We start from the raw sequence: 129,732 nt of genomic DNA, 5'->3' as shown, positions 1-129,732 counted from the left end.
CCAACTCATTATTTTACCTAATAATAAAAGACATTGATAATAACACCAATGATAATATTCCATCTTTCCTTAAAGGAAGAAATACAATTGATCATAGCCTTAAAAATCAAATGAGAAAAAGCAACATTTCATAAATTTAACCTATATATAAAAATTATTGACATTTCAAAGGCCTTCGACTCAGTATGTCATCAATCCATCTAAAATACTCTTTTTAAATATAAAATCAACATAATCAAAATTATTATGAATATTTATGAAAATAGTTTCATTAACATCAGACAAAATATATTAACTTCATTTTTTTAAACAAAATTGTGGTATAAAACAAAGATGTGCCTTATCACCCCTCATTAGATATGTATACAATAATAATAAAGATACCAGACAATGGGTTGAAATTTCCAAAAAATGGATATTAATCCACTACATTGGATATGCTTTCTAAAGGGTATTAATACTATATGACTTCTCTACAGGTTTTATTATAATAAAAATATGTTCTATTTATTCTTTCCTTTTTTTTCCCTTTTTCCCTTTTGCCCTTTTCTACCTTTTTTCTTTACCTTTCATTTTTTATAGGGTTATTAAAATGCTGATTTGGGTCGATTTACAAAAATGTATTATTTTAAAATAATATTATATAAGCCTCGAGATTTGGCAAATTATGGGTCCAAACATTTTTGCCATCTACGAGCAAAATCTTCAGTCTAACATATTAATTTGGCTAAAATAATTGGGTTGTTTTTAAAAATCGATCTGAATCAGACTTTTTAAATATCCTTTCTTCTCCCCCCCCCCTTTCTTTTCATTATTCCCCTTTTCTTCTTCTTAACATTTTTATATTCTATTCTATTCCCTTTCCTTTCCTTTCCTTTCCTTTCCTTTCCTTTCCTTTCCTTTCCTTTCCTTTCCTTTCCTTTCCTTTCCTTTCCTTTACTTTACTTTTTTTTTTATCTTTCCCTTGCCTTTCCATTTTCTTTCTCTTTACCTTATACTCAACCTGTTCCTTTCCAGATTTTCTTCCTTTCTCATTTCCAATTTTCTTCTCCATATTATTTTCCTTTCCCTTCTTTTTTTCCTTTATCTTTTTCTTTTTCTTTCACTTTACATTTTTTTTCCTCCTCTCCCTTTTTCTTTTTCTTTTCCTTACCCTTTTTCTTTTCCTTACCCTTTTTCTTTTCCTTACCTTTTTTCTTTTCCTTACCTTTTTTCTTTTCCTTACTCTTTTCCTTTTCCTTACCCTTTTTCTTTTCATTTATCTTTCACCCTTTTAATCTTATTCCTCTCACTTTCCCCTTTTCTCTATATTTTATTTCACTTTCCCTTTTTCTTTATTTCACTTTCCCTTTTCTCTATTTTTATATTTCACATTCCATTACCCCGTTTTCTTTCCTATTTCCTTCATTTTTCTTTTTTCTTTCCCTTTCTCAATTCCTTTCAGTTCTGCATCTATTTTTCTTTTCCCTTTCTTCCAATCATTCCTAGAAAAAGTTTAATTTAATCTGATTCTGGATTACCAGTTTAATTCAGGCACCGATAATTTCCTATTAAAAGTTTGATCAAAAAAGGAAAAGGTTCTATCAAAAAAAGGTCCATTCTAATTCAAAAAAGGAAAATCTTTATTTTTCTAAATATTTAAAAAATTAATATTCTCAAGGATCCTACATGATAGAAAGCATGCCAAAATAGTTCTCCAAACAATATTCATTTTAATTCGCATATATACTTATTATTTTTTATAGTGAATATTTGTATAATTTTTATTTCTCAGTGTTCCTGCTCAATAAAATTAGCTATCGAAAATATACTCATTTATATTATACAATACATAAATTAATAATATTTTTTTAATATCCGTTCTTAACCACAATATTATATTTTATGATCCTTCACCATTTGTTATTTATGGGAATTTGTGATTCCGAGCCATTTGTAATTCCCAGGCTACACTTCCTCAGGCTGAAGGCAGGGCTATGATAAATTAATTAGAAATTTAAATATCTCCAAGCTTGGGATGGATTTTTCAAAATTACTATGGGTTTGGCTGGGCTTAGAAAATATTCCTCAAAATTAATAATTTTAAAATTATTATGGGTTGGACCAGGTTTGAGAAAAAAATTTCAAAATTATAATGGGTTGGGCTGGACTTTGGAAAAATCAAAATCATTAAGGTTTTGGACGCTTGGAATTTTTTTATATATAAGGCCAGACATTATCAAAAAAAAGGACCATTAAGACTTCTGATTCTATTATGATTTTTTTTTAGAATTTTATTTTAGTTTCGAACTAACAAAATTATTACAGTCTTGAACCAGGCTTGTGGAAATTTTTTCAAAATTATCGTGGGCTGGACCTGGCTTAGATTTTTTAATATTAAATATTAGCCATAGGTAATCAATAATATTTTAACAAAGAATTTTGATATGGGTATCAAGTAAAAGCTAATTTAAATATAATTTTAATAAAAAAATAGTATTCACTTAATATTAATGGGTTGAACTTAGCCTGCCTTAAGGGGGGGGGGGGGGGGTATAAAAAGTATAAAGATTGGATATGTATCCTAGTTTTATATTAATATTTGTTTAATGGTGTAAATGTTTTTTTATATAAAATGTCAATCAAGTATTTTTGAACTGATTGATTTTAAAAAAAGAAGAGAAAATTATTTTTTTTTAAAATTTTTACTAGATTTTTATTATTCCAACGAAAAAATATAATTTTATATAGATATTTATAATAAAGATTGAATTATGGCTTATATCTTGATTCATAGATTAAATCAATTAAAGTTTGTTTTTTTAGTTAGTAATTAATATTAGTTCTAAAAAATTTTTCATAACTAAATCTACCTCTTTTTTATTGTTTTTAAATAAAAGGTAACATCAATCGTAAGAGAACGAACATAATTCTCACCCCGTCATTTTTGACGGGTTATCTACTAGTTTAATAGAATTATGAAAGAATTCGTTCAGGGAACAAACAAAAAAAAATTATTTTTAGTTCAAGGGGATATTAAGGAGCCATTAAAAAAAAATTTTTTGCTTCTGTGGGCTATTCAAATTTTTCAGGGAACTCGAGCCCCTGCGCCCCATCCCTCTAGTGAAACCACTGGAACGGTAACTTAGTGACGCGAAAGTAATCCTTGTGGGTTGAGATCGTGGGTAGACCCCTTCGTGTAGAATTTGCAGAGAGGCTTGTTTAAATCTATTATAGTAAATTTACTGCCCTTAGATAACTTCGCAATCCGATCGATATTATTCTTTGACCAGACGTCCAACTCACGAGTCATAGCGTCGATCCTGGCATATGGCACTCTCCTATGGAATATGATTCTAGGTACAGGGTAGGCCTGTTGGGTTTGTTGGAGAGTGTTGACACAATGTCTTTTTTCATTGTCCAAATCACCTTCTCGAGATCATTGTCTACGTTATCCACAAAGAATGTTTTTAATATATTATTGAAGGCGTGGAGCCATATACGTCCTAACAGGAAGCACTTATCACTATCCACCAATTCCAGTGTTTGTGTGTTTCTTTCAAACTTCCCTCATCTAGGCCTATGATTTTGATAGCGCTTCTGTCGTACCTGTTAACCTCATAACGGTCCTACGTGTCATGGTTATCCCTACAGCCTTAGCTATATGCCTCGGTAATATCGTATATCTGGTGCCCGTGTCCACTTGTATCAAAGTGGGTATGTATGCAATATAACTGGTGTCATTCACCTTCAGACTCTAGAGATAGTAATCTTTGACGTCGATGTTTGTGACATCCTCATCATCGATTTGTTCACAGTATTGGTTGTGTTCGATTGGAAAGCACGATCTTTATAAACATAAGATCTGTTATTGGTATAGTTCTCATTGTTGTAATGGGAGCCTAGGCTAATATTTAGGAAAACCATTGATGTTTTTAAGATTATGTCTTTGATGACCGCCACGTGGGCAGTTGTTACGATTGTCGCCTATGATTTTGACTGTGGTCACAACGACATTCGTGGCGGTTACCATAGTAGTTGCAACCACGATTGTCGTATCGATCGTCGTGGTGATAGTCGAAAGGGCTGCGGTTGTCATGACTATTATCGTAGCTTTGATCGAAACGGTTGTCATGACTATTATCGTAGCTATGATCGAAACGGTTGTCGTGACAAATATCATGTTCATCGAAACGTTCGTCGTGGCAGTTGTCGTAGCGTATATCGTAGCATACATATAAACTTTGTCGCAGCAGTTGTCGTAGCGTATTTCGTAACGTTCATCAAAACGTTTGTCGCGGTAGTTGTTTTATAAGAGCTGAGGTTGCTTGGTGAAAGCATCATATTTTCAAGAGATTTACGATATGCATTAGAGTCCTGTTTGGGTTTCACGGTCTTGTGGCTATTTTAGGCTCAGCCCATGTAATTTATCTCCTATTGTATTCCAGATGATTCATCCGGATGTATGGCTTCTACTTTCACTACGCCTTTGATATCATTTGGCTCCCTGATATCTTCCTCTAAACCTAGATTATATATGAATTCTATGGTGAGAACGTTTAAGACGCACATGAAAAGAAATATAAAGATTGACTTAGATACTTTTCTTGACAAATTTTTACTCAATTATAGAAACACACGAAATGATATAACAGGAGTTACACCTTCCAAAAAAATGTTCAATTGCGACATTAGAATTAAATGGAACTTATTAAAACCGGTAGAGAAAAAAGAGGATTGAGTTAACATAAAATTATCAAGCAATAGAACTTTTAATGTAGGAGATTTGGTACAAAATACAAGGTGATAATAAATGGTGGAAATGCATGGTCACTCACATAGAAAGTGACACGATGTTGACAGATAAAGGTATATTAAGGAGACATTTAGACCAATTAAGAAAAAGTTATAATATTTTTTTAAATTATGATACTAACTCTAAAAATTCTTTTAAGGAAAGAATTGTGGACATAAATAAAAATACCATAAATAAAGACAAAGTAATACCTATTTCAAGACCAATAAGTATTAAACAAATAAAAAAACTTTTAAACTAAATTTTTATCATATCTATTTCTAATTTATAATCTTAAAATTACATTCTTGCTAGATGAGATTTGTATGACTTATTTTCGTTTTAATTTTGCCCTACAAAACACTCCTAGATATTTTAGATTATAAATTACAAATACAAATGAATAAAAATTTATTTTAAAAGACTTTTTATTGTGCACATAAATTAAAATACTAAATATAAACTTCATAAACATATTTTATCAAAAATAATGAAAATTTTAGATAACCTCATCTAAATAAATATAAATTTCTGAATCACATCTCATAAGATAGGAAAATTTCTGATATCCATCATCAAATAAATGTAAAATTTATTATTCATCCATCATTGAATAAAGGAGAAAATTCTGATTCCCCATCATTCTTGACAGGCTATCAGCTATTGTGTGTATATATATATATAGACTAACTTTATTTTGAATGGTTGGTAGATTTTATTGGGTTTTGTGATCTCTGGAATGTTTACTTTGTTGATTAACTTGCCACTTTCTTTGTTTGGCAATGATAGCTAAATCAAAATCTGTAGAATCATCAAGAGGGGTTAAGACAGGGTCTGTTTTCTAAAATAAAAACAAAATAATTTAAAAGTAATAATGCATTGAACTGCAGAGGAGTCAATATTAGGTTTAGCTCTCTAGAAATAGTTTAAATATTATCATTAGCTAAAATAAATGTAATCTAAAATGTAAGAAAGTATAAGAAGGATATTTATACATTTTTAATATAGATGACTAACTTAGCTTTGCATTGTCGGTAGATTATGTTGGGTTTCACGATCACTGGAACATCTATTTTGTTGATTTACCTACCATCTTTTTCTTTTATTAGTGACAGATAAATCAGCATTTAAAAGAGATTAAAACAGGGTCTGTTATCTAAAATAGAAACATAAAAAAATTTAAAAAATAATAATGAACAAAACTCTGAGAGGAGTCCACATTAGATGTGTCTTTCTAATTGATATCTAAAATACATGTATATTATTTATTTTAATATAATATAATTTACTTCAAATCTGCATACTATAATTAAAATTTCATGTGTGACCTATTATTTCTAATTTGTACATTATATTAATCTTCAAATCTGTACAACATTGTAATTAAAATTTAATGTGACCCACTAGAATTGAATTCACTTGAATACTGTAGAGTTGAATTTAGAATAAAATAATTCCAAGTAAATATTTATTTATATATTTTTTTAATTATTTTTTTTTATATTTTTAAATAACGTATTTAATAAATACGTACCGATGACATGACTTAGTGATGACATAGCAAGGCAGTGGCCCCTACACTTTCTGAGGGATGGAAGCAGTATACACCCCTGAAAAGTACCCCCCCCCCTAAAAAAATAATTATTTTTTGACACCCATCAAAAGTAATTTTTATTGCATTAATCTTTATAATACATAATATAAATAAAATGTAAAAAAATATATACTTTAATTTTTTTTAAATTAATAATTTAGATAAATTAGGGGAAGAGAAAGAATTTATAATTTCATCAATATTTAATTGTTTAAATAAATTTTTTCCCATTGATAAAGTGGTTAAATTGATGGTACTACGAAATCTTGTTTTAATTAATTTAATTTTACTCATGACCCTTTCGGCAGTACATGAGATAGTAGGAATGGTTAATAAATATTTATATAAAATTGTTAAATTCGGGAAAGCAGAAAAATTTTAAAGTAGACGATAAGGTAAAATAAAAAAATAGTTTGACCAGTCTGAATCATAAGTCTCAGAATTATCATCATCATCAGAAGAAGAAGCTAAATAATGTATTAGTATAAATATTTTAATTAAATAAATTCACAATTCTCAGAATCTATTTTAGATTCTTTAACCTCTAGGTCACGAGTAATATTTACTACCCTGTTTTAGCCATCTTATAAAAATTTCGAAACTTCAACATTTCTTCAAAAATTAAAATTCACATATATCCTCGATATCATCATAAACAATTAACTTGTCCGCCATTCCCTATGGTGTAATATATGATGTTTGATTTAACAATTTCATTGATTCATCATTAAATATTTCATTAAACTGCATAATAATCAAATTAAAAATCAAGTGCAGCATAAAGCACTGGTTTTAAAGCTAAAATAAAAATGATGAAAGTATATTCCTCTCCTTTTTGGATTGAAATGTTTGAAGTCTAGAACTTTCAAAATGAAAAGGTAGATTTCTCTCCTTCATAAAATCTTGTGCTTTTGAAAAAACATACAAAAATTCAATATTATTATCAATTATGATTAGAAAATAATAAAAGACAATAATTTAAAATATATTTCTCAAATTAATCAGGCAATCTTTTGCCAATTGAATTTGATTTATTGCAAACCATATATCCTTCGAAATGGTTTGTAATTTTGTACAAGCCAAGTTTGTTATCAGCAATTTTTTATCCAAAACACAAAGTGATAAAATAAATTTTTTATATTCTTAAGACTATAGTACTTAGTAGGATCTTCAGAATCCTTTAAATTTGTCAAAGCTGCCATCAAGGCATCATAAAGTAGGAGAAAATTTACAATTGCTTCGTATGATGATAGCCAGCTTCTATAAATATAAAATAAACATTTTAAATCTAAACAACTAAGATAATATTACTGAGTGGTATTTTTATGCTTATAAATTGTTGCTATTTTGTCAGTACATTACTCTGACATGCTTTGGGCACCTCATATCTTTTAACGCCATTAAAATATACAAAAATCTCATCTAATATTCCTAAAACATTTTTGAGTTCTTTAATTAATTGGCATGATTGAACAAGGATTAAATTTAATCGATGACAATAGCACCAAATAAAAGCTGCCTTTGACACCTCCGCGCTAATCAAAGTCTGCACTCCATTGATTCTTCCACTCATGTTTGAGGCACCATCATAGTTTTGCCCAATTAGGAATTCGAGGGGTAGATTCATGGAGCCAAGTTTGGATATTAGATTATTTTTAATATCGAGACCAGTTGTATTTCCTGTACAATATATGTCTATCAGTCTTTCAACAGGGTTAGGCCTCTCGCTATATTCAATAAATCTTACTAAGCACCTGTTAAATTTAGTCTCCTTTTGAATTATTTTTATAATCATATTTTTCATGGTTTCAATGAGAATATTTATTTTATTATATGATAATAGATTTGAATATAATTTAGATTTTAATCCCTTATTTTTTTTCTCCCTTCTTCTTTCTTCATTTTGTTGTAAATACATTTTGACAACAGGTTCGGAATCTGCAATTAGTCTATTAAGGCCCATCATATTGCCTTCTTGTTGTCTATTCCCCAGAAGGCTTGGTTACGAGATATTAAATAACCCAGACATCGTATTATTATTCTTATAATAGAACGGTTATTGTCCACACATTCTTTCTGGGGTATTATAAATTGTAATATGGGAAAAAGCTACTATTACAAAGCTTTTCTTTATATCAATAAAATTAAGCCCACCATGTCTTTTTCTAATGTGGCCTGTCCATTTATCATCTCTTGTATTATGAGATGTGTAATTTTTAATTAAGCATTTGTATTTTTTTTGGTTAATATTTTTGGGCATATTTTGAAATTGGAAAAATAATTTTATGACAAGAAATATTGGATAGCAACCTAATTTACTAAACATCGACCAAAATTTCGGTCAATACATATTAAATTAAATAATAAGTGGGGGTGGGAGGTCTTATTATTATATTCATAAACTAGAGATCACTTGATTATGGATGGATGTACAAAACAAAAAAGAATTAAATTTCTAGAAGCAATTGCTTCGGACCCCCTCCCCCCTCCCCGTTGTAGGGGCCACTGTAGCAAGGGCATTGGTAAATTATAATATATAAATATGTTATTTTAGCAATTTTTTACAAGTCAAATAAATTAAAAATTTGGAAATGTTTCCCATTAAATCTTGTCAACACTGTAGAAGTGGCGTTGCTAGGGGGCGCAGGGGTTTGAGCCCCCTGGAAAATTTGAATTGCCCCCTGAAGAAAAAAAAATTGTTTTTAATGGAATCTTATAACCCCTTGAACTAAAAATAAATTTTTTTGATTGCCCCCTGAAAGATTTCTTAATTCTATTAATTAAAATATAGATTTAATTTTATATTTTAAAAATTATTAGGACTATCTAAATATTTATTAAATGAATACTATTTTAAATATTAGATTAAATCAACTAATATATATAAATTATATTTACACTATGTCAGCTAGCAAACAAATTTTGTGTTAAAAATAGAATATCAATATCACTCACTAAATATTAATTTAGCATTAACAGTTGAAGCTTAATTGACTATTATTATTTAAATTATTTTATAACCCTAATTAAATAAATATAATCATTTATTAATTGAAAACCAAAAAATTTAATATTTTAATTAGTAAAGTTCAAAATGATTAATCAACTGTATATTTATTTTTAAATTTTATTATCATACCTATTCCTTAAAATATTTTCAAGGTCCAAATTAGACCTGTGCGCCGATGTCTCAATCAACAACGACGATTTTTTAAATTTTTTTTATCGGCGTTCGGCGGCGCGCCGATTTCGACACCGCCTACTAAATTTTCGGCAGCGGCGGTGGCGCAATATTTATTTAAAAAAATTTTTCAATGAATTTAATTTATAAATCAATATATTTTTTAATGAATTTAATTTATAAATTAATGTATTACATTATTTATAATTTATGTAGGCGATCTTTTCTAACACATTGCTAACATAGTTCAATTGATCTTAAATTATTTCCTGTCTCCCTCCAATTTAAATTTATGTATTTTCTCATTCTCAGAAATAGACTAAGGAATTGTATTTTTATTTTTACTCAATCAGAGTCATATCAACAACACATATAAGAAATATTCTATTGATTTTTATTATAATTAAAATAAATTTGGAATGCAGGCAAAATATGAAATATGAAATATAATAAGTCAGAATTCAGATTTAGCAAAATTATAATTGTCATGAATAAACAGTATTTTATCAAGATTTGTGGGACATAAAGAACTTAGCATTGAGTATTAATCCAGCAATGGAAAAAATTCCTTCACTGGGTGTATTGGTTGCAGGTGCGCAAAGAACCTTCTTAGCTAAATTAACGAGCATAGGAAGTTCCAGTCGCTTTTTCTTCCAAAAGAGCAATGCATCCTCTTCTGGAATAATATTTTGGCTGAGCAAAATATGGCATTCTTGTTGTAGAATAGTAATATTGTTATAATCGTTAATAGGAAGCGAATGTTTTCGAGCTAATTTCGCTATATAGAAGATGATGTACCATCCTCGACTTGAATTTCACGCTGAGCATTTCTATCATGCTCTAAAAGTTTTAAAAGTCGTATTAGAAATTGCAATGATGTCGTAGAATTTGAATTTAAATATTGTGAAACAATATTGAGATTTTGATATCTTTGAACAAGTAGAGTTGCTAATATCTAATGTTTAGAATATAATTTTATTAATAAAAATATAAAATAACTTGAAGTTCAGTGATGGTCAAGCCTTTTTTTTGATATTTTATTTTAAGCATATTATATCTGAGCAATCAGATATATTGATATGTATATGAGCTTCTATTTCACTGCGAAATAATAACCCTAAGTTTATTGTAGATCCTTTTTGGGAGGAAAGAAATTCCACCCACTCTCGGAATTAATTTAATACTCCGTAAAGCTCATCTATCATATCCCATTCCTTATTAAAGAGTTTTAAAGATTGTTTTCCTATTTTATTTAGAACATTATTTATAGGAATTTTGTTTACACTGCGAACACTTTCTAGCATAATTAATATGCTATGCCAGCGGGCAGGGAAATTTAATTTTAAAGTTTTTGCATTAATTGAATTGGTTGGTGCAATGCCATTTCTATTATCCGATTCATCAGACATATCAAAATGGTCATCAAGGTATGGATCAGAATCATCAATATCCAAGATATTATCTGTCTCATAAATTGACTGCAGACATTTACGATGTTCAGCCTCAATTTCATATTCCAAATCAGCTACTCGATATCTGAGGGCTGAAATAATTTCTCTAATTTTTTTAATGAGAATATCAATTTTGGTAACCTTTTTTATGCCATCAACTGTAACCAAATTATGAAGTCCATGCCCTAAGCATAAATAATGCTCATAATCCCCTAATCTGACGCTTCTTTGACATTGGCCCCAGCATTAGTTACCATTTGTATTATTTGACTTTCAAATGGAACTCCTCTTCAATACTATCAATCTCAGATAATATTGTTTTCCCAGTATGCTTTTGAGTCACATTTCTAGTTGAGGGTAAAATATTTTAAATCAAAATTTTCATCTAAATGATGAAGACTAAATGTGATATAATTTCGACGCTTGAAATGATCGGTCCTCAAATCAAAAGTGATAGAACAAAATTTTGGTTCAGAGTCAATCAAATTTAAAACATGCGCTTTTATAGATAAATAAACATCGTCTAGTGCACCTCGACTAATGGTTGTCCTATTTGGTAATTCTGAGGAATCAATTATCTTATATTTCTCTTTTTTAGGCAATTTATTTTTTAATAAACATTTTTATAAATTTTAAACCTTTAGAAAGTATGTCCTTCCTTTATTGTTTATAGAATAAAATGGCATAAATCTAAGCAGATATCAAAACATAATTTCGCCCTATTAGATTTCATATTTATTTTAAACTTTAAAAAGATATTTAAAAACATTAAAATAGTTAGGGCTGGTATGAAACAAATTATAAATTAGATATTATTTTAACTTTCAAAATAAAGCTTTACATAATTAATTTAATAAATTGTATATTAAGTTTATATTTTAAAAGATATTTAAAAACAAACAAATTATAAATTTGATTTAGTTTTAACTTTCTAAAATAAAGTTTTAAAAAATTATATATTAAATAATACTTTAAAAATATATTTAAAAAACATCAAAATAATAAGGGCTGGAATGAAACAAATTATAAATTAGATTTAATGTTAGTATTCAAATTAAATAATAATTTAATATATAAATATAATTAATATGCTTTCTAAAAATTACACACGCCGCGCCGCCGCCATAATAAAAATTCTCAATCGGCGGCTTTTCCGGCGTGAATAAAAATACCGGCGGTGCACAGGTCTAGTCCAAATAAGTATAATAAAAAGTAAGTAAGTAGACCAATGATATATCATTGAAGTAGACATATAGTTATTTTTGATATTTTTACAAACTACTATTATTTTAAAATATAATATACCAACTAGAGGGGGTGCGACAATATATAAAATCCTAATTGTTTCATCCTATCATTCTGTATTTTATAGTTCCAAAATGTTTCATTTCTAATATGGCATTCTTGTCGTGTAAATAACTCAAGACTTCAATATATTTGCACAATTATTTCTTACAAAGATTTTTAGTGTTTTTATTTTATCAATTTATCCAATATGATAAATTCTGATACTAGTTTACATCGTGAGTGTCATGGCTATTACTGCAAATTAACCAGCATCTATTATTTGTGTTTCTATGTAATTTAAGATTATTACTACAACGGCTGAGAGCATATGATTGCATATTTTAGATAATTAATAATGGTCAACTGTGTAGTCGTTTATATATTATATATCATTTAAAATGGATGATAATCTTTTAGAAATTTAATATCTCACAATAATTTTCTCGATTACTTACAGGGTTGCCAGGTCAAAATTTTCAAATTGCGGAAGAAATTTGGTATTATGCGGGAGAAATATAAAAATTATGGTAGAAATATAAAATTGTTTAAAAAAAAATTTAGCGGGCAGAAGGCCCGCGTGCCGGACTTCTGCTGGAATTTTGAATTGACTTTTATCCGCCTGTTATTTTTTATTTAGTTTATAAAAATACAAAGTCGGTAACTATTTTCTAAAATGAAATCTTGATTTATTATAATATATTAATTTATAAAAAAAACCAACGATCTTTTTTAAATATAAAAGAATGTAAACAAGATAAAATTTTATTAAAAAAAACGATTTTAATTTTACAATTAAAAATATATTTTATGCGAATGTTCCGCAAAACGACCGCAATTGGAAATCTACCGTGTGAGTATAACATTATAGGGATAGTCGCTTAATTATCACGTATCACGTTTAAATACATAATAGTACTCCAAAAATAAGAAATAATAGAGATGATACTACAGTTGCGGCAATTGTAATCACTTATCTTGTAGTACAACATTCACAGAGATACTTATCATCACAATGTTGGTAGAATCTTTTCCCCATAATATTTAACGACTCTAATATAAATGAAAACTATACTTGTAGAACAAAAATGAGCAAGGCTATCATCAATGTTTTAGTACCTAAATCCAGGAGGTCAATTCTTGACGATTTGAAAAATGGGCATACATATGCAATTTTAAAAGGTGCATCTAATAAGATCAGCTATTTCAACAAAATTAAGGTCGCTTCAAATAAACTAATAAATTTTTTCTCCTCAAATATTGAAAAATCTAAAGACATAGCTAACCATATAATGGTAAATATAGCAGATTCGAGATTATCAATAAATTGCATATCAGCTTTCTGATCAATGCCTCAGTGAATTTGGTAAAAACAGAGTGTATTTACAGAATTGAGTCAGCACAATGTTGGTTGCGATATGTTCCTAATACCCGCTATCGATAGAATTTTAAAATTTTATAAACCTTTAAAAAAATATTTTATAATTAAAGATTATAAAAGCTGTCCTAATATTTTTTTCAATAATGAATAGCAGAGGTATATTTAGGATTGATTTCACATGTAGGAAATCTACTACATGCTGCTAATGTGTAGTTGCAATCAGAAGAATCTTAACAAAGATTCACAAAATTATGCTGCAGATGTGTTCATCTTTACAGTTAAAAATTGACAATAAATTTTATGGCGCCATAACTTAATTATATTTTATTTGAGATAAATAATAGAACTAAATGTTTACCGTCGTTATTGAGATTTTTATAAAATTCCTGGAATGACATATTATATATTTGTGTAACCATTAGCTCGGCCTCTAATGTTGTTAAAGCAATCCGATTACCCTCCTTTTTCCCGCAGTCCTTATCAGGATAAAAATGCTCTCGGATGAGGCATTAGAATGAGGTAAGGAGACGACATATTCGCATATTTTTTCCAAGCATGGGGATTTATCGCTATTACGAAAAAATTCTACCCATTCTCCTCTGCTATTAGACCATCTAACTTTGAGTATTTTGGCGAATCATAAAAAATAGAGAGAATTACAATCTCCTCAAACAAGAAATCAATGTCTTTCGGTATATTTAATATATTTATTAAATTATAAAAACCATCAATTGATGGTTTCTGTTCCAAGGTCATATTATTTATACATTTGTAAATAGAGTTATTAAAATCAAATTTTGATTGTAAATATTCTAAAATTGTCTTAATAAAAATATCTGCTTAATTAGAGTATTATTTGAACATCTTAATATAATATTTTTAGCAATAGCGCCATTTATTATCAATTTTTAACTGTAGAGATGAACAGAGCTGTAGCATGATTTTCTGAATATTTTTTATAAAGAATATTCTGATTGCAACTGAATATTAACTTCATGAAGTAGATTTACTACATGTGAAATGAATCCAAAATATGCTTCTGCCATTTCGTACTCTAAATAATTTTTCAAAATTTTAGTACAGCTTTTAAAATATTTATTTAAGAAGTATTTTTTTAAGGGTTTGTAAAATTTTAAAATTCTATCGATGGCAGGTATTAATGACAACCACCTAATAGGTATATATCGCAATCGCAACTACTCACACCATTCCAAGTCAGACCACTTCACCAACTTTTTTAATTCATTAAATCTTTTAGTTAATGAATAAATTCGTTAAAATATTTAATCACAATTATTTTGACATCCACAGATAGTATATTTAGTGCCTTCTTGCAAGAATTATGTTATATGGCATATACAGCCAATTTAATTCATTATTGTGCTGCCTCAATTTGGTAACTTTGGTTTTTGCCAAAATTTACAGAGGCATTATCAGCGCAGAAAGCTGACATGAAAATCATTGATAATCCTGAATCAACTATATTTACCAAGCTACATCGTTGAATTTTTCACTATCCGAGAAAAAATTTTTAACAGTTTTATTGAAATGTTCTTATTCTTGTTGAAATAACGATGGATCGAGGGAAATGTTTTAATACTTCCCTTATTATTCTGTTAGAATTGCATATGGATGCCCATCTTTCAAATCGTCTAGAATTGACCTCTAGGATTCAGCTACTAAAACACTTGTGCCTTGCTCATTTGTTCTGCCACAAGTTAGGTTTGCACTTATATTGGAGTCGTTAAATATCATGAGAAAAAAATTCGACCCACATTGTGATGATATAGCTCTGTGAATGTTGAACTACATGATAGATATATACAATTTCCGCAAATGTTGTTGCATCTCTATTATTTATTATTTTTGAGAATATTTTTGTATTGCAATCGATGTAGATATACTCCCCTGTACTGACCTATATGAATGTAAGATTTATTATTGGATAAAAATAAAACAGGATAGAAAGAAATTTACAAACTAGACATGTTTTTCGAATAAATATTTAAAATTATTTTAAAAATATAAAAATAATCAATTAATGTCTCTCAAAATTATTATTTATATATTAAAAATGTTAAAATACTAAAAAAAAATTGCGGGAGAAATTAAAAAATTGCGGTAGATTTTTGCGGTAGATTTCCAATTGCGGTAGTTTTGCGGGAGAGAGATGTCTGCATGTAAACTAAAAAATTGCGGGAGTCTCCCGCTGATGGGGGGAGACATGGTAACTCTGATTACTTATATAGCTACCATCATGTCATTTAAAAGGAAGCTCTAACCACTTAATAGTTATTTGATTTGGATTGGTCGTTTATACTCTCTTCTTTAAGAATTGTTGATTTGGTTTAGGCCTATAAATTTTTCCTTATTAATCCATTCTATAAATGTGTAAAATGGTAACAGAGAGTTATATTAATTTGATAACCTTTTGTCAATGTAAGTTGCTAAGAATTATATTATTGAATTATGTGGTTTTTAAAAACTATTATCAATTGAGGCATATGTATGAATTAATGATTCTTTTTTATCACTTGTAATTCTTTAGAAGCAAACTTTTTTTATATCAGCAATCGAAAATATTTTATACTGTAATAAATAGATTTCGTATTAAAAATTTATTTTTAGAAATGTTTTGTATTGTTTTAATTATTTATATGCCAGTTTATTTTGTATGCATAATATAATAAATGAGAAAATTAAAATTCAGAATAATTGTTCAGAGTTAACAAATATAAAAAAAGTATTATATATCAATATTAAACCCGGCCGAAGGCCCGCAAACTGGGGGGCATGGGGGGTGAAGCCCCATATATATTTTTTTTAGTTGAGCCATATGAGATTGTAAAGGCTGGCGACGCCCCTGTACTATAGTATATTGTTTGGTACGAATATGAGTTTACTGATAGAATTTTTAACCCTTTTAAATGATATTTATCAGGATTTTATTTATAAAATAATGTCTATGATTGTGTGCCATATATAGATTATGTTAATGTCTAGCAATATCGTTAAGTATTAATTTTTATAGTTATACATTTTGATATTTAATTTAAAAATTTAATACGTAACCCCCTGTTAAATAATCGTACCCCTAGCTAACCACCCTTAAATCCTACCCTCTACTGCCTCAAAAATATGGGTTCAAAATTTTCCTACCCCTCCCGCTCATGTAGCTGTGCATGATCCATAGTGTTGTCCAATAGGAGTCCGACGTTTAAGAGTTAAGATTAAGTTAGCAGTGGAATTGGAAGTCTTGATGATAAAAAAATGATACATATGAAAATTTTGAATTAGATTTACAATTTAACACTTTTGAGAAATTATTAATATTTTAGCGAGGGGGCTCAGTACCTCTTCAAAATTTGTAAAGGAAGCTAAAATGCAAAATGGGGGTGGTATCTCCATCTCCGACACACATCCTTGCTAATGGTCTATATAATAGTGAATAGTTCATATACATAAAAACAAGTGTCAGAACTGACAGCTTTGGTTGAAGGCTAGACAGAATATTCATGAGCCTTTTTTATATAAGATTGCAAATATTCTCAAACATATGACTGAATATAAAATTGGAGATAAAATACAAATAATAGGAAAAGAATGTAGAGGTACTATTGCTTATATTGGAATAACTAGTTTTGCTACTGGAAAATGGGTTTAATTAAACTTTAATCTAAATTTATATCTGGCTTAGATTGGAGTTATATTAGATGACGCTCTGGGTAAAAATAATGGATCTGTTAATGGGAAAAAATATTTTGATTGTGATGAAAATTTTGGACTTTTTGTTAAACCACAACAAGTTTTTAAATAAATATATTACATATTTGAGTTCGATTTTAATCTATCATGCAATATATTTAATATAATTTTGCCATAAGCATTCAAATTATCTCATATTAATTAAGGTCATAGTTATTGTTTTATTTGTTGATAGGCTATGCCACACCATGTAAGATGTTGTTAGTTGGTATACATCTTATATAGTGTTACTAATATTGCACCAAATTATAAATTAGATTCAAGTTTAACTTTTTTGTTTTACTTTATAATTTACTGGCTCTCAATTATTTTAAGTTTGATTTGAGCTGAAAAATATAATTCTATGCATTATTTTTAATCTTAATAAGTAAAATTTAATTCCAAAATGAATATAGAAACTGTAAGCAATTAATTTTTTAACAGCAATTCAAAGAAAATGTAATTTTGGGCTGATTTTATTATATAAAATTTTTTTAAATAATAAATTGCAGAGATACTTGATACACATTACATTGGTCAGTGTTGACTAAAATTTAATCAACACCAGTGTCCAATACTCAAAAATGATAATTAACTTTAAAAAAATTTTTTTAGTTAACATTGAAGGTCTTAATTTTTTTAAAAATTTTATGAGTTTAATATTTAAGATAAATAAATGTAAAATGATAATATTGATGATATCTTGTTTTTTTTCCTATAAATGCACTTAACTATGATTTTTGGTATCAGTTTATGGCAGTGGTGAATTTAGAGAACTCCCAAAATTTTCCCCAAATTATAAATTAGATTATATTAATAAAATATTATGTATATTATCATCTCCCCCTCCCCCAACAAAATCCTAGATATATCACTGGGTTTGGGTATTAGCTAGAAGGGTGCTATCAATGCATCTCTGATAAATTGCAATTGTGTCAGCCAATGGCATGGGTAAAATATGAATATTTTTGAATAAACATAGATTACTCCCAGATCAATATATTCATGACAAGAAATTATCTTTCTTATTCAGCTGTACAAATGGGTGATGTTTTCCTGCAGTTGATGATTTATTACTTCTAATTAGTGTACAAAATTATCTCCTCTTTAAATTCTTTAAATGAAGTTCATATAATTTTTGTTTGATGGGAATTTGGCAAATTTTTTTTCTCATAAATTACACATTTACTTGAGTATATTCTCCTTTAACTAGGAAGTAGGCCTACAAAAAAAAGAATTGAATAATACTATTATTCGTATTTAATTAGAATTTGAATCAAATAATTATGCTATTTGTATTTGTTCAAATCAATCATTAATAGTAATTTGATTTAAAATAATTTTTATAAAAAAATAGATTATATTTTGAAAAAAAAATTATAAACAGATGTGGATGTTTTAAAATGACCCCTTTAAAAATTCTTGTATAACTAAGCTAATTGTCATTAGCATATCAAAATTTATAGAAAATAACAAGTGAAATAAAACCCAATGATTTTATAACCTTTATCCAAACATTAATAATATTAAATTTAAAAAAATTAATTAAATTATCATATATACAACACTTAAATGTTTTACTCTGAAGATAAAAAGAAAAAATAAAATCTACTAGGAAATTTTAATAATTACTTATGAATACTAACAAAAAAAAAATATTATCTAAAAATTATGAATGTAAACCAATATTTACAAATAATTTTGAATATTTTTGAATATGATTAATTTCTAATAACATGAATAGTTTTTAAATAATACAAATAATTTCGAATAATTCGTATCAAATAATAAAAATTTACTATTCGATAAATATTTTTTTTGATTATTCATTTCTGGTTATTCAGAATAATTATGCTATTCATTCGTATTTGTAAAATAGGAATCAAGTCTAATCTAATTATGAATAATTCTTTTTAGGCCTACTAGGAAGAGCAAGCCATGCAAATATAATTCGCTTATCAAATTTATGTCATTGATGATAATGATCCTAGAAATATACCATTTTTTCTAAATCATTTAAATACAAATGAATAGCTTATTAATATGAATTGAAACATACATTATGTACATTAAAGTTGACCTCCATCGATGAGAATTATAAGAATCTAGATTCGTTAATCAAGCAATGAGTCTTCCTTTCATCATACTTGCATGACATTCCCTCTGTACATTAAATCATTAGAGTAGAATGCAATATGAGGTTTATATACCTATACCCATATACTTTATAGGGACCAATTTTGAAAAGCTCTTCAGAATTTCATTTTTTAAAAGTATTTTTTGACTATTTACCAACCATATATAAAATTTAGTTTTTTGTATCCTTTTATATAGTTTTAAAAAATATTTTGATCTCCTGATGTCAAAAAATATGATGATTTCATTCATCCCCAAGGGTTGGCATTATTAAATCAATTATTCTTTTGAATAAAAATTTATGGTTTTTAAATCATTCCTTTTTGCTTGTATTTTAAATAATTATTAGTTTTTATTTTCAAATAGAACTTTTATTTTACCTCATTATACTATATTTGGCATGTCGGTTTTAATTATTTGCTAATTTTATTTTTATAAATGATTTGCAGGTTGCGTAAATCCTGAAATTATTTATTTTTTATAATAAACTCATATAAAATTTTTTTAATATTGTTAAAAAGGATAAATAAAAAATAGTATATTTTTTTTATCCTTTAATTAATATTAATTAAAAATTTGTTGATATCTATATTCTAGTTTATATAAAAGTATTAATTTTAAAATCATTAAATATTGTTAACTATGGAATATAAAATTATAAAGCATATCAAAATTTATTAAACTTGTTATAAATGGGCAAACCTAAAATATTGATAACACATAAAAATAAGAAAACCGATGTTTAATGTAATAAAATGCCAGTTATTAATAACTTCACCCAATAAGTTATTTTCCAAGGCCATCGTTTTATATCATTTTTATTATATTACTAGAAGATAGCCCATCAAAAATGACGGGGAATGAGAATTTTCTTATTACTTTTATGATAGTTGTTACCTCTTATTTGAAAATAATATCCATCTTTTAATCCCTCCCCCACCCCTTCATGCCAGGTTTAATCCATTAAAACTAAGTGTAAATACTATTGTTTGGTAAAATTAAATTTAAAGCTTTTACTTGATAATACCAATATTATTTGTTAAATATTACTGATCATTAATACCTAATATTTTATATTAAAAAAATTCCCAGGCTAAGTACAAAGCCATAATAATTTTGAAAAATTCTTCCAAGCCCAATGAATATAATAATTTTGGTAGTTGAGAACTGAAATAAAATATTTAAATAATCATAATGTTAAAAATACAATCAAAATCAGATTTTCATGGGCCTAGGTTTTTTGATCAGGCCGAGCCCAGGCCTGCATAAATTTTTTTTTTAGGCGAATGTCTGACTCATAGTTAATAATAAAAAAATTCTCAAGCGTTCTAGCTCATAATATTTTTGAAGAATTTTCCCCAAGCCCAGCCTAATATAATTTATAAAAACATTTTTCAAACCCAGCCCAACCTATAAAAATTTTATAAAAAAAGATTTTCCTAAGCCTGGCCAACCCATAGTAATTTTCAAAATTTTTTCCCAACCCGGGAGATAGGTAAATCTCTAAAAACCATATCTATTTTTTATTCTATTTTAACTCAGCTCACCCCACCCCTACTTCAGACAAAGGCCAACCCATTAAGACTGAGAATGAATACTATTTTTATAAAAATATATTTAAATTAGCTTTTACCTGAGGGCCATATAAATATTCTGTGTTAAATATTACACCTATGCCTAATATTAAAAAAATTCACAAGCCAGGTCCACGTACTTGGGAAAATTTTCTCAAAAAGACCATAATAATTTTGATAGTTGAGAACTGAAATAAAATATATAAAATGTCACAATGCATTTAAAAATACAATCAGAATATGAAAGTTGCATGGGCCTTGGTATTTGATCAGGCCTGGCCATGTCTCCAAAAGAAATTTTCAGGCCAATTTCTAACCCATATTTAAAATTAAAAAATTTTCAGGAATCTAAGACTATATTAATTTTAAAAAATGTTTCCCAAGCTACTTCCAAGTCCATATTAATTGTGAAAAATATTTCCCAAACCCAGGAAAACCCAGAATAATTTATTTTTTCCTTGGATCCAGAAAAATAGATGTGATGTAGGGGTTTATAAGAATTAAATCTGTCTAATATATATATATTTTTTTTGCCATTTATATTATTGGGAAAATTTTTCAAAATTAGGATCAAATGAAGGGGAAATATCTTATTTACCTATCATTCTACTGGTTAGCTCCTGTCTGGTATTTACATGAAAATCATGAATACATATTAAAGTACCATGTTAAAAATATGTTCATTCTAATTTAAATTTTAAACATACCACCACCCTTCCAAATGATTTATTACTTAGTTACAAAATATAAATTTAAATTTAAGACATTATTAAATTACAATAGAAAAAATAAAAAGATATTCTAAGTTAACAAATAATAGGAGGTTTACTTTAATCATAGTCAAATTATATATAAGTTAAACAAAAAAGTTATACATTTAATCAAAAATGTTATAATAAGTTATGAAAAATATACATTCTACAATTAAATTATGAAGTTATGAGAAAATAAACAAAACTATGAAATGCATGTAGAAAGGCCAATTTCAGAAAAGATAAGAGAGATGCAAATATTTACTTATGCATAAAAATTACCTAATTAAGATATAAAGTTATATAAAATTCAATGTGGAATGGATCCTTCTTAAGAGTTTTAACATAAAACTCTCATCTGCAAGAATAAATTTTTAGATTATAAAATACAAATGAATAAAAATTTATTTTAAAAGACTTTTTAACTGCACATAAATTAAAATTACTAAATATATAATTTATTAACATATTTTATAAAAATAATGGAAAATTTTAGAATAACTCTAAATAAATATAAATTTTTAAATAACACCTCATAAGAAAGGAAAATTTCTGATTCATCCCTCATCAAATAAAAGAGAAAATTCTGATTCCCCATATAATGGTTTAAATTTTAAATTATAAATAAATTCAAGAATTAAAAAAGTATTTAAATAAATCTCGTACTCTTTGAATCGTATCTATTTAATTAATTTTGTCAGATTAAGAAAAAAAAATATTTCACCAGATTAAGGAAAAAAACATTTGCCGGGATTCGAACCCAAGTCCAATAATCCACACGAAGTTCTTGCCCGATTGGGCCACAGGCACTTTTCAAAATTAACGATTTTTTGAATATATATTATAAAGTGGGACATGAAAAGTGTGACATGAGAGCGTAACGCTATTTTTGTGACAAGGCAATTTGACATAATCAGATAAATAAATGTGTTTAATTTTTTTTTATTTACTTCTATCAAGCATCACGATTAAGAATCACCATTCTACTGTGAGTTAAAATCTTTAGGTAAAACAAATAAATAGGGAAGCGCTATAATTCACCAGCTCATTTAACTATTAGCAAATAGAGGGGGCAGTATTTAAATCTTTAGAATTATGAGCTGTGAAAAAAAATTATAACAAAAAACTGGAAATACTCTGCAAAAAATTTAGGCGGGAAAAGATACATTTCTGACAGCACTACATCCTGATTTAAAACGAAATTTGGGTACCAATTTTTGTGTATTAGACGTGATCTATTTTATCATCGAAACCTTAAAAATAATAATTGATTTTAAAACGAAAGTGGTGATATATTAACTCCCCCACCCCCCTCATCTTAATTCAATCCAGATATCTACCGGTATTTTGCCCTCGACCCCAGATGTGAACATTATCGATGACGCGTTAGAATCTTCTGGCCCATCGGATCATTCTCGTTTTACCAACGATTCACCCCTAGAGACGATGAGAAAAATGGGGATGCTCGACAAGCTTAAAAAAAACGTGAGCCATATACCTCCCCCTAACATATTATCATCTCCCAAGATTATTAATACGTTGTCTGGCATTTCGTCTCCCGGTCTCGATTCGAAAGCTACTACCAATAGCTTCAAGGGAAACGATTTCGATTTAAAAAGGGCTTATCAGCTGACCAACGAATTCAAGAATCGACCTTACCAATCATCTGCTTCGCCCTTTCACCAAACCGAGTTTCAAAGTTTATTTTTTGAAATACTAGATCAAATAATCAAATTCGAGAGTTTTATTTTGTGAGCGATTATTCGATCCTTTCAAGAAAATAAAAAGATAGATGGCGAAATGTCGATTAAAAAACATTTATAATGCTTAGTATAGGAACTGACGAGACCAATAGTGCCCATATTCAGACCTACCCCAGTTTACAAATTTCAATAGCTTACCCATTTGGGGTTTTCTCCAAATAAATTTTCACATTTGGAATACTTATAAATGCCCGTTGTAATTTTTTATTGTTGTGGGCCTTCGGGACTTCTTTTAAAAATCACTGACATGGGGGAGAGTATACAAATTTTTGTTTTATTATTTTTTTTTTAAAACGACTAAATATTTAAATTGATTTTAGTTTCAATATTATTTTAACCGAAAACTTTAAGAATCCATTGACGAAACTCCCATTAACTTGAACGATATATCGATCGATAAAGTTAGTAACGTTAAACCTAGAATACACATATATTTAGCCTTTGAATGGTAGTAAATATATTTTAAAATTGTTATAACAAAAAAACCTTTTTCCTTCTTCAGCAGCCTCCTAATTTTATGCTAAACTATCTTTTCGGCACAGTTTCTTTCATTTTTATTGAACCATTTTTTATACAATAAACATTTTTTTGTTTGGAATGCTTTATTTTCTAATCAACACCTACGAATATTCTCATAGAATTTTTATCTAATAATTAAATCTTCAAGATTTTTATAATTAATTTTAAAGTTACCTAATTAAATCGGTAAAATATCTGATATATATATATACTTGATTGAGAAATACTAGTTATAAAATCCTGGCGAGCTATGCCCCGCCCCACACAAATATTCATGTTATTTTTCCCTAACTGATCATTCAAGAATTAAGGGTGCATAGAGATAATTTTTTACCAAAACTATTATATCAATATTTTTTTTGACCGATATAAGGTAAATCAATCCACGATGGAAGATAATATCACCACGCAAAACGAAACTCAGGCCTTTTTGGAGCAAAAACTCCTGGGAATCCAGAAGGATCAGATCATCCAATCCCTGAACCTCAAAATCAAGGACTTAAACGAGAAGCTGGAAGTTCTCAAGGCTAAGCGTTTGGAGGATCGCAACAAGATGAAGGAGATCGAAAAATTGAAGATTCAGCTTCAACAAGTTTTAATCTTATTTTTAAGGAAGAAAACAAATATTCAGAGATCCGCACCCCTGGGTTTAAAAGGAGATATCAGATCCGGCTAACTTTTACGAAGTAATGCCATTTTTAACAAAAATATTTATTTAGTTAATAGAATACAAGATGAAGATGCTGGATATCCACAACAAGTTAAAGGAGGAATTGCGGACCGTTAAAACGGTAATAATTTAAAAATAATTTCTCTTCTCTTAAAATTCAATGATATAAAATTTCCCTTGTTAGGAATTGGACGAAACGAAAGAAAAATACGTTAACTACGAAAATGAAGTACTGGAGTTGAACGAGATCATCGAGATGGCGACCCTGGATAAGGAGATGGCCGAAGAAAAGGTTTTTTGTTAAAAAAATTTTGAAGTGTAAACCATTCACTAAGAACCGGAACCAGAACCACCGTTTGAAAAATATTTCGAATAATTTTTTTTAGAACAGGCGTTCAAACCCTCGGTAAAAACTTGCCATGATGAATGAACTCGCTTGGGAACTATTATTTGTTGTTAAACTTTCCATACGATATTTCAGTATACTAATGCTAGCTTATTGCAATATTTTTACCAGGGCACACACCCATATTTGGCATCTGTATTTGGGCTATTATCAAGATATCGTTACTAACGATATTGGCCTTTATTTTCAATTTTGACTGGCACCATGGCCGCCCAAAATGATATTTAACTCTCTTAAATTAAAAAAAAATATAATCAAGCCTACATTTATAATATGAATTTATAAAAAATATCATTGCAAATTCTAAACCGATAAGGAAAAGGAAAAAGAATTTTCTAATATAAGTACACAAATTAACCTACATTTTAAATCGTGTCGATTCAAATGAAGCCGCTGTGAGTAATAGGCAGATAAGCTAGGAGGATATATTAATGGTTTTTACTTTTATTTTAATGATATTTGTCGGGGAACTGCATAGATGACTATTTATAAGCTCGCCTAGGTTTGTGTATTTAAATGGAGGAGAAGTCGGTGATTTTTCGACTGATTGCATGTTAAATTTTATTGTTCTAAGTTCTATTCGGTTGGAGAAAAAAATTTACCCGACTTAAATTTTTTTTAAAGCCAGGATACAGGTTCTCGAATTTTTTTAAAATAATTATCTTGATATCGTTCATAGATCGAAGGATTGCAAACCCAAATCGAGGGTCTAAAGGAAGAATTGGAGGATAAAACTCTCAAATACGATCTTCTTTTGGAAGATTCCAAGAAACAAGGTATGTTTATTTTATTTATTTTTTTAACCCTTGAGAACATCTGTTATAAAATATAACACGAGAACATTCTCCGGGTGAATATGGGCCCAGTATTTCGGTCGTGATATTTATGAGTTTAAAAAAATCATTCATATAATAGCATAATTATTTTAGAATTGAATTTCATAAAAAATTCATAAGATTATTATAGAGTTAATCAAATATCTTTTTTAGAAAAAATATATTTTTCAATTAAAAAATAAATGATAATCTTTGTAGCCAAAAATTTTCATTTATATTGCGATTATAGCATTTTTAAAAATTTTGAGTTGATGAAAATTCATAAAAAATCAAAGTAGATTAATTTTCATATTTGTTATATAGCCAAAATTATTAAGCTATTGAAAAATTCAGACTGTAGTACTTACAGGATTTCAGGTAATAACCTTTTTAAAAACTCACGAATGTTATCAAGGGTAATATAGTTTTTATGAATATATACTTATTTTGTTTAACATTTTCTTTTTTAGTCATAGACTTAGGCGGTGAAAATGAGGTATTGGCGGGAACGCCCCACGTGACCTTACATCAATTCAAACAGTTGGAGCAACAAAATTCTAGGCTTAAAGAAGCCATCATCAAGTTTCAATAATTTATGAATTGGGTTGTTAATTAGCTTGGGCGAGCGAACCATCCTCTCGTTTGTGGGGGTTTTAAAAAATCCGAGGTAACTTAACATAACCCACTAGATCCCAATATATTTTAAAAAGGTTAAAATTTTGAAACAATTTTAGTTTTTATTTATTAATTTTTTTAGAAAAAATTGTAACTTCAGGAATTTTTTTCATGATAATTAGTGTCATCTTTTTTGACATATACATGTTGCATTTATATATATATAATTTACAACGTCCTTGGCATGTTGCTTGATTAGGAATATGATCTAATTCATTACACCAGATAGAATCAATAAATTTTCTTGAGAGGTTGGGCGAAGAGATGATTAGGAATCATCTTGTCGTCGACTGAAAGATGTTCCATGGATATTCTGAATTGCTGTAAAATTTTTCACCCGAAGCTTCAAAAGTTCCAAATTTTACCTTCGATATTGATCAATCATATCATTAGCTGTGTTTATTAATGAGATGAAAAGGCTTTGAATTATAGAAAGCGGTTTCTTGATAACTTTTTAGAAAAATGTAAAGATCAAACAAGTCGTTCAATAGTAAAATATAATATTGTCATCTATTTCTTGAGAAATGTTTAAAACAAAAACATGATTATTATGTTGAGGGTATAATTCAGTTTTATTTATCAGAAGTTGATTTCATGCCAGTATCCTTAAATATGTGAAATATTTGAATAAAAGTATCAGCTAAATTCGGTAATGATTCTGGACTTTGGTGAGGTAGAGTAAAATGTACATCCAAATTTTTACGCCATTTGATATTAGATTTTATTCTTTTTTTCTGGTAGATATTTTTCACATTTGTTGTGGATGTCGATTTTTCACTTCAGAAACTTCTGCAATATTTTCCATACCCCCCTGACCAAATACCATCAATCATCACCTTAATCATATTAATTTAAAAAAGAGAGGATACTATGATCCCAATGTTTTATTTTTGATAAGAAAATAATATTTTTTAAAATTATTTCCCGAAATTAATGGATTAAAGGTGAAGGTATTCAGATATAAATTTTTTGTTATCCACAATTAGAAGATTTTTTTTAAAATTTTTGGTGAAAGGAGCTAAATTTTTTTATTGAAAATGGCCATTATTCAATAAATTTTTTTGGCTAGCACTCAATTCGAGATAAACCTTTACGGTTAAATTCTTGAAATGGTCCTGCCGGTTAGATCGAATCTCGAGCGGTTAGCTCAAACTGGCAAATTAACATTTAGGATTAATCTATTTTTTTTATATTTCCACAATACAATAATCTATTTTTATAATTTCTATATATATATTTTTAAAAATATTTTCCCCTTTTAGGTTGCGTGATATGGCTTCACAAGAAAAATCTGAAAAGGTCAGATTGTCGAAAGAAAACGAGGATTTACGTAAGAACGAATCCGTTTTAATGAGGGAAAGAGAAAAATTGACATCAAAACTCAAGGAATCTGAATTAAACACTTATGAACTAAGGTTTGTAAAACTCGAAATCATTATTTAAAAAAAATTAATTAATAGTTCGATTCGGGATGTTAGAGTGAGGGCAAATTTCCTTTTAAAGCGATTTTTAAATTAGTCTTTTTTTAATATCCGAGGAGGTTTCAGTTACACCCCCCCCCCTTCCTCCCCTACTCCCGCCTTTTATTTTTTTCGGGCACAGTAATGACGATTGTTATAATAACTGATAACTATATATTATAATATGAGAATATACTCTTAAATAGGACAAAACGTTCAGGAACAAAAAATTGTCACATTTTAGAGGAGCAAGGATAACGGCATAACTGCATTAATATTGGTCATTTTTGAGAATCCTGATCGGCCCAATACCCTTGAAAAACCGATCCAAAAAAATAATTTAAAAAAATGGCGTAAAAATTATTATATTTTTGGCACGCATCTTTTTATATTGTTTTAATTACATATTTTTCTTAAAAAAAACATAAAAACAAAAACATGTAAAACGGATTTTTATATCTCGTCTTAGCTCGACTAAATTAATTACGAATTTTGTATTAATGATATTAAACGTAAGTGTCCAGGTTGCATTACTAAAATTAGCAACTAATTTTTGTGAACTAAATTTCAGAATCATGTTATTCGTATAATATTTTAAATGAACACATATGAGGTTTGTTTTATATCTAGGATGAGGTATTAAGAAAATTTGAAATATTGAAGAATTAAATTTTTAAAATTTGCAATAAAATATTGGTAAATTTTTTCTATTTTTTATTCGGTTATACATTGTTCCAGTAAAATTGAGAGATGAATATTGCATGAAATGAATTCAATAAAAAAATTTTCTTATAATTTAAACACTAACTTTAACCTACCATTTGTATGGAGAGCATTTTAAAATTACAAAAATTATCATTGACCTAGGGGGCGGGGTTTAGATATTATTGACTACACATAATACAATTTTTTCACCATTGTAGAACTAGAAAATAATGACAAAAATTTCCCTGTTATTTTTTATATATATATAAAGTAAGCAGTGAAATACGATGGGTTTGGAATATAACTTAACAGGCGGCGTTTTTATATATCTTTTTGATTCAAAACAAACTTCATGTTTAGAAATCACTAATGTCGAAATTTATTTTTTATTAATTTATTTTAAAATAGAGAACAAGTTGACGCCGCGATGGGCTCAGAAGAGATGGTTGAGGCCCTAACAAATAAATGCCTAGATATTGAGCAGAAAAATATGGATTTGCAAGAAATGCTCGAAGATCTTGAAAAACTGCAAGAAGTTAACGAGGAAATTCAGGTTTGTACCCAAAAAAAAACAATATTTTCTAAACATTTTGTATAAACTATTTAATATTTATTGAAACACACCTCTATTTATTGATAAAATATTACTTGGTAAGTTCAATATTATAAGCGTTGAAAATATTTACATCTAAATTATATGCATAATTTCAACACCCCCTCTCCATTTCCTCATTCTATAAGGACAATTTCAAGGAAACTGAACAAGACTTGATCCGGGAACGAGACGAGGCTCTGACCCGCCTTTCCTCCTCAAAGATCAAGTTGGAAGCAGCACTCGATGTGGTCAAGGACCACGAGTCGACCATCATCAAGTTCCGTTGCTTGGTAGCCGGATTGCAGCAATCCAATCGAACCCTGGCCGAGCGGCCAGCACCCTCAGTTCCCATTGATTTGCTGACTGAAATAACGCCCGACACTGTGTTTAAATCTTCACTCATCGCTCATTCCGCTTTTGAAATCTTGGCCCACGTTTGGAAACGGCTGAGCGTCATCCTGATTTGTGCTCAAGACCATTCCGACGCCTCAATCATTCTTCCATCCCTTGTCATTGTTTCTGGATGGTATATTCATGCTGCATCTCCTGCCTTAACCCTGTTAACCCTCCACTCTATTCGGTCTGCCCCTACGCCTCGTTTATTTATAATCGAAAGCTCGGAGCGGGTTGAGAGCCTCTCGGATTTCTCACTTCGCTGCATTCTCTATGCCGCGCTCGACCAGATCGCTTTCCAGTGCCGATGTATCGTCGAAGCCAGTAACCGAGTGGATGGCTCACCAAAAATGCTAGCGATGACAACTGAACAGAGAGACACTCGATCGCTTTACTTGTACACCCGTTTATCTATGGTCCTTTTAAACTCAAACAACGCAGGGGCCAATTGCGTTGACGGGCTTTGTTCGGATCGAGGATTGGAACACCTCCTGACCGAAACACAGGTTTATTTGCTTGCCAGAATTTTAGCACAACACTCGATCGATGGCATTGAAACATCGCACACAGGTGAAGAGAGCTCACTGCTTACCTCACCTTGCGAAAACGAAATCAGTCTAAACCCCGGCCATCTGCTTAATAATCAAACCATTCTACGCGCCACAATCAGTAGTCTTAAGACCTTTACTGATCAGACCTTACTCGTTAATATGAAGACGACGGTTGACAAAATTCCCTTCGAAAGCCACGACCTCAGTGTTAACAAGGCCATGGATAACGTTATCATTGACTTACTTGATTACATGGAAGCAATGGCTAGTCGATGCAATTATTCTATCATGATGATGACTGGCGAATTAACACCGAGTTCTGAAACGAAGGAATCTACTATTCTCAAACTTTGTCAATCCATCAAAAAATTTAAGGCAAACCGGTTCATATATTTTGGGCGTCAACCCAAATCATCTCACGATGAGCATATGTTATATAGTGAATACATCCGCAAACTGGACCTTAAAGGGTTAACCGATTGTTTCCACACTTTCGAAGTCTCGTCCGATCTTCTAGCAGATCACGCTTCCGAAACTAAAGTGAAAGTTTTACCCGAGACACTGCACATAAGGTCCGTTATCGATCGAGATTTAAACGCTTTTAAGGGTGCTTTGAGTCGTGGGGAAAACGACAAAATTTTGGTGACGTTTTCTGCTCTGATGGCGAGCGCCACGAAATTTGTGGAGCACGAGACTGAAGTAATATTATCCGATATTGGTTCCGCGACCTCACCGGCCTATCAATTCGAGGCCGCCTTAGGAGAATACGGTATATTTTTTTGATATAAGTTTCAACTAATGAATATGCGCTTAATATCATTTTTATTAAATTCACCAATACTTGTCAATTACCTTGGGTTGCGCCACCCACGTTTTTTTTATTCAAATTTTTTTCTATTGGATTATGATTTTTTCCCGAATTTTATCCCCATTTTTAAAGCCCTGCAAGTCAACTGGAAGCCCGATTTAGTTCGCGACTTGTTCCGGGTTCAATAAAAAATTTGAGCCTGGCTCGGACTTAAAAATAATTTTTAAAAAAGTCGAAAAAAATTAAATATATAGCAATATTTTACCTTCCTCTTTTCCTAATAAACTGATATTTCTAATTTATCTGGGATGAGGAAGCCTTTAGTAATTTTTTTAAATTACATTTATCTTTAAAAAAAATGCTTTTAATTTATATATTTTTTTGATTAAAAATTTCCTGGCAAGGTTCCATCTTAAAATAAAAATTCGGAAATGGGCGAATAAATAAATTTGAATAGGGCCTAAATTAAACCAAATTACTGTTGAATGATGTTTTTTCGACACACAACAAAAAAAACAGTATCGTACAAATACAAATGATATTTTTTTTAGAGAATATATTTTTTTTAGGCGTAGTATAATTGATTGTATATTTTCAAAATTAATGGATAAAATTTGTATATTCATAAAATAGGAATATAAGTAGATGTATTTTTTTCAGGAATATTCCCTAACGTTCCTAAACTTAGAACAAAAGTGGACAGTTGTTCCAGCGGCCTGGTAATTGATACTTATATTTTCCATCATTTGATACGGATTTAATCAATCAAGCCATAAATTCATAATATTAATGAATATTATATCGCTTCATTGGCCTTGGCGTCCACAGAGTAGTGATCTGCATCGGGCCTAATTTTTCAAGCCCAGCCCGAAATTTATTTTAAAAATGTTTTGGCTCCGAACCCGAATTTTTTTTAAAAAATTTACCGGCCCGGCTCGGCTCGGCTCGAATTTATTTAAATATAGAAATTAATTTTTATAATTACTCAAAATAAAAGACATATGTTATATGTCGTTTAGTTTCAATAAATAAAATCAAATATTTTTATTTTACATTAAAAATTCAATGTAAAATTGATAAATTTAGATATATTTAAAAAATTTCCAAGGTCCGACCCGACTCGGCCCGAATTTTTTATAAAAATATTAGGCTTGGCCCAGCCCGAACCCGATTATTTTAAATAAATTAGGCCCGACGGACTCGGGCCGGGCCTAACTTTGCAGATCTCTACCACAGAGTATGAGGGCACTTGCTTTCCCCTGAAAAATTTATAAATTTAAAATTCATTTTGTAATCCCTAAGGTTTCATAAGGATGTGTATTTCCCTCTCCCTTCTTTTATTTCGCGCCTTTATATATTATGATAACTATTTAAAAAAAATCATTAGAATATACTGCAAACCTTGGGTGGGGGATAAAGAGAGAATTTTTTATTAGCTTTAAATGATACTTGCGAGAACAGTCAAATTTCCCACTTTCCAACCCTTGGTAACGCGCCTAGTTCAGCGATACTATCTATAAGCCACCTTTTGATTTTATGGCATATAAAACCGATATTTGGTTAGTTTTAAATATAAGATCGATTTGATATCTTGCCCAGAAGGCCAATATCGGTACCGATACCGATTTTGAATCTGTGCAGCCCTATGCTTAGTTAATTCACATTATAGTTATGCTAATTATTAGATATTAAACTTGCCAATTTTTTTAAAAAACAAAAATTATGATAAATTAGTCGAGTCCAATTCTGACAAAGACATCGATTATCTCTTCTCTCATTTCTTCCAGAACTTTTGTGTAGAACCCATGAACGCGCCCTTAACTTCTACTATTAAAACGGCTCTGGATATGGTCCCTGCATCCAATCGCTTAAATCTGGACAATGACCGAGACGGATCCGTGTGCTCTCCCGAGGGGCCTGCTTCCGTCTACACCGTCAACGACGAAAACGAACAGCAACATCTTTTTGAATACAGGGTTCGGCTCAAGAGGAAAACCGAGCAATGCGAGGAGATGCAAGTCAGACTCGAGTTGGCTGAGAATAGAATTCGGGTTGCTACAGGCGAACTCGAGGCTGTTCGATCTCATTACGAAGACCGAATTCGCCACGAGACCTCACGTGCTGCAGACAAAGAAGCAGAGCTAGCACATGTATTACGGTCACCACGATCTTTTCACTCTTCGGGGACTAGCAGAGCTGTTTCAGGTGTCGCCAAGACCAAACCCAGGCCTTTTCCCGGATTTCCCATCGATGCTACCATGGTTCAGAACGAGGATGACAAATTAGTTTTACTTTCACTGGATGCCAGCTCACCAAAACCTAAAGCATACCAAGATATCTGCGTTGGTGAAATTGCGTTCAAGCCGAGTAACGTTCCACTCAGGCGCTCTCTCGCACTCTTGTATGAGGCTAAATTGAAGATTTTATCGCGATATGCTTCCAACCTTTCCAGGTGCGCTCGATCATATGAACACGACTAAAAAATTATTAGATTTTATTAATTTTCTTTGTCAAGTATTTAAATTAATTATAAATCATTTTAATTTTTTTTTATCAAGCAGTTAAATTAATAATAAATCATTTTAATCATAATGATTTATTTTAATAACAATTGTAAGTATAATCATATTATTAATTGGTCAGTATATAATGAGAATCCATTTTAGGATATATGTTGTGATGTAATATTTAAAGTTAATCTTGGAATTATTACATATTACAACTTTATTGTCAATTAGCCCCATAGAGTGTAAATTATAGTTTTTAAATTAAAATTACGAAAGAAGTATGAAGATCAATAGTAACCCCTCTCCCACACCTTTTTAATTGCTGGCATATTAATTATGTTATTTCATCCTTTTTTACATGTAACACATTTTTTTTTCTTCTCATTTTTTTAAATTTTATTCGATACATGTAGTAATATAATATATATTCTATTTAATATTTTTATGGTCTTTTATTTATAATAATATATCTCTTGCGGCTATAAATCAAAATTTAAAGTATCTATAATTGTAAAAGTTAATTTATGTTGAAATAATAATCAAATGTTTTTTTATATACAATTAACTTTTACCGAAAGAGATATATTATAATTGTGATAAATATTATTTTACCACCACTTAAATAAATATCTTTAATTCTTGTCTAACTCATTCCGTAAAATCCCTATAATATTTAATATTATTAACGAAAACAAACAATGTTAAAATTTGTTTATGCATTTTTTTTTCAGGTACCGTGACCCGAATTCTCATGAATTCTCGTTTGTGCATGACCACGAACACATAAGAAAACAACGTATTAGCGTCAAAAAGCGGACCTCTGTCAACGATGCATTGCGACATGATTTTCTTGACGCTTTGGCGTCCCCTAAGGTTTTCGATTTAACGATTGACTCCGGGCTTTCTCATACTCGCCAATTGACTGATATGTCTCGATTGAAAAAGATATCCAACGAATTGGAAGACCAAAAAGAAAATAGTCACATTCAGTCTGAACCGAGTATCTCCTATTCGGGATCATTGTTCGAGTGTTACAATGGCGTTAAAAGAATAATCGAAAAGACCGAAAATCATGATACCCAACCACACTCATTTTCTAAATTATTGTTGGCGAAAATAGTTTTTCGATCTACGGTCCAAAAAATATCCAACCCTACTAATCGTTTATTGTTAAATCCTCAAATTTTTAAAGATATATATGCGCTTTATAACCATAAAAAACCCTAATATTTTAAAATTATATATTGTTTTTTGTTTATTTTTTTATTTATAAATATCTGTATATCATTTTAAAAGCATAAATGTGATAATAATTAATAGGCCTAATCATAATAGATTTAAGTTATTTTTGTTATTTATTTTGTTACACATGCTTCTCTTTTTGATATACATTTTTAAAAGAATTTATTTTAAATGTTATTTAATTTTGAACGCGATGTCACAAATAAATAGTGTATAACTTCACGCCATTTTCTATGTTGTATATATATATTTATGTCATTTTTATCGCGCATTTTGAAGTACAGCTTTGAACGGCGGAAGCATGAGGTAGCAACGTATAGAGGTCTAATACCTAAATTTTTATTAAAATATAAATAAATTAAGTCTGTTAATATGTTTTAAATATCGAAAACAAAGAAATAAAATAGCCTTTATTATCTGAAGTCAAGTTTATGCTGTTTGTGATACCCGATTCATATTTTATTATAAAATATAGAGGAATGTACAGATTTTTTAAATATCGTATCTTTCTATTCGTACTTTTAAGCGACCTATCCAATCCCATGGCGGGTAAAAATAATTGCCAAAATTTTGAATTGGAATATCCAGTATTCGGTTTATAAGTATATTTATTTTATTGGCATATTTATGGTTTACTTTACTACCTATAAAAATTTTCTCCATTTTAAAATTTTCAGGAGCCTGTTCTAACAAAACTGTAAGTGATATATATTGTTTAAAATATTGCATAATTTATATTACCGTTTATTTATTGTTAGTGAAAATAAAAATATATTAGAAATTTTTTATTAAAAAATACTATTAAAAAAAAATTAATGCTTAAAAGTGGGCATAAATGAAACTTCCGTTGAGAACCTTACTTCAAATGATTTGCCTTGACCCCCTCCCCCAGAAATAGGAGTGCTAGAGATCCTTGTAGTATTATAGGTATTTATTGAATGGGATATTAAGAGAAAAGTTAGAATATATATTAATTATATTGACTTGTAGAAAGAGGTTCATATTGAAAATATGAGGGAAGAAGTATTGGCAAGTCGGCTAACTTCCCAACTGGCAGGATTAGCCCTATTGCGTCTTCTACTGTTAAAGAATATGCTGGAGGTTCGAGATGATTTGGGACCCGGCGTAGAAGGATTTGGATACTATTAAATTCACATTCTAAAGACATGCTTTAGCCTATTACTTTTGAACTTGTTAGATCAGGATAGCCGAAACTATGATCTGTCACTCAACTGCTTTTGCAATTGTAAGCAAAAACCTTTTTTAGCTCAAGCCCAGACTATTAAATCGATTAAAGTTTAAAAAACGATAATGAATTTTATTTGTAATTCTTTTGGCATATATACATTTATATAATTATCCAATTTAACTTCTAATAGTATGCAATTTGATTAACCTCGATAATATAATATTACATGTCGGAAAGTTATAATATAATATACAAATAACGTCCTTTTAAAATATATAACGTGATTAAAATATATCTTAACCTTTACAATAATAAATATTCAGATGTAACATATCTTCTTTCCCACCAAGTTAAGATCGTCTACCAATCTTTTTATTTACCAAGTTCAAGTTCATCTATTAATCTTTTTGTTGGCTTTAGTTCCCTTGTTGGATAACCCGTTTGCCTTCCTTTTTTACTTGGTTCAATTGTTATTATTGATTTGCTTACGTCTGGTTCTTCCCTTATTCGTAGTTGGTCAGGATGTTTTAATAAGGTTTTGTACGTTTATTTTTTTCTTCTTTTTCTTCTTCCCTTTTCCAGGATTGTGATGGCGATTCTAGTTTTTCGACCAATTGTTCCCACCATCACTGTTTTATTTTCTCTTGTTATTTTATCATCATTTATCTGTAGACCTATAGCGATTTTTGCGATTCTTTGGCAGAATTATTTTCAATCGTAGTTCACCTGAAGTTTTACGTACCACTACCATTGGAGTACTCCAAGTTACTCTATATAGTTTGTCAATATTCACGTTACCATTATCATTATATTGTTGATCATTTGATTTCTAAATATGTTGGTAACGATAAGTAAAATTCTATAATCCCTGGAAATCCAAATAGGCTGTGTCAAATTTTATAATCCACGGAAATCCAAATAGGCTGTATCCATCATTTTGATAGTGCCCTTTTCATTATCATAAATTCTATAATCCATAAATAGGCTGCATCGTGCCTTTATCATAAATTCTATAATCCATGCAAATCTAAATAGGCTGCATCAATCATTTTGATAGTGCCCTTTATCATTATCATAAATTCTATAATCCATGGAAATCTAAATAGGCAGCATCAATCATTTTGAGAGGTGCCCTTTATCATTATTATAAATTCTATAATCCACGGAAATCTAAATAGGCTGCATCAATCATTTTGATTGTGTCCTTTATCATATAAATTCTATAATCCATGGAAATCTAAATAGGCTGCATCAATCATTTTGATTGTGTCCTTTATCATATAAATTCTATAATCCATGGAATCTATCCTTTTGATAGTGCCCTTTATTATTATCATAAATTCTATAATCCATGGAATCTAAATAGGCTGCATCTATTTTTTTGTTAGTGCCCTTTATATCTTAAATTCTATAATTTTGTTTAAGTTTAACGGTTGGTCTTCGTCTTTAGTATCTGGGTATCGTAAACATAGTTCTCCGGCGATTAATTGATCGCGAATTCTTAGTTCTACGTTATCTTCAAATTCGCATCTTCGAGCTAGCTCCTTTATATATATTTTTTTTTATATATCTCATTACGGATTCAGTAGGGCCGCGACTTAATCTAATGAAATCATTTGCTCCTCTATCAATAGAAAATTTTGAGGATATTTTATGTGTCTATAGACGTCAGTAGCCATTTATCTCATTCATCTTATTTATATTTTTTTAACAAAAAAAAAATTAAAATTCTATATAATATTTAACTTGATCGAAGACCGAAAACCGCTCGACCTTTTACCTCGTCGCCAAATATTATATCGATTAAAGTTTAAAAAACGATAATGAATTTTATTTGTAATTCTTTTGGTATATATACATTTATATAATTATCCAATTTAACTTCTAATAGTATGCAATTTGATTACCTCGATAATATAATATTACATGTCGGAAAGTTATAATATTATATACAAATAACGTCCTTTTAAAATATATAACGTGACCTTTTAAAATATATCTTAACCTTTACAATAATAAATATTCAGATGTAACACAGACCAACAGCGGCTTTAAATTTACTGGTAATGCTAAGTGCATTTTTATAAGTTTGAGAAGCCCCTAGTAGTTGTAGGTTAGACAAATTAGCGGACAAGGTAAAATGTTTTTAAAATTATTAGAACTGAATGTAATTGTTACAATCAACGAAATTATCTCTAGGCAGCATATATATGCGCGGGGGTGGGGGTGGGGTAGGAACAGTTTGCATCTAAATATTTAAAGGGGATTGAGGGTATACATTAATTGGATGGTAGGGTATAATTATTTAGAGTAATATCTACATTTTTGAATGATATTTGGATAATATATTTACTAGTTGATATAGCCATCAAGAATGAGGGGGAATTAGAATTTTTTCTTTATTTGATGATGGATAAATCAGAATAAGCCTATCTTATGAGGTGCCAGAAATTTATATTTATTTTGACGAGTGTTGAAATTTTTATAAAATATGTTAATAAAGAATATATTTACTACCTTCAATATAAACAAATAACTGGAAAATATGTGTGAAAACACATTTTTTTCATTATATCAGTTACAAAATATGTGAAATAATTGTATTTATGTGCACAATTAAAATATTTTTGACTGCTTTTTTATACATTTGTATTTCTAATTGACCTAAAAACTTTAATATTGGTTTGATTTAATACCACAAAACCCTCACCTAGAAAAAATACATTTTTTAGGTTATAAATTACAATTACAAATGTATAAAACATAGTTGAAATTTTTTTTTATTGTGCACATAAATTAAATATAAATTATATTAACATATTTTATAAAAATGGAAAATTTCAGAATAACATCTCAGGAAAGCAAAGGTAAATGTTTGAATCACATCTCATAAAATAGGAACATTTTTGATTTATCCATCATCAAATAATGGAGAAAATTCTGATTCATCCGTCATTGGGGTTGTTAGAAAGTCTATTTGGAACTTTATTAAAAAACGAACCAATTAATATTTTAGTCTTAATGATATTATTTCTGGATATTTTGCTCATAGTACGCAAGAAGGTTTTAAACTCTATTTGACAAATCTTGAGGCTTGCATAATATTATTTTTGACTAAAATATTAATCGAATAGCTTTTAGAAATCGACCCCAATCAGGCTTTTTAACAACACTACCCGTTATTCTTGATGGGCTATCTACTTGTATTTTATAAAATTAATAAAAAATTTTGCCCAAGCTCGTATCCAAAGATTTTATTTATTGTTTTTAATGAAAATAAACGTCGTATTTATTGCAATCATATGCAATATTGAAATTTATTATAATTAAAGGAAAAAGAATGCAATATTTTATAAAGTTAGCAACTTTTTTAAGTAAGCTAAATTTAAATGAGAAATTTTTACCAAGCCCATTAAAAAAATTATCCAAAACCCAGGCCCAGCTCAGCTATGTTAGAAAAAATAATATTATACCCGGCACCCCGTGGTTCTTAATTGAATTGTTAAACTATTTTTAATCATTAAAATATTAAACCATTTAAAATCATTAAAATTGTAAACAGAAAGAAAAAATAAATTTCTTATTAAAAGTAAAAACAATATAAAGGAATTTAAATATACGTAATGAAAGATAATTTATTTAAATATTAGTATCTTATATTCTGCTTTTTAGTCAGAACTTCTAGAAGAATTGGAATATTTCCAGTGGATGTATATTTAAAATGTTCCCAAGTGGTCACGTTTAGAAAAGTCTATAGACTTTTGGAAAAGTAAAAATGTTTCTAATGAATCAAAGTTGTTCGACCAATTTTGCAACTTTGAATGTTTATTACAAATAAAATGAAAAGTGTTAAATATTTAAAACTTCCTCTTCTTAAAAATGGGTCTAATATTTCTATATTCTAATCCTTGAACAACGTAGTGTAGTGCTATTTTAATAAGTTTCATTTTATTCTATATCAGCTCATACAGCTAAAGTTGTAAAAATATTTTCTCTTACCAATAGTCAAATGAGAGGAATAGATTATCCGTAGAATCTAAAGCAATTATATGCAGGCAATATAATTTTTTTTATCAAGATTTCTATAACTTTTAGAGTTAAGGGCAAATATATTATGAAAAATATAGATTAAAAAAATATGATTATTAAGTTGTAAGAATTTAATTTTATATTATTTATATATATGATAGCTTCAATGTGTTTTTTCCGGGAATTTGCTATTTTTTCGCCTTCATTTTTTTAGCGCGTTTTTTTTAAATTTAAAATTTCGATTTTACCGGAAATGTTTTCTTTGAAATGCCTATAAATATGAGACAATTTCGCTATGAACTTTTGAACTTAATATAATTTATATAAGTTTTTCCATAGATTTTTATATAAATTATAAATGACTCAAAGGTTAACGGCAAAATTTTCTAAAATTTATAAGATAGGTATTCTAAACATGTTGAAATAGGTCTTGTGTAAGAAAGGATGACTGGAACAATATAAAACAAAAATTATAATAATTCTGAGAAAATATGGACCGCATATAACGATATTTATAATGAGATGTAAAAAAAGTGGATGGGACATATACATTGGAATTGGATACATAGATTTAATTGGATTAATTGCGAAGAATATATTTGCATTTTACATAATAAATAAAATAAAGAATGTTAACAAATAAAATAGAAAATTTTAAGATATTAATTTATCAATTTTATAAACTTCATCCAAAAGGTTTAAAACATCTGAGATTTAATTGTTTATTTTTGTTTTTTTCTTTAATAACTTTATTAAGATTGGGGCTACTAAACTGTAAAACATTAATCTCTATTAACGATTCATTGTTAGTGCTTCCATAATTTCGCTGGCCACACTACATCATGACAAAAACCAGAGTTATAGTAGAGACCAGGTATCTTGTGAGCCTTGAAGTTTTCTTTTAGGCACTCAACTCTAATAATAAATTTTTTAATCAAATATGTATAACTACATTATATATATGCGGCTATTTTTTTAAATTTATATAACACAATATATGATTTATACCCTCAAAAGAAACTTTTTTAAATGCGGCAATTTATAGAAAATAAAAAATAATAAAGGTTTTAATTATTCAATAACTATCTTATATAAAAGATTAATTCATATTCTATATATAGTTATTCTTTATTTGAAAAAATAATATGTTTAAACTATCATAACATTAAATTTTAAAGATATTGAGGGTCAGAGGTTCATATGAGCTTTTGAGCGTTATTTTTAAAATTTATTTTAGCTTATTGAAATTTGAATGTGGTAAGAAATCATATTAGAAAGAAGAAATAACTAAAAAATAATAAAACATGAAATCATTAATAAATTTAATAAAAATCCGTTCTTGCTATCCGTTACGGAGAAAACAATTAAGGTATGCAACATTAAAAAGATATAAATCAAGACCAATGAAACAAAAAGATTTAAAATTGTCTACATAAGACAAATATAAGAAAATGAAAGTATATATTATACAATGTATCTAAAATGTTTATGGGTCTTTATCCCACATAAGTTCTCTTTTTCTTTGCATGAATCCTATTGCTATTTTAATATATTCTTTATTTGTTTAAATTGTCAATAAATTTCACTAATTATTTATAATTATCAGAGATCTGCAGAGGTACCATTTGTACGACCCGGATTTTTTTTTTAAATTTTTTTCGGCCCGGCCCGGATTCCAAAAATTATTTTCGGCTTTTTAAAAAATTCAGGCCTGGCCCGGATTTTTTTAAAATCCATTTTATTTATTTTTGATTTTTATAGCTAATAATGGCGATTTCAAATATTTGGTTTTAAAATATACGGCCCGGATATTTTTTTAAAAAAATTTTCAGGCACGGTCCGGGTATATTTAAAAAAATTAAAATACGGCCGGGCCGGGCTTAGCCGGGCCTGTAGGTTTCTGATAATTATTTTCCATTATGGCTTATTTTCAATAAGTTGTAAATAATATATTTATCATATTTGTATTTAAAAATAATCAATATTAACAGCTCAAAATCTCATCATGGGAGAGCTCATTTTTCCCAGGGTGTAGCTCATCCTTTCCATTTTCAAAAAAATAATATTGCTAAAAAAGTATAATTTTATAAAAAAAAATTTTAAGTACATAAAAGTAATAAATGAAATAAAATGAGGTATTATTTATTCAATATTATCAAGTAGTTTTAATTTTTTTGATTTGCCTTTTTAGACTAGCATGCTCTACTATCTCCCATACAATTATAGTTTTTGTTTTGGTGGGCCGCCCTTTGTTTATTTTTTTCTTAAAAATTGGGGATACTAAACTGATTGAAGCACTAACCTCAACTACGAATCACTAAAGAATAAAATAAGTTTCACCGTTAGCGCTACCATTCGTTAGGCCAATTTCAAACCTAATTAGTGACGTCATAACTTTAATTTAGCTTATAACTTTTTTATAAAGTGGTTAAATAAATTATTAATGGAATTTAATGTATAAATTAAGCACTTATTGGCTAAAACCAAATGTTTAGTTTTTGTTTTGGCAAGTCGCCTCATTTGTTTATTTTTGACTTTTCGCAAATAACTTTTTCGGTTACAAAAAGTGATTGAAGGACTAACCTCTACTCCCGAAGTACTAAAGAATGGTATGGTATATGTTTCGTCGTTAATGATTCAATCGAATTTTAAGCGTGAAATTGGCTAAAGTTTTTATTTAGGCTTATAACTTTTTTTCCCTAACTTCGGTTACTATAATTGAAGCACTAACAAGCACTAAAAAATAGAATAAGATTCATCTTTAGTGCTCCCAATCGTTGGGCCGCCTTCACATATAGGGAAGACCGGGATAGTGATTGACGGGGTAACAATATTAACGCGAATAACTTCTTATCCCTTCAGCATAAAGATTTTAAATTTGGTGTGAAGATGTATTCTTATATCTAATTTCCTATAAACTTGTGTCTATATTGTTTTATTTCTCAATATATACTTTACACTTTTATAATCCATCATAAGAAATTCCCTTTTTTGATTTATTCATACAAAGGATGCTGAATCACATTCATATTTTCCAGAATAAAATGAATGATTGACATTTTCTTGATATTCTACATTTATAAATTATCTGATTGTCATATGATATTAGATAAAATAAATATAACATAAACTACGAAACGATAACCCTTTACAGGCCACGTGATACATTCTCAAAAAATATTATTTTATATAGTTCGCAAAATTTGCTTCATTTGGCCTTTACAGGTTGCGTAACTTTTCCTCAAAATATATTAATATTACATATAACTTCCAAAAAAATCATTTCAATGCTTCATTTAGAATCAAAGTTCATCTGCTAACATTCATCTTGCGTCAAAGTCCACCTGATACCAAAATCCCTTTAGTAAATCACTTTAAATCGTTCATTTTGAATCAGAGTTTCTCGGCTACCATCATCCCATACCTAAATTATCTATTATTTCCCAGCAAATCAGGAGTTTAATGTAACATTTGATATATATTTTTTATACGGGTACAAAATATTGATTACATGTAAATGCAATTTTATTAAAAATACATAATGAAGAGGATATCTTTTATCAAAGAAATATTTAATTAAAAACAAATATAAGGGGGAAGGGAATATTGATTACTAATCGTTAGAAGGGGTTGGGAGGTAGAAATAGTTAATGATGTTGTGTAATCTATATCTATCATTTACAAAGAAATAATTACAATTAATTAAAAGTGGACCAAGTCACAATTGAAAATAGACCAAAATTAACACCCCATTCAAAATAGACCACAATTATAAATGAGCACACATGTCCGCCCTTTTAAAAAACACCATCATAAATCTCATTGTAACCTTTCTATAAAAATTGGTATTTTTTTAAACTCATTTTTCGCAATAATTATTTCCAATTTAACCAGTGTAAATTAAAAAATCAACATAATTTTATCAGTGTATTTTTAAAAAAGCCTATTTTAAAATTTAAAACATAACTAAAAGTTTTTAATAAATTTTTAACTTTTTTATATAGTAAAATATTATGATGAATCAAGAATTTTATTTATTGCTTTAAACAATTTATTTGTCCGTTGAATAACTATGAAATTAGTCTATAAATTAAATCTATAACAAATAAATTGGTGTCGGTTTTAATAATTTTATTTGATTATATATTCAATAACATTTCAATAGATTTTATAATGAGTTTTAATAATTATCGTAAATTATAGAAATATTATAACAGATAAATGTTCATATATAATAAAAAAATAAATTTGTTTAAAAAAAATCATTTCAAATTAGCATTGATTTATAAAGAGATCAATATATCAACCACACCTATCATTATTGTGAGTATATAAATAAATAACGTATCTATAAAATAAGTGATATAATTTTTTAGTAATTTTTATATACATACTTACATACATGTAAGTATTAAATTAAATTTAAAACTATATATTATTTGTAAATCTTTTGATGGGCATATAATTTAGAATTATAATAATATTATACATATAATTTTATAAATTGATTTACAATTGTTATGGAATTAATGATTGATTCCAACAACATAAAAAAATATTAGACATAATGAGCAAAATGTAAAATATGGGGTAAGCGAATTTGCTACCAATAAAAAAAATTAACAATAATAGGGAATAAAATAAAATATAGATTGTTAATTAAGATTTGATTAGATATATATTGTAAGTTATGATCTGCCTTAGAATACTATAAAATATTATATTAGTCAAATTAATAAACACAATTCCATGGTTCATAAAGAATCAAACTTTTTAAAATATTTATTGAACAATGAAGTAACAAAATGTAAATAAAAGTTTAAAATAATATATTAAAAATATATTTGATTTATAATATAAATATAAGGTTTTTAAAAAAATAGGTTATTCCGCATATCGATAAAATTTCACCATAATTATATTCCACCGGACTATTTTTCAGATATATTAAAACACCCAGGGAATTCGTTATAAATAACAATCGAAGTGTTAAAGTTTAAATTTTAATCAGAGGAGTATTTGCTAAAGACTGTAGTAAGTTTTTGTATATCTCGATACCGTTAAGATACGTGCCTTTATTAACGCATTCGTCATTATCGTGGGCAAGCATGGGAGTGTCATTAAACAACGATATACCATAACATGGAATATCTAACTAATAAAATATAAAATTAATTTAATTAAAATAAGCAAGAGGGTAAAATTTAGGTATTATTTTTGACTCTATACATAGTTTCAAACCCTTCAATGAAGAGGTGAAGTTTTTCAAGACCCAAAAGATTTTTAAAAAGTTTTTATTATAGAAAACAAATTAACTGGTAAAAGTTTCGTGTATTTATATTGTATTAATATTTTTTAAAAGATACTAATGTTTTCTGGGGAGGTAGAAAACACTTTTTATTTATCAAAATATATAGACGTTTAAATGAAAGATTTTGGATCGTTGTGCATAAGGCAAAGGCGGCCTGCACCATAACGGGGAAAGGGTTCCTTATCTATTTTTACTTAATATTCTGTTCGATGGAAATGAGAAATACCTAGCATAACTCTGTTGTTGTACAACACTAGAAAGCTTAGCGTTCAAATCGCATATCGCGTAAAATACATCGCTTGAAAATACTGAAAATCAAACATCCGGTTCCGTATATAATTTTCAGGAAGAGATGCTTCCGAGGCTATTAACTTGGACGGGACGAGCCCACATCCACAACGTTTGACTTTCTTTATTTTAAAATATCAATGCTGTAAATTTATGTGAGGATCATGATAAAACAATTTTAAAAATGATTAGTCCCACCACATAGCTTAAATGACTTCTTTTTTTTTACCCTGTATTAAGAAAATGAATAGATTGTTTAATAACAATTTCGTGTAGTTGAAGAATTATCTATCATTTTAACAAACAAATAGCATCCTAATATTTAATATGAGGGCATATCCCATTTATCAAAAAAGAAATTATATGTTCTTTTTGTAATAGAAACAATTAGCCTCAAAGGCAATTAAATATATGATGAATTTAAAATATATATATTATTAATTGTGTACGACGATTAATTGTTTGTTTTGTAAAATATATATATACTGCGGTACAAAAGGTAAAAAGATGTTAAATTTATAATAAAAATTGGTTTCATCACAATGGCGCAGTCGTTTCAAATGGAGAAATATAATATAAAGGAGTGCAATATGTAAGTTTATTTATCAAAAATGGAATTCATATTTAAAATCGCAAAAATAGAAGACAAAAAATCATTTTTATTAGCGAATATTGGATTAGAGGTTTATTCTAAATTATTTAATTTGTGTTTGCCAAAGACATTAGAGGAAATATCATATGATGACATAATTAAACTTTTAAAAAATTATTATATGAAGAAGACAAACTTCATGTTAGAAAGATATTATTTCTTTAAAATGGAACAAGAAAAAGATGAAACCATCGTAGAGTATATTAATAAATTAAAGATAAAGGCAAAGACGTATGAATTTAAAGATATGTATAATACAGTATTGCGGGACAAATTAGTGTCAGGAATTAATAATGGAAAAATATTAATGAAATTAGTTTTAGTAAATGGTCTGAAATACAAAAAATGACGATGAATAATTTTACTGAAGTAAGAAAATTGTTGTTAAGACTTTTTGCTATTTTCGGTTACCCCAATACGATTGTTACGGATAATGGACCCCCATTTCAAAGTAGAGAATTTAGTCTATTTTGCAAACAATTATCAATTAAAAATGTATATAGTGCCCCATACCACCCTAGAACCAACGGAGAAGCGGAGCGATTAGTACAAACTTTTAAATTTTTTAAAAAAAAACATAATGATTATAATAAAATACAAGATTTTTTGTTTAATTATCGAAATAAGCCACAAATAACCACAAAACAATCACTAAGTTCAATTATGCTTAAATTTCAACCCATAGGACCTTTACAATTAATAAAACCAATTTATCCTCATCCATATATACCTCAGTTACCAGGTTTTTTTAATATAAATGAAAAAATATATGCAAAAGATTTTAAAAAAGATAATTGGATACCAGGTATCATCGTTAAAAGAGCAGGACCAATGACGTTTTTAGTTGAAACTAAATTAGGGGTATGGAGAAGACATATTAATCAATTAAAACATAGGTTCGACAACTCCGATTTAAAAAATAGAGAGGAGGGAAGAGAAGAAACGATGCAAACTACACTACAAATGAATGAAAATGATCATATACAAAATTCGATAGCAAAAGACATAGATCCTATACACGAATTGGTGACCAAAGACATGGACCCAATACAAGACTCAATAAACAAAGACACCATCATAAATGATAAGATGAAAATCGACAGTAATGAGCAAACGGTGGTAGAGAACGAAAGTACAAGCAGCCGTTATCCAAAACGTAAGAAAACAATTTATACCGTTTCAAATCGAGAGCCCAAAAAGGAGAGAATAGATGTAATAGAAACAATTAGCCTCAAAGGCAATTAAATATATGATGAATTTAAAATATATATATTATTAATTGTGTACGACGATTAATTGTTTGTTTTGTAAAATATATATATACTGCGGTACAAAAGGTAAAAAGATGTTAAATTTATAATAAAAATTGGTTTCATCAAACTTTTGATATTTATAATGAAATGTGAATTGATAAATATTTTGTAAGGCATTAAAATATCAAATCCCGAGAAGAAAAGTGACTTTAATTAATATATTGAGACCATGAAAAAAATACGTGGCATATGAAGCTATTTCGAATTGTTATCATCCTGCAACGGACAGTATGTTAAAATAAATTGTATTTTAGGTTTCTTTTTAGCTAATACGATGTATATTTAAATTTTATTCAAAAATAACTCAAAAGTTAATTATCAAACTGTATAAAAGTTATAGGATAGGAATTTTACACATACTAAGATAGATTCGGCAAGATCGTTTCAAATGAATGTCAAAACATGCTCAACAAATAATCTAGCTATTTTCCCCAATAAATTATTATTTTTTAAATATTAATTTTATTGTCAAATAATCACATACTTTAAAAATATATTAAAACTTATATAAATAATAGGATTTTTTTTAAAAAAATAAATATATATTAAGAATCCCGTTCCGTTGAATACCTAAATTTCAAACAGGCCCTTTGAGGAAAATCCCAATAACATAATTTTAAATGCAAACTCAGGCTAAGAATGGTTGGAAGCCATCCCCAGTTCCAATCTTGGCCTCTTCACGACTGGCGAACAGGTATATTCATAGCCCTTCGCTTTAGCTGTAAAGTACTCTCCATTTGCATCAATTGTGGCCAGCCCATCGAATCGAATGCCTAACATCCCTTGAACTGCAAGTTCTTTCGCGGACAACAACCCCGCCATAAATACATCAACAATATTCTCCGTGGCCTTCAAAAAAGTTAATATCCCATCCACCCTCAACCAGTGGGCCTTTTAAATGAAAACGCTAAACGTCCTGATGGTATATCCCTCATTCCCTAGACTAACGGTCCCCCGCTGGCCTGGGACTATACTTGTGCCAATTTTGTAGCAGAATCCAACCTCTCATTTTCTGCCATCGAAAAGGCAGAAGTCCTTAAAAAAACAAATATGCTGGTTTCACCAACACAGCGTTCATACTAATATTTATCAATACCTTAGCCATGTCCGAAATTGAGGCCCTCAATTTCATTAAACCATAGAGGAAAAATGAGGTAGATCACAGGGGACCCCAAAGAAAGATTTTACCTTCGTCTTTTAAAGCATTCACTCTTCTCTAGGGTGTTATTAAATATATTTTTAAGTTCTTTATAATGTTTTTCTATATAAAATATACATATTTTTTTTATGTTTTTTTTAAAATATATTTTTAATTTGATTTTAAATTAAAACTGCTTTTGTAAAAATAAAAATTTTAGTACCGAAAAAAAATTATATGAACTAAAATTAAAAAAGCAGGGGATGGGGGATTAAAAAGATATATTGTAAATATTGTCTGGCATAGAGCAGAGAATAGAGATAAAATTGGATCTGCATATCTCAATGGATATTCTTTGTCTTAAGCATGAATTTTCTTTAGGATCTCCAGATTTATTTATAGCGCTTTTTTTAAATTTGAAAAATCCGATTTTGCCGGAAATATATTCCCACGTGTATAAATCATACCCCATAAATTTCAGACAAAATTATAAGATATTATATGTACTGTCTGACTTACCATGCATATTGTTGGTAACATGCATACCTCGCGATGTAAGATATAATAATCGTGCATACAAAATTATTTTTTATTTATTTATCTTTAAATTATATCAAATGATGATATTAGTAAAATACATTATATTGGGAACGCAAATTGTTTAATAAATAATTCTTACTTCTCTTAAAAATCGGCTATCAGTAGCTCCACCGGTTATGCAGGGCTTAAGAGCCAAGTCCCTGTATAAATATCAATAAGAAAAGTATAAAATAAAAAAAAATATACAGTTTAATATTTTAAAAATATATAATGAAGAGTTAAATATTACATTTTCTTGGCAACGCGAGAAATAGCATCCCACCAAACGAATCCGGGTTCAATAGAGGACATAATAGGTTTACAGGATCGCTTTTATAAAAAATTAAGATAAAATTGTACTACTAAACTATTATTTTAGATCTATAAAGTACCATTTTAAATCAAACGTATCAATTGTACATTGAAAATGACATCGGAAACTAGGGATGTAAAAAAAATTGAAAAAAAGTATTATTTTTTCGAATATAAAATAGGCGGAAAAAATAAAATGAAATTATGAAATGCTCATGTACTAAATTTATAGAATGATTGCGATAGTGAAAAAAAACTTCTATAAAATATTGGTAGGCTATATTTCAAATTGAAATTCCCCGCTCTTCAATACAATCGACCTTATTGTCAAAATCGCCAAATGTGAAATATGTGCATTTCTCTTTACCTCAGGGCATTCTTTTCAAATCTGTCAGTAGTCAATAACAATAACCTTGACTCAATTACCTCAATAGGCAGCCAAGAAGCAACAAATGATTTACTTCGTCTCCAAAAATCTTTTCTAACCTCAAACCAATGCTTTTATCCACACATCATTTTTCTTTTTCATTTAAATAAAAAAACCTTCTGTAATGCCAAAGAAGCATTCCGTTCCTTTTCCGATTTACTCTAATTAAGACTTATTCGTAAACCATGAACATCAAATTAAGGAATAATCTCGAATTTAATCTTCAATATGAATGTGACTAACTCCAAAATGTCCAGAGAATCCTAATATATTAACACTTTTCGAGGGCTATAGCCATTATGTTGTTCATTGTATTGTATGTGGCTGACATAGCGGACTGAAAAATAGGTAACGTAGTAGATGGATGATGTCTGTTGTTATCTACGTTGTTATCTACCTGGGTATTATGCAGAGAATGGATAAAATAAGAAACAATATTGCTACCTTAAATAATGAAATAGAAATCCTCAATTGTTCTGAAAAAATGGAGGAGGCCGGAAATTCTAATTAGTGATTGCCTCGATCCAATGGCTTCAATATCCCCTAAGACTGTGAAGCAAAATATACCCCCCCCCCTTAAAAAAGAAGTACCAATATTTATAAAATATTTTCATCCATCTAAATGAAATTATAAATTGTAAGAAAAGAAATTAAATGGTAGTTTTTAACAATTAACTAAATTAATCATTTCGATGAATTAATGGAAGAAAGAAATTGCAAACGTATTTATAACATTATCAATACCTAATTCTGTAAATAATACTTTTTCCACTGACATACATTATTTAGAAAAAGATTTTTCATGGTGCCTCGAAGTCGATATTTAATCGGCTTGATTCTGCGCGTTATTCATTAATATTAATGGCATCACGATATATACGTACTATTTCTTTAGAGAAAGTTTTTGACTTAATTTTCTTCATATTATCACGACGAGAATAAGATGATATATTTTTAGATAAATTATTAAAAATTTTATTCAACCATTGAATCATGCTCTTATTGTATTACAATTAGTTATCTGCATAGGGCCTAATTTCAAGCCCGGCCCGACCCGAACCCGAATTTTTTTTAAAAATTTACCCTTCAGCCAGGCCCGAATTTATTTAAATATAGAAATTAATTTTTATAATTACTCAAAATAAAAGACATATGTTATATGTCGTTTAATTTCAATAAATAAAATCAAATATTTTTATTTTACATATAAATTCAATATAAAATTGATAAATTTAGATATATTTAAAAAAATTCCAAAGTCCGACCCGACCCGGCCCGAATTTTTTAAAAAATATTAGGCCCGGCCCGAACCCGGTTAGTTTAAATAGAATTAGGCCTGAGCCCTGCACAGAGCCCGTTCGGGCCGGGCCTAACTTTGCAGATCTCTAGTTACAATACCATTTAAGATTCGTAAAAACACAATATCATTTGATAAAAAAATTCCAAATCTGTAATAATTTTTAAATCTCGTTAAAATTGAAACTTTCATCCTTTTTCTTTCTATCGTCCCTTATATTTTGGAATCGTAATCATTTATCAAACAATTATATTCTTTTTATTAATATTTGTGGGCATTGTTTTAAACAGAAAGGAAATGAGGATTAAAATGAAATGGATTTAAATTGTTAAATAAATGCATGTATCCTCATCCAATCTTAAATTTGTCATGTTTTATATAATAATTTTATATTAACCAATGAAGAAAGGGGATTTTATTATTGGTTAAAGGGGTAAAACAATAAATGAAATTAAAATGTGAAATAATATTTTTTTTTGCAAAACTTTAAAATTTAATCATTTTGATTAAAATGTAAAGATAAATTTCAATAAAAATACCACCATCATGAAGGGGTGGGGAATAAAATAATCCCCGTTTATTAAGATATTAAAAATTACAAAATTGATAAAATAGGAGAAAAAATTCCCTATAAATATATCCACGAAATAAAAATCCTCTAATAAAATGTTTAAAAATTTTAAGAAAATCAATTCAGGGGAATTATTTTCTAAGAATTATTATGGGAAATTTTTTTCCAGGGAATTATTTTTGGCTTACCAATATTTACCTACTTGAAGCAATTGCATAAAAAATTTGCAAGTCCATGCAAATTTTATGAAGCAGTTGCTTCGTACCCATTTTTTCTATCATTGCTTAGATTTGTTCATAATGATTATCGATAAAATTTTATGAAGAGTAAGGCCAGGCGAGTTAAAATACGAAAAGACCGTCGCGGCTCTAAATTCTTCTTACGTTCCGGTCCTCCCATTTTAAATACCCATATCAAATTTTTTTTCCCAATGATAATTAAGGCTATATCTCTCCTCTATGGTTATCTATTTTTATAACAACCGTTTTATAAATCAATTTTGTTTGATATAGGTATTATGTTTTATGTAATTGTAATCGGATCATATCATGAACAGCTTGTTTATTTTTTTGTGAGTTTACTAAATTATTTATTGATTGATATTTTAGTCAGATAGTAAAATAGAAAGAAATATTCATATTGTAATATATTTTCAAGTAGTATTAATAAAAATATTTACTTGAAATTAAAAAAAATATATCAAAATTTTAATGCCTGATTTAATATATTATATTAACAAATAAACAGAAATTTATTAGTTATCTTATAAATTTAAAAAATATAAAATTAGCATATCAAACAGGTTCACAGGTCCTTATAGAGGATTAGTTCAGGGGCGAGGCAACAAAATTGCTAAGATTTAAGATAAATAATAACAATTATACTGATTCGGGTTGATTCCCTTGACTCTAATCTAATATTAATGTGTTAATCATTTACTAAACGAGTATAGATTGTAAAACCTGGTGAAATTTGTAAGTTATTCCATCGCCCGCCGCATCTACCCAAGATTTCCACAAATTTTCGAAATCGCTCAAATCAACTCTCGGGGTCACACGCATATCGAAAGCTTTTTTTTAAAAAAAGGTGCTCAAGATAAATAAGTAGATATGATTTATTTTAATGTGGCGTTCGAACTCGAGTCAAGCCTTTTAGGTCTACCCCGGTCCAAGGGAAGAATAGATATAGCTTAACATCGGGAGGTCTACAGGTGTATTAGGGGTCTAATATGCAAAATGCAAGCTTAATGTTAACTAGCTAGCTAATTTTTTTTTTAGAAATCTTAATTTTTTTCATTCGTATTTTTATTAATTACATTAATTTATGTCTTAATATTTCTATATCAATTTTTGAGTAATGTTTTTAACAACATTAAGATTGACAAAACGTTGATTTAAAAAAAAACTTATACACAATTAATTCATGTAGTTAAATTTACTGCAATATATTTCGGAAGGTACCACGTTAAACGCAACTCCAGCCTTATTAGTATAAACAGAAAATGAATGATCATTTATTTTTAAATAAATTAAAAAATCTATTTTATAAAATTTAAAAAAAATCTATTTTATAAAATTTAAAAAAAATCTATTTTATAAAATTAAAAATATCTATTTTATAAAAAAAGAATATTTTTTTACGACTATTTATTGAACCTCCCCCCACCCTCAACTCCCCCAACCTCCTTATAATAAAAATTGCGAGTGATTCACTCACAAATCAGGGAAGATTAACTATGAATTTGATATTTTATTTTTCCCAGGATTTTCAAATACATTTTCCCCAAGCGTATATTGTTATTATTATCGTTCAAATAGTCCTATTACAAATTATAAAATTGGGGGAAATGAATTTTTAAGGTCCGGAACTATTCGAGAACGTTTCGGTTTATCGGATTTTCTTCGTTAGCTCCAAATGGTAAACTGGAAAGAAAAAGTAATATTTTAAATTTTGGGAGAAAGAAGTTTTGGGCCCCTTATTTAAACCCTTTCCAAGAAACATTTCGAATATTCAAGATTCGTTTCTGATTGAAGTAAATGTTCCCTGCCTTTTAATACTTTTAATTGAGTCAGATTGATAGTGGTTACGTCTCCTAAAGTCAACTCGGAATCCGTTATCAATCTATATGTATTTTATTTATATCAATGTTTATTATGCATTTATTACATTTCATCACATAAAATTATGTTATATTAACAAATGTACAACTTATATTAAAAAAAGGAGTCTTTAAAATAATCTTTTAAAAAGTTTAACATAATAATGCCATCTACATTTGAAAAGTTTATATAATTGAATAATGATCATAATTTTATTTTTAAAAAGATCGAAAAAATGTAACCTTTTACGTTCTTGCTCGCGATACTCCATACAAGAAATGAGTAATTTTTGCTGAAAAAAAATAAATTATTGATTATTTGGATGAAATATAATATTTTGAAATAATAATTTTTTATTAATTAAATTCTTTTTCATGTTATTATTTATTTTTAAATGATAGATTCATATTAAATGATAGATTCATATTAAATTTAAAGGTATTTGATCATTATGATTTGTTATTAATGATGAGGTGTGAGACATTTAAATTAAAAGAAATTTTGTCATTATGATTGGTTTTTAATCAAGCATCAGTTGATTACACAACTGCATTTAAACCCTTCCCCCCCCCCTCCCGCCAACGATTGTTACCAATATTCCCCTGTCACTATCTTATTATTTTGGCAATTGAATTTTTGTTTGAAAAAAGATATCACCTTGATTATGTATTTTTAATTTGTATTTACCTGTAATCGATATTATGGTAACGGAATGATCCGTCCTTTATAAACAAATATTATAGAAAATGTTCCAATAAGCCCCTGATTTGCAGGGAAATAATAAAATGATTTATGTATTGGATTATGGTAGCCGGAAAGCTCTAGCTCAAAATGAATGATTAAAGTATGGAACTATGGTAGACGATGAATTCTGAAGAGAAATCAACAATTCAAAGTGATTTCCGTATGGGATTATGGTATAGGCTCTAACGCAAAATGAATGATAGGAGATGACTGATTCAAAATAATCTTTGAAAATAATTTTTTTTTGAAATTCTATGTAATAATATTTAATTGGAATGTTATCACGCGATTTGTAAAGGCTAAAAGCAAATTTTGGGAATTATATGAAATAATATTATTTTTTTGGGAAGGTATCAGGCGGTCTGTGAAGGATGAGCGTATCGTAGATTTATATTATACTTAATTTCATTTAGGCCAAAAACGAATTATTTGTTATTCGAAATTCGATTCATATTTTACGAATACGAATAGCACAATTATTCGATTCGAAATTTCGAATCGAATATGAATAATGAGGAAAATTATTCGTATTATTCGAAATTATTTATATATAAATATTTGTAATTTTTCGCAAATATTTTATTTGTAAGTATAATAAAAAAGAAGTAATTAAATTTTCCGTGGATATCATTTTGTTTTATTTTATTTCCTATTATCAAATCATAAGTTGTATTATTTGCTGACAAAGTTTAATGGAGGAAAAGGAAAAGCCCCAAAGTAAACTAAAATATAACTATTTAATTTTGATGGTTTCTCTTTAATCATTTTTGGTGTTAAGAACAAGTCAAAACATTTTTATGGAGTGTGCCTCTTTCCCATATTCTTAAGCTCCTGGCAGATAAATAACTAAATTTTCTTGACTAGTTCTTCTTCCTTGATTAGGAAAATCCTTTTCCCATTTAGTAACCTTATTTTTTAGAAAATTTTAAAGACAATCATCTAATTCAGATAGTGTATCATAATCACTATCATAAAATATTCATTACTATTAATTACATTTTTATAATCACTTCTAATAAAATGATATTACATCTTAAATAATTTTATATTCAATTTTAAAACATGGTGTATAATTTATATACTACAAAATTAACAATAAAATTTTGAAGTTTTAATTACAGTGGCTTAGCCAGGATTTTCTCACTCAAATCTCCCATTTTTTATGAGCACTCAATTGCTTATATCTTAGACTATGTTAAATTTATTTTAAATTTGCATATAAGATATAACAAAATTTTAGAGAGTATTTCATTATAGATTTTATTTATTATATTAAAATACTTTAGCAGCATAAACTTTTATTTAATCATGTATTTATTTTTATTATTTAAAATAAATTTTAAAATGTAAATATTTTATATTTTATATAGATTATAATTTTTTTAATTTTATTGTATAAAAAATTACATAAAATATAAATAATTCTTATGCAAATACAGGTATTTAAAAAAAATATTAAAATATTTTCAAAATATAAATAATATTGTATTTGTACTTTGATTAAAAATAGTATTTGCATAAATTTTAAGAATATATTTAAAACTAATATAATCATATTGCAATTTTTTGATTTGAATTTATAAAGACAGGTCTAATTTTTAATTCATATAAAAATAATAAATAATTTTATTTTAAAAAAACAGCCTCCCCCATGCCTATGCTACTTAATTAATTTACTGTTTCTTAAGTTTTAAATTTTAAATATTTTTTATTTCAGCTGCTAATGTATTATTGATCTGGAATTTCTGGAAGGATGCTTGGATTTTATATGATATATATAATTTTAAATATATTCAAAGATCAATTAGAAAATCTTGATGGAAGAAGTTATGCTGAAGGACATAGTCAATCCTCAAATAGTTCTAGATCTACATCAATATCTGATCAAACTGATGTTAATGTTAGGCGGAAAAATTATTAATATGGAATCATTATCTGCATGATTCTAAAACAGAAACAGCTAGATGTAAAATATGTAATGTAGAAATAATGTGCAAGAAAGAACTACCTCGGCACTAATTAATCATAATAAAAGGTTTCATCAAAAAATTCAAAATAATAATACGATAAAAAACTATTTAAATGATGAATCAAAAACAAATGCTGATGATATTAATTAAAATTTTTACTCAAGTCAAATATACCATTTAAAATTCTCGCCACACAGGAATTCAAGTCATTGGTCAGAGCTTTGAATCCTGTCATAAAAATATGTTCAATACCCTCAATTAAACAATATATGAATGAGATTTATAATAAAGAATTCAATAAAATTAAAATAATTTAAAGTGCCAAATTAACTTTACCACTGACATATGGTCAAGCCCCACTAATGTACCATTTTTAAGGTTGACCTGCCACTTTATTGATGAAAAATGGGAGATAAAGTCATGGTTATTCGATATAGTGCCATTTACTGATTCACATTCTGGTGAAAATATATATAGTTTTCTCAAATTATAAAATCGACATATAAGTGTAACATAGAAATTACATGTGTTAATGCTAGCTCTAATTCGACTTTCATAAAAATTCTTCATATAAAACACCCAACTTGTAAAATTTTACATGTACAATGTTTTGCACACGTACTCAATTTAGTAGTACAAGAAATACTTAAGAAAGTAGACAGGCAATTATCAAAATTAAGAAAAATTATAAAGATTATTCGCAATTCTTTTACAAAGACAAATATTATGCAAAATGTATGCTCCTCCCTACTTCCCCATATGAAATATTTAAATTAAAATTAGACACATCCATCAGATGGAATAGCTCTTATTTAATGGTTGAAACAGCTATTAAAATGAAAAGGGCTATTGATAAAGTTGTGACTCAGATATATGATGATATATCTGATATCGAAGAAAGAAAACTGAGCGGAGTAATTTAATTTACTAATTATCATTTTTCATCAGGATGATTGGACTACTTTAATAAACATACAAAACAAATTAAAGACTTTTTTTGATTTTACCGAAGATATATGTGGTGACACATATCCTACTTTAAATCTTATCATCCCTTTTTATGTTTCTTTAATGGAACATTTAAATTCATTTGATCCCGATTTTATAAACCCTATCAGTGCTATTGACAAAATAGAAAATTATTATAACCTAACAAATATTGAAACCATAATATCAACCATATTAGATTCTAGATTAAAAGTGCAATTTTTTGAACAATTACCTGCGCCATATAATATAGATACAACAAATCAATTAAAAAAATTTAAGGGTATATATAATGGATACAAAGTAAAATGTAATATCGATACAACAACAGTTAACCCAATAGTACTATCAAATATGGATAGAATTTTTAAACAAAATATCACCTCATCAATATGTGAGGTTGAAACATATCTTGAATCAGTTTCAATAAGAGTCCGTTAGAATGGTGGAGATTGCATGGGGATCGTTTTCCCGTGTTGTCGAAAATGGCAATTGATATATTGTCAATTCAAGGATCTTAGGCTTCATGTGAGTGGTTGTTCTCAATGGGAACAAATATGGTAATGAAAAATAGAATGTTTTTGAAGGAGGATACTATTAGAAAGACTTTATGTTTAAAAAATTTTTTATTATCAAATTCGGATATACTATAATTATATTTTTTGTGTATTATATTTAGATGTTTATAAAATGAGATTATTGTACATTTTTAGAAAATTTTAATATTAGATTGAAAAAATAATTTAAATATTTTTTATAAGCAATTCTAATTCTAAAAATCGAACGTTTCTGGCCAATTTGTTTGGATAACGTTATATGAAATCATTTGGTTTTATTTCGTTTATTTTCTGTAAATTGTTATATGCTAATGACAATTAGTTTAGAGAATCCTTAAAAGTCTCATCTTAAAACATTATATCTGTTTATAATTTTTTTGCAAAAAATTATATATTTTTTATAAGCTTTATAAAAATTTTCGAATCGAATCGAATATTCGACGAATCGAAATGAATAATGATTTTATTATTCGTACGAATACGAATAGCGCAATTATTCTATTCGAATAATAGTATTATTTGATTCGATTTGTTTTTTTTGTAGGCCTAATTTTATCTAATACCATACGACAATCAAATATTTTATGCGTGTCGAATATCAATATTATGTCAATCCTTATTAATTCTGATCAATAGATATGTGATTTACAATTCTTTTGCTGGCAATAAAAGCGCGGATTAATTCTTAATAAAATAAAGTGATGGAGTTTAAAATTGAGAATATATACACACAGGGGCGTAACTAGCTTTACAATGTCGGAAGGGGGGGGGGCTAAAATAAATTTTTTAAATTTATTTTCAAAATTATCTTTAGCTAATATTTTTCTTATCTAAAATTACCTTCTTTTTTATTTATAGCTAACTTGCTATTTTAGTGTTAAATTCAAATTTTTCAGGGGGTTCCACCTCTCTACTGAAGTATATAGATACAAATTAGGAACTATTAAAATATGCATTATTAGTTTTTTTTTACGAATTTCGAAACGGCCGAATTTTCGATGAATCTGGATGCGTGTCCCGAGCTACCCGTTATCGTAACTAGCACAGCTTTATAAATGATCACGTGTTTTTTTTATATATAAAAGACAACAGGAATAAGTGGACTAACTGATTTAAAAAAAATAAAATAAAATTTTCGTTCGAGATGCCCGATACAGTTACCTTAAATATTCATTTTGATACCAAGACAATTTACTATTGTAAAGAAATATCTAGAAGAAAAATAATCCCAAAATCACGTGAAATTATTTTTTTCTGTCGTTATTTTAAAAACTTTTTCGGTTCGAATATGTTAGTTGGAGGAGAAATTTGTACAAAGAATTTATAAAATTATATTTAAAAAAAGATTAGTTTTCTAATAATTTTGTGTTTGCTTTCTCATATATAAAAATATAATTTTTTTAAATAGTAAATTGTCACAATTTTGGCTCTATATAACTTAAAAGATGAAAAGTATTGGAAGATCAGTTTTTTCAGCTCTTTTCATTTCTTCGTCTCGTTCTCATCTATTATATATTTATTTTGGTCGTTTCTTTACCCTATTTCCCTAACTTTGGGGCAAATTTTATTTTTTTATTTACTTCTCACAGCCCTTTCGGCGTAATGCACGTAGAATTCTTGTGTCGGGGAGGCTCGTCCTTCCCCCAAAACGACGCACACCTTCAAATCCTTGAAATATTGAGATTGTGCCAAAGCATCCATTCCCTTTTGGCCTCCAATCTCTTCGTCTATTTAAAAAAAAACTATTAATAAAAAATAATATAGATAAATTCAGATATGTTAGCTAGGTTTTGGACATATGATGCCACCCAATGCTAATGGACAGAAATTTCATAGCCTGCGCTATTAGTACCCTTTCTAGATTGGCGTGTATTTTATTATTCGCTCTTTTTCTTGTGCTTACATGAGAGTGCTTATAATTGTAGCAACCTTTTAGATATTTGTTAAACTCATTACATAAAACACCACTTCGTACATTTTAAAGCTTTGCGTTGGGCCTATCTTTTCAGGGGAAACCTGATTTGAGAAATAAAAATCTTCAAATTTTTGTCCGATCCGATCCTAGATTTGTATATTCTTTTCAAACGAGTTTGATTGGATCCGAAAATTTTATTTAAAAATAGGTTCGAGTCCTATTCGATATTTTCTAAATAAGGCTGTTAGTTAAAAAAGACTCGATATTTCAATAAATCGTAAAAAATAAAGGGCTTTTAAGGATAAAAACAAATGAATATTGTAAAAACAAAATAATTTAAAAAATTTTTTCGAGGACCCGACTCTAAATAAATTTTAAAATTAAGATTCGAATTCAACCGCGCCCGAAAAGGTCTGCCCATTTGGTCCGGGCGGAGTTATAGTTTATAATGTTAGACAATTCACGTATGGAAATCAGTCAATACGCATATTTTCTTAGTCATTATCAATATGTTGTCGCTCGGTTATTGGAGTGCTTCAATTAACATTTTTAAAGGAAAAAAAAAATTGAATTGGCCTTATAAATGCAAACGTTTATTTATGTGCAAACCAAAATTTGGATAAAAATATTAAATATTGAAATTATGTCGATTTTTACTTTGCTTATTATTTTAATTAATTATTCAATTAATAATATATCCCAAATGTGGATAAATAATTTAATAATAATCTATGTATCATAATTTTCTCTTTTATGCAAAAATTCTTCTGAATTTTCGAATTAAATTACTAATAAAGGCTATTAATTTGGTTATTAATTGATTACTTGTTTCAATTGTATTTTGAGAGTGTCAAAAAATGTAATTCAATCAACAAACTTTTATGCGTGTAATAAGTTTAGAATAATAATTTGAAACTTAAAAAAGTCTATTATCTCAGACTAAAACTACACCTAGAGCACTCTCTGGACGCGTAGCCATCGGGGAGGGGTCCAAATACAGTTAATTAAAATCTTTCACAATCAAGTATTCAGCTATTTTATGAAGTTAGAGGCGCCTATTATAAGTGCTTTTAGTTAAATAGCAGAATAGCCTAAAAATATTCTCTTCGGAAAAAGACGCTTTAGAAGACTCGATGAGAACCTAATTTTCCTTTACATTAAAATACATCAAAAAATTATTTTATTCTACTATTATTTTATGCAATCTCTTTCAAAAAATTATAATAATTTAGTTGACATCATAAAAATGGCATAAAGAATTGTATCAAAGCGTAAAGAAATTAGGTCAAATGTTGATGATGAATTTCATAAATTATATGATTGTTAAGGTCATAGTCAAGGTAAATCTTTATGAATTTGATATGCGCATACCTTGACTTGCACCTAAGCCCATCGTTCAAATATTATAAGAGATAGAAGAATCATCTCTATTTTTTGGTGATGATAAAAATCTCGATATAACCAATTGTAAAAAACCGCGAAAACCAAGATTTCAGTCAAAATATATCCTAATCCTCGAGATTTGACCAAAAGAGATCCAAGCCCTTCTGCAAACTTTTCCTAAATCTTGAGGCTTGTAGATGATGTTTTATTGGTGAAGATATTATTTTATCTTAAAAAAATGACTAATGAAAAGTTCTTGGTTTATCAATAAATACTTACAAATCAGAGTATCTGCTAATATAAATTATTAAATATTTTGATAACTTACATTAGCACTTGTACTGAAAAAAACAATTTCTTCTTTAAGAATAGTCAAACTTGACGCCAAATACTAATTTTGATAATTTATTTAATTTAAAAAAATGTTTAAATCAAGATTTTAGCCAATCAAATATTTTGCCTAAGCCTCGACATTTCGCCAATAGAGGGTCAAGCCTTTTTGGCATGTTTTGGTAAAATCTCGATGGCAAGGTAATGAATGTTTGGCTATAAAAATGATTTAAAAGTTTTTCACCTAAATTGATGTTTTTAATAATACTGAAGAAATCATTTTAAAAAATCATAAAAAGAGATAGCATATATTGGTAGTTTATATGCATTATTTTTTAAGAATATTTATGTGTATCTAGAGCATTTGAATTTTCTTAAATATAATTATTTATATATTAGAAATTCGGCACATTTTTTTGTAATAAGTAATTCTTATAAAATATATTTATATTTATATTTTAAATGCTCAAAATATTCGTTATTTTGGTATAAATTTTTTTCAGCACATATTTTATAGATTCATAATAGTAATAGATCCATTTGTAAACGTTTAAGCCGATTCCAAAAAAAGCGTAATCAAATTTTTAGCCGAAAAATATCCTCAGTGCATTTAATAATTATAACAGCATTTTTGCTAATAATATTATATTTAGAATTTATATTTGATAAATATTACTTAGGTCTCTCCCAAAATCTTACCTTCAGTCTCATCGTGACGGGGGAGTGGCAACGTCTTTTGGCGGTTAATGGATGTCTAAAAGGTTTCCTGTGATCTGGGTCTAGAATAGGATCACTGTCTCCACGACGGGGTGTAAAAACCACTTAAAGGGGTTGATGTCAGGAAGGGCATCCGATTGTAAAAACCTTGCTAAATTTCCCTATGGTTACAACAAAGCATGGGCGGGGTACAGCCCAAAGTACCCCGTGGGCATCCTCATCCGGCCACTACAAAAAGAAAAATGGGAAACCTGGTGGAACCACGATTCATGAAAATGAAACTTATGACGGCCATAAACGACCTGATAGAAAGTGGAGAAAGCAGTTTACGGGAGATCGAGTAAAGGTCGCGACATGGAATGTTGGGAGTATAACGGGAAGAGCGGGAGAAGTGGTCGATGTATTGCATAGAAGGCATATAGATGTGTGCTGCATACAGGAGACCAGATGGAAAGGAAATGGGACAATAATGATTGGCAAGACTAGTGAAAAGTATAAATTCTTTTGGCAAGGAAGTAATGATGGTAAGGCTGGAGTTGGGGTACTGATTGCGGAGAAATTGGTAGACAAAGTAGTCGAAGTGAGAAGACTAGATAACCATATAATGGTTAACAAGATGATTTTTGGTAGAAAGCTATATAATATATTCTCGGCATATGTTCTTCAGGTTGGGACAGTCTATTGGAGGTGACATCGAGACTGGTAAATGAAGAGGGGATTATCCTGGCTTGTGATCTAAATGGACATGTAGGAGCGAGTAGTGAAGGTTATGAAGGAGTGCATGGAGGATACAGTTACGGCATGAGGAATCTGGAAGGGGAGAGGATTTTAAATTTTAGTGATGCTATGGATATGATTGTCTGTAATACAATGTAACAGAGAAGCTTGTGACTTATAAGTCAGGTAGTACCAAAAGTGTGGTGGATTATTTGTTATTAAGGAGATGTGATAGATGTATAGTAAAAATGTGAAAGTGATACCGGGAGAGGAATGTATTAATCAGCATCGACTAGTTATAGGAGATCTTACTTTTAAAGGCGCCAGGATCACTAAAAGAAAGTTTTTGCCAAGATTAAAGGTCAGGAAATTGAAGAAGGAGAGTGCAAGACAATTCAATATGACATTGGCGATAAAGGAAGCGGAGGTGGCACAAGCATCTGGGGTAAATGACAAGTGGGAGGCCATGAAGAAATCATGGGTGATGACAACTGAGGAGGTATGTGGATGGACAAAAGGGCCGCCTAGACATAAAGAAAGTTGGTGTTGGAACCCGGAGGTAGCGAAAGCTGTGGATGAGAAACGCAGGTAAGAAATGCTAAGAAATTAATAGCGAAGGTGCAAGAAGAAAAAAGGCAGGAATTTGCTGAAGAAATAAAATGCGCTGAAGGAATGGGAAATGTGGTTCCAATGGCAAAGCAGATGGCAAAAAAGAGGCAAGATGTGGTAGGTGTTAAATGTTTGAAAAGTATGGAAGGAAAAATGGTAATTGATAGTATTGGTATTAAGAACACCTGGAAGATCTATATGGATGGACTTTTGAACGAAGAAAATAATGGGATAATAATGTTAGTTGTGCAAAGGTAAAAGGTCCAGGGTGTAAATTTGGCAAGGACGAAATAAAGAGAGCAATGAAAAAGATAGAAAAAGGGAAGACATCGGGTTTAACGAGGGTGGTATCAGAGATGTTAGGTTCTGATGACTTAGGGATTGAATGGTTAATGAATTTGGTAAATTGTACAGAAGGAACTATTCGTGAGGACTGACAAGGAAGTATAATTATCCCAGTATACAAGGGAAAAGGTGATCCTTTAGATTGCGGGTCTTACAGAGCTATTAAACTCTTGGAACATGCAATGAAGGTATTGAGAGGGTGTTAAAGAAGCGGATAAGGGAACAAACTAAGATTGATGAAATGCAGTTTGGTTTTACATCGGGAAAAGGCACGACAGATGCAATTTTTGTGGTGAGGCAAATACAGGATAAGTATCTTGCGAAAGAAAAGAAATCTATTATGCTTTTGTTGATTTAGAGAAAGCATTTGACAGGGTGACGCGTGAGGTTACTAAATAGGCCTTGATAAAATCAGGTGTGGAGGAATGGTTGGTTATCGCAGTGATGGCAATGTAGTAGGAGCACAAACAGCAGTACGGACGGATTATGGTGATAGTGAAAGCTTTGAGGTGAAGGTAGGACTTTATCAAGCGTGCTGAGTTCATTATTATTTATCTTAGTAATGGATGTGGTGGCTAGAGAAATACGTGAAGGACTTCCTTGGGAGCTATTATATTTAGATGACCTTGTATTAATGGCAAACAGTGAGGAAGAATTGAGGGATAAAAATTAGTATATGGAAGATGACTATGGAAGCAAAGGGTCTGAAAATGAATGCATCAAAGACAAAGGTGATGATTGGTGGGGAAAATCTAAAGATGGAGGAATCCGGTAAGTGGCCTTGTGGTGTATGTGGGAAAGGAGTTGCTAGAAATTCAATCCAATGCACCAGATGCCAAAAATGGGTCCATAATAGATGTAGCGGGAAAAAAGGAAGTTTAATGTTAGAAAGAATGACCTTTATTGTAGAACATGCATGAAAGGATACATAATAATGATAACGTAGAAATTGGTGGTTTGGATATTGGCAATGGATTAACCCTAGAAAAAGTGGATAAGTTTTGTTATTTAAGTTATATGCTAAACGCAGATGGTGGTGTAGATACTGCCGTTGTTGCAAGGGTCAGACAAGCTTGGAAGTTTAGAGAGATGTCGTCTATTCTTACAAATAAAAGTCTTTCTGAAGTTAAAGGGGAAAGTTTACGTAAGCGGTGTGGAGTTGTTTAGCTTATGGCGGCGAAACATTGGCAATGAAAGCGACTCACGAAGAAAAATTAGAAAGAACAGAGATGAGGATGATTAGATGGATGTGTGGGGTATCTCTGAGAGAGAGAAAAAGTAGCAAGGAATTGCGAGCAAGATTGGGCATAGAAATGATTGGAGTGGTAATGTTACGAAATAGACTAAGATGGTTTGGACATGTGGAACGTATGGCAAAAGATGACTGGGTAAAGAGATGCACTTTGATGGAAGTAGAAGGATCAAGACCGAGAGTAAGGCCCAAGATGACGTGGACAAATATGATAGCGGCGGATATGAGAAGCATGAATCTTACAAATATTGATGCTTAGGACCGTCAAAAATGGAAAAGAAAAATCAGAGGGAAAACTGGCCTACCCGGGTAAATTTGGTAATCGCCATAAAACGGAAAAGAAGAAATATAACTTAGGTATTATATTGTCAATTTTTTTTTAGTGTTACTAGTCGTAATAAATTTATGAATTTAAGTGTTTAATAATAACTTCAAATTAAAAAATTCCCCCCCCCCAAAGCAAATTAATGGAGTGACGATGTATAAAATCTTAAAATTAACCTAAAATTTATAGGACAGGTATTCTATCGGACTATTAAAATTTAAAAAACATGATAAATAAACTATTTATAGTTGGTAAATAGACAATCCTTTATTGAGGGCGCTTTTTAAATTATTGTCAGGGGGTGCTAAGGGCCTTGCATATGTCGTAATTTTTAAAGGGATCATGACTATCCGGGATCTTCACGGGATTTAAAGGGATATCTAAAAAATTAGGGTTGATAATTAAGGAATGATAATACACGTTTTAATCGTGATAAAGAGAAATCTTATTTTAAAAGCGTTTTCCACGAGTTTCGTTGCGTTTTTAATTTTCAATTTTGTTTTTTTTGGCCTTATGATATAAGATATGTCTAGTATAGGGTATAATTCGATAGCTAATCAAAAGATTTATTCAACTGGAGGTCAATCTCTGCCCCAGTGATAATACCGTATAGTTCTTTATTAAAAAATTGAAATTTTAAAGGGATCCCTTTACGTATAGTCATGATCCCTTTAAAAATTACGACACATATATATTAATTTTACTGTATCACATTAATTATATCCATAGATGATGATATCGGATAAACTTATATTGTTTTCTCAATTTTTGATGTAAAATGCTACATATTTATTAAATAAAATTAATTGTTATTAAATTAGTGTTATTATTGTCTTCTTTATTTGATAATATATATAAGTCTTATTTTTGAAAGAATTTCTCATAATTCTCAAATATTTTGTTAATTTTCCCGTTTTCCCCAATCATTTCGGAAAAATCTAAAATTTTTATTTTACCGAGAAATTTCCATCTCTATCTCCATTTCATTCTCTCAAGCAGTCTGACCTCCGCTCAGAATCAAAAACTGTGCCTTAAAGACTTGTCAAGATTTGAGATAAGCTTAGTTTTTTGTCTATCTATACTTGTAATCTATTCCATTCTCACGTTTTATTTGTGTATTAATGTTTTTATTATAAACAAGCAAATTTCAGAGATCCGAGCCATGTATAATTTCTTTTGCTTCTGCCATAATTAAAAATTTTAAAAGGGATTTTTTAAACTCCTTTGATCGTTGAAGAAACAGAGGCTCAGTAGTTTCGGGACTCTAATTTCTAGTTTATTATAGTGTCACTAAGGGCAAAAGAGACAAAAGAGAAAATGAGGTGAATCTCAAATCTTACAAGGTGTTTGATTCGAGTGAAGATCAAGGTGCTTGAGAAAAAGTGTCAAAGGTTATGACTATTCTATGAACTTTCAGCCCCCCCCCCATAAAAGGAAGTCGAGTTTCATAGCTCTGTTGATGCAATGTTTGTTAAACAGTGTTATATTTATGGAAACTATATAATATTTTAATATATTTCAAGTTTAATATCTATTTGATTCGTCTTTAAAATGAATTAAGATTTATGTTGAAATTTTAATTTAATAATATTTTACATTGAATATAAATAAGTATTTGTGGTATTTCTATGTGTGGTTAAATGATTGGTTTTACATGATCACGACCCTGGTATCGAAAATATCAACCAGACTCAACTCAACCAATTTAATCTCGACCCAAACCCATCATAATTTATTGTGCATTCATATTTTTAAGCAGAGAGGACGAGTAGTTTAATAATAACATCAAAATAATTTTTTTATTTATATTTAATCCTTTTTATTAATCTAATAATCGAAATTATATAAAGTATATAACATGTAAACTGCATATATAATAACATATTTAGAAAAAAATAAAAATTTTGTTAAAAATAGTCATTCTCTTCTGGTGACGGCCATGAATCTTTAAATAATTTAAAATTGTAGCAATTTCAAAGCTGATTTTTTGTTTAATAAAAAGGGCCCTTGAGATTGTTTTATGGCTCTTTTGGCTAATTAGTTAAATTAGGGATTTAACCTCTTTCCGAAATGAGCAGTTAGTTGAAACCATAATAAGTATATATATATTGTTGTTGGTTAGATGTGAATTTTTATTATTAATATATTAGTTTCTTTTTTTAACCAATTGTTCTCTTCTTAAGGCTGTGTCCTAAATATATTGGAAAAAATCTCAAAATTTATAAATTTTAGCAGATTAATAAAATTATAAAACATGTCCGAAATCTTTCATTAATTCTTTTTAAAGTTTTGTAAAAATTAAAATAAAGAAAAACGAAAAAAAAACATAACCAAAAAAAGAGAATAAAATACGAAGAATAACAATGCCACCAAATACTTTAATATTACTTACTAGCTTTTTCATATAAATTTATAAATTTTACACAAAATTTTATTAAAATTTATTTATTTCTATTATTTAAAAAAAATTAGTGCTGTAAACGTTACTACAAAAAAGAAACGCGTTACCGTTACTCGTTACCTTTTTAAAAAGGAACGCGCGTTACTGATTCAAAAAGGTAACGGGTTTCTCGTTACTTAAAATATTAAATATTATATATAAAAAAAAATTTTATTTTTTTCCTACAATATATAATATAAATAAAACTATGCAAAAATAATATATAATAAGATAAGATCTTTTTATAAAAAAAATATTTATTTTTTTCCTACAATATATAATATAAATAAAGTTATACAAAAATAAGACATTATATATAAGATAACATCTTTTTGTAACAATTTTTTATTTATTTTTAGCAACAATTAATTTTTAAAATTTTGATCAGACAAACAAGAGCGCTTAGTGCTCAGCGCAGCTTTCGCCATGCTAAACATACGTTCAATTGGCGCAGAGGATGGGAGAGTTGTATTATATTTAATAAATAAAAATTTTAATTTGGGGAATTTATTAAAAATATTTAAAGCATTATCTTTATTTTGAAAAAAGCTTAATAGATCATCTTTACAAATATCTTCATTTATTTCCTCATCAAATTTTAGAAAATATTCTGGTATGCGTGTTGGATAAAGGAATTACGTCTGCTATTTCTTTATCAAGATCTTTTCTCAAACTGGAAATATGTTCTAGCATTCTTTCTTTGTTGACCTCTAATTTGTTCCAGGGCCAATCCAATTTAAATAGCGAGTGAATTATTGTTGATAGTATATATTCAAATTTATAGATGTGTTTGAATCATTGTTGATAGTATATATTCAACTTTATAGATGTGTTTGAATCAATTGAAAATAAAAGATAATCAAAATATAAATTGTAAGCAATATTTGAACTGTTTTTTATCTACGCCCATTATTGAATTAATAAGGGGCTTACGAAACTTGAAATTATTTAAAGCCATTTTTTAAAGTTTTAATATTATTATAATTATCGAGGGAGTGAAATATCCTAAATGCATTTTTTCTTTGCTCTCTAAAATTGAAAGAGCCATAGCAATCGGTTCCATAACCTATAAAATCATATATATCATATTGCTTAATTAACACTAAACCATACAATATTCATCTATGAACGACTTGTCGTTATCTAAAAATCTCTGTAATTCAGATTTATCACAAGATTTGACAAATTATTGACAATTCTTTTTAATAAGAATATCTATTAATTTCACGGAGTTATAAAAAGAGTACCATGTTGTTATAACCGGTTTAATCAGATATAGTCCCATGTTTTCCTTAAAAATGGCTGCATAGTTTGAAAATTGCCCATGTTTATTACACAATAGCTTACACTTAGAAGATGTAATTATTGAAATGGTTTTAAAATTGAGATCGTTACCTGCCTTTTCAATGTCAACACTTGCAATGAGATTTAAAGTGTGCGCTGAACAGGAATTATGCGTAGGTAAGTATGTAATACTATCATTAGTATTTTGATTTTTAAATAGATCAAATAATGGCAGAGGAACTATTTCATTATCCGATTCCTCTCCTTGTTCATATACTTTAATAATTTTTTAATAAATATGTTAAAATTTTTTCTACTTGAAAGCTTTTATATAATTTCTAACATAGTCGGTGCATTTGGTCACTTTATTTTGTATCTTATATGTGGTAAAAATTTCAAAGATTATTTTTGCTAGATAATCAAATGTGTTTTTGGTTTAACTTTTAGCTAAGCAGGCTGAAACCCTCACAAGAGTGAGTGTAGCCAGTGTACCGTCATCCCTAAATAAGAACTTTTTAAAAAGACAATATTATCAATCTATAAAATATATATTTTATATACCGATGATAAGCTGACCAAGAATCTTCAGTTGTACGGACAATTTTTGGGATACATAATAAATGCACTAATTTCTTTGCCATGTGTCATATGCTTAATACGAGGGTAAGTCTAGACATCACATTTTCAGTTGGCTGCAATTTTTTGATAATATTAATAAATGCAGTACTTTCTACAATTGAAAATGGTTGTAATTCTTCGATTTCAAAATTAAAAACTAATCCATCAACAGCTGATTGTGCTATTTTTATATTTGATGTAGATGGATTCTGCATCTCAATTAGTGTGCGTTGATTGGCTTCAATTTTTCATTACTATTCAAATGTTCATTAATCCTTCCATTTTTGAGGAATGTACGGTCTATAATTTTTTAATTAAAATATTATTAATTCCGAATTTTTTATTAAAAACAACTTAACTTTTTAATAATTGTAGATAAATCTTTTAAAAATTTAATTGAATTTTTTAATCCCTCACCAAACTTATTGTCAAGGATAACATTAAAAATTGAAATTATGATTGCCAAAGATGCTTTATTAATTTCGTATCTTTTTCAGAATTCAGATTTATCATTTAAAATGGAATCAGGAAAAATATCTAGGTTCAGTTATCACAATATTGCTTCATGGTTTTGTTCCATATAAATAATTATTTAAAAATACATATCTATTTAAACAAAATTTTTTAAAATCACTATTTTATAATTTAAATTTATTAACAATTTGAAGTCAAACCAATAGCAATACTAAAACAAGAAATAGAAAATATTGTTTAAACCCAATATAATATTTTGAACCAATACCAATATTTTGTTAATCTTGGGTTTTTAACGTTGGTTCCCAGCCCTATACTATAGTATAATTTAATTGCTTATATTTTAATTTCATGATCAAGCTTTTAAATATTATCAAAGAATATTTTTTTTATAGTTATTTTTTTATTTTCTATTATTAAAGTAATGTTAAATAATTATATTAATTCATCTTTTTACTGTGGTATTTGGTCATTAGTTTTGCCAAATTTATTACTGTGACAATTTTAAATGTTAGTTTAATTAATTATAAAAAATCATTGTCGTAGATTTAATTGTTAATTTATTTATTTTTGAAATTTGTTTATTATAATGATGTGATTATTAAATTATGTATTTTTAAAAATTTGTTTATTATAATTTTGTTATGCGTAATAAAATGTTAAAAAAAAGAGGATTATTATTATTATCAGAGACCTGCAGAGGTATCATATGCAGGGCCCTGCCCGGTTTTAATTTTTTTAGGCCCGGCCCGGTTTTAAATTTTTTAGGCCCGGCTCGGCCCGGATTTAAAAATTTAAGGCCCTCGGAATTTTTTAAAATTATATTCGACCTGGTATATACAAAAATTCACCTATGAGGTATTTTACCATATTTCAGGGAGTATTATCGATTATTATTTAAAAAATACATGTAAAAAGCTAATATTTTGAGAATATTATATTGAATTTATAAAAATTATAAAACTGTTATTTATAAAAATGGATATTTTGAGCATATATTATATTTTATATTGCATTTATAAAAATAAAACTAATATTCATAAAAATGGTAATAATATTTGTCATATACTATATTTTATATTACATTTAAAAAAAATAAAACTAATATTTAATTTATAAAAATGGAAAATATTTTGAGAATATAATATATTGTATTTAATTTACTATTTAATTTATAAAATAAAAATAAATAGCTATTTAAAAAAATGCATGTATAATAAATAGTATTTTGAAAATATAATCTAATTGCACAATATTAATATAATTTATTTTATAATATAAATTTTTAACAAAAGAAGATAATTGTATTATATAATATTGTAAAAAAAAATAATGAAAAATGTTAGATTAAAAACTTTCATGACTCAAGGTAAATATAATAAATGCAATAAATATTTGACAGTTTGCAAAGTAAAAAACCAGCATGATTGACGAAACCCTATACTCAAGAAAGATATTAAAAATTCACAAATTATCATGAAGAAAGAGAAGCATATCTACCTTTTCAGGTTGAAGATTACTTCTTCTTTCTTCAAGAATTCTCCCAGTAGTGGAAAAATTCCGCTCACAGCTTGCACTTAAAGCAGGAATTGCCAATTTTGCTAAAATTGGAAATTCGCTTTGATGAGCCGCCCACCACTCTAACAAATTATCCACCTTAAATGTTTTATCTATTATTTATGTAATTATAATATTCATCATCGGGTATTGACATATTACCAGAATTACCATGGCCCCATTTGTCATAAAACGATTCAGTTTGTTTAACAACAGTCGTAATTTGACTGGTAGATGGTATTTCATTTACTTCCTGAGCCTCTTGTAATTTAATATAATCTTTTATATAGTTTTCCGTCATTTTGCGATCTGTCCCTGACTACATACGTAATTGCTTGAATTTGGGACAGAGAAAAAGAGAAATAAAATGATACTTGTGTAAACAAAATTTTCAATTAAAAAATGCTTTATATTAAGTAAAATCAATTTTATTTCTCCTTTTCGCTTTGAAAGATATTACAAACTTTAAGAAGTGATATTCCTTTATTTGATTGTTTTGGTAAAATATATTCTAAAAAATTAGATATGAATTATAAAAAAATATATTAATAATACTTGAATATTGGGGCTTATTTAAGATATTCCTTTACTTGATTGTTTTGGTAAAATATGTTGTAAAAATTTAGATATGAATTATAAAAAAATATATTAATACTTTGAATAAATTTGCAGGAAATTAATAATTAGATCGATCTGTGGGTTGTTAGGTAGTGTTAACCATCACCCAATATTATATTAATCATAACTATAATATAATATAATCTTATAACCATTAACTCATAATGTAAAAATTTTTATAAAAAATATTAAGGCCCGGCCCGGGTTTAACAATCTTAGGCCCGGCCATATTAAAAAAATTTTTTTTTAATGTGTTTTATATAAAATATACAATTATTTGATAATTTATTGAGTATTGTTAAACGGCTAACTAAATATTTTAACCATAAAAATATTATGCAAGCCTGAAGATCTCGTAGATAGCGTAAAGGTTTGGACATATATCCGCGAAATCTCGAGGTTTAGGTAATATTTTTCTGGCTAAAATATTGAGTTAGCCCGATTTGCATATTTTGACATCTATATTTGCTTCCAATATTTTTACAAGGTAAAATAAAAACAAAATAAACAATATTTGTACATATAGGCTAAGCAAAATGATTGGTAGGATTCTAAATCTAAATTATTTAAATATTTTTATTTGATTTTAATGCTGAATTAAATGACTCGAGTTCACAATAAAAATTAAGGGTTTTACCAAAAAAAATGGGGCTATCGCGCATTCGTTTTATCTATTCCCCCCAAAAAAACGAAAGTAATTATTTTTTAATTTAAGGTAATTTTAAACTACTCGTCCTCGTGCTGAGCAAAAAATACAAAATATTATATTAAATTGGTTTAGGGTCGATGCTCAGGTTGATACTTGTGCTCAGGTATATAGATTTGGTCGACCAGATCGACTCATTTGATTGGGTTTGGCTCATTTTTTTTGACCAAAAATCATGCTAATTCGACCCAACCAAGCAATTTAACAACACTAACTTTTCCCATATAAAATAGAATTCTAGTGAAGAATACGAATAGTAGTCTCTCTTTAAATTAATCATAATCGAGTACCTAACACCATTTAAGGTTGTACTAAAAAGTAATAATGCTACATAATCCTAACAATATTCTTCAAATAAGAAAAAAGTAATGAATTTATAATACAGATACAATTAAGTTGTATTATACATGATATTATAAATAAGCATTATATAAATTAATTTAGGTATATATGCTATATCGAATAGGTGTTTTATGGAATGTATTTAAAGAAAAATATCTAACACTTCCCAATAAAATTTAATATTTATTGTTTTTTCTTTTCTATTTATAAATTATGATAAAATTCGATGAAAACTATTTATACCTAGAATATCAATATAAAATAGAGGAATTATAGTTATTAATATTTTTAAAAAATTCTAATGAATAAGACAGTATCCGAACCTGGTACATAGATCACGTGAATAGTCCTCAAAAGTGTCGTTCCATCTTTTTTGATCGCTCTGATGGCTTCCAAATATCTTGGAATAAATAAAAGAAATAAAAAAGCATCCCAAGTAAAATGGCGAGGGTTCATTTACTTGGCCTAAATGGTACAGCTACTGATGAGCCCAGTAGTGTTGTTAAACGGCTCGTTTTGAGTCGATTTTTAAAAGCGGCTAACCCAATATTTCATCCAGAAAAATATTACGAAAGCCTGAAGATTTTGCTCATAGAAGGAACAAAGATCTAGACATATATTATTGAAATCTCGAGGCTTATGCTATATTTTTCTGGCTAAAATATTGAGTTAGCCGTTTTAAAAAAGCGGATCAAAATGAGCCGTTTAACAACACTAGAGCCAGTGCCCTTTATAACGGGAGGAAAGGGTGATGTAATAGGAGCCTTATTACCTTTAAAGGGGTATTTTGACTGAAAGTTATCCGCCATTACAATAATTCATTGGATTTCCTTTATTTTACTTTTTTTAAACTTATCTAGTTTTCTAACTCGATATCAAATTTTTGTATTAAATACTAAATTACTATTTCCTTTCAACTCAACCTCATGCCCGGTCGAAAGGTGGTATAGTAAAATTAGTTCTTCCGCATACATAACGTGTTCCAGGATTAACTAATGAAAAATTTAATAAAAATAAAGAAAACATTTATAGATGAATTTATTAATAGATTTGGACTAACATCCCCCTTTCTTATATTTATAATACATTTATAAAAAAACCGTAGCCTTGTCGGCCCAGACTTCGGTTCAATAAATGGACGATTTTAAAATCCAAGGCGTGCTTAAATTTTTTTTTAAAACTTAATACCCGGGTCGAGCCTAAGGATAAATTATAAAACGGAACTAGAGGAATTTTTATTTAATTTAATTTATTAAAGGCAAAATTGTTGATATAGATCATGTAAAACTAGGGACGAGAAAATCGTTTTTTAAAAAATTATCCTTTTTTTTATTAATCTACAAATATTTTATTGCAAATTTTTTGTTCTCACAATTATTTTATAATTTGATTCAATTTGTTAAAATGATATTTAAGCTTGCTTTTTTTTAAAATTGTTTTTTACACATTCATTCGATTGTCTCTTATTTTATCCATTAATCCCTTTAAGGACATTGACATTAATGTAACAAAAAAAATATTTTTAAAAAACCAAATTTTTATAAAAACAGATAAATTTTGGAAAGGTATAATAAAATAAGACCCGAAGGTCTCTGATATGAATTAAATTTTAATAATTTTATTTTTAAAATTATCGTGTATGTATTTATTCGATTTTTTGTTAGATTAAAAAGGGTTATTTTAGTAGCATTTATGTTGCGCATAGTAATTTCAATTCATTAAGCAATAGCGAATATATTTCTAATTAACATTTTCATAAAAAAATCATTATTTTAATTTATTTCCTTTAATATTACCACCTTACTCTTAATACACAGTTAGCGAGAATTCGCGGAGAATAAAAAAGTAGATTTTATATAATTCGCCGCGAATTCGCGCTAACTAGTTGCCTTTTATATTAACGAAATCTAGAGATTTTTAATACGAGGTTAGACCGATCAATGCAGTCGTGTCGTTTGGATGAAGGGGTAGTCTCACGAACGAAATAGTTGCTCGCGTTATTAATCTTACGTCATTGGGGGGATTTAGAAGGGAGGGCACTGGGTGAGATGGACGAAAAGTTATCCCTATTATATATCGATGAGACTAAAATTTAGAATCAAAGTGGTTTTTTTTAAACATGAATATATTAATAACTAACAAAACTAGAAAATTTATTGAACGAGAAATATTAGGATAACCCAACATTAATTCATGTAAAACTCGCAGAGTTGTTAAAGTATCTAGATATAAAAATGTGGTATCTGTATCTAGATAGATTTTTGATTAAAGTATCTGTATCTAGATATTATTTTAGAGGTATCTGTATCTGTTTTTAGATACTTTTTAAGATACATTTGGATATACTTTTATTTAACGCTTTTTTATATTATAAATAAAAATACTTGAGTGTAAAATTTATTTTATTTCATATGAGCATATAAATTAATATTAATATATATATTAAAAAATTATATATATATGTAAAATATTAAAACTTATATATAAAAAAGAATATATAAATATTAATTAAATATTATGTCCGAGTTATCAATAACAAGCAAATTCTGATATAACAATCCATCTCAAGGAATTTGCCATTTTTAATTGCAATGGAAATGGTATTTTATTTTATTCTATTATATTAATTATTGTATTAATTTTTAAGATTAATATTGATGACGAAAATGACGACATTCCATGGCCAATTTATAGACCATATTTTAAAATAATATCTTAAAATAAAGAAAACAAATCTCTGTTAGTAAAATGTTTGCCATGTCTGCCATCCCTTTATAGGCTGTGGCACGCCTATAAACACACAAATAAACAACAATATATATATATTTTAAAAAAAATGTCACGGTATATATACTTTGGAACAAACATGGACGATATATAACGGTGTTGCATGATCAACTAAATCGCTATAACAGATTTATAAAATTTTATAAAGTCCTTCGATTTTATTTGGTTAATTTAATAATATCATGATTACCTTAAATATTTCAAAAAAAATAGCTAATTTCAATGTGAATGATCATTTGTGATAGTGAATATAACTATGGTAAACACCACACTCGAAAGGGACAATAGATATTTCATCAACATTATTTTGTTTTGTCGGTGATAATAAAATCTTTGTCAAATCATCTGCTTCGTTTTCCACTTCGATCTTTCTTTGTCTGCGATATTCATTCGTAATAAAGAATGTTCATTGCCTAAATTCATCATTGGTGGCACGGTGGTATTCCTTTGTGGAGTTTTGGGATAACGAAGACGTTATTATTATAAGACGAATGTTTCAAAAAGCCTGTTTCTGGCAAGATGTAAAAAGTGGCAACGTAGAGGAATGTAGCTCCCTGAATGACGTGGCATATCGTAAAGGGATTGGATCTCTATTTATCTACACTGACGTTATACATTGTAATCGGGTGGTAGTAATTGCTCTGGAAGGTGGAATGGTGGAGTAAACGATAAGTCATGAGCATTGGTTTGATAAAAATTTTACTTAAAAATTTTAACCAAAATTTTTATGAATAAAGATCTAGTGGGTATTTGTATGAACAAAGTTATTATAATACTTTTTGAAAAAATTTATTATAATATTTTAAAAAAAAAACTTATAATATATTTTACAAAAAAAAATTATGGACTGATGTATTAATGTATACTATTTGCGGTGCATACATTATAACAAAAATAAAACATATTTCTCCCATGTGCTTCAATTTTCTCAATAATATTATCACAATATCCCTTGGTGTGATCGCCAAGTGAAACAAATAACATAACACTCTAAATCAATCACGCGCATCCCCCAAAGTTAATATAATTCATTACTACTTTTAAAATAAGTAAGGAAAAATTTTGATACCATAAAACTGGAAGAAACACATTTAAAATCACTGGCTATTTGAATATTCTTTAAAACAAAACTTTCTATTAATCTAATAAAAGATAAAAACATGTTTTCATTACATTGAAAACAAAACTTTATTTAATACCAGATGACATTTACACAATCTTTTCATTACATTAAAAAAAAAACTTGCTATTCATTTAATAACAGACAATATACAAAAAACTTTATTTAATATAAGATAACATTAACACAAATCTTCATTTAACAAAACAGACAAAGAACATTCCTTAACTAACCAAACTGAAGAAAACTTTCCATACCATTACCATGTTGCCAAATTTATTAAACCCGTCTATATTGACCTATTTTTAATATGACCAAATATATATATCCTTACCATGTTGACAAATTTATTAAACCCGTCTATATTGACCTATTTTTAATATGACCAAATATATTCAGAACCCGATTTTATTAAACTCGTCTAAATTGAACTATGATTTTAACTGAAATTGACCAACAATCCGTCTATATTGACCTATTTTTAATATGACCAAATATATATATCCTTACCATGTTGACAAATTTATTAAACCCGTCTATATTGACCTATTTTTAATATGACCAAATATATTCAGAACCCGATTTTATTAAACTCGTCTAAATTGAACTATGATTTTAACTGAAATTGACCAACAATCCGTCTATATTGACCTATTTTCAATACGACTAAATATATTCGGAAACCGAACTCATATGAACCCCAAAAAAAAAATTAAGACGCTTCTTATTTATCCCAATCTCATATGATCGGGATGCCGAATCACGGTCACCCCTGTTATTAACAAAATTTCACTTAATTTCGAACCCCGGTTCAATATGACCCGACCCTTTTCCCATTTGGTTGCCCGATTGTCAAACAATCGGGCCCAAACCTTTTGTCCCACGGCAAACCGTACTCCTAATTTTACTTCCATTGAGGTAATAGTCTTCTTCTTTGGTTTTAAGAAATCCAAAGGACCCCGTGTTCGCCTACCTAAAAATAACTCGACAGGCGTAACTCCCTCTCGATTACGAGAATTGAGGTAATATAATTGAGACATGTAAGCCTCCTCTTTATGGGCTCCAGCCTTTTTGATCCAATTTTTAACAATGGCTACCATCCTCTCAGCTTGTCCATTCGAGCTGGGATGATATGGTGGAGCTAGAATGTGTTCTGTCTGTGACTCAACACAAAACTGTTTAAAATCTTCACTGACAAAGGCGGGACCCCCGTCAGACACTATTTTGTCCGGAAAACCGAACCGAGCATATAATTCTCTTAATTTTTTCACAACAATTTTTGTGGTGTATCCATGTACTAATGCATATTCTATCCATTTAGAATATGAGTCTACCACTAAAAAATATGTCTTTTTATCAAGATCAAAGAAATCGATGTGGATACGTTCCCAAGGCTTCCTTGATTTAGGCCAAACTTGCCCTACCTCTTTACGGGGCATAGGAGCACAGGCATTACAAGGAACGCATTTTCTGGTAATCCGTTCAATATCCTTGCCCATACCAGGCCACCATACATATTCTCGAGCCCAAGACTTCATCTTGTCTCGACCTTGATGACCGGCGTGCAATAATTTCATAATTTTACTCCGTAATTTATAAGGAATTACGGCCCTGTTTCCCCTCATAATACAATCATCAACAATTGATAATTCTTTCTGTATTTTTTTATATGCATCATATTTGTTTTTCCAAGGTTTATCTCCTGTTAGACTTAATTTTATCTGACCTAGCACTTTGTCATTCACAGTATTGGCTTTCAAATCCTCCCAATTGGTAGCTCCTTTTAAAATATACGACAGAGAACGCACTAAGGCCTTCTCTCTATCACTTATACTACTATTTATTTCCGGGTCTGCACAGTCAGAACCCAACCTGGACAAAATATCCGGCAAATGATTCTCTTTGCCCCGACGATATCTAACTTCCAAGTTAAAACTTCCCACTAATAACAACCAACGTTGTAACCGGGGAGATAGCATTAACTCCCTATTATCCTTTCGGAATAGGTGGATTAATGGCTTGTGGTCGTAAAAATTTCAAATTTTTTACCAATCAAATATTCACGGCATTTCGTCAAACCGAAAATCACGGCCAAGGCCTCCTGTTCAATCACCGAATATCTCGTTTCGACATCCCTAAAAACTCGGGAAAAAAAGGATGGGTCTTTCCACACCATCAATTACATGTAATAAGGTTCCTCCAACACCTTTGTTGGAGGCATCAACCGCTAAAATAATTTCTAAATCATTGTTGAAACAGACTAAAATTGGCTCTTCCCCAATTTTTCCCTTTAAAATTTCAAATGCTTCTTGTTGCTCTACTTTCCAATCGAAATGAACACCCTTTTTTAATAACTCATATAACGGGGCAGCTACCTTCGCAAAATCCTCTATAAAACGATGATAGTAATTTACCATACCCAAAAAGGACTGCACTTCAGCCTTATTATTGGGCTGCTTCAAATTTAATATATTTTTCAAATTTTTTTGCAATGGCTTCACCTCAATCCCATTTATTTGATGGCCTAAATATTCGACCTCCATTACACCCAAAATGCTTTTCTCTTTGCTGGCTCTCAAGCCTTTACCATGAATTCTTTTAAAAACTTCCTCCAGACGATGGTTATGCTGCTCAGGCGTTATCCCTGTAATTAGCACATCATCCATGTAGTAAAATACACCCTCTAGTCCTTGGAAAACGGACGCCATGGTGCGCTGAAAAATAGGCGCTGACACACTCAACCCAAATGGTAATCTACAAAAAGCGAACAACCCTTTGGGAGTCGTGATCGTCAATAATTTACGAATCTCCTCCCTCAAAGGTAATTGTAAATAGGCTGACGAAAAATCAACCTTCGAAAAATATTTCGCTCCCTTCAACTGGGCCAAAATTTCCTCAATTCTGGGTAAAGGATATTTAACCTCTACTACCCATCGATTAACGGTTACTCTGAAATCAGCACATAGTCTCAATTTACCATTTGATTTCTTAACCGGTACCAACGGGGTTGCCCATACACTATATTCCACTGGAACAATGATACCATCTTTAACCCATTGATCCAATTCTTCGTCAATTTCCTTTTTCCATTCAAAAGGGACTCGACGACACGCTAGGAAAATAGGTGCACATCCTTCCCTTAATTTTATATCTACTATCATTAAGACAACCTAATTTGTCTTCGAAAATTATTTCATACTTCTTCATTAAACGAGATATATTTTCACTCATTTTATGTAATTCAGGAATACCAATAGCCACCACTGGGATTTTATCAATGCTAATGTTGTTTTCAACCATTAATTCTGTGGACTTTACATACCTATCAGAATTACGGGTTGAATCATTTGGTTTTATGGTTAAATCCTTCCCTTCTATTTCACGGATATTTTTTCGAGCGTTATAAGCAATATTTTGGTCCTTCGGGTTAATTATGGCCGAACCATTATGTAGGGCAAAAATATTCCAATAATTACTGAAAGGACCTAACTGAACAATCCAATCCCACCCCATGATGGTTTCCACATCTTTCTTTACTACCCATAAATCTAGGAAAAATGTGGTATCATGAAGAATTACGCCCAATTTAGTTTTTCCCAAAACGATTATCTCAGATCCATCGAATTGTCTGACACACATAGATTCTTTCTCAAGCTTACCTTTAAGCCAATACTTAACAAAATTTCTTCGAGACATTATAGAAATGCTAGCCCCTGTGTCGAACAACATGTCAATATCCCTCGAGTCAACTCTTACGATAACTCTTGGACAAGGACGAGGTTCGACTAATCTCTCAGTCATTAAAATATCATATGTTTTAATTGACTGATCAATATTAATCTCATTTGAAACATCAGTTTCATGAGAATTCTCATTTGAACATAAATTCAACTCGGAATTTAGTGGTTCCGTAACCATATTCATTTTTCTTTTTGCCAAATAACTGGGATATTTTTCCCATCTGAACGTATTAATACTCCTTTCATCGGAATATTTAACAATACCCCTAGGATATTCCTCCCATTTAAAATCATTAGAATCTTTATTATTTTTATCATCATGAATAAAAAAATTTCGGTTATAAACCCGGCTTTTACGAGAATTATATCTCATTTCAGCATGGTTATTTACTTTATTATCATTTTTCCATCCCGATCTCCTACCTACTATATGATTACATTTGCAATCATATAGTCAATTTTTTATACAGTTTATGGCTACATGTCCCGGTTTGTTACATTTAAAACACACACGGGATTTGCCATAATTCGGTCGTAAAACATCAAATTTATTCGTGTTAGTACCAGAAATTTTTCTAACATTAGAATTTTCTAATGCCAGTTTCCTTAACGGAAAACCTTCACGAAAATTTTGTTCTTTGACTACGCAGGTCTCTACCTTGTGACCCACATACCCACAGCGGGTACATTTCAAATCTTCTAAAATTTTCTTATGACCTGAAAAACCATTTTTTTCAATGGAAATATTTTTTCCATTTGTCCATGTCGGCCCACGTATTTGGCCTTTATTAATATTACTATTCGTAATCACCAACGTATTTATATCTTGATATATAATCTTAATCACTTCTTTTAATTCTTTCAATTCCTGGAGGATAACTATAGATCTCTCCACACTATCCAAACGGTCATCGTTATTATCTTTCATCGTTTCCACCTTTTCAGGTCTGCCGTTCTTGATTTCATTTAAAATTCCATTTAAACTACTTTCCAAGACCGCAATCTTTTTCCAACAATCAGCCGACACCGGAGTGTCTAATTTCCAATTACCATATACCTTGGTCGCAACCAGCGTACATTTTCCAAACAAAAATTTTATCATAATATGTAACACATACAGTAGGACCAACAATAAAATTGTCACTACGGCATTATTTACATCAAATTTATCAACCATTTGATACAAACTTTGATAAGTAATACTCGGATACTCCGAAATTTTATCAAATACGCTAGGCTCAATATCAAAATTAAATATAAAGCCCATCTCATTATATGAAAAATTTATATTACTTTAAAACGACCGTGTTAAATTTCTAAAAATTTACACAAAAAGGTGATTGCGTTGTGTTCTGAGGCGAGATACAAAATATAAAATAAAATATTTTCTTTTACCTTGAAATACCGAATAACCCTGGAATCGAAACAATCCTGGTAGTCTCGGTCACCAATGACAAAAACAATTATCTTATTAAACGAAAGTTTTGATTAAAAAATACTTAATATTAATTATATAAAAAAAAAGAGACTAAATTCTAATATAAAAATAAACTCAAAAAGAAACACTACTGAATTAAAGAGTTAAATTCGGAATTATAAAATAAGGAAACACTTTTTTATTAAATTTCATAGTTTTTATCATTACAAAAATATCATGGAAAAATTACCAAGTAAAAAATAATGATTTCTTTTTCACAAAAAATTAACAACTTATTTTTCAGAAATGACTGACATTTCATTAATTAAAAACTAATATATATATATATGTTTATAAAAATTGATTGACATTTCTATTAAAATAAGTATCGTTTACGACAATGTCTACCAAAAAATATGGAAATTTCAGTTAGCATTACCTCAACTTGCAACATTGTAAAACATGTAAGGGTATAGATACTAAATAAATGTTTACAATTTTAATTTTAAATTTTAAGAGAAAACATCAAACACTCTTAATCCAAATAAAAAATAGAAGGAGAAAAAATCGATTAAAGAAAATATTGGACTAGGCTAATCGTCCATTGATTTTTTTTCCAAGAGACCTCAGATTTTAACCCATACCATTTTAGATGATTTAATATCTGATTTTATTATAGATAACATTCAACCATTTTCAACTGTTGAAAATCCATCATTTATAAAAATGATCAAAACATTAGCTCCACAAAAAAATATAATTTGCAGACAGACAGTGGTTGCTAAAATTTCCCAAAGATGGGAGAATGAAAAGAAAGAAATCATTAAAAGTCTAATAGAACCATTGTTAATATGCACAACAGCAGATTGTTGGAGTGCCTATCGCCGGTAAACATATTTCCCAGCTCATTATTAAATTGAAAAATTTTAAACAAATGAACCTGAAATTTTTACCACTCTTAAATGCCTTACTTAAAGAAATTGAAGATAGGTAAATTAATAATAAATTAATCAGTATTTAATAATTCTGTTTATTAGGACAATTTTTGAAGATGAAAACATTTTGGCAACTATACTTCATCCTTTTTTTAAACTAGATTGGACATGGTTGCAAATGGATGAAAATTTTAATAAAAAAAACAATTAATACAAAGATTAGTTGAGGAATTATCAAAGTCTTCAAATGAGTGCAAATTAACCTGTGAAAAAAAAACCAATAATTTAATATCAGATTTTTTTCAGTATCCCACAGCAGGAGATATGATTGTTAATGTTTTAAATTCTGATAATCAACAAATTTTAAATAGTTTTTTCAAAAATGAATGCCGAGATTTTAGTATTTTTAAACAATATCCTGATATAAAAATGTTATTCATTAAATATAACACCACAATCCCTTCCAGCGCCCCTCTTGAAAGAAGTATAGCTAAAAATGTCTTTACAGATAAACGAGGATGTCTTAATGACCAAAATTTTGAAAATATTTTATTACTGAAATCTAATAATTATTTATAATCATTTAATCATATAATATATTACTTTATTAATGATATTTAATAATTATTTATATTAATCATATATTAAATTAATATCTAAAAATCATTATTTTAGTTATATTTTGATAAATGTGATATCGAGTCAATAAATTTTTTAGATCATTTCATGAATTTTCACAATAGAATCCTAATTTAAGTTTATTCAAACCTTATCTAAGAGTATAATCAAAAATGTATCTGTACATAGATACATTTTAAATTGTATCTGTATCAAGATAACTTTTTAGAAGCTGTATCTGTATCTAGATAAATTTTTAGACTATATATCTGTATCTAGATCCATTTAAAAAGAATCTTTTAACAACTCTGAAAACTCGTGATGTAAATTTTCTAGTTATGATATCCCAATCACTGGGTCCTTTCTTTCTTTTTTACTTTTTCACTCCTTCTTTCTTTCTTTCTCGCTTTCTGAGAATGTATTTAATATCAGATAAAAATATTTTTAATTTATATACTGTATTCCAGTTCCTTTCATATCCTAAAGCCGATATTTTTTTTCATAATTTGTAAAAAAAATGTAATATCACTAAAATAATTAATAATGACAGACTAATTTTTTAACCATTTACTGCAAAAAGTGATGGAAAGGAGAGTTGAGATTGGCATTCGAACAAAAATACCCAGGCAAAAAAGGCATTGGACAAATATGCTGAGTAGTAGAATCTACTTTTGAAATAAATAAATATGGGTGATCGTTTGTTCGATTAAAAAAATATTCAGGGCTATTTTGTATGATGCCTTTTGACCCGGGATATTTTTGACCTGTGATTCTCTGAGATTTAAATTATCTATATAATATGCAGGATTAGATCCTTAATAATCCTAGCCAAAGATGTATAAGACTTTTGTAGCCTATATCGCAGAGTTGCTAAATCTTACTTTAAAAGTGGCGCGCTATTAGCTATTATTTTTTAAGAGTAGCTTTGGCTACTTTTTATAAAAAAACTTAGAAATAAATTTCTTTTATTTTTTGCTTATAATTCAACATTTATAAATATTTAAATATAGTTAGTTTGATTATAAAAAAATTTATGTAAAAAAACTATAATTTATGTAATAAAAATATCTATTGATGGTAATATTCATTTTTTATTTATTTTGTTGCATTTTAATAATAAAATCATTTCAATAATTCATCCCCAAGTCTAGAACGATGATCAGAAAGTATAATTTTCGCCTTACTAAATAATCTCCCAACACTAGCACTTGAGCTCAAGGCAGTATTTAATTTTATATAATATTTTTAATATAAGAAAAATTTTCAAAAATATTCATTTGTATTTTTAGATTTAAAAAATGCGTCTAAAGGATTTTCTATTATATTAGTATCCTTTATTTCCAAAAAATAATCAATGAAAGTCGTCTTTATGGTTCTAACTAGGACATCTTTGTCTGCTAACACAATCAATAGTGTCTGGCGACAATAAATTGTTGCCAGATGATAAAGTTCTAATCATCATAGTATGATGGATTATCAACCAATGACATTGGCTGAACTGTATCAATTATAAAATCGACAATAACTTTATCAGCAAGTTTCTGAGAAAAATTGGCATGTGCAATATTTATTATTAATCAATTTAGCTTGAATTGATTTGGTCTTTTTGAATGTAGTCTCCCTTATAACAAAACTATTAAGATGTTTTTCTATCTCTTTAAACTGTTGGCATGACATTTTACCAAATAAAAATAGTATTAGAATTTAAAAATGACAATTGTCTTTAGGTGTTTTTTGAGTTAGCTACATTTGAGGATATATTTTTTACAGTTCAAATAAATTTTCACCTTTTGTTTTTACATTAATTTGAAAATGAAAAATGTGTATTATTGTTATCAAGAACATTTTCTTCCAGAGTACCTTTCATTTCATTAAATTATCATCGCCTGACTCACTTACATCGATTTGGATATCCATTTGCGATGACATTTTAAATAATTTACACCAGATGATTTAGGTTTATAATACAAATTGAAAATATAAATTACAATTTCAAAATTAAATAATAAATTATAATTAATTATGATATTATATTTAAATTTTCATGTTTATAATTACATTCTATTTTAAAAAAGTAGCTAAGTAACGCGCTACTTAGACTTTCAAAAAAAGGAGAGCTAAAAAAATAAATAATTGGGAGGGAAAAAAGTAGCGCATTAGCTATAGCTACCAAAAAAGATATGCTAAGTAGCGCGCTACTTTAACAACTCTGCTATATCGATATTCATTCCAATACGCCCGCCAATTACTATATTAGATAACCCAAATAGATATCAAAAATAATAATTGTAGTATTATTTATTGAAAAAAGAAAAAAAGGAAGGATATAATTTCATCAATATTATCTTTCTTTTTTTTTAAAAAAAAATTCATTTATAATTAATTTATGAAATTCATGAAATTATATTAAAGAAATATGGAAATAAAGATTAAAAACCTCTTCTTTCTTTCTTTCCTTCTTTTGTATCGGTTTAGGAAATCATATTATTTTTTTTTAATTTATGAAGGTTTAATTTTAACTATCATTTTATTAAAGATATCTCTGAAACTCAATTTGGGCAAGTAAAAGTAGGCCTATAACAACTTATATAGTAGATATAAACGAAAATAGTAAATAAAAACGAAAGATATACTGAGGTAAAAGATTAAGAAATCATTTAACTTTTTTTTTAAAAAAATACCTGAGATCCTCTGGCATATATATTACCATTATCGGCTATCACAGCTCCAAATGGGTCGTATTTCCATTGCTCCTGAGAATTTTTTAAAATATTTATTTTGAAACAAAAATTTAAAATATATTAAATACGTATACGAACAAAATGAGATTAGTGATGGACCGGTAATCGGCCGATATCAATATAATATCGGCAATATCGAATCGAATGGGTCGGCTTCTAAAAAGTGGTATATGTAATGAAACATCTCTAATAATAAAGTAATTCTTTTTCGATGTACCGTAGGATGGGAAATATTTAGACATCTTGTTTTATTACATGGCTACATATTATTCAAATCCAAATTAAAAGAAATAGGTTGTGGCAGTTTATTATTCTTATTTATGCGTGCGGCTTATAGCGACACTTATAAAGTATTGGCTTAATTTGACATATTTTTTCCAGGTACCCCTCATAATGCGGAATGAACTCCTAACCAAACTCACCAACATAATTAAAACATTTTTATTTAACCAGGCATGGTCCTTTTCTATATCTTCTTACTCCCCGTGGGCGTTTAAGTAAGTTACTTGTTCCTTGCGGGAAATAGGTAGCTTAAGCATATTCAAAACTTTATGGATAGTCTTATCTCATAGGATATCCCAAGTTTCTTAAAATTAAATTAGCTGGGAATGACAAGGACCAAACGTAGCTAGGTTGTTGCATACAACCAAAAGGACGATGAGCTTACAGCCATGTAAATGTAAACAATGAAATAATGATACATCCATCTTTTCGTATCGAAGATCGACATCATGATATATGTTATTGACACTTTATCAAAATTCACAAAGATCTGCTATTAGGAGAAGAGCCAAACCATGCACGGACTTGTCTAAATCCGACTAAAACCGTATTATGCTCTTTTACAATTCTCTCTTTCTAAAATAAATCATTTTCTATTTTCCGGGAGAGCATAACAAAATTTTCTTCCACTTTCCTAGATGACAAAAATGAATGAATGGCTAAATTTTTCCCAAATTCGTTAATTTTATTTGAACCGCTTTATGACCTTATTTTGTCGGACTGGATGGGACCTTCAAAAAAATGTCAAGTCCGGTGAGTCAGATATTTTTTTTATAAAAATCGGGTGGGACCAAACTTGAAATAATAAATATTAAAATTGAGTTCACTTTAATAAATTATAGGATGCATTATGATATGACTTATTTATGCGCGTAAATATTTCGATTTAAAATCTACTTAATTATTTGTATTTATTTTTGAATTATTTCCTTAAAACTTGATTTACTTTCCCTTTATTTTTCAATAAAATAATTTTTTTTAAAAAACGGAAAATATTTACACTAATTTCGAAAGAAATTCGAATATAAGATCATAATAATTAATTCCTTCAATGTAAATCATGATAATAAAACTAGGCAAATTGTATCCTAATAATTAATTTCACTCTCTTTTACTACGAATGGCATCGACTATAGCTGACTTCTATATATGCATACCTTTAGGATATCAAAAAGATTGTGATCAAATTTAGGATCTTACATAAATTAATATTAACTTTAAAATGGCTAAAATATTGAAGCCCTATTTTTTCTTACCGAAGAATCAATGTTATGATATTAAAATAAATATATTTCCCAAAATAATGATTGGGTAAAGCAGATACAGTAAAAAGCACTGTGCAAAAGTTGTTTATATATTTTAATTTGGCTTGGCTAATAGCACCTTAAATACCATAGTTGTCCGATTGACTGTATAATATATTCATTATCGTTTGTCATAAAAATCTAGTTATTTAACTGAAAAGTATCAAAACCCAATTTTAAAATATATAAGAACCAGAACCCAAATTTACATTTATAGACGGCCCAAAACCGAATCACGAATTATTCATTATTAGATTTTATTCGAATGGAGAATACAAATAAGGAAAATTTATTATCGGTCGAATAAATTTCATAGATTATTCATATAACTCCAAATTATTCGAAATAATTTAATAATTTGTAAATATTGAAAATTATTAGTAAATATTCAATATTATTCATAAATATTTGAGATTACTCTTGGTCTTATGTATTTAACATGTTCCTTGTATTTTATATTTTTTTTACCCTTTCTTCTAATCTATAAATCACTTTTTTTAAATTTAAATAATCCATTTTTTGATTTCTGAAAATATTTTTAATTAAATTATCGAACAGAATACTCGATAAAAAAAACCAAATAATATTATTTGTATGTACGAATGCGAATAATATTATTCGATTTGTATTTTTTAGGTATACCGGAAAGACGGATACAACGTCTGTATGCGAATGCAAGAGCACGGAAGGTAGTGTCGGGTCATTTCCCTTCAAAGTCATTATAGCTATGGGTCTTTGGGGAAAAAACTTTTTTATAAATAGTAAGAATATATATATAATGATATATTCTATTTTTAATATAAATCAGAGATCTGCAAGCCCGGTCCGGGCAGAATTTTATTTTTATAATATACCCGGGTAGGGTCAAATAATTTTTTTTAAAGTTACCCTGACCGGGTCGGGCCTAAAATTTTTCTTTTAAAAATACACGAAACGGGCCTTATATTTTAAAACTAAATATTTTAAATCGCCATTATTAGCTATAAAAATTAAAAATAAACGTAATATATTTTTTAAAAATCTGGGCCGGGCGGTGCAAATAGTACTACCTCTGCAGGTCTCTGAGAAAAATAATGTAGTATGACCAAATTCGATATCTGATATTTTTTTTTTCTCTCTATCTCTTCATTTTTTTCATTCTATATTAAGTTAAGAGACTAATATCATAATAAGTTATGCTATATAATAGCCAACCAACTGGCATCCCGATATGATTCGTCATTTAAAATTATCGAGAACAAGAATTCCCGGATAACATTATTAAAAAAATATTTTAGAAAGAGATTTCAAAGCTACACAATTTCCTTATTCGACGTTTTGACCTAATAAAAAAGATGGGACAAATTAATTTGAAAATATAAATCAATATCAAGTTCTAATATTACAAATATAGGCATAGGTCTAACTCTTAAAATTAGTACTTCCAATCGTTTGGCCAACTTCACAGTACTAATTTCATAGATACGGCTCAGACCCAAAACAAAAATTTATTGAATGAAAAAAAATCAATAGAAAAAATATAAACAAAAAAAAAGGAAAGACAAAACAAAACAAAAGCATATAAAAAAATATAAGCCAAGAACAAATATTAAACAAAAATCTTAAAAAACCAAATTCAAATCTTTGTATTTGATTTTCGGAGATATATATTTCAAACAAAAATAGATATTAAAACAAAAATTCCTAATTGAATTGGTCAAACAGAGATCCGTCTGAAGGCTGAGGAAAATGAGGTTTAGGGACTAATCGTATACCCCTCTTCCCCCCCCCCGGTAAATATTAGTTATCGTAAGTAAGTAAAAAATAAGAATCCGATTGCAAATTTTTATATTTAAAAAATAATAAAATTAAAATGATGATTATTATTATTATTTGGCAAAAATAATAGTAATAATTTTATGCGTAATTTAAAAAGGGAGGAGAGGGGGGGGGGCAATCCTATTAGCAAAGCCAAAACAATTTTTTTTATTAATTTTTTAATTACCATGAAATTAGATTTTTTGCCAATTTTTTTAAAATTAATAATTATAAAAATATTTACAATTATATACTTGTCATCTAAATATAAAAATAATATTTATACATTACATTACTAAGTACAAATTAGATTAGAAAACAATATGCTGCAATTACCAAAATTAAACAGAAAATCAATAATATGCAGTAGAGGTCTGCAATGGGCGGGGTTTTAGCCAAAAAGCCCACTCGTTGTTTTGAATTTTTTCGTCCGCCCGTTATGTTTTAATTAAAAAAATTACCCGTCTGCACATTTGTCTATAAATTTTGTTTAAACCAGCGCGCTTAATGTTTAAAAATTATTTTAATAGCTGGTTTGGCTCTATTTAAAATGTATTTTTAATTAAACATTTATAATATCCATATTATGAAGTAAAACGATTATTTATAACCTGAAAAATACTAAAAATTCACCCTCCAGCCCCGCCCATTACCTAATTTTTTAAACCCCCCCCCCACCAATGTTGAAAATATTTTAGAAACCTTGATGGAAGGGCGTGGACGAGGGGGGTGGATAAAAACCAGCCCATTGCAAACCTCTAATATGCAGCAACGTCGAATACAGTAACCCTGTATGAGAGCTTATCAGAATATTACAAATTTATGATTTTTTTTCGCCCTTCACAAAATCAATTTAGGCGCCAAGTCGCAATATTTTCTATCGGTGGGGCAAAAAATATTATGTATGTTTTTAAATCTTTAAAAGACGGATTCGAACGATGCAGATCCCTAATTACAAAAAGGTAATTAAAAAATTATATCTTCTATAAAAAAAATACATAAAGAGTATACATAAAAAGTGTATAACACCTTTCCAGACTCGTTACCAGGTGGCGCAGCAATTTAAAAAATAAAATAAAGGTGGCTGTTGTTATTTGTGTCGATTACACCTCGATTTTGTTTAATTTCTTTTTAAAATCACCCAAATTAATGATAAAATATGAGAATCATACTTTTTTTCTTTTTTCTTTCTTCAAACTGTTAAAAGTTGGGTAATTTTTAAAATTAGTTATAAATTTTAATATTGAACTTAAATCTTGTTTCGAATATAAATTAGCAGAGCAAATCCGATACCTTTACTTACGGCAGGCTTGTTATTCGATCCTTTTAAAAGGATCGAATCCTGATCGCGATCCTTTTAAAAGGATCGAATCCTGATCGCGATCCTTTTCTTATTTTTTAAATTTCTCAAGAAAATTTATGCTAGATGCAAAATTAACTAAAAAAAATTAATTAAATATAGTGTTTATTGTATTGTAATAGAATAATATAACAATAATATATTTATTTTTATAATCAAAATTAGCCTTTAACAACAAAAAAATTTCCAAATTATTATCATTCAAACATCTTTTACTAAACAAGCGCGCTCACAGGAGGCTTGATAGCAAAGGTGTGTTATATTGAAAGAATTTTTTTATTTTAAATTTAGGCATAGGTATTAAAATTATGAATTGAACCATCATTTTATGAATAAGCATCTGTATGTAGTTGATTAGGCAGCCTTTCCAAATGGGTAATTAACCTTTTTTTTTACCAACAGATTTTGAGGCAGATTGATATAAGGCAAATTAAGCTAAAATTTTGTTGAATTATTGCTGCTAATATGGTAATGTCCTCATAAAATGAGGGTAATCTATAATATGAAATGATAATTAACATTATTATAAGGAGCTGAGGAAAAGATAAAAGATTCAAATTTATATCTGCACTTCCATACAGGGTTGCCATGTCTCCCCCCATCAGTGGGAGTCTCCCACAATTTTTTAGTTTACCCACATACATCTCACTCCCACAATTAGAAATCTCCCACAATTTTTTAATTTCTCCCACAATTTTTTTTTTAGCATTTTAATGTTTTTAAATATTTAACGACTCCAAAATAAGTGCTAACTTTACTTATGGTAGGACAAAAATAAGCAAGGCTATCACAAATGTGTTAGGACCTGAATCCAAGAGGTCAATTCTAGACGATTTGAAAGAAGGACATCCATATGTTATTTTAACAGATGCATCAAATAAGGGAAATATTAAAACATTTCCCGATCCTTCGCTATTTCAACAAGAATAAGGGCATTTCTATAAAACTATTGAAATTTTTTTCATCCGATAGTGAAAAATCCAACGATATAGCTAACCACATAATGGTAAATATAGCTGATTCAGGGTTATCAATGAGTTGCATGTCAGCTTTCTGCGCTGATAATACCTCTGTTAATTTTGGAAAAAATCAAAGTGTATTTACCGAATTGAGGCAGCACAATAATGAATTAATACCAATTGGCTGTATATGCCATATACTGCATAATTCTTGCAAGAAGGCAATGAATGTACTATCTGTAGATGTCGAAGTAATTGTGATGAAATGTTTTAACGAATTTAGTTCATCAACTAAAAGAGTCACTGAATTAAAAGAATTGGTGGAGTGGTCTGATTTGGAATGGTGAGAGTTGTTGCGATATGTACCTATCAGGTGGTTATCATTAATACCTGCCATCGAGAGGATTTTAAAATTTTACGAACCCTTAAAGAAATACTTCTTAAATAAAGATTTTAAAAGCTGTCCTAGAAAAATTTTTTCGAGGATGAAATGTCAGAAGCATATTTGGGATTAGTTTCACATGTAGGAAATCTACTTCATGTAGTTAATATTCAGTTGCAGTGGCGTAGACAAGGGGGTGGTTTTGGGGTCGAAACCCCCCCCCATGGAAAAAAAAATTTTTTTTTTTAAAAAATGTTTATTTTTTTTATAAAATAAAAAATTATTATTTTTTTATTGCGAATAATTATATTTAAAAAACGGTTTCAATTTAGAGAAATTAGATAATATATTATATATAATACAATATGAATATGAATATCACAATGAAATATATTTATAAAAAAAGGAGTTTTAATTTTAAATGATCACATCGTTTAAAAATATATATAAATTATATGAACTAAAATATTAAATAACAATAAAAGAATAAAGATATATTGTATGTAAATAATTTCTGGCATAGTTAAATTTATTAAATAACAATAAAGATATTTTGTAAATATTTTCTGGCTTGGCATAGTTAAATTAGATATTTATAAATTTAATTATTAAATATATATTTTTAAACTATATAGATAGTTTGTAAATTTTAATTTTTTATAATTTTTAAATATGGATATCCGTAAGTTTTTTCGTCAACAACAAAAAGAAAAAGGTATATAAAAATTTAAGTTGTGTAATTTGAATTAGAAATATATATAGATATAGATGTTGCTCTTGCTAGTAAAAATCAGCCATCAGTTGAGTTGGTTTTCGTTGTATCCTCAGATGACGAAGGTAATGGTATTATTTATAATATCTTTTATTTAAATCTTGCAATTAGAAAGACCAAAATCGATCAAGAATAATTATAATTATTGATGCTATCATTTGGTTAGGGAGGCAGGGCTTGGCGTTAAGAGCTCATAGGATATCTCCTGGCCCCCTAACACTTACATCCCCTTCTCACAATGAAGGAAATTTCAAGGGATCATTGAAATTTTTATGTAATAATAATGACAACTACCTAAAGCTTTTTGAAAGCTCCTCTAAAAATGCTACTTACCTAAGTCCCACTATTCAAAATGAAATAATATCAATATGCAATCAGTTTATATTAAAGGAAGTTTCTTAAAAAGTCAAAGCATCACCATTTTTTAGTGTTTTGGCGGATGAAACTTCCGATATTGGTAATATTGAACAACTAATTATAAAATGAAGGAACTATTTGTTCAATATATTGAATTACCTGACACTAAGTCAGAAACGATTGCTAATCAAATTATTAAATCACTTCAAAACCTGGATTTAAATTTAAATCTACTGAGAGGCCAAGGGTACGATGGAGCTCCCTCGATGAGTGGCCATGTTAAAGGGGTCCAGTCAAGAATTAGAGAGCTTTATAGCAAAGCTCTTTATGTTCACTGCAGTTCACATTGCCTGAATTTGATGATAACTGAGGCATGTGAGATTAGAGACATCCGGAACAGTTTAGGTAGAAATATTTTGATTTAATTGAAATTTATTAGATTTTATTATGTATTATAGATATCTTTATATAATTTTTATATATTTTTCAAAATTTAGAAACAATATCGTCGGGTTGTGACTTCTTTACCCCACCCAAGAAGAGGGAGATTTTTACCCAAACGTTCGATGAAATTGATTCAAAAAATTCAAAAAAAAAATTAAAAAGATTTTGTCCCACAAGATTCATTGAAAGACAACAATCGGTGAAGGTTTTCATCGAGTTATATGAGGTTATTTTTGCGGCACTGGAATCATACATATTACACAAAGATAAAGATTCCGCAGATGCGGAAAATCTTTTACAGGCTATTACGAAGCCTCATATTTTAATTTCTATTCAATGTGTTTATTTTTTATTTAATTATACATATGATTTTAGCAAAATGTTACAAAAAATTGATTTGGATTTAAGTGAGGTTATGAATAGGGCAAAGGATATTGTTGAAATATTAACAAATATCAGAGATAATGTGGATGAAAAATTTCACGAAATATATGAGAAAGTAAAGGAGATCGCTAATATGTTTGGGATTGAAATTTTTAAACCTAGAATAGTTTCTAGACATTCCAATCGCTCAAATATTGATGCATCTACGATTGAGGATTTTTATAAAATTAACATTTTTATTCCACTTATTGATACATTTTTATTTCAATTAAAGGAAAGATTTATAAGTCACAATTTTATTTTAAAAAGCTTTTATTTTCTTTTGCCGGTTGAGTCTGAATTGTTGATTACACTTGAAACGCGAGAGGATATTAAGAACATCTCAGAGTTTTATTCTGATGATTTATTAGGGTCGTATGATAAGTTACTTTGTGATGTCGAATTTTGGTATAAAAATGTACTCTTTGAGACCAAAAAATGCTTTGCAGGCCCTTTCCATGTGTAATTGCACTTTAGATTCCCTGCCCAATATCAAAACATTGTTTTTTATTTTAGCTACTTTACCGATTAGTACCTGCACTAATGAAAGGTCTTTTTCAACTTTGAAAAGGTTAAAAACCTATTTAAGAAATAGCACCGGTGAAAACCGTTTAAATAGATTAGCCCTATTAAATATTTATAAGGAGATTATTCTAGATAAAAATTTGATTCTAGATGAATTAGCCAAATCTCAGAGAAAAGTAGACCTCTCTTTATAAATTCAAATCATATAATTGTAATATTTTCTTAGTCATAAAATTTTTAAATGTAAAACTTAATTATAATGAATTTTTAGTCATGATATTTTTATACTATATTTAATAATAGTATTGCACCTACAATAAGAATTATTTATATAATATACTCATTTGTATTAAATATAACTGTTAAATTATATTTTTTTAAATTGCATACAAGAATTACTTATATTTTATTGTAATTTTATTTTTTTAAAATATAGATATTTACAATCAATTTTTAAAATAGTAATCTGTATAAAATTTCTAATTTTGAAATTTATTTTTTGTATATAAAATAAATTCGGATCCAACTAAAACCATGACGTATGAATCAGCACCAAAACGTCGTCGCATTCAATTTGCTCCCCAATCCATAGTTAAATAAAGGGTTTATACTAAATAAAATTGTTAAATTGTATTTTTTTAGCAAGAATTACATATTTTATTGCAATTTTATTTTTTTAAAATATAGTTATTTACATTCAATTTTTAATATAATAATCTGTATAAAATTTATATATTTTGAAATTTATTTTTTTATATATTATTAAAATAAATACATAGTTAAATAAATAAAGTTAATAAAAAATTAAATATCTGCAAAATATTGTTATATGCAAAAATTTAATTAAAATAATTATTTTTAACATAGAATAAGATATATTGAGTTGATCATAAAATTGGAAGGTTTGGGGGGAGGCAAATTTTTTTTACATCGAATAGATTGAATTAATATACAATTTACTAAACATTGATAACATTTTCAAAATAATGCTTTCAGTCGGTTATTAATTATAAATTTGGCAAAAATTTTAATATTTTTTAATATTTATGCTGGCCTGGGTATAATACACAAAATATTGGCAAATTTTGATAAGGGGTTTGGGGGCGAAGCCCCCAAAAAATTTTTCAAACCCCCCCCCCCCCCCATGGATCAATCCTGGCTACGCCACTGTTCAGTTGCAATCAGAAAATTCTTTATTGATAAAGATTCACAAAATCATGCTACAGCTCTGTTCATTTAAAAATAGATAATAAATTTTATGGCGCTATTGCTAAAAATATCATATTAAAATGTTCAAATATTACTATAATTAACGTATTTTTAAATGAAGCAAATATTTTTATTAAGACAATTTTAGAATATTTACAATCAAGATTTGATTTTAATAACTCTATTTACAAGTGTATAAATATTATGACCTTGGAACAGAAACCATCAATGGTTTTTGTAATTTAATAAATATATTAAAATTACCGATAGACATTGAAGCCTTGTTTGAAGAGATTGTAATTTTTTCCATTTTTTATGATTCGCCAGAATACTTAAAGTTAGATGGTCTAAAAGCAGAGGAGAAATGGGTGGAATTTTTTCGTAATAACGATAAATCCCCATGCTTGGAAAAAATTTGCGAGTATGTTTTCTCCTTACCTCATTCTAATGCCTCATCGGAGCGCATTTTTAGCCTGATGAGGACTGCCTGGAGAAAGGAGAGAAATCGAATAGCTTTAACAACATTAGAGGCCGAGTTAATGGTTAAACAAAATTATAAAATGTCATGCCAGGAATTTTATAAATATCTTAATAACGACGGTAAACGTTTAGTTCCATTATTTAAATCTCAAATAAAATATAATTAACTATAACTATTTGACTTTCTATATTTTATAAAATCTTATTTATACATTTGCATAAAATCAAATAAATTTATTTTTTACATTGTAAAATTAATATTTTGAATATTTTGGCAAATCATAAAAATAAAGAAGCATTACAATCTCCTCAAACATGACATCATATTAAATCTTATTAATAATTATCCGATAATAGTAATAATATTCTTACTTTGGTATTTCTGCAGCATAATTTAGTGAACCTTTATTAAATTATATTCTTCTGATTGCAACTGCATATTAACAGCATATAGTAGATTTCCTAGATGTAAAATTCCTAAATATACTTCTGCCATTTGAAAATTTTTTTCAAAATATTAGGACTGCTTTTATAATCTATTTATTTTTTAAAGGTTTGTAAAATTTTAAAATTCTACGATGGCGCGTATTAGAAGGAACCTGCCAACCAACATTATGCTGACTCAATTCTGTAAATACACTCTGGATTTTGCCAAATTCACTGAGGAATTATCAGATCAGAAAGCTGCCATGCAATTCATTGGCAATGCCAAATCTGCCATATTTACCATTATATATGGTTAGCTATGTCTTTGGATATTTCATATCATGAGAAATTTTTTTAAATAGTTTTATTGAAATGACATTAATTTTGTTGAAATAGGGGAGGATCAAGGGAAATGTTTTGATATCTCCTTATTAGATGCATCTGTTAGAATTGCATATGTTTGCACATCTTTCAAATCGTCAAGAATTGACCTTCTGGATTTATATCCTAAAACATTGATGATAGCCTTGCTCATTTGTGTTCTAAAGTATACTTTTCATTTATATTAGTCGTTAAATATTATGGGGAAAGATTCTACCAACATTGTGATGTTAAGTAGCTCTCTGAATGTTGTACTGCATGATAGGTATTTACCATTTCCGCAACTGTAGTTGCATCTGTATTATTTCTTATTTTTGAAGAATATTTTTGTTTTGCAATAGATGTTGATAGACTGCCCTGTACTGATTTATGCTTTGAAGATTTTTGATGCCTCAAAATATCATATTCCCTTCCCCCATTGTATTAATTAAATACTGTAGAACAACTTTCCCGCACTGATTATAATTATTTTTTACATTGTAAATTTAAAATTGTTTGTTTTTTTATAAAATTTTATCTTGTTTACATTCTTTTGTATTTAAAAAAGATCGTTGGTTATTATTTTTAAACAAAATTAATTTATTATTTTTAAACAAAATTAATTTATTATTTTTAAACAAAATTAATATATTATAATAAATCAATATGTTATTTTAATAATAAAGATAGTATTTAAGAAATTTTGTGTCGTACTATAATTACCTATTTTGAAAAATAGTTGCGTATTTTATTTTGGAAAATTGTTACCTATTTTATTTTGAAAAAGAGTTGGATATTTTATTTTGATCAAATTTTTTTTTAGCAATTTTCATATTTCTCCAACAATTTTTATATTACTCCCACAAAATACCGAATTTCTCCCACAATTTGAAAATTTTGACCTGGCAACCCTGCTTCCATAACTGTGCGTTAGACATTAATAAATACATACAAATAATTTATTCCATTTAATTCAATAAATAAAACTTATAAATCAAATTCATAAATCTTGTCTTGATTAAATTTATGAGAAAAATATAAATATCGTGGAGGATGATAAAATATAATGGAGATAGATTTTTATAAAAAAAATATATATTTTAATTTTATTTAAAAATTTTAATTACACTTTTTAGGTAAAAAAATAAATTTTTAAAAGGATCGAAGGTCCGAATATTAAACAAAATTATCTCGATCCTCAATTTAAGAGAAGATCATAAATCCGAGTAATAGCCAAAATTAGGATCGAATCCAGGATGGTCGATCCTTTAACAACTTTGAATTACGGTAATGCTGAGCATGGGTACTTTTGATCATAACTTATACCAAGTGGCCGATACTAATTCAAATATAAAGTAACAGATATAGCCGATATTCACGGTAATGGTGAGCATCGGTATAGATCGATACTCTCAACAATAGGTTATACGAATTGAGATTGACTGATAACTCAAAAATGATAATGAACTAGACCTGTGCGCCGATATCTCAATCAAAGGCGGCGGTTTTTTAAAATATTTTTATCGGCGTTCGGCGGCGTGTCGATTTCGCCGCCGCCGCATTTTAAAATTTTTTTTAATGAATTTAATTTATAAATTAATGTATTACATTTTTTATAATTTATTTAGGCGATCTTTTCTAACACATTGTTAACATAGTTTAATTGATCTTAAATTATTTCCTGTCTCACTCCAATTTAAATTTATGTATTTGTATTTTTACTCATTCAGAGTCATATCAACAACCATATAAGAAATATTATATTTATTTTTATTATTATTAAAAAAATTTGGAATGCAAGCAAATTATGAAATATAATAAGTCAGAATTCAGATTTAGAAAAGTTATAATTGTCATGAATAAACAGTATTTTATCAAGATTTGTGGGACATAAAGAACTCCTTTTAGCATTGAGTATTAATCCAGCAATGAAAAAAATTCTTTCGCTGGGTGTACTGGTTGCAGGTACGCAAAGAACTTTCCTAGCTAAATTAGCAAGCATAGGAAGTTCCAGTCGCTTTTTCTTCCAAAAGAGCAATGCATCCTCTTCTGAGATAATATTTTGGCTGAGCAAAATATGGCATTCTTGTTCAAAATTAGTAATATTGTTATAATCGTTAATAGGAAGGTAATGTTTTCGAGCTAATTTCGCTATACAAGAGCATGATGCACCATCCTCGACTTGAATTTCACTCAGAGCATTTCTATCATGCTCTAAAACTTTTAAATGTCGTATTAGAAATTGCAATGATATCATAGTTGAATTTAAATATTGTGAAACAACTTTAAGATTTTGAAATCTTGGATCAAGTAGAGTTGCTAATATCTAATGTTTAAAATATAATTTTATTAATAAAAATATAGAATAACTTGAAGTTCAGTGATCGGAAACCTATGGTCAAGCTTTTCCCCATATTTTCTTTTAAGCATATAATATCTGAGCAATCAGATCTATTGATTTGTATATGAGCTTCTATTTCAATGCGAAATAATAACCCTAAGTTTATTGTAGATCCTTTTTGGGAGGAAAGAAATTCCACCGACTCTCGGAATGGATTTATTACTCCGTAAAGCTCATCTATCATATCCCATTCCTTATTAAAGAGTTTTAAAGATTGTTTTCCTATTTTATTTAGAACATTATTTTTAGGAATTTTGTTTACACTGCGAACACTTTCTAGCATAATTAATATGGTATGCCAGCGGGCAGGGCAATTTAATTTTAAAGTTTTTGCATTAATTGGATTGGTTGGTGCAATGACATTTCTATAATCCGATTCATCAGACATATCAAAATGGTCATCAAGGTATGGATCAGAATCATCAATATCCAAGATATTACCTCTGCAGACATTTACGATGTTCAGCCTCAATTTCATATTCCAAATCAGCTACTCGATATCTGAGGGCTGAAATAATTTCTCTAATTTTTTAAATGAGAATATCAATTTTGGTAACCTTTTTTATGCCATCAACTGTAACCAAATTATGAAGTCCATGCCCTAAGCATAAATGATGCTCATAATCCCCTAATCTGACGCTTCTTTTGACATTGGCCCCAGCATCAGTTATCATTTGTATTATTTTGTCCTCTTCAATACTATCAATCTTAGATAATATTGTTTCCCCAGTATGCTTTTGAGTCACATTTCTAGTTTCTAGGGTAAAATATTTTAAATCAAAATTTTCATCTAAATGATGAAGACTAAATGTAATATAATTTCGACGCTTGAAATGATCGGTCCATAAATCAAAAGTGATAGAACAAAATTGGTCCAGAATCAATCAAATTTAAAACATGCGCCTTTATAGATAAATAAACATTGTCTAGTGCACCCCGACTAATGGTTGTCCTATTTGGCAATTCTGACGAGGAATCAATTATCTTATATTTCTAATTTTTGAACAATTTATTTTTTAATAATCATTTTATATAATATTTAAACCTTTAGAAAGTCTGTCATTCCTTTATTGTTTATAGAATCAAATGGCATTAAATCTAAGCAGCACATCAAAACATAATTTCGCCCTATTAGATTTCATATTTATTTTAAACATTAAAAAGATATTTAAAAATATCAAAATAATTAGGGCAAGAATGAAACAAATTATAAATTAGATATAGTTTTAACTTTCAAAATAAAGCTTTACATAATAATTTAATATATAAATATAATTAATATGCTTTCTAAAAATTACACACGCCGCACCGCCGCCATAATTAAAATCGGCGGCGGGCCGGCTCGCGCCGCTGATCTCAATCGGCGGCTTTTCCGGCGTGAATAAAAATACCGGCGGCGCACAGGTCTATAATGAACCTCCATAAACTTAAGACCTTTATAGTCTATATTACACTATGAATTGGTAAGGAATTAATATTCTTATTAAAATTTCTAATGGTATTGGAGAATCTTCGTAAATTAAGATTATAACATGACGTTAGTTAACAATGTATTGATTCAAGAAATATATTTTTCATATTGGCTCCATAAAAAAGAAAATAGCTCGTTAGCCCTAAATTTTAATATGTTGTAAGAAGAAATAACGTGTCCCTCTCAAAAGATTTTAAAAAGGAAGAAAATAAAACTTAATAAAATTTTTACATCTAAGATAAAAGACGACAGACACACTCTCCCATGAATATAGTGTTAAATGGAGCCAAGTCAACATAATAGCAATTTGCTAAATAATGGCCAATTTTTTATTAAAATGAAATAAGCCCCATTAATATATATTAACAGATTGAATCATCCAGTCGTCTCCGTTCTATTATATATCACAATGCCCCGTCAGGACGGTGCGAAGACTTTTGAAGGCCCGGAGCGGAAATGAATTTGGCGGCCTATAAAAAATTTCAATTCATCTAAGATTTAAAAAATAGTAAAAATAAGGAACTATATTAAAATTTTTAAAATGGGATTTTTGAATAAGCAACTTAGAATATAAAGTAATATAATTATTTATACACTTCATATAATCCCCTTGTTAGCTTAAAAAAAACAATCGTTCCCGAATTTGAGGAACTATGTGTTAAGTGATATACCCGACTAGGCCACAGAAGCTTCTCAAAACTTTTTTTTATATGTCGTAATTTTTAAAGGGATCATGACTATCCGGGATCTTCACGGGATTTAAAGGGATAACTAAAAAATTAGGGTTGATAATTAAGGAATGATAATACGGGATTATCACGTTTTAATCGTGATAAAGAGGAATCTTATTTTAAAAGCGTTTTCCACGAGTTTCGTTGCGTTTTTAATTTTCAATTTTGTTTTTTTTGGCCTTATGTATAAGATATGTCTAGTATAGGGTATCATTCGATAGCTAATCAAAAGATTTATTCAACTGGAGGTCAATCTCTGCCCCAGTGATAATACCGTATAGTTCTTTATCCTTTAAAAAATTGAAATTTTAAAGGGATCTCTTTAAATCCCGTGAAGATCCCGGATAGTCATGATCCCTTTAAAAATTACGACATATATATATTATAACCTTATTATTTATACTCTTCATATAATCACTTGTTAGCTCAGAAAAAAAACAATCGTTCCCGAATTTGAGAACTATGTGTTAAGTGATATACCCGACTAGGCCACAGAAGCTTCCCAAACTTATTTTGTATATTATAACCATATTTGGCAATGGCGATCCAAACAAAAATAAATGTTGAACAGATTTGGCACTGTCTAACATAGCCTTTAATATCATATAATTTTTATTTTTATTAAAAAAAAATGTTTTAAAAAAAATTTATGATTGAAAAATTATTTTGGCAAATACTTTAAAAAAATAAATAAATAAGACATATGATATAATGGGTTCCAAAACTAATAGAATTGTTTTTACTAGAATATTATATATTATATTTATAAAAATGAACCGTCGAATAGGAATTTATGACAAATCAGCTGATTTTAAATGATTAAAATTTATTTGCGATATCTTTGCGAACACCCCTCCATTACCTCTAATTTCCAAAGAATCAAATTTGGTGAAAATAGTGATGGGGAAGGGGAGGGGGACTGGTAATAAAATAAGGGTAGTTGGATCGCGCGGGGAAAAATATCTATTATAGTTTATTTATATAGAGTTGGAAATTTTTGGTACGAAATAATTTAAGCGAGCTGCCCACTAGTGGACAGTGCTAATGAGAAAAATATTTGCCAAGCTTTATATATTTGTTAATTCTTTTTGGCCTCTTCTATTCTAAGGTAAGTAAGTTGCTATTGATTAAGAAGAACGAAGAGCAAGTTTATAGTTGAGATTTATCCAAATCCCAAGGAATATTTATCAAGGTGTCAGGTTTTAACCGATCTCCACTTGATAGGTTGCAAGGTTTTATAAATCTTAAGAATAGGATTCTTTTAAATAGTTTATCGATTGAAATGTGGCGTTGCTGCCGACTTTGGCTTTTGATATAATTAAGTCAATGCATTCCTTTAATGTTAACTTGCAGGCCACGCAATTGCGGGATTGAACAAGATAGCAGCCAGGTTTGTAATGTTGTTTTACTCTTACTTCATTGGTTATTGGTTAAGAGATTCCCAAAGTTTTCGCTAGGTAAGGACTTCAATCCTTCGTGACTTCAGAAATTGAATGTGCTTGAGAGATAAAGAAGAAGATAAATTGGAAAAAGGAATTTATTATTTAAGAAAAATTTGCGCCCACTGCAAAGAAAACCCGTTTTGAGGGAAAATGATAATTTTATTTTCTTCCCAATTCCTTTTTAGAAAAAGCGATATCGATTGAAATTATCAGCGGATGCAGATATGAATCGATTTAGATATTCATGCCAATGACTTATAATACCTTTAATAACGATTCGTTCATTAAAATGCATTTAGAAGCGTCGTTGAATGGAAATTAGGGGATGACACGCCTTGGTTTCCCTTATAAAAATATTTCTTATCTTTTAAATGTTTACATAAAATTTTATGTAAATTGTGTATATGGGAAATCAAAATGATGTGTCATTAGGTGATTTGTAATGAAACACATTTACATGAATGAATCTTCAGTCTAATTAATATAATTTCTCTTTATCCGTGCACACCCGTTAAAAATAAATTTGAAATATATTTTATAAAAAAATAGACTGATTGTGTGCCCATACCCTCACCTGGTGCCGCGGGCAATTTATAAATAAATAAAAGGGAAGGATTTTGTTTTAATCTTTTGCACCTAGCAGTTACAATCTCATGGCTCAAAATAAATATTCAAAATTATTTTTTAAAATTATTTTATGACCTTTTTTTTTTAGCTAACATGGTATAAAAAATTTCATATTTTTCGGCCCCTCCCCTAATAACCCTACTGGCATCTAATTATCTTATTTTATTTCTTTTTAAATCATTTTAGATTAATCATTTTATAGCCCTAAAATAATATGAAAAAAATTCTTTTTCTCAAATCATGTTAAAAATTGATTACAATTTTGTTTTATGAATTTTTTAAAAATAACATTATATTTTTTTTAAAACAGCTTTATAGTCTATTACAGAGTTTGAAAAAAAAACCCACAAAATTTAAAATTTTTAAGAAAAAAATTTATTTCATCATGACATGATTATTTTGCATAAAAATTATAAATGATTTCTTATAACAAAAAATAATGTGGGATTTTAGGTAAAATTTGATCAAAACTTCAGAGATCAAGATCTTTGAGGATTTTTTATTTAGAAGAGCATTTCAAACTCTGGTTTATTATTAAAATTTTGTAATAATTTTGGGTGTATAATGTCTCCAATATTTATAAATTGATTTTGAAATATAATAAATATATATTTTATTTCTTATACAGGCACATATTAAAGGGTAGGAAAGTGGGGATTTCTTTCCCCATTAGAAATTTGCTTGTTCATGTAATTTTATGCTAATAAAAATGTTTCCTATACATCTGTCCCCACCTAAAAAATATAGATATATAATATATTGCTATAAACTGTAATTTGAAAGAAAAATAAGCAAAAGTTAATAAATAAAAGTGGAAAACCAAATTTTTTATTAAATAATAACATAGCAAAATATCTGCAATAAAATGATGGTGGAAAACCCAGTTAATAGTGCCCCCCATAGGAAAATTCTAGATAAGCTTGCCTCCTTTCTTTAATGAGCCATTTATCCTCATCCTAAGTATATGTATTTATGTGCTCTATTATGTCAAAAACAGCATTTACATTACCTTATATCTCTAAAGCTGAATTTTCTTACCTTAGTTTTCATAAATAAGTAATAATAAATTAATGAACAGTTAATATTTAATAGTGGTTGACACAACCCAGCCTGGAAGATAAGATTTTCAGGCCAAGCCAGACAATCTTTCAGGCTGGGAATTGTTTTATAGGTTGGTCTGGATAAAAAAAGGAGCAGGGCAAAAAATACTAAAAATATTTTTAATGTACATCACTCCTTGCAAAAAGTAAGGTTTAAAAATTTGGACTTACCTATATTTGGTAAAGTTTTTAATATATTATGCTTCTAAATTCATTAATAATTTAAAATCTGTTTAAATTCTCTATTACTATTTTACCTCCATGCTTTTGAACTCTAGTCCTATTTCATCAGCTTGAGACTTGAGAAATTTCATGATAGATGCTTATTTAATATAAATATGATAGATGCTGATTTAATATAAATATGATAGATGTTTATTTAATATAAATTATAATTCACAATAATGAATGAGACATATATAACAATGTGTAATTTAACATTACAAATTTTCAAAAACAATCAAGCCAGATTCCAGTGTTAAACTACCTTTTGATTAATCAGGATCCATGTCTTAATTTGATTTATATATCAAATTGCTTAAAGAAATTATGGTAGGAATAAATTTATATCCGGTATACTTTAAAATTCAACAATTTAGGGTTAAATGTATTAATTTTATACCAGTAGAAAAATTTTAAAGCAATTCTAGAGAATTGTTTGAAACAATACAAATGCAGGAAGAAGCATATTAAAAGTGCATTATAAATTTTTTTTAGTTATATTAATTTTTTATAAGTAAAATATCTTCAATAATTTTAAAATGAGATATGCAGAATAGAGAATAAGATGAGATTACTAAAAATATTAAACTACTGAATATATTATGGCATTGACAATATTTTAACTAACCTATAATATATTACAATTACAAATATAGTTTTACAAAAAGAATAAATTATTTACGATAATCAGGATCCGGTTGCATTGATTTAATTCTAAGATACTGACAAAATCTAACAATGGACTGATCATTTGAATCATTATTTTTTATTTTCTTCATTTATTTAAAAATCTAGTTCTAAAAATTTAAAAAATATTTCAAATTATTGTCAGCTGATTAAGTCCGCACTTTAAAGTGTACGCTTTTGTGTTGTAAAAATCATAGGACTTAGCTTCATTTTTCTCATGCCGATAATATTGGGTAAAATTTTAAGGGGTTAAATTTAGATCAAAAAAATTATTCGCTAATTTTTGAAAGGCTGTATTTCCTGTGCCTACATGGAGACTATCTCCATGCTTAAATACTCACTGCAATGATATATATAACTATACATTGACGATCATGCATAAAAAAACGTCCACCTATTGAAATCAGCTGTAGCGCCATTTTGTAGCTTGTACGTTGATCAAATGCCTCAATAATAATAATAAATTTTAAAAATTTAACAATTTTATATCTAATAATTTGTTAATAGAAAATAAACTAATTGGGAAAATTATTTTTTCAAAAATGGATGTCGAAGCTTTTTCAAATCGGGCAATTTGATAGTCGTAAACATTACAAGTAGAGAAGAGCAAATAATAATATATATGGGAATGATATGATCTTTACAAATGGATGTGTCTGGAAAATAGTATTACTTAATGTATAGATAGAATTTTCTGTTTTTTAGGATTGATGGATTGATATTAAATACCAAATGATTATGAAAGGGGATATTAACAGGAGACAATGTAATGTTCAGTCCAACTCTTTTGAATATGATGGAACAAGAGTCAGGTTATCAAACTTTTTTTCTTGATGTCTCAGGTTAGTATTTACTTATTTCTTATAATTACTTATTTCTTCAATATACTTTATTCATTTTTCATATTTATGTTTATTTACTTATTTCTTATATATACTTTATTTATTTTCATATTTATGCTTATTTACTTATTTCTTGTATATACTTTATTTATTTTCAGATTTATGCTTTATTTTCATGTATATTTTTTCCTGTATATACCTCTTACATATATATACCTATGCTTTATCCATTTATGTATATTATTTTTATATCTCATGTATATATTTCTCATATTTATGATGGGAAGGAATTAAATTAACTTAGGATTAATACAATAATTAGCTTTTGTGTCAGTAGATTAAACTTTATACTAGTAATTACATTATTTACATAGCATTGAGACAAGTTTTGTCTACATCCCCTTATACTTAAACAATTTAAAACTTTAACCTTAACAATAATCATAGCAATAACATAAAACATGTTAGTAGTTTTAAACTCTACATCCCCTTATACTTAAACGATTTGAAACTTTAACCTTAACATATAATCATAGCAATAATATAAAACATGTTAGTAGATTTAAACTTTTATACTAATTATTTATAATTGTTTTGAGACAAGTTTTGTCTACATCCCCTTATACTTAAACACTTTGAAACCTTCAATCTTAACATATAATCATAGCAACAATATAAAACACAAATTTAGGATCAGTTTACCATGCACCTGACTAATTTCTAGTCTTTCCTTAGGCAATAAACCCTTAAACATAAATTTACTTCCCTGGTCAACCTTCATAAAATCTTGAATTTTTATAAATCTCCTTTTACTAAGGTTATTTTCTTATTGACTATTAAATATTTTTTATCCCCCTTATCCTTTAATACTTTTCTATAATTTATCGTCCATCTTTTAATAATTTGTTTCTTACCCCTTGGATAACTTATTATTCTTCCACTTCCATTTGAAATTTTTCCCTCCCTTTTTATGACTTATTTTTACTTTTTATTTTATTTATTTCTAGTTTCTCATATGGTTTTTGTTTTTCCCTTTCAAAATAAACTTTTTACATTTTACGCCCTCCATCTTTTAATAATTTTTGTTTTACCCCTTCTTGCATAACTTTTATTCTTTTCGTCACCATTTTAGATTTTTCCCTCCCTTTATTATTTATAGTTATTTATTTATTTTTCCCCTTTATTTTTTATTTTTGTCTCCTTCTAGTTTCCCATATGGGTTTAGCTTTTCCTTTAAAATAAATATGTAAATTTGTAAACAATTTTAAATAATACGAAATAGTATTTAATTGTTTTTTGGAAAATAAATTAGTATTGTTAAGATTTATAAACATGTATATCTCTCATGTTTCTAATTATTTTCATTGTGTTTTATTATAAACAAACTAAAAAATCATTAAAAAAAAACTTTAATAATTTTCTGCAAAAATTTTATTTCGCTAATTTTACTGTTATAATAATTTTTGCCTTATCTTGTTGCTTACCCAATTGAGTCGGATCCAAACTTACACATCGAAACAGGTTAATTTCTTTTTACTACTTTACTTCCCTTAATATAATTCCTTCGTATTTTCTTCCCCTGTTTTTGGCCCTATTAATTTTTTTTCTAGTTTATCTTAGAATCCATTATAATTGGTATCAAGTTCTATTATGACGTTTCCCTATGACCTTTTATTAGTTCTTATGTGACGTTTCCAAAGGACTACACCCTTTATTGATGACTTTTTACAAGGTGACCCAATTTTTCTCTAAGCTTGAATGTAGCTACACTATTTGCTCCTCGACAAATTTCTTTTATCCCCTACAAAATATTTACTTGTACTCTAGTGTATACATTAAAATAGAGGTTTCGTAATCACGTTAGAAGAGGCAGCCTGAATCTGGGTCAAAAATTTTTTTTTACTTAGCTAGGTAATGGCATTTAATGTACTTCCGTTCGTATTTTTTTCTACCCCTTTCTGCCCCTCTCAAATTTTTCTTTAATGCCTGTCTTTTCTTCTGAATTTATTGATCTTCAATCTGTTATGATTTCTATATAGTTCCATGTACTTTACTCTCTGCATTGGTGCCTCTATATGTGATCCAATTTCACAGCTATCCTATCAGCTCCTCGATTTTCTATCCCCTAAAAGACAAACTCTGCTCGGTCTAACGTATACCTTTGAATAGAGGGCAATATAATATTACTTTTGCCACATTACTATAAAAGGCCTCTATCTTCTCAAATCTGCATTTTGTAAAAGTTTTACTTTTATTTTTCCCTTCAAATTTTAAATCTTTTTCTACTAATATGTTTATGTCAATTCGATCTTTTTCAAAGAGCAGTAATTGTATAATCTTGGGCGACTTTAACCTTAGGATTGGGAAGGAGGAGTCCTACCTTTAAATATTATTTGACAGTATTTTGGGAAGTTTCTCTTATTATAAAACTTAAACTATTTATGAAATGTTATATACCTTCAAACTACAGTTTTACAGGATTTCTCATTTATTACTTTAAATAGGTAGTTGTTTAGGTTGTTAATAATATATTTCAGTCTTTCTAATCTTAGTTTCTCCGTATTGTATAATAAAAAATAAACTTACAAATTAAATAATTTCTTTTTAATTCTTCTAAGGTATTTAATATGAACAAACTACAGTTATACAAGATTTTTCATTTATTACTTTAAATGGGTAGTTGTTTAGGTTGATAATATATTTCAGTCATTTTAATCTTAGCTTCTCCGTATTGTATATTAAAAATTAACTTACAAAAATGGATGACATCAATTATACTAAACTTCCCTAAAAATAAGTCCCCAAACTGCCTTAAAGATTACAGAGGTATTGCACTAATTCCAGTCACACTAAAAATGTTCACATACATCATATCAGTCAGGATTAAACCAATCATTAACAGATTCCTTTCTAATGCTATCACATCATACAGGAAGGGCAGAAATACTACGGAGTTGACCATGGCACTTAAGGTCATTCTGGAAAAGGCCAGAATGCATAAATCCCCCATCTTTGCCCTGATGATTGATTTAAGTCAAGCCTTTGACTCCATAATTCAGAATAAGATATGGCCCTTGCTGGAAAACATTGGAATAGATAAACATCTGATAGCGCTAATTAAGATAATTTACGACAATCATAGCGTAGTTCCTCAGCATTTAAATATGAAGTCGCAACCTTTTATGGCAAATAGAGGCCTCAAACAAGGATGCATCCTTTCACCGATTATTTTTAATGTAATAATGAATGCTATCCTAAATAAATCCTTTAAACAGGAATATGCACTCAACACATATTACAGTGAGCAACAACACCTCAATAGTATGCACAACTCTTTAAACTTTCTATGTTATGCTGACGACGTATGTATTCTAGCCAACTCAGAATACAAATTAAGAAATATTTTATCATTATTTGTCAACAACTGTGATGGATATGGTCTAAGAGTAAACTACACAAAAACCAAACTAATCACCTCAAATACTGATGCGAGTCACTTAAACCCCTTTAACTTTGAGGGTAATACGATAGAATTAGTGTCAGATTTTAAATACATAGGAACCAGGATAACGTCATTAGGCCTCACCTTTTTAGATACGAAATCGAGAACGAATAATGCTAGACTCCGCTATCATCAACTGTCGAAATTATGGTCATCCAACCAAATATCAACTAATTTAAAAATAAGACTCTTCAAGTCCCTTATTGTACCCATTTTTACCTACGGCCTTGAGACTTGGCAAGACTCAAAAAGTAACATCAGCACAATTCAGACTTTTATAAACAAATGCCTTAGAAGAATCACCAAAACGTATTACACATACAACACATCAAATACAACGCTCTGGAATAGATGCGACATCCTACCAATCAATCGTCTCATACCCATGAGGAGACTAGAATTACTAGGCCATAGCTTAAGACACTCGCAGGAAAATATGATATTCTCGTCCTTGAAATGGTGCCCTGACGGTAGGAGGAAAACCCCTAAATACTATTGGTTGGCAAAATGTCTGAAAGATATGGACCTGATTAACCTCTCGTTTGCAGATTTCATGGCACTTAGCAAAAACAAGAAACACCTAAAGGAACATTTACAATACATGCTAAAATATGGCCTAAATTAATATCGCAACCGTTCTTCACCTTTACGTTCTTGCAATAAATGGAATAAGTGTATTTGATAATGATAATAACCTGAACAACAACAACATAACTTAACTTCCTTTAATAACCCACGACCTTCCTTTCTGGACACACGATATCGGCGACGATAACGATAACAATTACGAAAATATTAGCTGTATAACAGGCAATGAGAACTGGCTATAATAATAACGCAATATATCGGACGAACCCAAATACCATTGGCACAGAACATATAAGATCTACAGGACATACAATATTTTGGCACACCGAACAACAAACAAGGAAGAGACTCTTCATGCAAACTTAACATAAACTCTCAATACTTAACAAGATATAAGGGTTATTTTTTTGTTGCCTCACTAAATACCACTTAAAGACGCAGGTACATTTTTTTATATGACATTATTTTTATTTTTTCCTTAACACTATTCTGCCGGAAACGGAACTAATACATAACCATTATTGTACTTCTTCCTTCTTCACTTTGCTAACAGGCTACATAATGGTACCGTCCACTATAATAAAACGGGTAGACATCATGTATGGGATCTATATACTAGTGAAAATACATGATGCACGCTTCAACTCCTGGTGGGTGATGAAATGGCGTGGTAATGAATGAATGAATTTGTTAATAATGTAATTATGTAAAATAATTAAATGAATCCTAACCTCAACTGATCTTCAATTAAATTACATTGGTATTCTTTAAAATAAAAAAACTCAACATTTAATACAATAATAGTACATAATATCATTAAATTACTTTCACCCAGAAATTATTCAGAAACATAGATTGCTACAATATCACTGAAGCAAAAATCACCAAAATTATACCCATACAAAATATTCCATACTTATATCTAATACACCCTCAAATATTCAATCAAATAAGGTCCACTGCCTATATATAATTACCAAAAAAACTTATCACACAGATTCCTTTGACTCAATCAAGAAAATACTTCTTTCAATCATAGTTTTAAGTTAATTTATCTACTTGATTAATATTATTATAAAAATAAATTTATTTTTAAACATTCCTCAACCATTTAACCCCCAATCATTTATTAGAAAGTCTAATTTATTTTATACATATTAATTGCAAATATCAAAATCATTTATTTTTTTATATATATTTGTTAATTTTTCTAATAAAATTAGTTTTTATAGCTTATCAAATTCACTTGATGTTTCAAAAAAAATCTTACTATCCACTTATTGTTCATTTATGGAATCCTTATTATTAAATATAATAATATTTTATGATTCATATATTATTAATAAATAAAAAGATGCACCGATATTTATTGTAGTTGCTGGTAATTTTAATTTTAGGTAAGTAATTTATACCTTAAAATAATAATCAAAATTTATATAAAAGATCTGTATAGATATAATTAAATAAAATCTACAAATTTTGTTTTACTAATAAGAGAAATCAATGTTAATTTTTTTCATACTTTTTTAACTTATTTTTATTTTGTATTTATTAATTTTATTATAAAGGATGAACCAAAGATATACTCTAAAAGTAGATGAAGATCAATTAATTACGTTAAGAAAATAAGATTTTATAAAAAAATATCCTGTCAATTAAAAATTTTTTTGGATTATGTGTTCTAGATGAAATAAGTTAAACCATCTTAAAAGATGGGTTGAGAGCTCATCTCACTTAATTTTTATTGTAATAATCATTTATAATTTTTTTTGTTTTAATTATTTCATCTTAATTATAAATGACAAATGAAAACATCTTTTATTTTTTTTTCAATAAAAACATAGTGTAATAATAACATTTTTTGCATGAGTATAAATTATTATATAAATCATTTAAATAAGGTTTATACAAAATATATAAAAATATAAATGTGTACACTTTAAAAAACAAAATGTATTTTTAATAATGTGATGATTCACATTCATATTATCTTTGATTATAAACATTCATTCTTTTTGATCCTATCATCACCTATAAAAAATAAAATATATTTACATTAGCATAGATTATATATAATATCATAATTTTTATAATATGTCTTATATCAGGCCTGTTCTTTATACAATATAATTTTTAAAAAATAAAAGAAGATATAAATATTAATTTACATGACTTAATGATTATTAAATTGTATTGCTTTTGTAAGATTTTGCCTCATACCAGTTCTCAATTCCTGGTTTCTCAAGTCAGCAAAATGAAAAAATCTAATATTTAAATATCTTTAAAAAAAATAGTATTAAAACTAATAAATGATTACCTTTGAACAATTAATTTTACAAGAATTTGAAAATGGCTGTAACCAATCTCATCATTAATATGTTCAGTAAGATCAATAAAAATATTTGTACCAATTATTGTGGAAAAAACCAACACTTCCATTTTTTTAATAATATTTTTACGTTTAATATCATTTTGATAAGTTCTAAATGAACTTTCACAAACAATATATGAATCACTGACCATTGCATTAATGCAAACATCACATCGTACCTTTTTTTCTTTAATAAGTTGTATCCCGAAATATAAGTTGTTAAATTATCTAAATATAATGATAATTTCGGGATATGAGGATTTGTTTGGCTAAAATAATAAGATAATGCCTGGGGTATTATTGGATTTGAAATAGTTTTGATAGAATTAAAATCATCGTCATGATTATTTTGAAAATTTGAACATATTAATTGAGTATTATCTAAGGAAATGCAATTTCCTGTAATTGTAGTATCCAATTTCGCCATTAATGAAATGCGAACAGCAGATCGAACCTGATATGCTGATGGATTATCATTAAATCCACCTCTGCTACGAATACTACAAAAATATAATTCTAGGTGGTCTTGAGAGGTTTTATATGTTAAAAAGAACCTTAAAAAATTGTTATATTATAGTTTTATGAATAACTCTTGTTATAAATTAAATATAATACTTCATTTTTGGGGTTTCCCCAGTTAATAATTCCTTCCCCATTTCCAGGATGCTTTTCATAGAAAGAATTAACCCTTCTACACATGTTTTTTTATTAGACTTATAGACATAAATTCCATTTGTTAACTTGAGTGATTTTAAAGTTTTAATGCACTCATCAAAATGATTTTCATATTCTGCAATTGTATTATTATATAAAGGGGCTTTATATCCTTTACCAAGACAATTTCTTGTATTAAGATAATCAAACATTCTATAAGTTATTCATAAATTTATATCATAATTTTTATTTTACTGATCTATCATCAATATAAAATTAATAGTACCATCACAATTTTCAAATCCAGGAATCTCCTGATGCTGGGCAAAAAGAAGGCTATTTGAAACAGATGCACTAAAAACTTGAACAGCAAGTTTTACCTTTAAAAAATATTTAATAATTATATATTTATTATCAAACTTTCATTTTTTGTTTGTGGAAAGCAATATGTGCTTTCCGCAATTTATTTGCAGCACGTAAACCTTCGCACTCCTGCAATTTATGTAAATTTTGTATATGCTTCCAATCTATTATCTATAAATACAAAATAAATATTTAATCAAATTTAATATAGCTAGCTACCTTTCCATTTGATTCATTTATTAAAATTTCCTACTCCGCTAATAGATTTCTAAGTAATTTGAGCATATGACAAACATCTAGTAACATATATATTTTTTCCGATTCATAAAATTCCAGCTCAATATATGGAATGATATTATCAGGATTCATACCAGTGGCATAGCTAGGAATTTTTCTTAGAGGGGGTCCATACATATAAAATGCAAAATCATAACCATATCTTCGATAATATATAATAAATATATTTTTTAAATGCATCAATAATATGTTATTATAATTTAGTCGATTATTCTCAATGACTTTATAATACTATCCAGAATAATTTCAATAGTAATATAATATCCTTCCACAAACATCAAAACCAGAAAAATATAAATATTAATGGTATTAGTCACTTTTAAGTCTTTAGAACGTAAAATCTAAAAAAAAAATTTTGCTCTGGGAGGGGTCCAAACCTGAAAACCACCCCCGTAGCTACGCCACTGATCCATACTAACACCAAGCAGTTTGCTCATTTTTTTATTAACAGCACAACCATCACATACTATGGCCTTACAGATAACTCCTGTTTCATTTAGATTGAACAATGCAACTCTCACTAAATAGCTAGGATATCTGAATTCATTTGTGAAACTAGAAAATAGGCTATTGGCATTTACCAGCTGCTATTAAGACAGGTAGCCATAAAAAACAGTGCCTTCGTTGCTTCTGGACAAGATTTATCTTTTGTTGATTTTGTCAAGTACACAATACAACTGCTTTTCTGATTTTTTTTGGTAGCTTTTAATTTAAGTAAATGAAATTGAAAGGAAACCTTTATTTAATTTAATTTTTTAAAATTATTATAATAAACCTGGCATGATTTCAATCTTGCGACTCCATGCCCTTAATGTGGATTCCGGAGGCATACAAAAGTGTGATTTGAGATATCTGTAAGCCTTAGGTGAATAAAAATGCATAGTCAATGCAAATTGACGGAATTCACTTGTATATATTTTTTTGTGGGTTTGAGATGCCTCCACTGTGTATATGTGTTTTAAGGAATATAGAAGATGTCCCTGTAAATTGCCTGTCTATAATATTTTCGACATCATCTGATAACAAATTTTCATCTTTTAGTGAAGTGATTATTGTTTGTAAATTGATTATTTTATCTTTTCCTCTTTTTGAGCTCCTATAATAAGCATGTGCCCTTTTTTAAGCGTTTAATTATAGCCTCTTGGTAAATAATTTTTCTTTTTAATGTTTCATATGTCGCGGAATAATTATGATCATTTATTATATGTATAATTGGATCATTTTCATATAATATATCACTTTTTAATGGTGTTTGTATGTTATTTGAATAAACATTCGTTTTCTAAAAAGTATACTGTTATGTTCTATCCCCCCCCCCCTTATTTCTTTTATTTTTGTTTCTCCTTGTTTCTTTTGTTTTCCCATCTTCTTTTATTTTGTTATGAATTTAATATATTATACCTTATTTTTATATTGCATTTGAAACTGGTTCTTACCAGTTTCATGAATGATTATATCGCGATTAAATAACAACTTTTTCTTTCCCCCTTTGTTTTAAAAATTATAAAGGTGGAAAACAAAACACCATTAATCATAAAATATTTTTTTTTTGTAATAGAATTTCTTTTTTTTAATTGTTATTTCTCTGATTCGAATAAACTTTATAACTTACGTTGTCCAAGTGATTCCATGACTAAATCGATAAAACCCGGCCCCCTGGATCCAGTCATTGACCATCCCGGACCCCCGATCACGGACTGTATTATTCCCCTTCAGACTGGGGGACCCATCGGTCCAAACTAAACACTGGCGCCCAACGTACATTCGATAATCTACGACCCGGAAGAACCAACAGATCATTACCTAGAACGTTTTATGCTTATCCACCGACATCAACCGGAGGCAAATTTACTATCCTTATTCTTATCATCATGCGGTCACGGCCTATATTCAAAATTAAAGTTAGCCTTTGCACCAAGGCCTATGTTGGAAATGTCAATAGAGGACGTAAAAACTATTTTGGGAAACAACAATAACAACAGAGGTCTAGCAATCAACAAGCTTTATCAACGCATCCTGCAAGATGGCGAAATAATTACTGAATATGCGGAAGCTTTGATAGCTTTGGCCTCTCAGTGCGATCTAGGCCCCAGCTGGGACCTTTTCCTGTCCTCCCAATTCGGAGCGGGGATACAATCCTCCGGAATAAGAGGTCACGTAATAACGTCCGATAATATGACGTTTAAAGGAAAGTTAAAAATTGCGCAAACCTGGGAAATGGCCGAAGCGCTTAACCAAAATAACGCGACGAACCACGCCTACAGCAACCAAATAAACATACCCACAAAGTATACGCATGTACAAAACACCCCGCAAACATTGGAAAATTACTATCAACCCCCACGTCGAAATTTTTCACGGAATGAAAACCCAACCTGTTACAATTGCGGAAACGTGAGGCATTATAGATACAATTGCCCAATAAAACAAACTTTCAACAATTATTACTCCTCTCAGTATACTCCTCGAAATATACCTACGACTCAACCCAATTTCCCGGCAATAGCCTACCCAGCGACTAACAGAGTACTACTCGAGACTAAAAAGATAGAAAACAAGGAGTACAACACATAAACATGATGACAAATGAAGCGGATATCGACAAAAACCATTCATTCCGGGTAACGGTAAAAATAAATGGTATACCATTAGAAATTGTTATACAGGTTCAGATGTAACAATCATTAATAATCAAACGTATAATGTACTTTTCAACCTTATCCCAATGGAGGACACCAAGGTAGTTCTAAAATCATTTTCAGGACATGACATTCAACCCATAGGGCACTTCCCGGCAATAATAAGCTACCAAGACAGCACACATTCAACAAATATCCTAGTAACTAATAACTCCACCACCTCCATAGTGGGTAGAGATGTTCTAAACAAGATACCCGAGATCCTACAAGACATCACCTACAAGGATCAAGAAATTAAACAGCTTAAAAAAAATTTCCCACGAATTTTTTCGGATTCCTTAGGAAGTTTCCCAAGCAAAATAGATGTTAATCTCCTTCCCAACGCACAACCCCAGTTCGTCAAACCCCGTTCGGTACCCTATGCACTAAAGTCACAAATTGAACAAATACTTAAGGACTGGGAAAACCAAGCGATTATTAATAAATGCCGATAGAGTAAATGGGGATCTCCAGTTGTGCCCAGTCAAAAGTCGGACAATTCCATACGCCTTTGCATTGATTACAAAGTTACTAACCCATGGATCAGGCCCGAATGTTATCCTATCCCCCGAATCGAAGATATTTTTGGAACACTACAAGAAGGTACTATTTTTTCGGTCATAGATCTAAAAGAAGCATACACCCAAATACCAGTCACAAAAACTACAAGCGAACTGTTAACAATTAGCACCCATCTAGGCCTATTCAATTTTAATAGACTTCCTTTTGGTATTTCCCCCGCCCCAATGATTTTTCAACGAACGATGGACATTGTAACAGCCGGTCTAAAAAAGACCGTCACTTATTTAGACGATATTCTAGTATCAAGGAAAACTCCGGCGGAACACTGGTTCAAATTGCATCAGCTCTTCACACGATTGGATGATTTTAATTTAAGAATAAATCTAAAAAAATGCAAATTAGCGCAACCCTCAGTGGAATATTTGGGCCACATCATTAATGCAGACGGGTTAACTCCTAATCCTAGAACAACAGAATCTATCAAAAATTGTCCCGTTCCAAAAAACGTTCACGAAGTGCGATCCTTCATTGGTCTCGTTACCTATTATGCAAAATTTATACCAAACATGTCTACCATAGCTAAACCGTTATACGATCTATTACACCAAGGGGTAAAGTTCAACTGGAACCAAACCACATCTGACAGTTTCAATTCCATCAAGACCCTATTGATTTCCCCCCAAATCCTTTGCAACTACAACCTCGAAACCACCCTCACTCTATCTTGTGATGCTTCCGCTTATGGTTTAGGAGCCGTTCTATCACATCTATGGGATAACAATATCGAGAAACCTATAGCCTATGCTTCCCGAACGTTATCGAAGGCCGAAATTAACTATTCCACCGTAGAGAAGGAAGCCTTGGCCATTGTTTTTGCCGTTAAGAGATTCCGACAATTCCTGCTAGGAAGACCATTCATCATAAACACAGACCATAAGCCCCTACTAGCCATATATGGGAAAAAAATTGTGATCCCAACCATGACTTCCGCAAGATTACAACGATGGGGAGTAACATTATCGGGCTTCAATTTCAACATCCAATACAAAACAGGGCCCACAAATATGAATGCCGACGCTCTTTCCCGACTACCGCTCCCTAACATCGACCATCAAGATGAAACCGAGGTAAACCAAATTCTACAGACCCGTATTAAAGACTTACCCTTCACTAGAGATAAAATAGAATCCATAACAATGCAAGACCCAGAATTATCACAGATCAAAGAAAATATACGAAATGGCTGCCCCCCCCCTCCCAGATAACAACCACCGATAACAACCACCGAATTACAAGAATATTGGAACATAAAAGATGAATTGTCAATAGACGGGGAGATAATTGTCCGGGGAACCCGGTTAATCATTCCCAAAACCTTACGACCCGCTATCTTACAAGAGATTCATAGTGGACACCCGGGAATTGTTCGAATGAAGGAAACCGCAAGGATTTATGTCTGGTGGCCCCAATTAAATAAGGATATCACAAAAATCAGTGAAATATGCAACCGTTGTCAACTATTCAAAGAAAACTTCCCCCAGAGATTACTACACCACTGGCCCGTCGCCCGCACAGTGGGAGAACGTCGACCTCGCTGGACCCATACATCAAATACATTGGCTAATTCTAGTAGATGCCTATTCCAAATGGCCAGAAATAGCCCGCTTGAATAACACTACATCCAAGGCACTCCTAACAGCGTTAGAATGCATTTTTAATCACCTAGGCTATCCGCGAAACCTCATAACCGACAACGGACCCCAGTTTGTCAGCCACGAATTCAACCAATATTGTGAACGCCATGGAATAACCCATATCTACACCCCCCCCCCCACGTACTCCCCCCAAAGTAATGGAATAGCGGAACGATTCGTACGAACCTTTAAAAATGCTATAAGAGGATTTCCCCGCACAGAAATTCAAACCCAGCTTACCAACTTCCTAATAGCCTATAGAAACACTCCACATCCAACCACGAAGCAAACCCCAGCCATGCTATATCTAGGACGCAAGATCAGACGACCATTAGACCTCCTCCATGAAAAATCAGCATTTCACACCACACACTACCCGGTTCAGCCCGATCTAAGGAATGGGGATCTAGTATGGGTGCGAACACCCTCAAGCATTCCCAACCCACGATGGGAAAAAGGAACTATAATAGAGGTTCTAGGATCTGTCGTTTATTACGTGGAAACAGCTCAAAAAGCCCGACGATACTATCGCCGAGATATCCGACTTCGACAAGAACCCGAAAATCAAGAAGAAGAGCGTACAAACAAATTCAACAACCTACCACCCCGGTATAGCCGTATTTAAGAGGGGAGGAAAATACCGTATTCCCACAAAAACACCTTTCTTTTTTTTTTTTGATTTTATATATATTGATTATTTATTTTTTTGTGGTCTTCCACCTGTTACAAATCCCTTTTTTTTATTATTAGTCGTATTTAAATCCGCTCTGAACCAGCGGGGCGGCGAATGCCGTTTTAGTTATTTATTGACTTAAGGTAGGGTTTACCTTTGTTTTAAAATCCGCTCTAAACCAGCGGTGCGGCGAATGCCGTTTTGGTTTATTTTTGGTAGGAATTAAAAATGAAATCGGCGCCGACGGCCGGGTAGCCGTATTTAAGAGGGGAGGAGTGTTATGTTCTATACCCCCCCCCCCTTATTTCTTTTATTTTTGTTTCTTTTGTTTTCCCATCTTCTTTTATTTTGTTATGAATTTAATATATTATTCCTTATTTTTATATTGCATTTGAAACTGGTTCTTACCAGTTTCATGAATGATTATATCGCGATTAAATAACAACTTTTTCTTTCCCCCTTTGTTTTAAAAATTATAAAGGTGGAAAACAAAACACCATTAATCATAAAATATTTTTTTTTTGTAATAGAATTTCTTTTTTTTAATTGTAATTTCTCTGATTCAAATAAACTTTAAAACTTACGTTGTCCAAGTGATTCCATGACTAAATCGATAAAACCCGGCCCCCTGGATCCAGTCATTGACCATCCCGGACCCCCGATCACGGACTGTATTATTTCCCTTCAGACTGGGGGACCCATCGGTCCAAACTCAACATATACATTTTAAAATATTGTTTTAACTATGTAATGATATTGTTAACATACATCATGAAATGGCTTAGATATACTAAATATCGATGGAATTGAATCTTCCTTCAATAAAATCTTTCCGGATAAAGTATGAATGAAACAAGTATTTTTAAAATGCCTTCCACAAATAATACTATATTTATTAGGCATAAAATTTTTCCTATTTATAGCCTGTAACCATTTTTCCAATAATTATTTGGATTTTAATGGAAATCTATATTAAAAAATAGGTGAATAATAATGAGTAAAATATAAGATATATTTATGACATTGATACAAAGCTAGATAGTACATAAAAATCAATATAAATATCAGATCAGTTATTAGTAATATAGTATTGAATCAGTGAAAATTTGTTGATTGTCAGAGCCTCTATTAATATATATATGGTTTACATATTTCTTACAAATATTTAAAATGAAACTGTATCATAGTAAATATATATTTTAAAAATGGTTAACTTAATATTTTATCCAGAAAAATATTTAGGCAAAGTTCAAAATAGAAATCTTATCAACTCAAGAGGAAGAAGCATTATTTGTCCTAGCAATAAAAATGAGAAAACTTTATATTTTTACTAAATAAGGATTTTTTTTCAATATTTGTAGCTTATTAATGCTTTATGTAATAAATATGTTGCATATAAAAAATAATATATATACTTATGATAAGAAATATGTGTATTAGATTCTATTTTATTTGTTTTATTACAATTATGAACACAGCACATTCCCATTATCTAAATAAAATAATAAAAGTGATATTAAAAGATCTGTTTTGCATGTATCCTAAGATGCATTAACATAAGATTTATAAGTCCATGCAGGATTAGGTTAAACTATATTTTTAAAAATTAAAAGGTGGGTTAGTCTTAGATTTATTTTTTAAATATAATCACCTAGACCACCTTCATAAAAAAAGTCTTATGAAAATTTAAGAATAAAAGATACTATAAAATATTATATAATAAATCGAAACTTTTAAAACTAAATTATCGTAGTAGACTTGTTTTCTATATATTAATATTTCTTGCTGACAAATAATGGATAACCAAACTACAAAATGGCGCTACAGCTGATTACAATATGTGGACACATCGCCAATCTATAGTTATATATATCATTGACTTACAGGCATTAAGATAGATATAATGTTTGTAGAGGACCGGAGCCACAGAATGGGGGGGGGGGGATTTTTTGACGCCTCAACCTAACTGCCAGAAAAATATTTGGCCTCCAAAATAGCCTCCAAAAATTTTTTCCAGCACCCAAATTAAAAAAAAATTTTGTTATTTAATTTTAATTACCATTAACGATTAAATTCAAATAAAAATAAAACAATAAATTTTTTAGAAAAATATTATTTATCTAATTTATTCAAATTATTAAACAAGAACTTACATTGATGTATCACGTTTCAATAAAAACAAAAATAAATAATAACATAAATATTTTTTAAATTTTACCGCGTTTTCAATAAAAAATAAAATAAAAAAATCTTCATATTACTTCACGGGCAAATTTTATTATTGTTTCTGTTATATAATAGGAATTAATAATTTAAAATATTATATATTTGGTTATTTATTAGTAATATGTTATATTTTATATAACAAACATTCATTAAATTATCTTTACTTCAATATTCTGATATTTTAACCAGGGGCGTCGCTAGCCTTTACAATCTCAGGGTGCTCAACTAAAAAAAAATTTGGGGGGCGAAGTCCCCATACCTCTATTTGCGGGTCGTCGGCCCGCTTACCCCCGACCTTCGGCAGGGTTTTATATAAATATATTATACTTTTTAAAAATTTGCTAACTCTGAATAATTATTATGAATTCTATATTTTAAATTATGCATACAAAATAAACTAGCATATAAATAATTAAAACATTATGACATTTCTAAAAATATTATTTTTTAATACAAAATCTATTTATTACAGTATAAAATATTTTCGATTGTTGTTATAAAAAATTTGCGTCTAAAGAATTACAAGTGATAAAAAAAATTCATACATATGCCTCAATTGATAATGGTTTTTAAAAACTACATATTATAAATTTTCAACTTATATTGACAAAAGGTCAAGAAACTAATATAACACTCTGTTACCATTTTTAGACAATGTTTTATAGAATGGACTAATAAGGAAAATATTATAGGCCTAACCAAATCAACAATTCTTGGAGAAGAGGATATAAACAACCAATCTAAATCATAAAACTATATCGTGGTTAGAGCTTCCTCTTAAATGACATAATGGAAGCTAGATAAGTAATTAAGAAAAAAATTGTGAGATATTAAATTTCTAAAAGTTTATCTTCCATTTTTAATGATATATAAACAACTACACAGTTGATTATTATTGCTTATAAAATATGCAATCATATGCTCTCAGCAGCTGTAATAATAATCTTAAATTACATAACCACACAAATAACAGATGCTGGTTAATTTGCAGTCATAGCCATGACATACACTATATTATCTTATATCAGAATTTATTATGCTAGATAAATTGAGAAAACAAAAACACTAAAAATCTTTAGAAGAAATTATGCAAATGAATTGAAGCCTTAAGTTATTTACAAGGCAGGTATGCCATATTAGAATGAAACATTTTGTAATTATAAAATAAGAACCAGGTGATATGATATGATAAAAGAAATTAATTAAGATTTTATATATTATTATCGCACCACCTCTAGTTGGTATATTATATCTTAAAATAGTAGTAGTTTGTATTATCAAAAATATACTAGTATTAAAAATTTAACTCAAAACTGTTTTTCAAATAAGAAAAAAATAGCTTTCCTAAAACACGTAAAAAAGCGAAGAAAAGTTATCTAATTTAGTACATACATTCTGGGATAAATAATAAGATGTTAAATTTTTAAAAATATTTATAAATAAATAGATCGCGTTAAATATTTTAAAGTAATTTATTACTTATATTTATTATCAAAAGCATTTATTAGTAAAATTTATTAAAATATTAACTGTAATATATTATATAACTGTCAAATACGTCTGTAAAAGTGGTATTTAACCTAATATTTTGTAATCAATTATATCTAATAGAGGATTATAAACTATATGTTTACTTACTTTTTATAAATAAATCTCTTATACTTATTTCGATTTGGACCTTGAAAATAATTATAAGAAGAAGCATCATTAACCTAATTAAATTTAAATATTAATAATATAGTTGATTAGTGATTTTGAACTCGGCTAATTAGAATATTAAATTTGCTAATTTTCAATTATTTATTTAAAAGGGTTATATAATATTTTAAATAATAAAAGTCAATAAAGCTTCAACTGTTAATGCTAAATTAATATATAGTGAGTGATATTAATATTCTATTTTTAACACAGAATTTGATTGCAAGCTGACATAGTGAAAATATAATTTATAAGTATTGATCTAATCTAATAATTAAAATAGTATTTATTAAAGAATAATTTAGATAGACTTATTAATTTTTAAATTATAAAATTAAATCTATACTTATTAATTTTTAAATTATAAAATTTAATCTATATATTACTCAATAAAATTATAAAAGAAATCATTCAGTGAGCAATCAAAAAAATATATTTTTAGTTCAAGGGGATATTGAGGAGCCATCAAAAAAATATTTATCAAAAAAATATTTTTTTGATTCAGGGTGCTATTCAAATTTTTCAGGGGGCTCGAGCCCCTGCGCCCCTTCCCCCCCCAAAGCGACGCCTGATTTTAACTTATTCAAATTGTAAAATTATACTTTTATTTTTGGTTTTGCTTTTCGTTTTATAACTTAACCTTTTGATTATATATATTCTAATTTATATTTAGTATAGAAGATAATAAACTTGAACATTTTTTATTTAACAAAGAAAGTGTTCCACACGCCTTTTCAGTTTCTTTCTTCTTACATTATTATAATATACATTAACTTAATAGTTTTGTTTTATTAACAATAACTTAAAATGATTAACATTGTAAAGTGATTTATGATATACAAAGGACAATGAATTGGAGATAAAAAAAATGAAATGTAATTCATATTTTAACTTACGCAGTTTATTATATACATATTAAAATGTGATGCTAATATAAAATATAATTATTATATATATCTAGTGATGCTAAACATGATTATGACAATAAAATTAATGATGAATTCAATAAAGGACATCTATATGCACAACTTATTCTCATTAATTCTTCATGGATGTCAAGCTATGTGAGCTACTTCCGCTCATTCGCGTAATTATTATTTCAAAATTTGAACTTGATTTCATACATTACATGCATTCTCTATAATGCTTTTATCTCAATATAATTCTTTATCGATGGATGCCTCGAACAACTCCACCTATATGCCAGAATTTGTCAAGCTGGATTTCCTTAAATTTAGTAGTGACGACAGAGCTTATATAGGGAAATTGCAAATTTTTTTTGGACACTAGCAAGATCTAACGGGGAAAAGGCCGCGTTGTTTCTTTGAAGTCTACCGGATAACGAATTTAACAACATTGGAACAATCTGTACAGTGGCAGACCTACCGGACCCGATAGCTCTTCTCGGCAAATTCAAGCTCCAACACCCCTCGAAGACCGAGAAGGTCAAACTCTTCATTTTTTATGTTGCCACCCAAGGCAAGGAGGAGACGTTCTTAGCATTGATTACACGGGTAGCCAGACTCAATAAAAAATGTAAATTCAATGGCATCAAAGCATTATCGAGTAGGTGAGAGTTGCTTCGATTTCCAAAGATGTCAGGAGAGCGATCAGGGGCTCTATGATGATGAAAGTAATATTCTATCTAGATATAGAAGAAGACATCAGAGAGCCAAGTGACATCAAGGGCGTGATGAAAGTAGAACCCATTCATTTGGATGAGTCACCTGAAGTACAAGAGATTAATCACATGGGCAGAGCCAAAAATAGCCATGCAACCATAAACCCCATTCAGAACTATAATGCACATGGTAAATCTCTTGTAAAATATGATGCTTTCATCCAGCAACCACAGTTCATGAATGACAACCGTCAAGGGGACAACATTTTAATGAACGTTTGTACGCTGCGTACAAACGATTTGACGGACGCCACGACAATTACCACTACAAGCATTTCGATCAACCTTACGATAATCGTCAGGATAACCGCTACTGTTTGGACAATCGCTACGACAATCACTCCGACGATAAATACAACAATCGCGGGTACAACTTCCATGACAACTGCCATGACTATCGTTGTGACTATCGTTGTGACCATCGTCAAAGCCTTGATCAACGTAAATGCCATAGAGGCGATAACCGAACCAACTATCCACGTCGCAATCATCATAGACATTACCCTCAAAATAGTAATGGTTTTCCTAAATATTCGCCGAGACCCAACCTTACAATAATGACATCTATATCAATAACAGATCTTATGATTATAAAAATCGTGACTCTCAATCGAACACCAACAATGCTATGAACATCGAAGAAAGGGATGATGAGAATGTCACTCGTCGACGTCAAAGAGTACAATATTTAGAATATTGAGGTGAACAATCTGGGGGGTCAATGACACCAGGTATGATGCGTAAAACATCACGGTAAGCATCAATAATATACCCACGTTGATGCAAGTAGACACCGGTACCAGGTACATGATACTACCGAAGCATACAGCTAGGACTGTAGATAGCAACGACAAGCAAGACTGATATGAAGCTGACAGAGTACGACAACTGCACTAATAAGATCATAGGTCTAGCCAATGTTAACATTAGGTTTGAAGGAAACACACAATGCTAGAGGCCATATTGGTGGATAGTGGTAAGTGCCCCTTGCTAGGACGTATGTGGCTCCACACCTTCAATAATATATTAAAGAAATTCATTAAGGGTAACGGAGACGATGATCTCGAGAAGTTGATCCCAACAATAAAAAAAGAGTCAACACATTCCTACAAACCCAAAATAATTAAACAAGAGAAGATTCACTTGAAGCTTGACGCTGTGCCTAAAATTATACTCCCTAGGAGAGTCCCGTATACTAGGATTGATGCAATGACTCGGGAATTGGACGGCTGGCTTAAGGGCAAAATCATAGAGCCTGTCTCAAAACATATGGGCAAGTCTTTTAACACCTGTTTTCAAGAGAGACGGCATTGTTAGGGTGTGCGCTGACTCCCTGCTCTAGAGGATTATAGATACCCGATACTGTGCACAAACTATCTGATAGCAAAGTTGGCTAATGGCAGGAAATTTACCAAAATAAATTGCAAGCAAGCTTCTCTGCAGATTCCTATACAAGAAGACCCCAGAGATCAACTCACTATATCTACTCACAAGGGCTGCTTTCTCTTTACCAAACCATCGTTCAGTTTAAAAAAAAACTACACCATGAGCATGAATGGCGTATTGCATGGCGACGAAACAGATGAGACAAAGGCGTGATGTAGATAGAGAAAGAGGCAACACGAACCAACGAGAAAAGTCCTAGACTACGCTAGACCTGTCAGAATCAAACGTATACCTAAACATTTAGAAGTTATCATAAACGTCAACGGCGTTTTCACTATACATACAAAGAAAACATAAGCCGGATTTCTTTGAAGGGTTGAATGTTGATGTATCACGTTTTCAATAAAACAAAAATAAATAATAATATAAAAAAATCTTAATTTTACCGCGTTTTCAATGAAAACAAAAATATATAATAATATTTAAAAAAATCTTATTTTACCATAAAGTAACCATTGAAAGTAACACAAATTTTATTATTGTTTCTTTCTTCCTACATTATTATAATTATATTAACTTAATAGTTTTGTATTATTAACACTAACTTAAAATAATTAACATTTAAAGTGATTGTTTTTTATTTTAGATGATATATAAAGGACAATGAATTGGAGATAAAATAAAAAAAAGGAAATGTAATTCATATTTTAACTGACGCAGATTATTTTCTACATATTAAAATGCGATGCTAAATATAAAATGTAATTATTATATATATCAAATAGTGATGCTAAACATGATTATGATAATTAAATTAATGATAAATTCAATAAAGGACATCTATATACACAACTTATTCTCATAAATTCTTTATTATGAAATATCCTTACCCTCGAAAAACGGGAGATGATAGACTTACGCCAAATGGCGTATTAGCAAGAAATAAAAGCTATATTTTTTCTTATTTATACGCATTTTCCGAATCGATAAAAAGTTACGAAGTTATATTAACGAAGTTAATTGCCCAATATTTTTTGGTCAAGAAAATGGATGTATAAATAATATCGCGAAAGAAATTCAATTACCTTAGAAATTAGAATTAGAATATACAGACCAAAGGTATATTGTTGATATAGACAAATTTATAAACCTTTTTAATTAGATGATAAAAAAATGTTCTTAAAACCCTTTGAAGGATCTTAAGAGGACCTAGTAGACTTTGTACACTCAGACTCAGACTCAAAGTTAAAAAATTGTAATTTTGTAAATATTTACAGTTAATTGTAATTCTTAAAAATCGTGATTAATTTTTTAAAAAAAAATATTTAGAGTAGATGACCCATTCATTAAAATCATTCAACAT

The 129,732-nt window shown here is 28.8% G+C and overlaps 3 protein-coding genes across 14 annotated transcripts; 1 reads left to right on the top strand and 2 right to left on the bottom strand.

Annotated features, from left to right (window-relative positions):
- The first annotated feature begins 17,193 nt into the window (after nucleotides 1-17,193).
- On the top strand, nucleotides 17,194-35,352 carry LOC135931058 (uncharacterized). 2 transcript variants are annotated; one of them, XM_065467919.1, is made up of 14 exons: nucleotides 17,194-17,323; nucleotides 17,363-17,470; nucleotides 23,204-23,570; nucleotides 23,986-24,035; nucleotides 24,527-24,745; nucleotides 24,873-24,944; nucleotides 25,008-25,115; nucleotides 25,909-26,005; nucleotides 26,515-26,626; nucleotides 27,982-28,134; nucleotides 29,293-29,437; nucleotides 29,626-31,192; nucleotides 32,966-33,683; nucleotides 34,470-35,352. In XM_065467919.1, exons 1-14 carry the CDS (start codon nucleotides 17,222-17,224, stop codon nucleotides 34,963-34,965), a joined length of 4,314 nt encoding a protein of 1,437 aa, XP_065323991.1. In that variant the 5' UTR covers nucleotides 17,194-17,221; the 3' UTR covers nucleotides 34,966-35,352. The 2 variants fall into 2 exon arrangements, with proteins under 2 accessions (XP_065323991.1, XP_065323992.1); XM_065467920.1 differs by lacking the exon at nucleotides 17,194-17,323 and adding an exon at nucleotides 18,276-18,360 and having other exon boundaries at nucleotides 17,450-17,470; nucleotides 34,470-35,351.
- Nucleotides 35,353-44,659: 9,307 nt separating this feature from the next.
- LOC135931686 (aminoacylase-1-like) lies at nucleotides 44,660-107,322 on the bottom strand. Of its 2 annotated transcripts, none has more exons than XM_065468954.1 (15): nucleotides 107,190-107,322; nucleotides 106,543-106,607; nucleotides 89,662-89,766; nucleotides 87,374-87,445; nucleotides 85,150-85,172; nucleotides 74,399-74,475; nucleotides 60,024-60,170; nucleotides 59,417-59,490; nucleotides 54,428-54,477; nucleotides 54,144-54,207; nucleotides 53,525-53,567; nucleotides 53,049-53,155; nucleotides 49,730-49,809; nucleotides 49,580-49,640; nucleotides 44,660-45,353 (listed from the first exon to the last, which is right to left on the bottom strand). In XM_065468954.1, exons 1-15 carry the CDS (start codon nucleotides 107,284-107,286, stop codon nucleotides 45,195-45,197), a joined length of 1,224 nt encoding a protein of 407 aa, XP_065325026.1. In that variant the 5' UTR covers nucleotides 107,287-107,322; the 3' UTR covers nucleotides 44,660-45,194. The 2 variants fall into 2 exon arrangements, with proteins under 2 accessions (XP_065325026.1, XP_065325027.1); XM_065468955.1 differs by lacking the exon at nucleotides 44,660-45,353 and adding an exon at nucleotides 45,764-45,919.
- Nucleotides 107,323-114,152: 6,830 nt separating this feature from the next.
- LOC135931529 (uncharacterized) lies at nucleotides 114,153-116,860 on the bottom strand. 10 transcript variants are annotated; one of them, XR_010573071.1, is made up of 7 exons: nucleotides 116,587-116,860; nucleotides 115,734-116,547; nucleotides 115,572-115,685; nucleotides 115,407-115,531; nucleotides 115,113-115,364; nucleotides 114,444-115,051; nucleotides 114,153-114,405 (listed from the first exon to the last, which is right to left on the bottom strand). XR_010573071.1 is itself a non-coding variant. In XM_065468710.1 (7 exons), exons 4-7 carry the CDS (start codon nucleotides 115,575-115,577, stop codon nucleotides 114,538-114,540), a joined length of 897 nt encoding a protein of 298 aa, XP_065324782.1. In that variant the 5' UTR covers nucleotides 115,578-115,685; nucleotides 115,734-115,953; nucleotides 116,189-116,547; nucleotides 116,587-116,860; the 3' UTR covers nucleotides 114,153-114,537. The 10 variants fall into 10 exon arrangements, 9 of the variants coding, with proteins under 9 accessions (XP_065324782.1, XP_065324783.1, XP_065324788.1 ...); XM_065468710.1 differs by having other exon boundaries at nucleotides 114,153-115,051; nucleotides 115,734-115,953; nucleotides 116,189-116,547; XM_065468711.1 differs by having other exon boundaries at nucleotides 114,153-115,051; nucleotides 115,734-115,953; nucleotides 116,393-116,547.
- Between the last annotated feature and the right edge of the window lie 12,872 nt (nucleotides 116,861-129,732).

Source organism: Gordionus sp. m RMFG-2023, chromosome 1 (genome assembly GCF_954871325.1).
Source record: "Gordionus sp. m RMFG-2023 chromosome 1, tfGorSpeb1-WG-v2, whole genome shotgun sequence".
Lineage (NCBI taxonomy): Eukaryota > Metazoa > Nematomorpha > Gordioida > Chordodea > Parachordodidae > Gordionus > Gordionus sp. m RMFG-2023.
Note: the sequence above shows the minus strand (reverse complement) of the source record. Positions and strands in the feature narration are given on the sequence as shown.

Bases quoted from the DNA above. Each gene is read 5' to 3' on its own strand.
- LOC135931058 (XM_065467919.1), top strand. From the start codon at position 17,222: ATGACTGAATATAAAATTGGAGATAAAATACAAATAATAGGAAAAGAA. The intron at 24,945-25,007 runs GTAATAATTTAA...TTCCCTTGTTAG, and splicing joins AATTGCGGACCGTTAAAACG to GAATTGGACGAAACGAAAGA. The intron at 26,006-26,514 runs GTATGTTTATTT...TTTCTTTTTTAG, and splicing joins GGAAGATTCCAAGAAACAAG to TCATAGACTTAGGCGGTGAA.
- LOC135931529 (XM_065468709.1), bottom strand. The intron at 115,365-115,406 runs GTAAAATAAAAA...AATAACTTATAG, and splicing joins TTTATATTGATGATAGATCA to AATGTTTGATTATCTTAATA. The intron at 115,052-115,112 runs GTATTATATTTA...CAATTTTTTAAG, and splicing joins GGGGAAACCCCAAAAATGAA to GTTCTTTTTAACATATAAAA.
- LOC135931686 (XM_065468954.1), bottom strand. From the start codon at position 107,286: ATGAAGAAAATAAAAAATAATGATTCAAATGATCAGTCCATTGTTAGA. The intron at 85,173-87,373 runs GTATTTTTTTAA...TATCGGCTTTAG, and splicing joins TATATGCCAGAGGATCTCAG to GATATGAAAGGAACTGGAAT. The intron at 59,491-60,023 runs GTAAATAAAAAA...TCATTTATAAAG, and splicing joins CGCCGAAAGGGCTGTGAGAA to CTGTGCTAGTTACGATAACG.